Source organism: Nycticebus coucang, chromosome 5, assembly GCF_027406575.1.
Source record: "Nycticebus coucang isolate mNycCou1 chromosome 5, mNycCou1.pri, whole genome shotgun sequence".
In the NCBI taxonomy this organism is placed as follows: domain Eukaryota; kingdom Metazoa; phylum Chordata; class Mammalia; order Primates; family Lorisidae; genus Nycticebus; species Nycticebus coucang.
This window is the reverse complement of record NC_069784.1, coordinates 51,886,473-52,023,889: the sequence shown is the minus strand read 5'-3', so window position 1 is coordinate 52,023,889 and position 137,417 is coordinate 51,886,473. Positions and strand designations below refer to the sequence as shown.

The 137,417-nt window shown below is 42.7% G+C and overlaps 1 protein-coding gene, 1 long non-coding RNA gene and 3 pseudogenes across 3 annotated transcripts; all 5 read right to left on the bottom strand.

Annotated features, from left to right (window-relative positions):
• Positions 1 to 26,246: 26,246 nt before the first annotated feature.
• BCL9 (BCL9 transcription coactivator) lies at positions 26,247 to 44,262 on the bottom strand. Its single transcript, XM_053590905.1, has 7 exons — positions 44,134 to 44,262; positions 42,974 to 43,290; positions 41,243 to 41,432; positions 39,357 to 39,456; positions 34,538 to 36,779; positions 33,014 to 33,274; positions 26,247 to 28,601 (listed from the first exon to the last, which is right to left on the bottom strand). The coding sequence occupies exons 1-7, from the start codon at positions 44,184 to 44,186 to the stop codon at positions 27,484 to 27,486; spliced, it is 4,281 nt and encodes a 1,426-aa protein (XP_053446880.1). The 5' UTR covers positions 44,187 to 44,262; the 3' UTR covers positions 26,247 to 27,483.
• On the bottom strand, positions 44,228 to 132,685 carry LOC128585720 (uncharacterized). The gene is made up of 4 exons (XR_008380095.1): positions 132,393 to 132,685; positions 51,503 to 51,637; positions 49,295 to 49,351; positions 44,228 to 44,446 (listed from the first exon to the last, which is right to left on the bottom strand). It is a non-coding gene; the product is annotated as an uncharacterized LOC128585720 (long non-coding RNA).
• On the bottom strand, positions 78,330 to 80,243 carry LOC128585719 (histone H1.0-like; annotated as a pseudogene).
• LOC128585715 (heterogeneous nuclear ribonucleoprotein H2-like) lies at positions 86,773 to 88,330 on the bottom strand (annotated as a pseudogene). Its single transcript, XR_008380094.1, has 2 exons — positions 87,602 to 88,330; positions 86,773 to 87,565 (listed from the first exon to the last, which is right to left on the bottom strand). The product of XR_008380094.1 is annotated as a heterogeneous nuclear ribonucleoprotein H2-like (transcript).
• On the bottom strand, positions 91,358 to 92,211 carry LOC128585475 (protein SET-like; annotated as a pseudogene).
• Positions 132,686 to 137,417: the final 4,732 nt, after the last annotated feature.

Here is a 137,417-nt window from a genome sequence, read left to right as displayed (position 1 = left end):
AGGTAGAAGTTTCTACCCTCAAATTGTTTCAGTCTCTCTGACAGGCAGATGAGTAGATCAGTGATTACAATGCTGTATATTTTACAATTTCCGCGTGGTAAGGTACATGGGGGGCTTACTAGGAGACCGAGAGGAACCCTCTAGTTCCACCTGGCAGGGCTGCAGAAGCAGTTGAGGAAGGCTTTTCAGAAAGTTCTGTCCTGATCTGAGTGGAGAAAGCCAAGTAGGAGTCAACCAGGTAAGTAAGGAGGAAGGATATCATGTACAGGTAAAAGACACATGTATAGATTTCAAGTCAGGGTATCTTGCTGGGTAATGAGATGGAGCCCTGCTGTGGAGCCCAAGTGAGAGGAAGTGAGAAGGAACTTGAGCCTCTGTCAGCTGAAGCTCCAGGAGCAAATGAGGCCTCCAGGGCTCCACAATGGGGTTGGACCACTCAGCAGAAAAGGTCCACTTTTCACTGGGCTCCCAGGATACCTGGTGATCTTCTGATTCCTTGTTAATATTCCTATCCTTCCCTAGAATCCATTTCAAACCTCCAAGCTTCAGATACTCACATCCACCTGGATGTCTCATAAGCAAAAATATTTTGTGACAAAGTGAAACCCCTCTTTCCTCCCAGACCTGCTCTTCCCATAGGCTTCCGTATCTGAGACACTTCTACTACTCACCCAGTTGCTAAACCAGAAATCCGTCCTTTGTTTCCTTCATCCCATTTTCCTATGTCTAATCAGTTAAGTATTATTAACATTACCTGTTTGTTTTTGGAATCTAGTCACATCTTCCAGTCTTTGTCTTCAGTATCCCCTCCCATCCTCACTCGGCTGATTGCTGCTGATTTCTTATTTCACTGAGAAAGTAAAAACACTGAGAAGAAAACTTCCATGTTCTCCACTCTACCAAATCTGCTAACTTAGTTGCATCGGTGTCCATATGGCCTTCCTTCCTTCCTTCCTATTGCTAAGAATGAAGCAACTCTGCTTATATCCAAGGCCAATCTTCTAGCTTTGCATTGACTCCTACAATTATCTTTTTTCTGCTTTGTCAGTTTTTCTCTTCCTACTAGTTTTTCCTATTAGCATACAAATATGCTGTAAAATCTCCTGTCTTAATTTTTTCCTCCACATCTTTGATCTTCTATGATTTTTTTCTTCCTTCTTTAGCAAAACTCCTCAAGAGAAAGAGTTGCCATCTCTGATTCTTCCCTTACAATTCTCTCTTGATCTGACTGTGATTAAGTATTCACCCCTACCACTTTTGGAAACAGCCCTTTTCAAAATCATCAATGACCTCTGTGTGGTAAAACCAATAGCTAATTTATATCCTTGTTCAACTTCTGATCAGCATTCTTGGAATATTTTCTTCATTTGGTTTCTATGACAAATATCCTCTTGATTTTCCTCCTGTTTCTCAACTTCTTTGTTCTTACTGAATCCACCTTTTTTTTTTTGAGACAGAGTCTCACTATGTTGCCCTCAGTAGAGCACTGTGGCATCACAGCTCACAGTACTCTCAGACTCTTGGGCTTAAGTGATTCTCTTGCATCAGCCTCCCGAGTAGCTGGGACTACAGGCACCTACCACATGCCTGGCCATTTTTTGGTTGTAGTTGTCATTGCTGTATGGCAGGCCCGGGCTGGGTTCGAACCCTCCAGCTCTGGTGTATGTGGCTGGCACCCTAGCTGCTGAGCTATAGGTGCTGAGCCGTGAATCTACCTTTTTCTAATTGATAAGCATTGGATTGTCCCAGGGCTTGGTCCCAGAACCTTTTCATTACCTTTTCTCTTACACTCCCTAAGTGATCTCAAGCAGTACCTTAATTTTCTTTTTTTCTTTTTTTTTTTTTTGCAGTTTTTGGCCAGGGCTGGCCTTGAGCCCGCCACCTTTGGTACATGGGGCTGGTGCCCTACTCAGTTGAGCCACAGGTGCCACCCAGCAGTACCTTAATTTTAAATATTTACACAGTGTCCTCCAAATTTAAACCTTTAACCTAGACCTATTCCCCTGAATTTTAGTCTCATGTCCAAGCATCTACTTAGCATTTCCATTTGGATATTTAAAGTATATAATAGGTATCAAACATCCCATTGTCCACAATAAAATTTCAATTTCTATGCCTTTTAAAACTTGCTCCTTCTAGCAGGGGTGTCCAACCTTTTCTCTGCTGCACATGGAAGAATAAGAATTGTTGTGGGGTCTTGGGCCACATTAAATACACAAACACTAGCAAAAGCTGATTAGCAGAAAAAGTGGTCCTATCTATTCTTTATCTGATACCACAGATAAATAAAGTCCTTACAAAATCAGCATGTGGCCTGGTCCGCAGGCTGCAGGTTGGACACCCCTGTTCTACAGCCTTCTCCATCTAGGTAAGTGGCACCATCATTCACCCAGTTGCTTAAGCCAAGCACTTGGGAAGTACCCCCGCCTCATCTTTTTCTTATGTGCTCCATATAATACCCCAGTAAACCCTGCTGTACCTTTCTCCAGACTATATCCATATTGACCACTTCTCCAGACTCCCATGGCTACTTTCTTAGTCTAGGCATCATCTCTCATTTGGATTATTACAAAGCCCTTCTGATCAGTTTCCCTATTTTCTCCCTTCCCTTCTCCCCCTATCTATTCTCAACATAGTGTTGCTTTTAAAATAAAGTTAGATTATTTTTCTTTTCTGCTTAAAATTCTCCACTGGCTTCCCATCTCAAGGCCCTGTGATGTCTCACTGCATGACAGCCACACTAGCTGGCTAGTCTTTGTTTGCTTAATGGAAATGTTTAATTTTCTTTTGAATTGGCAAATAATGTGTATATTTATGGGGCACAATGAGATTTTTTTTTTTTTTTTTGCAGTTTTTGGCCGGGGCTGGGTTTAAACCCGCCACCTCCAGCATATGGGGCCAGTGCCCTACTCATTTGAGTCACAGGCGCAGCCCGAGATGTTTTAATATATGTTTATATTATGGAATGATTAAATCAGGCTGTTAACATGTCTGTCACCTCACCACTTTTTCGTATGGAGAACATTTAATATTTGTTCTTTTAGCAATTTTGATGTATATAGTTGCTATGGTTTGAAAACTTTTGTGCCAGAGTGGCGCCTGTGGCTCAGTTGGTAGGGCGCCGGCCCCATATACCGAGGGTGGTGGGTTCAAACTCGGCCCCAGCCAAACTGCAACCAAAAAATAGCCGGGCGTTGTGGCGGGCGCCTGTAGTCCCAGCTACTCGGGAGGCTGAGGCAAGAGAATCGCTTAAGCCCAGGAGTTGGAGGTTGCTGTGAGCTGTGCGAGGCCACGGCACTCTACCGAGGGCCATAAAGTGAGACTCTGTCTCTACAAAAAAAAAAAAAAAGAAAAGAAAAGAAAACTTTTGTGCCATCCAAATTTCATGTTGACACTTTATCCCCATTGCAGTGATACTGGGGTGTGGGACCTAATGAGAGGTCCACCCTCATGAATGGATTAATACTGCTAGAGAAAGAGTTTATAGGAATGGTTCTCTCCCTCAGGTTTTCTGCCATGTGATGACATAATGCTTCTTATTTCTGGGGGATACAGCAACAGGGTGCTATCTTGGAAGCAAAGACCTAGGCCCTAATTTGCTAGTGACTTGATCTGACTTTTCAGCCTCCAAGAACTGAGAAAGAATAAATTTCTGTTCTTTACAAAACACACAGTGTGTGCTATTCTGTTATAGCAGCACGAAACAGACTAAGACAGTAGTACATTACTACTGAATCTGCTCACCATGCTGTGCACTAGATCATTAAAACAGATTTCCCCTGTCTAACTGGAACTTTGGCCCTTTGATCAACATCTCCCCTTTCCCCTTCCTCCCAACCCCTTCTTACTAGTCTTGAAATGGAGTAAGCCACTAGCCCCGAGCTATGTCTTCTCAGGTCTTTGCACAGGCTGTTCCCTTCCCCTGGAATCTTCTACTAGGTCAGTAATTTTCAACCACTGTGCGGCAGGATCTTAGGTGTGTGTTATGAACATTTTTAAAGATCATTAATTAAATTATTTTTGAAAGTAGTTAAAAGCACCCTGAGTGTATTTTTTTTACTCTTTTTCTTAATTAACATAATTTAAGTGTGCTGTGGACATTTAATTATAGGTTCAAGTGTGCCATGAGATAAAGAAAGACATTTGAATGGTTCACTTCTCTCCTCATTCAGATCTCAGCTCAACGTCATCTCAGAGAGGCCCTCCTATATCATCTTATGTAAAATATTTCAGACCCTTCTCCAGCTTTAGTTACACTCTATAACCTTGTGTTATGGGCTGAATTCCTTCCCCCACCTAACCACTAGCATAGTAAGTCTTTAACTTAATGTATATAGGTTTGGGGAAACTGTGTTTAAGTGAAACAACATACAGCAGGTCCTCAAATAGCGTTGTTTCCTTCAGCATCATTTTGTTATAATGTTGATGAGAAAAAAATTGATTTTGTTCTATGTCATTTTGCAGTTTACAAGAACCTATTAATGTCATTAAGTGAGGACTCACTACTCCTATATGCAACTGTATTTGGAGATAGGGTCAAAGAGGTAAAGAGGCTGTTAAGGTAAATGAGGTCATATGGGTGGGCGCAAAGTCAGTATGACTGGTGTCCTTATAAGAAGAAATTAAGGCACAGACACAGAAGTAAGACCATGTAAAGACACGGAGGGAAAACGGCTGTCTACAAAACCAGGGAAGAGGGCGCAGAAGAAACCACCCCTGCTGACACCATGATCTTCGGCTTTAGCTTCCAGCACTGTGAGGAAATAAATTTCTGTTGTTAAAGATGCCCAGTCTGGGGCGGCACCTGTGGCTCAAAGGAGTAGGGCGCGGGCCCCATATGCTGGAGGTGGCGGGTTCAAACCCAGCTCCAGCCAAAAACTTCAAAAAAAAGCCCAGTCTGTGGTACCGTTGTGTTAGGGCAGCCGGAGCAACCTCATATACCTTGTCTTGTCTTTTCTCTTATGCTATTTATCAGAGCTTGACGTTACATTTCCGTATATCTGTTTGCCTACCTCCCTGATTAGAATGTAAGCTCCATGAAGACAGACTTGGTGTTGTTCATTGATGTGTCCCCAGCACATTTGAATGACACATTCCCCCTCTCACTTCTCTCAGGCCCACGATTACCCTCCTGGGTTTCTGAAGTGGCTTCCTGATGGGTTATACCTGTTCCTCTTTCCAGCCCCCTCTGAGACATGACCCCTGCTCACCTTTCCAGCCTCACATCCTTCCCTGGCCAGACTGAACTCTGTTTTGAGAAAAGGAAATTCCACTTCTCCAGCCTCTTTACCTCGGCACACATCAACCACCCCTTACCCTGACAGACACTCCCCTTGCCTGTCTAATCTCTGCTTACCTCTAAGCCTCCCGTGTTTGTGTTTGTGCTTTACTAGAGGGTCGTCTGTCATGTCTTTCTAGAGCCAAATACAGACCCTGGTATAAAGAAGACAAAGATTTGCTGTATGTATGAGTTAAGAACACTTGACTCTCCATTCCTTTCTGCCTGCGCCAAGGGGCTTCTTGCACACTCTCCTTATTTACCACTAGAGGGAAGTATGGAGCAAAGGAAAGTGCCAGGGCTTTCTCAAGCTTCAAATTCTGACGGATTGTTTGTGACCCTTGGACAGGTGTTTCTGAGCCTGATTTTCCTCTCGTGTAAAATGAGGATGATTATATGTACCAGTTAGGGTTGTTGTTAGAATTAATTGAGGAAAGTTAATGGCCTTTAAATGTTCTTTACCGCCTTTCTCTATCCCTTCTTCCACTAGATTCTTAATTGTGATAGGTTTCTTCCACTAAAGGGAGTCTTTGGGAATGTTCTTTTCCAGCTGCCTCCTCTCTGCCTGCCCTTCCCAAGACAATGTTCCTGCGCTTACAGAGGATGTGGAGTGAGAACCCTGGCTCCCTCCCACCAGTTGTGCGACTGTGGGCGAGTCACTTCTCTGAGCTTGCATTTTCTCAACTATAAAATGAGGATATTAATGTTTGCCTACCTGACAATTAGCTTTGAGGGTGGAAGAGGGAAAGATGGATGTAAAAAACACTCCATAAACTTCTGCCCTGCCCTTGGTCTTGACCATGAAGGGCATCCCTGGATAGAGGAGAGTGGTCACTCCTTTTCACCCACATAGTCAATTGGCTGGGTGGATAGATTTCATCTGCTATTCATGTGATCACCCTTCCCAAGAGCCTCATGGCTTATCCTACAGAGCTCTTGGCTCTGGAAGCCCCCGGAATAAAAGCACTGTCATCAGACAAGGCCAATCCCTTTAACAGTTTCATGAGGATAGTTAAAAAGGACAGCAAGGGTGCAGAAACCCTGAAGGGTCACCTGGAGAGGGAGGAGGTGTCTACCTCCCACCCCACCAGTCCTCAGCACTGGGACCGGCCTGCTGACCTATTTGTATTCATTGTAGGAAACTCAGTCTCTGTAAGGGGCACCTGAAACGCCTCTGGAATTCTCTAGAAATGTGGTCTCCACCCCCTGGGCCAAACACTGATATTGGTACGTGGCCTATTAGGAACCTGGGTGAGGGAATCTTCATCTATATTTACAGCTGCTCCCCATCGCTGGCATCGCCGCCTGAGCGCTGCCTGCTGTCAAATGAGCGGCCTCATTAGGGTCTCCCAGGAGCAGGATTCCCACGGTAAAACCCGCCAGGGATTTAGTCGCGCTCCTTACGACAATCTGATGATCTGAGGTGGAGATGTGATTTGCTTCAATTTGCTTGAATCATCCTGGAACCATATCCCTGCCCGCCCCCCGCCCCCCCCCCCGCCCCCCCACCTCCGCCCCACGTCTGTGGAAAAATTGTCGTCCATGAAACCAGCCTCTGGTGCCAAAAATATCAGGGGGCACTGCTCCAGAGCACTTCCCCATCTACCTGCAAAGGTGGCTTGTGGGGTTAAAGGCAACTACTCTGTTTACAACAGACCAGGGAAGTGTCTTTCTTTAGCTTGTGTCCTGGGGCCGCTAGGTAAAGCTGGAGTCCCTTCGCCGGATGGGAAATTCTCTGGGGAGCCTGCCCTCTAGTGGCCCAGGTGACCTCGCAGTCCCAACTTGCCTCCGTCCTCCCTGCCCACCTCCAGGAACCTGCTCCCTGTCTAAGGCTAGCTAGAGAGAGCTGGAAAACGCTTCCTCCAGTAAAAAGCTGTCATCTCAGGACCTCAGAACTCCTTTCTCTCCACCTGGCTTTTGAAACGTACCCCTTTCTGAAGAAATGAGGAGGGACGCATGGCCCACAATTACCACTTCTGCAGCAAAGATCCAAACTATGTCTGTGAACTTTAGAGAGCTCTGATCTTGGAGTCATGCCAGCTCTGAGTTGACGTCCTACCACTGTATGTGCTATCTGTGCAACTTCCGGCATTAACTTCCCATTAATAAACCTGTGTATCTGTACATCTTCATTTGTTATACAGACTCTGATATAGTATCTCCTTCACAGAATTATCCTAGGAATCACATAGCTTAGGTATGTAGAGCACCTCCTAATGTGAAAAGTTATACTAATGTGAAAAGTTATACGAATGTAAAGCGTTACTCATGTTATTGCCAGAGAAGTCTCTTCAGGGCTCCCCCCAAGTGTTCCTCAGGCAGCTGTGGGTAAGTGAGTTCCCAGTCCTAGATGGTTTGCCACTGGGTGGAAAGATCTCAGTGGCTAAAGATTAAGCTGTTTAGGGGTGCATGAGCTACATGTGGGATGGTGAGAGAGAGGGAGTTAAGAGTTAAGAGACAGGGATTTGAATTCCAGTTTTACCCCTTTCATGAGCCCAGTGACCTTGTGCAACTCTTTTAACATTGCAGAGTCTCTCTTTCTGTGTATTTTGAGGATGACTATACTATCTGCTGAGGGCAGTATAGGGATATGTGGATATTAAGCAAAATCACTAAATGAAAGGGTTTTGCTAGCTGCTTAAATACAAATATTGAATCTGCATCTTTTTGTATTTGGAGCTTAAAGAAACTATTAATGGAACTCAGCAGCTTACCACAGGTCCAGAAATTTGAGTCATTCCTTTTTGGGCAGAGATGTTTAGAGAAGGCAGCTATGTGCTTTGAAATCAAAGGTGCATCCTAGGTAAACCAGCAAGGCAAGTGTGGGGGTGGGGGGGGTGGGGTTGGTGTTGGTAGAGCTGTTTATATTGCTAGGAGACCAGGGCATTTTTCTCTGAGGTAGGCTTTTCACAGAGGAAATCTGAATTTGAGAGAGATTAAAAGTCTCAAAGATAAGGGAAAGATGTAAGGAAATGGCCTATACTGAATCATTGCAAAGGACAGTATTTATCAGAGAATTAATTTGGAAGGAAATAGAGTGTGAAATAGCAGCAAGGCTTTCAACTCTGGGCACTGTGGCCTTACAAACCTAGTCAGTGCTTCAGAGCCTTGCCAAGGCTCAGCCTGGGAGCCACCTCCGGAAAAGCAGCCGGGGGATGCCCAGAGACTACAAATTGCTGAGCTTGGGAGGAACTGATTGAGTGTGTAATTAAGGGGAGGGTTGTATAACACTCGAGTAAGTAGAACTTGATGGGGTCAAACCAGCAGGGCTTCTAGGAGATGAGGGAGCAGTCCCTGGAGTTGCTGGTAACTGAAGCTGGCCACATAAAGGTAGACAGAGCTTACCTGCACCTCTGGAGAGGAGAACAGAAGTGATCAGGAAGGGAAAGGTTCAAGGTCTGATTGTTCCCTAGGTCAAATTGTTCCCTACATCCTTTTTAGAAGTGATATAATATTATGCAACAATGGGGGAAATCCCTGGAAACTGAAAATCAGAGAGGCCGTGACTTGGCCAAGATCATATGGCACGATGGAGATTTAATGTGACTGAATCGTGATTGTGCATCCAGAGTGTTTCTTGCTGTCCCACACCAAAGGTGAGGATGGGAAAAGAACAGCTCAGAGTGTAAAGGGGACATCTGGCCTTTGGCCATGTGTGGGGATCAGGAAAGGAAATCTTTTGCAGTATATTTTTGGACAATGTGGGTGGGTGTGGGCTTGATACCAAAGCAATCAGCAACTCAGCAATAGCTGGTTGAATGACCAAAGCCCAAATCCTAGTATGCAAGGCCCTGTGTGATGGGGTCTGATTTGTTCACATGCTGGATGTGGATCACGGCCTGGCACATAGTCGGGGATCAATACATACTTGTTGAATGAATAATAACGTAACTAATTTGGTGGTCAGTTGCTCTTCAAGGAGGTGTTTCATGTTGTAGGATAGAATGCTACCCTGTTGAACATGTTTTTTCAAAGATTTGCATAAAACGCAACTGAATAAAGATATAGAGTGCAGACTGCTCACTTTTACTCAAGAAATAAAACTGAGAAAAATTGCTTATTGGATGACTGACTGATATCTTAATAAATGGTAAATGTCTTAGGTATGTTTGTGCTGATAAAATTTTTGGATCCTAGGCCAAATATCATAACATGGAACCTAACAGGGACAGAGGCAAGTTTCTGTTCTTGGCCCTCAAACTAATGGCCCAGAAGCATAGAGGAGTTTAGTGAGCAATTTGTTCACTTAAATCAATGGTATGATGTGTTTCAAAATTCTAACTGTGTAGCAGCTGTCCTGGTACCAGGAATGAAGGATGTGGCGGTCCTGTCCACCCTGCACAGCTCAGAGCACACCTAGAGAACTGGGCTCAGCTCTGAGAGCCAGATGTGATAGCAGAGCCAGACAATCTTGTCAACTGGAGAAGGATCACCAAGAGGGAGGGATCACAGAGACCAAGGGCATATCAGATACTTGATTTATGTTGGCCCTGAGGACCACCCTCAGACCAGCATGTGTCAACTATAAGGATATAAAGACTTGAGATCAATATAAGAAAATCGTAACCTTATATTGGATATTTCCTTATAAGGAAATAATAATAATCAGAGCTGACCATGGATGAACAGGGCTACCTCAGAGGGCTCTTGTCAGCGGTGGATTGTGAGCTCAGGGCTGGCATTTACCCAGATTGTAGAAGCTCACTGGCCGACCAGTCTTTGCCAGCCCTGAAAGTCTGAGGTTCTATGATTCCACAGTATCCTTTGTTCCCTGTGAAGAGTTTGAGTAAGAGGCAGGCCTCATTTTGCTTTTCATATGGTCAGGAAAGGAGTTTGGTCCTCTAATTTGATGATTCTGAACTTATAATGAAGAAGGAAATGCTGGAGGATCTGGTGACCACAGTAGAACCCTATACACTTGCTGTGGCCAATTCTACCTTGGGCTGGTTGGGAGTAGTAATTACTTGGGAATAGTAATCCTAGAAAACACTGCCCATCCCATTCTGCAATTTCCACTCTGGTGCTGCCCAGGAGAGCAGCGAGAGGGCACCCCAGTCTCCCTTATTAAAGAACAAACACAATTTTCAGCTCCAGCTAGAACCTTCTCACCACCCATCCAGTGTATCTCGTGAGCATTCACATTATTCACAAGAGCAGCCATTTCAGATCCTCTCTTTGCATCACAGGCTCTTAGTGACTCTCAGAAATGCCCTGATAACACACACTAAGCACACATTCTGTCACGAGTTATCCCTTTGTCCCTTTGCTTCATCTATTTCACCACGTGGCCCCTTCATCTTTTTGTTTTCCAGTATCTTTTTTTTTTTTCTGCAGTTTTGGCCGGGGCTGAGTTTGAACCCACCACCTCCGGTATATGGGGCCTGCACCCTACTCTTCTGAGCCACAGGTGCCACCCACCAGTATCCTTCTTTTCCCAATGCTTACCCCTACCTGAGTTCTGGTTCCTTTCAGGCTTCTTGTGATCTTCCCCCCAAGGATGGCAGGTGTGTGTTCTGTCCTCAATCCTTCCCACTCATTCAGTCCCTTCCCTTCTGTCCTAAATTAGGGCTGTTTCCATTGTCTTCAACTTTGCTCGTTGTTACTTTCCTTCTGGCTACCATCCTATTTCTCTTGCCTGGTACTGCCAAACCCAGGGAATGTGTGTAGCTCAGTATCTCCTTGTCTATTTCACACCCACACTCTTTTCTACCATACTTACCTTTTCATTTCTGCTACTTTACCAAAACTGCACTCTGGGAGACCAATGCATCATTCTTAAACAAACAAAAGTCTATGTGTGCTTAGGAGAGAAAGCAGTTATCACCACTATTTCCTTTTTTGTTTGTGTTAATAGGCCACTAGATCAAAAGATTCCCAAGAAATTTGATAAAACTTCTCAGGTTAGGTTGTGTTTCCCTCTCCCCCATGTTGGCAGCTTCCTTTTCTTCTTTTACATCTTAACTGTGCTTGTTACCACTCTTCCAGTGTCTGACAGCTTGACTTCTTCAATAGATTGTTGGTGAGGGCGAAGTGGGACCATTCCTGACTGGCTCACTGCTGTATCCATAGTTCCTAGCCTTGTAGGTACTAATTAAAAGAATAAATAAAAGAACTAATTACTCAATGAGTAGATGGAAAATGAGCTGGATGTTAATAGGTAGACTTCTAAGTGATCATATAGGTATATTTTAATAATGAATAAATTATTGAATTGATGTCAATCTAAAGATTAGTTCTAACTATAAACATCTTAGAAGAAAACTTAGTGGGAAAGCTTCATGACACTGGATTTAGCATAATTTCTTGGATATAACACCAAAGGGAAGGAAAAAGAAAAGAAAAATAGATAAGTTGGATTTCTTCAAAATTAAAAAGACTTTTGTGTATCAAAAGATACAATCAATAAGGTGAAAAGGCAGCCCGTGCAATGAGAGAAAATATTTTCAAATCTTATATCAGATAGGCATTGATGTCTAGAATATATAAGGAACTCTTTCAACTCAGCAACAACAAATCCCAGTTAAAAAATGGCTGATAAGCACATGAAAGATGCTGAATATCACTAGTCATCAAAGAAATGCAAACCAAAAGCATAATGAGACTCCACTTAAAACCCATTAGAGTGGCTATTATAAGAAACAAACAAAAATAACAAATATTGACAAGGATGTGGAGAAATTAGAACTCTGTACATTCCTGATGAGGATATGAAATGGTATAGCCCCTTTGGAAAACAATATGGTAATTCCCCCCAAAATTAAACACAGAATTACATATGATCCAACAATTCCACATCTAGGTATAAACCTAAAAAAAGGGAAAGCAGGGTCTCCAGCAGACATTTGTATAATCGTGTTCATAGCCTCATTATTCACAATAGCCAAAAGGTTAAAGCAAACTAAGTATCTACTGGCGGATGAATGGATGAACAAAATGTGGTCTACACATACGGTGGAATATTTTTCAGCCTCAAAAAGGAAGGAAATTCTGACACGTACTACAACATGAATGAAACTTAAGGACTTTATGCTAAGTGAAATAAACCAGTTATAAAAGGACAAACGTTGTCTGACTCCACTTGTATGAAGTACATAGAATAGTCAGATTCATAGAGACAAAATGTAGAAAGGTGTTTGCCAGGGTCTCGGGAGAAGGAGAAATGAGTAGTCACTATTTAATGGGTGCAGAGTGTCAGTTTTGCTTGATGGAAAATCTCTGGAGGTAGGTCGAGATGATGATTATATAACAATATGAAGGTACTTAATCCTAAGTACATTAATGCACACATAAAAATGGCTCAAATGGTATATTTTATGCTATGTTTTTTTTTAACCACAATTAAAAAAAACAAGTGGGGCGACGCCTGTGGCTCAACGGAGTAGGACACCAGCCCCATATGCCGGAGGTGGTGGGTTCAAACCCAGCCCCGGCCAAAAACTGCAAAAAAAAAAAGTGAAAAAAAGTACTTCTAATTGTAAGCCTTAGGACTTTATTCTGAGCCCTTTCATCACTTGGATGAAAATCTTAATAACTGTACTTTTGATACAAAAATTAAAGTGAACCAATATGAAGAATGTTAGAATAAGTTTCTTGTGACTTTAGCTGTAGAATTCTACTATAAGGTATAAAAATAAGCAAAAAAAATTAAAAAGGTATGTTAGGAGTGACGATTTTTTTAATGTGAAAAAGACCTTGAGGTTTTCATTTCCCAAAATTCCAATTTAATTCCACAGTACAAATAAAAAAGGTCAATTTTGCCTATCAGTAAAACTGCTGAGAAAAAAGGAGGTGACAGTCTCACTGTGCTCTGCTGACCGGGTGGTATTGGGGCTTCTTTCATGGTATAGACTGTGGCAAAACAAGATAAAATTATGAGTTAGGGGACTCGAAACCAGATCTCCTCAGTCTTGACTGATGGAACAGGGAATTTAGCTTGAGAAAAAGAAAATTAGGAAGGCCATAATAACTGTTATCAACTATGTGAAGGGCTGGCATGTGAAGTAAGGCCTGCCCTTATTCTGTATTTACTACTAAAGGTAGAATTAGGACCAGTACGCAAAAAGCTAAAAGCAAACTTGATTCATTATGTGGCAGAATTTTCTAAACATCAGAATAAATGACATCCAATAGGATGGCTTTGCCTACCTGTCACAAGTAAAAGTGCTGGCCACCCTCAGGGAGCCTACAAGTCAATCCTTTCCAGAACTGGGATTCTTTCTTTCAGGTTCTGATTCAAAGCCTCGGCAACATGTGACTCTTATCTTCTCCTTCCCCCAATATCTAATAACATCTTAGAGATTCTTCCTTCACAGGTGTCTTGGCTCCCCCTGTAACTCTTTATCGCCTTGCCAGGATTCTCACCTCCCTACCCCACAACATGTGTGTGCTGCTGGTCAGCTCTCCCAGCCTTTGTGCTGTCCCTGCCTTCTGTCCAGGCTGCTCACCCCTGTGCTCATTTTATAAAATATTTACCATGTAAGTCCTCCGATCGAAGTCAAAGAGTGGATCCCAATAGCTTCCCATATTAAGATGAACTTCCTTTCCTTGCCTTTTAATTTTCACATTTTGTTACTCATATGCCCAGTTTTGGTTCAAGTGTTCCCTTTGATGTCATCTGATTGTTTTTATCTATTCATTCCCACTTCCATTCCCTCATTTGTATTGACCTCCTGGGTCTCCCACTTCCATATTTATTCTAGGGTCCACTGCATGTACCACAACCACCATGTGGCCACCCAAGCTCACAATGATCCTTCTTTTCTCTTACTTAGTTAATAAATGTTTACTGATCCCCAATAGTGCATGGGCACTGTGCATGTTGCTGGTGAATGAGTGACGAGCAAGAAAAATTTAGCTCCTGACTTCACAGAGTGGGCAAGAGAGAATAAATGACTGCTACTGCTACTGAATAAATGAATACAAACAGGATGTTGTGATAAAAAAATGAAAGTGTATGTGTGTTAGGGATGGGTAGGATTTGGATTTGGTAATCAGAGGAGATGACAAGCTGAGACCTGAAGGATGTAAAAGAGCCAGCAATCAGGAAGGGCTGGAGTCAAGAGCACACCAGGCCAAGGACGGATGCCCCTAAGGCTTCAGTGGTAAATCACTGGACATACCGGCTTGGCTGGAGCATAGCCAGCAAGGGGGGGGGGGGAACGGATGGAGCGGGGGAGGCACCTGGGCCCAGTGGGCAAAAAAGACTGAAGATCTCAGGTTTCACACTGTATCATGAAGCCACTGAAGGGTCTCAAGGAAGAAAGTGATGTACAGGATTTGTACTTTTTAAGATGACTCTGTCTACATTGTGGAGAACTGAAGGGGAGCTAGGGTAGAAGTGGAGGTGAAGAAACTAATGTAAAGATGGTGACTTGAACAAGAGTGATGTAGATTAGTGGATGGAGCTAAGGTATACTTTGGAAATAGACACAAAAGGATTTGCTAGTGGTTTTATATGAAGAATAAAGAATTAAGAATGACTCTAGGTGTCTTGCCTGAGAAATACGTGGATGGACATTTGTCATTTACTGTGATGGGGAACTGGGGTATGAAGATTAGGTTTGGGAGAAATTCGCAAGTTCAGTTTAAGACATGTTAAGTTTGTGGCTGGGCATGGTGGCTCATGCCTATAATCCTAGCACTCTGGGAGGCCAAGTTGGGTGGATCACTTGAGGTCACGAGTTTGAGACCAGTCTGAGCAAAAGCGAGACCCCGTCTCTACTAAAAATAGAAAAACTGAGGCAAGAGGATTGCTTGACTCCAACAGTTGGAGGTTGTTGTGAGCTATGATGCCACAGCTCTGTACCCAGGGCAACAGCTTGAGACTGTCTCAAAAAAACCAAAAAAACAAAAAACAAAAAATCAAGACACATTAAGTTTGAGGTACCTTTGAGACATTCAAAAGGCAGTGTCAAGGTACCAGTTGAATCTATGAGTCTAGAATGCATATGAACAGGCTGAGAGGAAGATAGAAATTCTAGTTATCTGTGTACAGATGGCATTTAATGGTTGGGCCTGGGTGAATTACAACAGTAAGTAGAAGGCCTGGAACCAATCCTAGGAATTTATGCATGCTGATTTGGATGATGTGAAGGAACAGGAGAGGTTAATAATGCAGGAAGGCATAGTTTAAAATATCCAAAAGAACAGAATTGCAACATTCCCAATACAAATGATAAATGCTTGAGGTGACAGATACCCAAATGGCTCTGATTTGATGCTTACATACTGCATGCTTGTATTAAAACATCATGTGCACCCCACAGATATGTACAACTATTATGGGTCCATAATAATTAATAGTAAAATTTTTTTGAAATAGTTATGTTTATACTCTACTGTAGCCTAGTAAGTGCATAATAGCATTATGTCTAAAAATATACATACCTTAATTAAAAAATGTTTTCTTGCTAAAAAAAAGAAGAAAAATAGTCATGCAGGAAGGGCATTGGAGTTGTGCTCATATTCTTATTATATATGCATTAAGTATGGCTCTCATCTATCTTTATTGTTCAATTTAGTAATATTTTAATATAGAATATAAATATAGACTACAGAAACACTGACAATAAAATGTGGTCTTATTCTGCAGTAATTCCTAGGATACCCTTTTAAGTCTCTTCAATTGCATGTGGGTTCCTTGTAGATGGCTCTTCTACCCCATTGTGCCCAGCACAGAGCAGGGTATAAAATTGATACTTAGATGCTTATTGCTTATGTGATGGTAATAACGTCTCACAAAGGTCCTTGTTAAAATCATGGATTCTGTTATACAACGTTAAAGGTCTGGTAATTTCTCACCTGGGTTATGTGGTTCATCCTTTGTAGGGATGAGATACTTGTATTTCTTCATTGGTATTGTCACACTTTTAAATAATGGTGATTATATTTTAAAGGCCTTGCAGGCATCAGGTACAATAGGAATGAAGGAAATTCTAGGGATTGTCCAGCTTTATTTTTTTTTATTTTTTTATTTTTTATTGTTGGGGATTCATTGAGGGTACAATAAGCCAGTTACACTGATTGCAATTGTTAGGTAAAGTCCCTCTTGCAATCATGTCTTGCCCCCATAAAGTGTGACACACACTAAGGCCCCACCCTCCTCCCTCCATCCCTCTTTCTGCTCCCCCCCATAACCTTAATTGTCATTAATTGTCCTCATATCAAGATTGAGTACATAGGATTCATGCTTCTCCATTCTTGTGATGCTTTACTAAGAATAATGTCTTCCACTTCCATCCAGGTTAATACGAAGGATGTAAAGTCTCCATTTTTTTTAATGGCTGAATAGTATTCCATGGTATACATATACCACAGCTTGTTAATCCATTCCTGGGTTGGTGGGCATTTAGGCTGTTTCCACATTTTGGCGATTGTAAATTGAGCTGCAATAAACAGTCTAGTACAAGTGTCCTTATGATAAAAGGATTTTTTTCCTTCTGGGTAGATGCCCAGTAATGGGATTGCAGGATCAAATGGGAGGTCTAGCTTGAGTGCTTTGAGGTTTCTCCATACTTCCTTCCAGAAAGGTTGTACTAGTTTGCAGTCCCACCAGCAGTGTAAAAGTGTTCCCTTCTCTCCACATCCACGCCAGCAACTGCAGTTTTGAGATTTTGTGATGTGGGCCATTCTCACTGGGGTTAGATGATATCTCAGGGTTGTTTTGATTTGCATTTCTCTAGTATATAGAGATGATGAACATTTTTTCATGCGTTTGTTAGCCATTTGTCTGTCATCTTTAGAGAAAGTTCTATTCATGTCTCTTGCCCATTGATATAAGGGATTGTTGGCTTTTTTTCATGTGGATTAATTTGAGTTCTCTATAGATCCTGGTTATCAAGCTTTTGTCTGATTGAAAATATGCAAATATCCTTTCCCATTGTGTAGGTTGTCTCCTTGCTTTGGTTATTGTCTCCTTAGCTGTACAGAAGTTTTTCAGTTTAATGAAGTCCCATTGGTTTATTTTTGTTGTTGTTGCAATTGCCATGGCAGTCTTCTTCATGAAGTCTTCCCCCAGGCCAATATCTTCCAGTGTTTTTCCTATGCTTTCTTGGAGGATTTTTATTGTTTCATGCCTTAAATTTAAGTTCTTTATCCATCTTGAATCAATTTTTGTGAGTGGGGAAAGGTGTGGGTCCAGTTTCAGTCTTTTACATGTAGACATCCAGTTCTCCCAACACCATTTATTGAATAGGGAGTCTTTCCCCCAAGGTAAGTTCTTGTTTGGTTTATCGAAGATTAGGTGGTTGTAAGATGTTAGTTTCATTTCTTGGTTTTCAATTCGATTCCAAGTGTCTATGTCTCTGTTTTTGTGCCAGTACCATGCTGTCTTGAGCACTATGGCTTTGTAGTACAGACTAAAATCTGGTATGCTGATGCCCCCAGCTTTATTTTTGTTACTAAGAACTGCCTTAGCTATACGAGGTTTTTTCCGGTTCCATACAAAACGCAGAATCATTTTTTCTAAATCTTGACAGTACGATGTAGGTACTTTGATAGGAATGGCATTGAATAGGTAGATAGCTTTAGGAAGTATAGACATTTTAACAATGTTGATTCTTCCCATCCATGAGCATGGTATGTTCTTCCATTTGTTAATATCCTCTGCTATTTCCTTTCTGAGGATTTCATAGTTTTCTTTATAGAGGTCCTTCACCTCCTTCGTTAGGTATATTCCTAGGTATTTCATTTTCTTTGAAACTATGGTGAAGGGAGTTGTGTCCTTAATTAGCTTCTCATCTTGACTGTTATTGGTGTATACAAAGGCTACTGACTTGTGGACGTTGATTTTATATCCTGAAACATTACTGTATTTTTTGATGACTTCTAGGAGTCTTGTGGTTGAGTCTTTGGGGTTCTCTAAGTATAAGATCATGTTGTCAGCAAAGAGGGAGAGTTTGACCTCCTCTGCTCCCATTTGGATTCCCTTTATTTCCTTGTCTTGCCTAATTGTATTGGCTAGAACTTCCAGCACTATGTTGAATAGTAAAGGTGACAGAGGACAACCTTGTCTGGTTCCAGTTCTAAGAGGAAAAGCTTTCAGTTTTATTCCATTCAGTAAAATATTGGCTGTGGGTTTGTCATAGATAGCTTCAATCAGTTTTAGAAATGTGCCATCTATGCCTATACTCTTCAGTGTTCTAATTAGAAAAGGATGCTGGATTTTATCAAATGCTTTTTCTGCATCTATTGAGAGGATCATGTGATCTTTATTTTTGCCTCTGTTAATATGGTGGATAACGTTTATGGACTTGCGTATGTTAAACCAGCCTTGCATGCCTGGGATGAAGCCTACTTGATCATGATGAATGACTTTTTTGATGATAAGCTGTAATCTATTGGCTAGGATTTTGTTGAGAATTTTTCCATCTATATTCATGAGTGAGATTGGTCTGAAATTCTCCTTTTTGTTTGGGTCTTTTCCTGGTTTTGGTATCAGGGTGATGTTTGCTTCATAGAATGTGTTGGGGAAGATTCCTTCTTCCTCAGTTTTTTGGAATAATTTCTGCAGGACAGGAATAAGCTCTTCCTTGAAGGTTTGATAGAATTCTGGAGTGAAGCCATCTGGACCAGGGCATTTTTTAGTTGGAAGCTTTTTTATTGTTTCTTTGATCTCAGTGCTAAAAATTGGTCTGTTCAGGAGGTCTATTTCTTCCTGGCTAAGTCTAGGGAGAGGGTGTGATTCCAAATATTGATCCATTTCTTTCACATTCTCAAATTTCTGGGCATAGAGTTTCTGGTAGTATTCAGAGATGATCTCTTGTATCTCTGTGGGATCACTTGTTATTTCCCCTTTATCATTTCTGATTGAGGTTACTAGAGATTTTACTTTTCTATTTCTAGTTAGTCTGGCCAATGGTTTATCTATTTTATTTATTTTTTCAAAAAACCAACTCCTTGTTTCATTAATTTTCTGAATGATTCTTTTGTTTTCAATTTCATTGATCTCTGATTTGATTTTGGATATTTCTTTTCTTCTACTGAGTTTAGGCTTAGATTGTTCTTCTTTTTCCAATTCCATAAGATCTCTTGTGAGATTGTTGATCTGCTCTCTTTCTGTTTTTTGAATGTAGGCATCTAAAGCAATGAATTTTCCTCTCAAAACTGCTTTTGCAGTATCCCACAGGTTTTGGTAGCTTGTGTCTTCATTGTTGTTATGCTCAAGGAAGTTAATGATTTCCTGTTTTATTTCTTCGTGCACCCATCTGTTATTCAACAGAAGATTGTTTAATTTCCATGCCTTTGGGTGGGGTCGAGCATTTTTGTTAGAGTTGAGTTCCACCTTTAGTGCCTTATGGTCTGAAAAGATACAAGGTAAAATTTCAATTCTTTTCATTCTGTTGATATTTGTTTTGTGTCCCAGGATATGATCAATTTTGGAGAATGTTCCATGGGGTGATGAGAAGAATGTATATTCTTTATCTTTGGGGTGGAGTGTTCTATATGCGTCTATCAAGCATAGTTGTTCTAGGGTCTCATTTAAATCTCTTATATCTTTGTTTAATTTCTGTTTAGAGGATCTGTCCAGCTCTGTAAGAGTAGTGTTAAAGTCCCCTGTTATGATGGTATTATCAGATATCATATTGCTCAGACTGAGTAAGGTCTGCTTCAAGAATCTGGGAGCATTTAAATTGGGTGCATAAATATTTAGAATTGAAATGTCTTCTTGTTGTAGTTTTCCCTTGACCAATATAAAGTGACCATCTTTGTCTTTTTTGACTTTAGTTGCTTTAAATCCACATGTATCTGAAAATAAGATTGCAACTCCTCTTTTCTTCTGAATTCCATTTGCCTGAAAAATTGTCTTCCAACCCTTGACTCGGAGCTTTAATTTGTCTTTTGAAGCCAGGTGTGTTTCTTGCAGACAGCAAATGGATGGCTTGTGTTTTTTAATCCAGTCAACCAATCTATGTCTCTTCAGTGGGGAATTCAAGCCATTAACATTTATTGATATAATTGATAAGTGTGGTAGTATTCTATTCGTCTTATTTGGTGAGAGTCCATTGCTTAGTTTTATCTTTTGCATCAGTGTGGAGGTTAGGTTCTGTCCTTTGATTTCTGAGTTCTTACTTTGCTGCTGATCCATTGTGGTGGTCAGTGTGCAGAACAGGTTGAAGTATTTCCTGTAGAGCTGGTCTTGTTGTGGCGAATTTCCTCAATGTTTGTATATCCTTAAATGATTTGATTTCTCCGTCAATTTTGAAGCCTAGCTTAGCAGGGTACAGAATTCTGGGCTGAAAATTGTTCTGTTTAAGTAGATTAAAGGTAGATGACCATTGTCTTCTTGCTTGGAAAGTTTCATTAGAGAAGTCTGCAGTCACTCTGATGGATTTCCCCCTGTAGGTCAACTGGCGCTTACTCCTGGCAGCTTGCAGAATCTTTTCTTTTGTCTTGACTTTGGACAGGTTCATCACAATGTGTCTTGGAGAAGCTCGGTTAGAGTTAAGGCGACCTGGGGTCCGATATCGCTCTGAAAGCAGTGTGTCAGAATCTTTGGTGATGTTTGGGAAATTTTCTTTTATAATATTCTCTAGTATGGCTTCCATTCCTCTGGGGCATTCTTCTTCCCCTTCTGGAATTCCTATAACTCGTATGTTGGAACGCTTCCTAAAGTCCCATAATCTGACAGTGAACGTTCTGCTTTCTCTCTCTTCTTTTCTGCCTCTTTTACTATCTGAGTTATCTCAAAAACTTTGTCTTCTACCTCTGAAATTCTTTCTTCTGCATGGTCTAACCTGTTGCTGATACTTTCCATTGCATCTTTAAGTTCCCTGATTGACTGTTTCATTTCCTTCAGCTCTGCTATATCCTTTTTATATTCTTCATATCGTTCATCTCTGATTTGATTCTGTTTTTAGATTTCCTTTTGGTTATTTTCCACTTTATTAGCAGTTTCCTTCATTGTTTCCATCATTTCTTTCATTGTTTTCAACATGTGTATTCTAAATTCCCTTTCTGTCATTCCTAACATTTCTTTATAGGTGGAATCCTCTGCAGTAGCTACCTCATGGTCCCTTGGCGGGGTTGTTCTGGATTGGTTCTTCATGTTGCCTGGAGTTTTCTGCTGATTCTTCCTCATGAGTGATTTCTTTTATCTGTTTCCTTGCCCTAATTTTCCTTTCACTTCCTCTTGCTCTTTAAGTTCTTGTGCCTGTGGAAGTTGTGGGCGGGTTTAGACGGATTGAACCCACGCGACCACTTGCCGGTTTTCCACTGTTTTAGTCCTCCTCTTGGGGTCCAGAAGTCTCTTGCTGACTCCCTGTATCCTCATAGGAGTGATGATAGGCAGTTCCCACCAGCCAGAGATGCCTGGAGTCCTATCTCCCCAGACTCACCGTGCCCAGATGCAAGGAAGCTGTTACTCGGCTGCCTTCTTGCTCCGCCTCCCCTCTCCAGCTTTATTGACAAGGAAAAAACAAACTCATCTTCATTGTAGTGTGTTGACATTTCACGACTAGCATTGAATTATTTACATACTTGAGTATATTAAAAGTACATATACACTTAATAAATCTCTCTTTGTATATGTGTTTAAAAATTTTTAATAGCTCAACTATTGAGAGCTAACCTAGAGAATTTTACCAAAGCCTAGGAGAATGTTTGCCATTTGGGGAACAAAATAAACCATAGTAATCCGTGATCCTCTGCAACTAAATACATTTTGACTGAACTCGGTGGCAACAACTCCATCTCTAGCAAGGTGCTGGGCCAACCCCCTAACTCATTTGACATTGAGAACCAAGCAGCCAAAAGCCCCTCTCCAGAACCCTACCTGGAAGGCTGTCCTGAGATCCCAGTGGGCAGGAACCTTCAGGAGTAGCTATGGAGTTCCTATGTGGGAAATGAGGAAAATGAAAGCTCCTAGAAGCTGGGTGAAGATAAGAAATAAACAAGTCTCCCAGGGGTCTTTAACAGGAAGACCTTTGGTTGTAACAAAGAAAAAAAAGTTTTTATAAACTTAACCTTCAACACTAATTAATAATTGCACACGGGATACCACTGAGATTTGTAAGCTGCCTCTGCCCTCATCCCATTGGTGAAAAGAAGAGTGTGGCTAGCGCAGAGCTGTGGGCAGAAGGAGGCATCCACCTAAGTGCTTTTGGGGGACTATTTTGCTTCAGGGCCTCATGACCAGGGGTTACTTGTCTAGATGCAGGTTCTGAGGTCTGAGAAATCAAATCTCTCAGAGCCACACGTCAGCACAAGCTGAGCTAGGGCCCTTTAACCTGCTCTGTCTTTGAAACCCCAGGGGCCCACATCATTGCTTGTGGGGTCTGAGTGGGTATTGTGCAAGGGAAGCCTGGATTCTTTTGTGTTTGGTGAAATAAGTGAGTTTTTCCTTGCTTTAAATATGTGTGAGGAAATAAGTTCTGAACCTTCTCTTTATCTCTCTCCCTGCGATCGTACATATACTCATTGTTTTCCTATGCAGTGGCATTTGCCAAGCACAATTAAGCACTGAGTTAAAAAACAGACCTGTGTCCAGTGGTAGCATGGATAAGAAGCCGTGTTCTGTAGAAAAATACAACTTTCTTACTATCCTCATAGCATACCTTTTAACAGCATTTTATGTTAAAATATGAAATGTTCTCAAAAAATATATGCAATGTTTGCCCATAAACTGATTTTGTGTTGTATGAACTATTTACTTAAATGTATTGTTAAATTTTACTACCAAATTAAAATTTCATGACTTTTCTTAAATATAAGGTTCTACAACTTTAAAAAAAATCTAATGGTTCTGGGTTAGAGAAAAGAAAGTGGCAGTGAGGCTCAAGTTTTCTAAACAGCATGGGAAACACGATACAATTTGATGTTATTTAAAGCCAGAGGGATGAGTCTGAGCTTAAGGATTTTGTAGAAAAAGCAAGTTTTTGCAAATGATTTTCTTGTGGTTCTTTTACCCCATCCCCAGGCTATCTTCTATAGCTCTGGTTAATCCTAAACAGCCAATCTGGACATCTGATTCCCTTCCTTGTTAAAAACTGAATTTCAAACTCTTTGGACTGCCACACGGGGCTTCCCAGGCCCTCCCTTTTCCTAGGCTCATTTCTTGGCTCAGTCTCCCTTAAAGAGCCCATCCCATCAGCAGGCCCTTGTGGTTCCCTCTTCCTTCTTCCTCTGCATAAGTGCTTACACCCATCCTCAAGGAAATGCTGTAACATTCTAAAAGTCAAGAGTTGTCCCAAACTCACCTTTCCTTGGAGCTTCAAGGGAACCTTCCTCTTTGGCCTATTGCACCCTGTGCACACCGTCACTGTAGTAATCATGGTATTGTATTGTAATAACTGATTCACACACCTGCTTCCTCATCCCAGCCTTTGCCCGGTTCTTGACACACAGTAGGTGTGCTATAAATGCTCATGCCTGTAATCCTAGCACTCTGGGAGGCCAAGGCTTGAGGTCAGGAGTTCAAGACCAGCCAGAGCTAGAACAAGACTTTACACACGCACAAAAACAAAAAAAAAATTATTGAGGATTGCTTGAGCCCAGGAGTCTGAGGTTGCAGTGAGGTGTAATCATGCCACTGCACTCTATAGGAGTAACAGAGGAAGATGCTATCTCAAAATTTAAAAAAAAGAAAAGAAAAAAGAGTATATATAGAGAACAGGATCCTGACACCACTTAGGAGCTGCTGAGATATCAATTGTTCAACAGGCGGAATAAGCTATTATTAATTTGCAGTACTCAGTGCAAAATGGAAATGTGGGGCCCCCTTCTCGACAATTAAGAATTTCAAACAGTGAAGGTGGCACGTGGCGGCAGCTGCATCATGACTATGATATCAAGACATGTAAGAGAGCAAGGAGGGAGGGTGGGAGAAATCCTGGGTCCATTTCTTAAAATAGTAGCTTTAATGAAATAAATTTTAATATATAAAATTGTTATTTTAAAATGTCTCTTCTCACACCACACCCTTCATAAGACCCCTAATCATAATACATTTGTTTTCATTTATAAACGCAGAACATTTAAAAAAGTTAATTATTTTATTTTACATCATTTTAGGGAAATAATGCCACATACTCCTCATTACTCCTTAAGAAATAATGCTATAAAAAAAAAAAAAAAAGAATGCTAGGGTGGCACCTGTGGCTCAAAGGAGTAGGGTGCCAGCCCCATATATTGGAGATGGCAGGTTCAAACCCAGCCCTGGGCCAAAAACTGCAAAAAAAAAAAAAAAAAAAGCTACACTTCACACCCCACTACTTTCCCCTGAAATAAACAAGTCATTATTGCATTTCTTTCATTCAATCCCAAAATTTGGGAGAGGAGGAAGAGAAGACTGGCTGGACTATCATGGGATTATGTTAATATAAAAAACATTTATCACTTTTACACTGATTTTTTAAAAATCTTGCATCCTTAGTTCTCCATAGGATAGCATCCAGTCTCTCAAAATGTGATTTTTTTTTTTTTTTTTGGTAACAATCTTAGTAAATTAGAAATTGTTATATGTAAACCCTAAATAAACTAGGCGTATCATGGATCATTGTGATGAAATATTGGCACATGCTGATAAGGAAAAATGAAGATTTATTACAGGGCCTTTAAAAAACTTTCTCAGGGGGAATGCTGATTTGCTCTGCCACGCATTCTCTAACAGGTGGCTGCAGGCAGGGAATGCCCCACGCTGGCCTCCCCCAGCAGCCTCTGCTGCCTCCGCAAGGGTACCCCATCTCTTGCCACCCTCAAAGTGAGTACCTGCTCTGTGTTCCTTTCCTGCCTTGCCTCCTCGGCTGGGAAAGCAGCAACCTGGCCATGCGTGATGGCAACTGCAGTGCAATTACATGTGGCAAGGAGAGGAGCTGCCCAAAATGCAAGACCAGTGGACAAACGCCAGCTGCCGAACTTTGCTCAGGTCCTGTCTTGTGCCTCTGTGCTTAGCTGTCACCATATTCTTTTCCATACAAGGCTAAATTCATGAAACGTATGTTCACTTTACTATGCTAATTTCTCTGCAAAATAAACTTTCCCCACTCAGCATCAACAGAATAGATCGGGTTGAGTCTGAATTCTTTAATTTGTGAGCTCGGTTTTCTCATCTGCAAATGAGATATCACCACATCCTTCACAGGGCCTCTCAAAGCTCAGCACGGTGATTATGTGGAGGTGACTGGAAGAGTGACCAAACATTCATCTCCACATTTTTTTTGTTGCCTAGGGCACTTGTGTTACTGAGAAGACAGGGCTGCAGAAGGTGGAAAACAGCTCTCAAAAACAATTGTCAGCGAGAACTCAGACTGCAAAACACCAGCAGAGCCCGATTTGTCTGAGTTTGTCTACACATGACTCTGCACCTGCCGTTCCTTGCTCAGATTCTTCCACCTAAGAACAAACACTCATATAGACGCCCACCCGGTGAGCCAAAAATGACTATAAGGCAAAGAAATACACACACCAGAACAAAATTAACTGCACAGAAGCATAACAGTGCTCACACACCTGGCAGGACGCACCCTGACCTGCTGAAGATGTGTGGGGTGGGACGTGAGCTGCGCACAGCTGGAGCAGGGCTAACAGAGGTAACAGGGGCCAGCAGTGAGGTAGAGAGGCAGCCGCTGGGGGACCACAGAAACCCTCAGACTGTGACTTGCAGGTAGAATAATAATGTATCTCTTAGCCTATTCAAATAACTAAAAACATACCTTTGGTTTCTTAATTACTTCAATTGGCCCTCACAAAAATGTCTATTAAGACCATTAACTGCCCTAGAAACCAAGTTCAGCAACAGGATCAGAATTTCATGACCGAGCAAGGCACAGTACAGGATGAAGCTCCGTGAGCGTTCTTCCTCTGTAGCAAGGCATGTACTTTATAACCTGAGAAGGCACTTCTGTGCCCTTGCCCTACCCAGGACCCTAAGACCAACCCCAACAAGAAAGTTCTATACTTCTGGGTCACGTGGCAGCCAGCATGCCCCGCACTAAACAAAAAGGAATCCAAATAAACATAAAATGCAGTTCAATTTTGTAAGAAACAATATATTTTATTTTTCTGACACCACAGCTCTGGCGAGTGGTTTTGTACCAAATTTAATGGAGGTTACACAGAACGTTTTACGCATGGGAGGAGAAGGGAAGGAACCACAAAATTTAAAACAAAACAAAAACAAAATCCTGGATAGCTTTTAGCATCTGCTCCACTCCCACATTAATAAAATTCACTTGGTAATTCCTAATAAAAGGAGAACAGAAAACGAAGTGGGCAGGGAAGGGTAAGCCGGGGAAGAGAAGACCAGAGAGCATCCCAAGGACAGACCTCCCCTCCCAGCTCAGAGGCTGCCCTGGAGGGAGGACAAGGCTTCACCAGATTTATTTCCCCAACACCGTGTATTGCAGCTGCCAAAGGGAAAAAGAGGAGGGAAGCAGAGGGTCACTGGTGGGGCAACAAGGAAAGGAGAAACCCTTAACCAGGGAGATGGGGCAAAACGGGAGAGAGAAAACCAGAGTAAAACATGACAGTGGGTTGGCCTACCGGGAGAGACAGACAGTGCTGAGGAGCACTTGGACTGAAAAACAAACATCCTAAGCTTCATTATTTTTAAAAAGAAAAACTCCCCCTCCCCCCACCCCTCACTGAACTTAGTTCCTTTTTTTGTGCTTTTCATTAATACTCTGCTCTGAGGTCGTAGTTTGGTTTTTCTATACACTGGAGTTGAAAGAAAATAGTCCAAAGGTCTGAAGATGGATTCTCCACCTAAAGTAAACAGCCAGCATTCCTGTTCTCCTCTTGTCCCAAAGACTAAAATCTCTGCTAAAATCCCTTTTACAATATAGTACAGTACACAAAAAAAATAAAGCCCAAATTAAAAAAAAAAAAAAAAAAAAAAACAGAAAAGAATCCTGGGAGAAGCCAGTCCAAAGGACGTAAACATACAGAGAACGGTGCAACACATGACCCATGGCAATTCTCAAAGCACGGCTACAGATTCCCAAAAGGAGGTGCCATCATGGGATACTCAAGTCCACAAAAATAATTTTTAAAAAATAAATCTTAAAAAAAACACACCTGTTGATTAAATGAATAATTTGTTTTCAGGTAAATCCATACATTCTCGAGTGCCCCCCTCCCCCAAAGCAACCCTCGGGTCTCAGTTCTCCTATTGCATGACCAATAGTGGGTGCTCCTGGAACTCCCTTAAAGCAGCTCTCAGGACCTGGAATCTCATCTTGACAAGGATCAGCATATCCAATCTTAGCAGCTTAAAACATCATGTTTCCTGGGTTGCCAGGTCCTTGGCTGAATCCACCCATGCCCACATCAGCAGCCATGCCCCGGGGCCTCATCTGTGGGGGGATCATGATGTTCTGTTGGGGTCCCATCATGCCCTGCATGGACATCATCATGCCTGGAGAGCCAACGGGCCCAGGGTGAGTGTAGAGCCCCGCAGGTCCCCGATCCTTGCCAGGAATCATGCCCACAGCGGCAGCTGGATTGCTCATCAGGGTGGGCTGGCCGGGCATTGTAGATTGTGCTGGTGACATCATCCGATGGTGAGGTCCCATCATGCCTTGTTGGAGGAAGGCTGGTGGTCTCATGGGGTTGTGGCCTGGCATGGATGGAGCCGTACCAAGAGGGATGTCCGGAGTTCCCACTGGCCCTGGACCCCCCATGCCAGGTAATGCTAGTCCCATTCTGGGCGCTTGCTCCCCCATCATCCCCTGCATGTGTGAAAACCCAGGTCCAGGGCCCTGGGGCTGTTTCCGGCCTGGGACTTCCCCTCGAGGGAAATATTGCAATGTCTGGCTAGGCTTCTCTGATGGAATAATGCGGGATAGATCAAACTCAGGTATTCCGGTGGCTCCAGGACGGATGACTTCCTGTAGATCTGGGTCTGTAAACACTGAAGGCATGCTGTTCCCCAGAACAGTGAAGGAGTCAGGACCCCCGGGGCCTCCAGGCTTGCAAAGTGCTGCATCTGCTGAACTTTGGGGCAGGTTGCTGGGGCGGCCAAGGGGGCCTTCTCCTGGGAAGCCCATCCCTCCTGGGAAGCTGCCCTGTCCCCCGCTGGGGCCATTGTGAGGGAATGGAACCTGCTGTGGGGGAGACTGTACTGGAGGGAAGCCCTGGGGGAAGCCCATCCGTCCTTGAGGTACCATCGGTGGCTCTTGGGACCCATGCCCCATGATAGGATTGTGTGACATCAAGCCAGGTCCCATTGGGACCCCATGAGGAGGTATGTTGGGTCCCATCGCATTTGGAGAGGGCATCTGATTGGAGTGAGAAAGTGGCTGGGTCATTCCCATTGGGCTGAGGGTTGGCATCGGAACCACGGGATTTGGACCTGAAATTCGAGGATTCTGTGTATTAATGCCCATTCCTGGAAAAATAAAGACATCAAAGGAATCAATTTAATCAAATGCAACTCAAAAAAACTATAATAAATCTAATGAACAAAAAAATTTATTGTGTACCTGACGTGCATAGTCCTCTGCTGGGAAAACATACAACGTACAATCCTTACCCTCAGCAAGATTATAATACATTCGGGGACATACAAACCAACAGCTCTACAAGATGATATATGATTAAGTCTTAAACTGTCTGATGAAGGAATGTGTAGAAGAGAGCAAAGGAGAAATTCTCCTGTGTGAAAAGTTATACATTAGTACACGAATGAGCACATTCTTCTTTAGTGGAGATATTTAACACAGAAGAAAACAATTTGCTGAATGACTTAAGTATGGTCCTTTTGGAGAAAAACGATTAATTAGTTCTACAATTCCAATTATCAGAAATAATAACAAAACCCAAACAGGTCTTTTTTCAATTGGCATTGTATTGTATTGCTTTATAGAGAAAGCATTGAAAACTCTAGGTTACAGGAACTGCTAAAGAAACCATAACATTTAATGGAAAAGGAAAACACACACATTCTACTAAGTCTCTGGGAGATTTAAATACAGTAGAACCTCTGTAAGGTAATCACCCACGGGACTATGACAGACTGGTCAACATAAGAACTAGGTCTCCTGTACATGCTACAGGAGCTCTTATTAAAAAATATCAGATGAAATCATAACCAAAACACAGTAAAATCATACAGTATCACATAAAATCAATGCATTTACTCTGTTCTCATGGTTTATTCTTTCTGAAACAGGACTCAATCTTGGTCTGTTTCTTATTTTCATTGCACATATAAGTGGAGAAAGCACTTCCAGCGAGTGCTCACCTGGGCATTTTTCCACAGCAAATAACTTCAACTGCATTATCAGATGCCTGACATCCTCTTCTTTTGGCATCTTTGCAGTTTCTGTGTTGTTCTCACTAGCTTCTTCCACTTCATCAGCTACTTCATGCACTTTTATACTGGTCTGTACTTTGGTCAACAGTGCTTGGAAAATCGCTTCTAGGTCAGGTTCATTACAGGTTACCACCTCATCATCCATTGCAACAACCCCTTCAAATTCTGCCATGGGAGATGGACTGTCTGGCAGGTCCAAAACGTCATGCTCTTGGGTTGTGACAAATCCAACTTTCTTGAAACACTTCTGTATCATTTCTTGTGGAGTGTGGATTGTGAGGGGGCAAGACCCCCACAACCAGGGAGCGTTGTTCAAAGAACAACCCCCAACTGCTTCTCTCTTCCTAAAACAAGCAAGTCCTTTCCTTGCTTCCTCTGCCAGAAGTCGCATAGCTTCTGTATACTTTTCTATCTTTTGCCTAAAAGCCTTCTTTCTCTAAAGTTAATCTTTACCCTATGTACTATTACTTCCCCTCAACCTTGTAAGATGAAAATATTCCCACTTGCTTTCCTTGCTGATTTGAAACACTGCTAGTATAAGCAACCTTGTTTAGGTACTATATAAACAAAGCTGTTCACAAGGTTGGGGGCTGGCTGCAGCCATCAGCTGTGCCAGACCTCTTGATCCCATCCTTATCTCTTGTGTGATCTTTGTCTCTGTGTGTTTTATTTCCTCATCCCCCACCATTCCCACTTTGGTATGTTTACTCTTTGCACTAGCTCACGAAAATCTCTGGTTGAACTTTATTCCAAGCAGAACTGATTCAGAGGATAGTGTCCAGAGCATTAACTGAAGCAGCAGATTAAGTTGCTTTCACAGGTGGACCACAGATTTGTGTTTTAGTAATGCCCCACCGCAGGAGCTGGGCTTGGTAGTGCATTGAAAATGTTTTGATGATGCCTTGGTGAAGAGGATTTTTGAGGTTGTGTTTGGAGGCAGAAATTTCGGTGTCACATTTGTGAGATGATTCACTTGTGGGTGGTGGGGACAGCCGTGTACTGTCAGTAGAATAGGCCATTTCTTCTTTTCCATTTCTTGGTTGATACCCCTTACCCACTCCTCAAATAGGGCACCAGTCGTCCATGTACATTTGTTTGATCTCCAAATGACCAAAAAGTCTTCAGGCTTCAGATTCTAGAACATGTATGGCTTTGCCAATTTGCCAGTCACCAAGGGCTTTAGTTTTTCTTTGGCTGAGCTAGTGCAAAGCGGAACTGTGAAATGTTCTTTGGAAAGTCTTCCACTCTTACATTCGTCACCCTTCATGACAAAGCTCCTGTCAGGTATTGCCTTGAAAAAGAGTCCACACTCATCAGCATTAAAGATGTCATCATTTTTGAAGCCTCTGGCAAAGTCTGGGAAGTTTTTGCTGAACTCTTCCACAGCTTCTTATGGAACTTCACTGGATTCATCACATAAGACTTTCTGGGAGATCACATTTCACAGTTTAAATTTCTTTCTTTCGTTTTTTTTTTAGAGACTGAGTTTCATTTTATCACCCTCAGTAGAGTGCTGTGGCGTCACAGCTCACAGCAACCACCAACTCCTGGGCTTAAGCAATTCTCTTACCTCAGCCTCCTGAGTCGCTGGGACCAGGCACCCACTACAACGCCCAGCTATTTTTTTTGTTGCAGTTTGGCAGGGGCCGGGTTTGAACCCTCCACCCTCGGTATGTGGGGCCAGCACCCTACCCACTGAGCCATAGGTGCCGCCCAGTTTCAATTTCTTGAGCCAACCACTTGATGCCTGGATACCTACCACCTGAGATTCCTATGCAAACTTTTTAGCAACTTCTTGGATCACTGACCCAGACTTTTGGGTGTTAACTACCCTCATTTGTTTGAAACAGCTTAATGTGGCATCACTGACTTCTTAGAAGGAAGTTTTCCTCCTTTTCTGCTATAGGTCTCTGGTTTCTTTACCATATCTCTCGAACTACTCATGTTTATGTTTTTCGATGGTGCTAACTGTGGTCTTGCTAACATCAAAATGTTCTGCTGTCTTTCTTTGGCTGCTGCTTTCCAGAAAATGTAAATCAACTTTTTCTTTCACTGTCAGTTCTGTGAGTTCTTTCTTTTGGGCCATAATATCTTGATTAACTGTAAAATTTTTCAGTAATTGTAGGATGTATCTACAATACAGATCAGTCCTTTGCATTTAAAAAATCTTCCACAATACATGATAAACAATAGGACATTACATGGTGGTAATAAAACATGAAAAAAAAAAAAAAAAAAAACCTTGGCTTGGCACCTGTGGCTCAAGCAGCTAAGGCGCCAGCCACATACACCTGAGCTGGCGGGTTCGAATCTAGCCTGGGCCCGCCCAACAACAATGACGGCTGCAACCAAAAAATAGCCGGGCATTGTGGCAGGCGCCTGTAGTCCCAGCTACTTGGGAGGCTTGAGCCCAGGTAGGAGGTTGCTGTGTCCTGTGATGCTACAGCACTCTACCCAGGGTGACAGCTTGAGGCTCTGTCTCAAAAAAAAAAAAAAAAAATTTATGGTAAAGAAAAAATAATACAACTAAAGGGTAAAGCCCACACTTTTTACCCCTTCGTGTAGAGTGGACTCATTATGGATGGTAAATTAATACTGTGTGTCACAGATCAAGTGGTCAAGATATGACTGATAGAGGTGGTATACATAGAGGTCAGTCTTCCACTGAGTACATGTGGTGCACGTTGGTTTATGAAAACAGGTCAGCTTCAGGGGGTAGTCAATGCCGGAAGGTGGTCAACTATGGAGGTTCTACTGTATTTGTCCTCTCTATGGATTTACCACTGAGTGTGGCATGGATGGTATTTATGCTGTCCACGGAGCATGTCCTAACCTGGCTAATTAGGATTGCTGATAAATAAACAGCATTTCTAACAGTCAGAACAGCACTGGAACCACAAACCATGGTTGAAAAGTTTTGGTCTCTTTGCTGCTCACCCTCAGCATCCCAGATCATTTCCAGTTAGTGAGGTTGGCAGGGGTTGGGTGGGGAGGGTATAGGAATGAAGGCATACAGAATGATAGGGAAGAGAAGAATTTTATTATCTCCCTAGTCCTAAAGAAAGGGCTTCTCTAGGAAACAGAGGCTTTCCACTGTCTGAAATCCTATGGCTGCTTGTGGTTTGAGGCTGCCCTTCCAGGAAAATATGTGAGAACTAAAGACATTCCCATCTGCGTGTTAAAAGAAACCACTTTCAGTATTGCTATACAGGAACAAAAAAGAAAAAAACAAAATAAGACAAAAAACAAATTAAAAAAACCCATTCAGGTACACACAAGTCTCAAAACAATAAGGAAACCTGCTTTGATACAAATAGTAACTCAAGCTAATAAAAATTTGTTATTTTCCTCTAGTCAAGACACTTTAATTCTACTGAAACTAATTTAGATGATCCATTTTTTTCAACTTGTTGAACTTCCACTTATTCAAGAAGTTTCTCTTTTGTCTAGCACTGGCTCCATGCTATATTTTTCTGATTTCTTACCTGGCATATTATTCATTGATGGCAAGTTGGGAGAACGAGCTGGAGGGGAGTCATCATCTGAGCTGGCCACAGTCTTGATGGCATCGTGGTACAATGGGGTAGAACTGGGCATTGCAAACTTGGACATTCGAGACATCATAATAGAGAGTGGGTTCTGAGAGAGGGTTGGCTCTGGAGGCATGGTGTAAGGTGTGCTAGAGGGAAGACTTCCCGGGATATTCACAGAGGCAGGCTGGCTGGCTGTGGGAGGCTGGGGCCCACCTACAAGGAGAAAGCAAAACAGAACAAAAATGGGCAGGAAATCAGATTCCTTTTGAAGGCTACTGGGGCCTATGATTATGAACTAGCAAGGCCAGCAGTGAGACAGATGAACAGGACAGTGTTATTACACCCAAGACACAAATCAAGCTCTGTGTGTGTGCAGTGGGGGACTGTAGCATGATATGGAGGTGATGGGTCAGCAGATGTAAAGACAAACACACCAGGAATATGTTAGAAACAGCAGTTCCAGCTTGGGAAAATATGGTTCACAGACAACCATTTCACTGAATAGAAGGTGAAATAAGTGGATCTCTTTCCCTGGCCAATCACAATTCAGAATTCAGCGCAGGTGTCAGTATGCCATGAAGCCAGGCAGTAACCACACCACTCTACACACATTCTCATTGGGTTCCACAACAAAGATGCCTGGTCTGGAATGTGGCTTCCCTCAATATTGGACTCTCAGGTCAAGAGATTTAAAGTTCAATCTTAAGTGAAGAGAAGGGAGGTTCTCATATGTGTTGACCACAGAAACAATTACCATGCTGCCATTGGTAGCTGCCATGCTGTATTGCTATATGAGCTGCTACCCTACAGAAAGACTCTTTACCATGGGAGGATAAATCTATCTTACTCTGATTCTAGTCTTTCTCAAGTGGAGATAACACCAACCTACTCTTTACACTCAGCACTACTTCCACTGACCACCTCTGGTCCCACTCACGAAACCACCGTCATCAGCACGAGCCTCTCCTAGGAAGAAAATACTAAAAAATTGTAGCTGATTGTTGAGAACAGCAGTCTACCCAGGAGAAGGCTTTGGTAATTGTTTCTGTGGTCAACACATACTTACGAGAGCCATGTGAGTCTCACAGCTGCCTCCCTTCTTTGTGTAGAATGACACTCAGAATTTCTTGACCTGATGGTCCAGTATCTAAAGAAGCCATGTTTATCCACTGTTAAGACATTTTACTTCACTAGCATGTGTTCACTGTGCAAATGTAAATTACTCTGTGAACTGACATATATTTCCCATTTGCCCTCTTCCTTCCAACAGCCCCATCTGACATATGTATTTCTGGCCAGGATTAGACACTTTTGCACAACCTATGGAAGTACTGATTATGCACTTTTCCACAAACATGTCCATGTTGGCAAAGGCCCTGTACTCTGGTTGTGTAATCAAGACCCCAGTTTTCTTAACCCAATCAGGCTCCAGCCATCTCCAGCCAAAGTGTGACTGTGAGGATGCAGTATACTGACCCGACTCTACACTTCCCAGCATGGCTGGGGAGGCCATGGTGAGGGGTGCTTTATGGTTTGGAGGAATCCCAGGACTCTGAAGGGGAGGTTTTGGAGAAGAGGTCCATCCAGGTGATGGGGCAGGAAGTGATGGAGACTTGAGGTGGACAGGCGAAGCAGCAGCAGACCCCAAGACAGGGGGGGACTTAATGGAAGCAGCAGCAGCCGGGCCCGCCAGCATGCCTGCCAGCTGCGATGGAGTCTGGGGGGACTTGAGATTCCCCGAGGGTGAGCCCAGCATTGGGGACTGGACTTGGTGCATCGTGGGAGACTTCAGAGGGTTAATGCCTGGGGAATGCACCTGGCCGCCTGCCACAGATATATCCAAAGGCTTCCGCCCCAGGCCACGCTGAACGGGAGGAGCTGTGTTGAGGCTGCTGGGGTTGCTGGAAGGGTTGAGAGGTAGTGGTGGCATGTGACTGAGCCGGCTGTTAGTCCTTTGGTCAGGCCCGATTGGTTCTCTGAGGTTCCGCAAGCCACTGCTGCTGCCTGGACCCTGAGACATAGGAAGGAAGGGCCTGGGGCCCACGGCATACTCCTGCTGGGGGTGCTCACCAAATGGCAGGGGCACCAGTTTCTGCTGAGCGGGTAGCATGTCCGAGCCACCCGGGCGCAGTTTCATCATCTCCTCAGGGCCAGCCCCGGCCTCTCTCATCTTCTGAGGTATCATCTGAGAGTTGGAGCCCATGCTGACACTCAGGTTGACATCTCCCTTTATCCCACCAGGAACCATCCCAAACTCAAGTTCCCGAGCAGGGCCTATCTGCGGAGGCATTCCTTTTGGAAAGTCACCCCTAGAAGGACTCAGAGGGCCCTCAACAGGTATTCGAGGGAAAATGGGGTTGCTCCCAGGCTCCATGTGGCGCTGGGCGCCTGGAATCATCCTACTCATCTCTATGCTGGGCCTGATGCCTTCCATGCCCATCCCAGGGGGGAGCCCCAGCTGTTTCTCTGCCAGCTGCTGTTGAAACATCTCTTCAGATAGTCCTTGGGGATTTGGGAAGCGTTCCCCTCGGCCAGGACCACTGAAGACGCCCTGGCCAGGAGGAAAATTTCTACCATCTGGGATTTTTGGCACATCATCTGGCCAACTGACTCCAGAAAGACCAGGTCTAGATGCTGGGTTGGCCACATTTGGCCCTTCCATCTCAGAGTTAATCATTCCTGCAAATCCAGGGAGGCGCATCTGGCTCCCCGGCATGTTGGGGTGGGGAGCCATGCCCCTCGGGGGCAGTGAATGTGGCATGTTGATACCATCAGAAAATGGCTCTGCACCCCCAGGTGCCCAGCCTTCACTAGGAGTCATCTGGTATGGGGGTGGTGGTCCGCGGACCACGCCCCGAGGCCCGTGCTGATGGACCATCATGTCCTGCAGGGAGCACTGCTGGACCACCACTTGTTCCTGCTTCCTCCTCTTCTCTTCATAAAACTCCTGCTGCAGCTTCAGCCACGCTATCTGCTCCGGAGTCATGTGGTCCAGGTGGTCGGGTCCTATGGGCCCAGACTGGGAGTTCATAGAAGGTGGAACCATTTCATCTGGAGCAAAGGGCACATCTCTATGTCCCTGAGGGCCAAATGGAGCGCCCACATCCGTCCGGGGCCCAGGTCCCTTACCTAGGCTTTGGGATTGAGCCATCATGGCCTGTATTGGCCCTTCTGGTTTTTTCTGAGGCCCATCTAATACCCCAGTGTTCTGCGGGGGTGGCCCACTTTGTGCTCCTGTGAATTCTTTCTCATCAGGGAAAAGCATACGCTGGATGTCTCTAAGAGTCTGGAGGGAGCGCTCCCGGTGCTCCAGCTGCTCCTGAGATAGACCATCGGGGTTCTCCCCCAGTGCGGGGGGCTCACCACTGGACACAGGTGGGGGTGGGGGGGCTTTGGGATCTGCTGAAGAGCCGTTGCTCCCCTGGGAGGCAGGGGTCACCGCTCGGTTGTTGGGTGTAGAGTTTGGCCCAGTACCATCTGGGGGCAGTGGAGTGGAGCTGGCAGGACTACCTGCAGAAGGAATCAGTTTATTTTCTACCCCAGGACTATCCTGGTCCAGGGGACGTGGAGGTGCGGCAGGCTTGGGTGCTGGTGCCGGAATGGGTGGAGTTGGCTGCAGTCTAGTGTTCTGGGAAGAGTTCTGGTCCTGGCTGGTGGGAGCTGGGGGCTGTGGTGGTAGAGGTTTCGGATCATTCCGAAGGGCAGGTATCTGTGTGTTCTGAGGACAAACAAGATTTTTAAGTGTACCAGTGGGTAAACTGAACAGAAGAACAATTAAAAGAGCAAGCTGTGTTACAGGACTTGTCCCTGTCAAACACTTCTACATGGACACTTGTTATGGAGATTGCTCATGTACGAACCCACTTGGGACATGAAGACATTTTTATTTTTATTTTTTCTTAAACTTATTGTCAAATATCATCTTCTTTCCCTGGCTGAAAATTAGATTTCAATAACTTTATAAGCATGCCAGTGGAGAGCCACTCCAGCAAAGTGAACATGTTTGAGTCTCTGTTTCAAGAAACAGGTTTGATATCACATGTCTACTATGCTTTAGATTCTGAAAGAGACTAGTTTCTCGGTATTTGAGAAGCTATACCTACCATCTTCCTTTCCCTGAAACTACTACTGGATAGATAGACTTCTCACTGTCAATCCAAAGGGCTGATGTTTCTATCTGAAAGGGGAGTGCAAGCCAGCTGTGGCTGTGTGCTCTGCCAGCAAGTCCGTCCCATTTCATCGATACATCGTCCCCTCTGGTAGGGTGACCACTGAAGCGCTTCCGTCTGTGAGCTTCCAGGGGGCCTGACATCTCTGGTTTCTGTTTTTGGTTTGTGATCACCAATTCCATATTTGATAAGAATTTGTACATTAACTACAGTAAGAAAATCTGCAGGCAGGAAGCGTCTGAGGAGAAATCTGAGGCTATCCAGCTCCTGGTGTCTCTTGATCTGTTCTTTCTAATAGACAGCAGACTGCCTTTTTAACAGGCTGCTTGATTTCCTTATTAATATTAAGTACCAATGAATGCTACACTAAGTTCTGGGTAAAAGCACACTCACTTACAAGAGGTGACATGAACACCCTGAGAGGGATGTGTGTGTCTGGGTCTAAACTCTAAACCACAGCACTGAAGAAACTAAGAGGACACTGAAGCCCAGAAGGGCCCGGTCTACAGACTCGGTCTCAGAAATCCTCCACCAGCCTCCAGATCCCTTTTTTGGTGTTCATCTGCTCCTACCTGTTCACTTACTCCAGCCTGTATTTCCAAACCCTTAAGGCTTTTACTTACCTTCCCACCTACTGTCTGAAAGGTGTCTACCTGTGTGCAAATATGTGAACAAATCACTATGTGCATCTCCGCATATGAACAGTTTGTGTTGTATAAACACAAAGGCATATTTTCGAGTGTTTACATTCTGTGAATATATAAACATACACATACCAATGTTTCGCTTGGAGGTGCCCATGCACGTTTATCTGTAGATAAGATTTGCGTGGGTAAGACCGGAAGGCTGAATTTGTGTGACTCTGTATAGTCTAAGTATGTCCCATGTCCACAACTCTTTAACTGGAGTGCAGAGGTCATGTGAATCCCCCTTGTAGTGCCCTTTTCAGTTTGGTTTATTGAGTCAGGTTCTGTTTGCATGTTGTAGATGGGTACTGACTGCATATAGGGTGACCGTGACAGGAGAAATCGTTTAGTTCCATCCTTGTCATTTTAGATTTGGAGCAATAGGTGACTCCCAATTCCCTCCTTAACTCCTTTTCTGATTTCATTTTAGTAGCAGAGAAGGCAGAGGTAATAACTGCATTTAAGAACTGTCATGAAGTTGATAGAATGTTGGTTTGATTTGCACGTACTCTGTGCATTCCGGGACAATGCACATTTTAAATATAATTATATGTATCCTCTACTGTTGAGTAGTGGAGAGTCATAGGGAATGTGAAATTCCCTCAGTTTAGGAAAGCCCACAGTCTGCTTCTGTCTATAGAGATGGAGGATACACGCCATAGGAAAATGGCATCTATTTTTATTTGGAATTGTTACTTTGATCATGTATCGTCATTTAACTTTTCCCACATTTAAGACTTATCCCTGTATTAGGGCTTTTATTTTATTTTTTAGGTTTTATGCTCTCAGAAATCAGGGATTGTATCTAAAACCTCTTGGTATCCCCCCAGAATGTGGTTTAATACCTTGATAATGTCAGTCACAAGAATCATTTTTTGATTCTGTTTGGTAAACTACGTGCATTAAAAATTCACTGTATGCTTTTTCTAATGGAGTTTACAGTAGGTGCTTAAGATCCAGATAAAAAACAGACTAACATTTATTATAATTTTGGAAATATCAAGCAATTAAAAACACCCAATGGTATTCTCACTTTGAAATAAACAGAAATCATTTTTGAAAGTCACGAAAACTCTGATGACACCATCATCATCATGTACTCGAGGACTTAGTTATTTCTTTTCTCTCTGTTCTTCAACTAACTCAAGAGTGTTATTTTTTTTAAACCTGCTTTGTACACAGGTTTTCCTAGAGATGGTCACATGAAGGAAAAGCTAAGAGATCCTCTTACATTTTGCATCTTCTTCCCCCGGGAATTAATCAATCTACCTAGTATAATGTGACATGACTAACATCCCACAATGGCAAAATTAGGTCAAATGCCCAGAATACAGCTCATACCATCAAGACCATCTCCCTATCAATTAAACTCACCACCTCCCTTCCTTTGCAGTCTCTGTAGATCTACTAAACCATCACTCCTTTTCTGAAAGCACGTACCAGAGGGGCTGTGCTTCTCTCTGTCTTGCTATTAGAAATGTTCTGGATGTGGAAAGAGACGATAGTTTCAACCTGGCCCTTCAATACAGCTTCTGCAGCTCTGCAAAGACAGAAGAGACAGCATATACTAGACCTTATGTCTATTCACTAACTATAATTCCAAAGCACCTTAACACCAGATTGAACTTGTAAGGCAGAGGAAGGAATATAAAGAACCAGCAGAAATGTTGAATGAGAAGAAATCAAAAGAAACATGCTTCATTAATTTATGTTTACCTCTTTGTCTCCAAAAAAAAAAAAAGAGTCCACTATGTTGCCCTTGGTAGAGTGCCATGGTATCACAGCTCATAGCAACCTCAAACTCTGGGGCTTAAGTGATTCTCTTATCTCAGCCTCCCAGTAGCTGGGACTACAGATGCCTGCCACAACGCCTGGCTATTTTTTTTGTTGCTGTTGTCATTGTCGTTTAGCAGGCTCTGGCCGGGTTCAAACCCACCAGCCCTGGTGCATGTGTCTGGCTCCCTAACCACTGAGCACGGGTGCCAAGCCATGTTTACCTCTTACCATCAAACTTGTGAAATTAAAAGACAGTCGTATTAGCAAATCCAAAAGAAGCATTAAAAAACAAAAACCAGGCTCGGTGCCTGTGGCTCAAGCGGCTAAGGTGCCAGCCATATACACCTGAGCTGGCAGGTTTGAATCCAGCCCAGGCCTGCCAAACAACAATGACGGCTGCAACAACAACAACAAAAAAAATTAGCTAGGTGTTGTGGCAGACGCCTGTAGTCCCAGCTACTTGGGAGGTCGAGGCAGGAGAATTGCTTGAGCCCAGGAGTTGGAGGTTGCTGTGGGCTGTGATGCCACGGCACTCTACCCAGGGCGACAGCTTGAGACTCTGTCTCAAAAACAAACAAACAAAAAAAAAACAACAGTATTTTCTTCTTAAACCAATCTACTGTTGTAGATGTTTTACAGACAACCCTAGTTCAAAACCCAAGAAGGAGGACACAAAATCTCACCACATGCAGTGATAGTCCAAGGCTGTTAAGATTTACTTTTTATCTTAAGTGAGTTAAAAAGTCAGAGAACAGCTGGGCATGTTGGCTCAAGCCTGTAATCTTAGCACTCTGGAAGGCCAAGGCAAGAGGACAGTTTGAGCTCAGGAGTTTGAGACCATCTGAGCAAGAGTGAGAAAGCAAACCATGTCTACTAAAAACAGAAAAATTATCTAGGCATGGTGCTGTATGCCTGTATGCTACTCCAGAAGCTGGACTCAGGGGGATTCCCCTGAGTCCAGAAGTTTGAGGTTGCAGTGAGCTATGATGATGCCACTGCACTCTAGAGTGAAATGCTGTCTCAAAAAGAAAAAAAAAGTATGAAAACCGTATGTACAATATAATTGTAATTTTGACAAATAAAAATCCATTAGTTTGTCCATTCACAAGAAACATAATATGCCAAAATGTTCACAGTGGTTATCTCTGTGAATTCCATAGATTTTTATTTTTAATTGTATTTACGACTTATTCAAGAATGGACATTTATTACTTGAAAGAATTAAAAAAAGAATAAGTAGATTGCAGAAAGGTGTGTACCATGCAATCAATCTCTTCTATATTTAAAAAAGGTATAAACATATATGTATATTTGTATAAGCACAAAAAACTCTGAAGTAAAGCCAAGAAAGTATGATCAGTGGTTGCCTCTGGAAAGTGAGGTTGGGGAGGTTTTATATTTTATTTCTGTTCTTTCTGTATTGTTAACTTTAAGTGATAACATAAGGTGTTGTGGCTTAAAAAAAAAGGCTCCATCTGCAAATGGAGGAAGAACTTGGGTCCCCCCATACACAAGCCATACCCAAAAGCGAGGCACAGCCATCAACTTACTTATTGGCCATCTCAGTAGAAAACACATACACCACTTTGGCTGGAGTCTTCTGAGCAGGTGTGGGCTCTGGAGCAGTAGTTTGGCCATGGGAGGGGGTGGAAGACCTGGGGGCTGTAGCATTTGATGGGGTCATTGAGTGTGGTGTGTGCTGGGAATCCTGGGACTTTATGTGGTCAGCAGAATTACATTCTAAAAGAATGAAAAGACTCTTTGTCATAGGAAGAATACAACTTCCTTTCTTCTGCCAGCATTTATAATATCATAATACAAACCCACCTTGAGAATTTTAATAAAGTATCTTGCTAAAAGGAAACCTTCTCTTCTACAAACAGAATTTCAAATACTCTTTTCCTATGTGACCAATCATAAAGCACTTACTTTACCGCCTTACTTCTCTAACTATTACATATCCTTCAGATATTAGCGTGAATGTCCCTCCTGTCTGAAAATTATTTTGAAACCTCTTGGACTGGCCAGATGTGGTGGCTCACGCCTGTAATTCTAGCACTCTGGGAGGCCAAGGCAGGTGGATTGCTTGAGCTCAGGAGTTCAAGACCAGCCTGAGCCAGAGTGAGACTTCATCTCTAAAAATAGCCAAGCATTGTGGCTGGGTGCCTGTAGTACCAGCTACTTAAGTGAGGCAAGAGAATCACTTAAGCCCAGGAGTTTGAGGTTGCTCTGAGCTGTGATGCCACGGGTACTCTATCCAGGGGGACAAAGTAAGACTCTGTCTCAAAAAAAAAAAAAAAGAAAAGAAACCTCTTGGAATTGACGGATGCCCCTGCTAATGCATCTCATAGCCCTCCAATTTCTCTCATTCCAGCATTTATCAAATGTCATTGTAATTGTTTGTTTAATGATCAGCTTTCTAGATGCACTCAAAATCCTTGAGGACAGCAACCGTACCTGCCATGCTGACCATGGCACTCCCACACCCAGCACAGTGTAGGCACTCAGAACACCCGAGGGAGGAAGGGAGCAGGCAGGAAGGAGCAATCATCCCCAGGTTTCCACGTCTAATGTGGATTAAGAAATCACACTTCCATTCTTAAATACTAACTTCATGTTCAGGCCTATGGTTAACATTTCTGATCTTATTCTAGGAGGAAACAAGCCTGAAACCACAGCCACTGGTCCCATACCCTTTTTGGCTCACTCTACTTTGATGCCTGCCAAATCTATAACACATCTGGTAGCCACTCATTTCTGCCACACTGGAATCAGCTGTGACAAATCCGGCCTAGTGCCAGGGCCATTAAGGCTTCCTTTGTGTCTACACGTCTGGCAAAGTGGCAACCAGAGAGCAAAGAACTCAAGCCTTGGAGGGTTACTCTGATGGAGAAGGGGGGGGGCGGGGGACGCCGGAAAAATTGCTCCAGCATGGCCACTGGCACAGACAAAGTGGAGCTACTGGCTTGAAACTGGAGTCTAAACAGGATGGAGGCCAAACCACATAGGAGAACCTGGTTAGGTCTGAGAAACACCCCACCACAGCTCCTAAACCCCGCATCCTCAGAGTGAGAACTCCTCAACAAGGCAGTTCCAAACTGTTCTTCAGTTGGTAGCAAAATGAGAAGAAATAGTTCCATCGTAAACCTGAGAACTCCTCAGTCTGGGGCCTACTCTCCCCATTTGGCTGATACTAGGCCCTCTGACCACTACCAAATATCAGAGGCTTTCCCTCAGGAATACCTACTTCCCTCTGAGTCTCAAAGATCTTATAGACATACCTTTAATGTCAGAGTCATCGTTTGGAGTCCCAGGATCTCTCTGATCAAAGGAGTCGGCGGAAATACTTCGCTCCCTTTTCCCCTTGCCCTTGGCACCATTTCCAGCCCCATTCTTCAGCCCCATGCTCCCACCTGGGCCAGGGAGTGCTTTAGGGGTATGGCCCCCACTCTTGGAGTCACAGGGAGATGGCTGGGATTGGCTGGCTGAGCCCCCCTGTTTACCCTGATTGGAGAATTTGGAATCCAGCTGGGGGTTTCCAGATGGGGACATCACTGTAGGGGGACGGACCATCACCTCCTGCTTTGACTTAGGGCTACTAAAAGAAACAAATAACAGAGAGAGATCAGATACCAGATACAGCTGGTCAGCACAAATTAGGGAGGAGCAGCTTCTATCATGGGTGAGGGAGACCCACAGGAGTAAATAAGCACCCTATGTTCCCCTCAGCCACTTGTCTGTTCTCTCCGCCCTACTCTAGTGTCAGAGCTACCAACAGAGAGGAGGAACAAGCAGGGTGACCTGTCAGGTCTCGGGAACCCTGCAGTCATATGGGGACCCATCTTTAGGGCTTTTGTCAATAAAGCACAACGGTTTCTATGTACATAGAGAAGTGACTCTTACACTAAGACCAGCTCAGAGTAAACAAACAGGCATCATTAAGATCAAAATACTAGCACCCCAGGCTGATGACAAGGGACAGCTGTAAGAGCCTTGCTTCCCTGCTGGAAACACAAGCAGGTCTGGGAGAGTGCGGGAGCTGGTGACTGTCAGGTTAGGGAAATCACCCAGGACCTAATCCCTCCCAACAAGTGGCAATGCTCCACAGCAGCTAAGCCACCACCTCCCTCGGGGGTGAGAAAAAATGCCTTTTACAGTGACAATTTAGGGGCTGTGGGACAGAGGGAGAGGCCTCACAGTGGGAGTCCAGTGGGGGGGGATGGGTAATGATGGACAAAACAATAACAAAAAATAAGCTTTGATTATCATACTGTGGCTGCTTTGCTATTCTATTACTATTTACTAATTTATTTTCTCTTCCTTTCCTATTTGGGTTTCACTTGCTTCTAACTTCTAACAGTGTGTTCACACCGTTTCACCAAGGAGTGTTTGTGGTGCGCCTATGACAGACCCCATCCGGGGCCACGGCGGAGGCCCTCACCTCTGCGTGTTTCCTGATGGAGAGCTCCTCACTTTAGGGTTGCTGGAATGCATTGATTGGAATCCTGAGCTTGCAGTCACAGACAGCGACAGGCTCACCGAGTTCCTCTCGGGCTGCAGCAGAAACAGCTGCCGGGGGCAGTGGCCGTGGCCCACTGCTCGCAGGGCGCGTCCCTTAGTGCTGGCCACCTGTGTGCCTTTTTCCTCTTTGTTTTTCTCTGCTGTGGAAGTGGGTCCTTTCCCCTTGCAGCTCCAGCATTCTCTGGGTGTGTGCCTCCTACTGCCAAAGGAAAATCTCGCATCTCCAGGGCACACTATGGGAAAAGGCCACCCAAAAAAAGTTGGGAGTGAAAACACAGAGACATAAAACACCCTCACAACAGCATTTAGGTGAAAGCACTAGCTGGGGCAGTAAGGCAGAATCTAGATCATTCCTCAGCTTCCACTGGCATGAAAGGAAAGGGTGACGCTCCTGTTCTGGCCAAAGGCTCTGGGGTTAGAGCAACTGCAGGGTGACTAAGACGCCTGCCAGCTGTAGGCCTCCCACCCCAGCAGCCCAGGTCAGATGTGTATGAGCAGGGGAGACAGACCATTTTATCTTCAGCCGAGTATTCCACCTTGCATTTCTCTACTTCTGAATACAAAGCCTTCAAAAACTTGTGTTTGTCTTTTTAAAAACAATGCTTTGAGATCTCTGGGTAATGCAGAGCCATAGTGACTAGCTGGTATTTCAGCTCTAATGAGAAACAATGGCACTGAAATGTAACAAACCCCCTGCCTTTTGAACCATAAAGCAAATGATCTATGTTTATATTCTTAGGGCCCTGGGGATGGGGGGACATGAAAAGGAGGTACTTCTGAATTCAAATATTGAGCCAACACTGAATACGATCAGCTCTGCCCCCTGATTTCCACGATCTTTCAATCACACTATGCCAAGCATGTGCCTCGTGTTCTCACTGCTTAATAACAGGGACTGCAGGTGTGGGAATGATCTACAATTTTGAAGGTAAAAGAACATCTTTAAAGACTAAGATATTTTTTAAGCCAATCTGCAAGGCTAATTTGAAGCATAAAGGTCAAGAGAATATTCCCAAACCTAGCTAGAGAACAAATGAGAGTCTTTTTATTTAGGGAAGTCTAGACTAATTTGGTCAAAATCAAGATACACTTTAAGTCACTACTCCCTCCCAGGGCAGTTCCAACATGGTTTTCTTGTAACTACTAGCCCCTCACATTCCTCTCCTCTTCCTTCTGGTATCTTACTAACAAGGTATGGAAATGAAGGAGGAGGATTAGTGACTAAAGAACCAAAGGGGGTTAGAAATAGCTCAGGTGCTACAGCTTACGTAGCCTGAGAGAGACACAAGAACTGAACTAAAACTGGGAGGATCAGTTACACTCTGGGTTTGGGCACTATTATCATTATCAAGTGTTAAATGTTCATTTGTTCACAAAGAAATGTGCAATAGTCCCAGCTATTTTACCTGGGACATTTAAAGTAATTTATGGAAGTTCTGAGTATACCCAATTATTTTTTTTCCTTTTTAAATAAAAAGGTCAGGAAAAAGAACTAAAATAAAAGAACCTCAGGAAAAAGTATACAATGTATTTTGGTCTTGATTATATCTAAGGCTGTATTTTTTTAATTCCACACCAACTTCTAGTTGGTTTATTTTTATGTTTGTTTGTTTTTTGGTTTATACCAGAAAATGGATGAACCTGTCAAATTCAACATATACAATCCTAAGCCTTTCTGTAACCTCTCACTGAACATTAGAAGTTACTGGTAAAATAGAAGTAGCAAATGAATTGTGCATGGACGAAGCCATCAGAAAACACTGACCTTAGGAAAAGAACAGCCCTTACAACCTCCCCAGCCCCTCCTGTAGCTTTGCCGGTACTTTCTGTATGCATCACACATTCCAGCATTCAATCACATGTTGTAGTGAACAATCCTAGGTGTGTATTTTATCTCTCTGTGAAGACTGTGTTCTTTGAAGACAAGAACCTTGTTTAAAGTTCTTTGGTTTTTCTATAATACTCAGCATGATGTACTAAGAATGTAGTTAGATCCTGTGTGACTTATTCAGCGTCTCACAGAACAGAAACAAGTGGCATTTGTCTTGTACTTTTCTTCCAAAGAAATTCAAACATATTACAATTATCAAATCACTTCATTAATCTGCCAAGTATGTATGATGAGCTGGTAGCAAAGATTATTTCTAATAACGCTGTGGACATAGTGCACTTTTATTTTCAAAGTTCTTCTGTATACAATTTCTTATTCTCACAGTTTGCCTAACCGTGACTGACAGACATTTTACAGATGCCAGAATAGAGCATGTGGAACATGTGCAATGCGATGACTTCTCCCTGTCCAGTCAGCGCTCGTAGCCCCCAGCTCTGTCCTCCCCTCTCCCTTCCTGCTGCTTCATGGATGGAGACAGCACAGAGCCTGAAACAAGCAAATGAGCTCACCCAGCAATGGGGAAGAAAACCCAGGCTTTCTGATCCCCAATTGTAGGAAGGTGTTGAAATATATCATCCCAGTTTTGGCCTTTCTGACAATAAAAACAACTTGAAGAAAAAAAAAACCTGCCAAGTATCTCATTATGTAGTTCCAAAGAATAAAATTAGGCTCTTCAGCAGGTCTCCACTCAATTGTTGCCTAAAAAGACTAAAAAAGATTTTCCACAGAATCATTATAGTCAAGAGAGATCTTTCTCTGCCCAATATAACTAAGTCTCCTTCCTGTTTAGATTTACTTATACAATGTTTCTCTCTTCTCTTTTAATACTTAAAATCTGTACTATGTGTCAGGCATTGTTCTAAGCACTGCACATACATGTTAACTTATTCACAACAACCTTATAAGGCAGGCATTACTGCTACCTTTATGTTAGAGATCTTAGAGGAAACGGAGGCTCTGAAATGTAACGTAACTTGCCCAAGGTCACATCCCAGTAAGTGGCCCCAAAGTCTGCCTTCTTCATCACTGTAGTGTCTGTCAAAGCTGGGACTTGGTGGGCAGCGTGGGCCAATTCCTAGAAAGTGCTCATCAGTATAACAAACACTGAAGTGGATATCACTACAACTACTACCACCCTCTAGTGAGCTCACTGGCTTATTCCACCAGGTACTCTTTCATACCTTCTACACCTCCTGTCCATCATCTGCCCTCCCTCCCTTCCCACTCCAGAGCATGGTCTTGCCCAGTATTTAGCAGAAAGAGATGTCACCAGGCAGGAAGTCCTCCTTACTAAATACACAAACCTATTTTCATTAGTACCTGTCCCTTCTTTCCTTTCTATTATTCAAACAAAAAATATACAGCTCACTTTTTCCCCAAGGTCAGCCCCACTATGGAGAACGAGGTCCCTTCCTTCCAGACTCTGAGAGCTCTCACCCTCTACTCTGACCATCCTCTCTACCTCCTGTGTCTACTGTACCTTTCCAATCAGCATTCATATTGCTGTAGTGCCTTTCAATACTAATTTTTAAAGCAAGACAAAGTCCACCTCTAGCATTCTGGTCCCCTTGACACAGTGTTGATGTCCTCATTTGCCATTCACCTTTTAACCACTTAATCTAACTCCTACCTCTGATCCAGAAAGCACTATTTTTGTCACGGTCACGATTGGCTACTTTTCATCTTACCCCATCTCTTAGATTTTGCTGGTTGCTCCCTCACTTCTTGAAACTCTCTTCTCTCAGTTTCCCTAACATTTCCTAGCTCTCCTACTTCTCCAGTCACTCTTTACCTGCTTTCTTTCTGGGCCCCTTCTCTGCCCAATCTCTAAATTTTAGAGTTCCTCTGGACTCTTCTTCTGTCATTCTGTAAGGTCTCTCCATGCAACAACTCCAAAACGTGCATGTCCAGCTCAGCTTAGCTCTGCAGGCCTATATGCACAACTGCCTGCTGGACAACTCGCTAGATGTCTTAAACTTAACAGGCTCAAACAAACTCTTCATCTCTGTAAAGCCTTCCTCTTACAGCAATTTTCCCCCCAATTCGCTACACCTTAATAAGTGGCTTCTTTATCTACCCAGAAGTTCATGCCCCAAATTTGGAAGTCATTCTTGATACCTGTCCTCCTAACCCTCAACTCTCCCATAACGAGTTTGATATTTTTGTTGAATGAATGAAATTTCAGCATAAGTGTTTCTTCTTCACAGGAAAGTTTCCTTAATGCCACCAATCTATGTGAAATTTTCTATTACATTCTTTTCATAGCATCCTGGGTTTTTCCTTCATAACATTTTTTGTGTTTTGGAATTATATGTGTTAGTTATGTGATCATTCATATAACATTTATCTCTCGCTTCAGAATAAGCTCCATGAAGGCAGGGACCAGACTGACTTGCTCATCTCTGTACACTCAGCACTTACTAGCATTTGCTCAGAAAAATGTGTGTTGTTATACAAAGAAAATGAAATTGTATCAGTGTGTAGAAAAGATAGCTGCCCTCCCCTGTGCACTATAGTATTATAACGAAGATAATAATGAAGATAAAGAATCAACCTAAGTGGGTGGCACCTGTGGCTCAAGGAGTAGGGTGCTGGTCCCATATGCCAGAAGTGGCAGGTTCAAACCTAGCCCCGGCCAAAAACCAAAAAAAAAAAAAAAAAAAAAAAAGAAGAATCAACCTAAGTGTCCGTCAACAGATAAATGGATGAACAAAATGTGGTATATATACAGAATGGAAAACTATTCAGCATTTAAAAAGAGAATCGTGGGTGGCGCCTGTGGCTCAAAGGGGTAGAGGGCTGGTCCCATATGCCAGAGGTGGTGGGTTCAAACCCAGCCCTGGCCAGAAACCACACACAAAAAAAAATAAATAAATAAAAATAAAAAGAGAATCCTGCCATTTGCAACAACCCTGGATGAACGTGGAGGGCATTATGTTAAGTAAAGTAAGCCAGGCACACAGAGACAAATATACCACATGATCCCTCCTATATGCAGAATCTAAAAAAGTTGAATTTATTGAAGCAGACGGTAAAATGGTGATTACCAGGGACCGTAGCTGGGGTGTGAGAATGGGCTTAGGTGAAGTAAAAAAAGAACATTTGTTGAATTAAAGCTGAAGCTTTTTTCCATGATCACCGTTTTATGCTAGGCCCGTGCCCCAGTGCTACCACCCATCAGTCTACTCACCAAAACCCCAAGGGTCACGACACTGCAGTGTTCATCCTGGAGGGAAGGAGTCCAGGACTACGAAGGTGAAAAGAGATAATTTTAGAAATGCTTTTGAATTTACAAAGTGAAGATCACTCACAGTTCCTTGCTATGCTCAAATGTAACTTTACATGGAAAACATGCAATAAGAAAATTTATTTTCATATGCTTTGGGGGAAACTTAGAGCTGAACCACCTGGTGAGATGATTTCCTTCTATTCAGAGCCTACTGTGTGCAAAGTGCTGTACAGAATTGAGTTAGATTAAGTCAATAAAACACTCAGGTGGGAAGTGGCTCATGCCTGTAATCCCAGCACTCTGGGAGGCTGAGGCAGGTGGACTGCTTGAGCTCAGGGGTTCAGGACCAGCCTGAGCAAGAACGACTCTGTCTCTACTAAAAATAGAAAAACTAGACTGGCGTAGTGGCAGGCGCCTATAGTCCCAAACTACTCAGGACCCTGAGGCAGGATGATCACTTGAGCCCACAAGTTTGAGGTTGCTGTGAACTATGGCACCATGGCACTCTACCCAGGTGACAGAGCGAGACTCTGTCTCAAAAAAAAAAAAAAAAACCCCACTCAGTTACTGGTCAAGCAGAATAATTTCTAACGTTAGTCCTTACAAACCAGGATTTTGAAACTGAGCTTACTCTTTTGCCCGGAATTTATAGTTTTGAAATTCCAAGTTCCAGACTGTCTTAGGGTTAAATTATTTAGGAATCTTTAAAATAATTCCTTACTAGATTGCCATAAAGTAGTAAGTAAATCCTCAAATTAATCTGACCAAGCTTAGCATCACCTCTACGATTCCAATTTCAACTCTTCCAGTGAGGCTTTCTCACTTCCCCGCTCTAAGAAGTCAAGTTTATTAGAACTATGTCATGTTTAACAAATTTCATTTCTCTGCGATGACCACTACTCCATAAAAGGCATAGTATCAAACTTAGAATGTGGAACTAAAAGGCCTCAGGATTCCATTCCTAGCTCATTCTTAACTTCGGGCATGCTGACTACTAAAGACTTCCTCTCAGAAAAACCACACAATAGGAAGAACCAATCTTTCCCCAATACATGGAGAAAAGCAAACTATACAATTGGCATGTATAGAGAACCTTGGTCCAAGCAAAATATTAGTGCATATTTAGTACTTATGCATCTATCATCCTTCAATAGCTAATAAACTTTAAGTAAGCAAATAAAAGTTTGTATCAAACTAAAGAATTCTGTCAGAAATGAAGCATTTCAAAATGAATTTCAACTATCATCATTTATTAATAGAATAATGGCTACCCAAAGTTATATTACAATACAAATGTCCCTTCTTTGTAAAATTCTCCTTGATCACCGACTATCCCCATATGCCTTCCTTGGCCCCACAGCATTATATTCACAACAATTCTATAACACAAAACCACACTCCTGTGACATACAGACAGTAAACTCCCTGAGGGCAGTGTCACTCATCATCTCAGCACCTGACACTTCGTAGAAACTCAATAAATGCTTGTTGATTCATATATTATAATGAGCTTGACTGAGGCTTTCATTTCCCTACCCTTACCCTGCATTGGCCCAAACCAGCAATGACATGAAGAAGTACTTACTTCAACTTCTCACCACCTGCCTTTCTCCTCAGCCCTATGAGGTGATTACTGCACAAGTCTGCTCACAAGATGGTATAAAGGTAACTGCACTTATAGTTCTGACTCTCATGTAATTTGATGATTTTGCCTTGGAAACTCCTAAAATAATAAACAAATGTAGTTTGGGTTTTTTTTTTAATGTTTGATCCACTGAAGCAGTAGCAAAACAGATATGGTTAACTTACAAGAGAACCTATAGAAACAGAAATAAAAATCCAACATATTCAGATTCTTTTTTTTTTTTTTTTGGAGACAGACTCTCACTCTGGTAGAGTGCTGTGGCATCTAGCTCACATCATAGCTCACAGCAATCTCAAACCCCTGGGCTCCAGTGATCCTTTTGTCTCAGCCTCCCAAGTAGCTGGGACTGTAGGTGCCTGCCAGGATTCCTGGCTAGTTTCTTTTGCTCAGGCTGGTCACAAACCGCTGAGCTCCACCCACCTTGGCCTCCCAGAGTGCTGGGATTACAGGCGTGAGCCACTGAGCCCAACCAACATACTCAGATTGAATCACAAAAGTAATGGGCTTATCATCACATTCTTTACCTTTCAAGATGTCCAATTTGCTCTTTCTTCTACATTGGGACACAGAAGAACTTTTCAAGAATGATCTCTGCCACCCAAACAGAAAGGAATTTTTAGGTCAAAGTGGAATGACACCAGCTAGTTCCACATTCAGTCCTACAGGGAATAGAAAAAATGAAAGGTTCATGTCCACATTCACACTGATTCCAAAGAAAACCACCCATTCAGTAACACTCTGTGACCAAAGTAGTATTTAGAAGGAACAATAAGAAAACAATTAGGTCAAAAATAGGGAAGGCAGGCAAAATCAGTAAAACTCAAAATTGAAGAAACAGAAGATAGAGATACTGCAATCCAAATTCATCCCACTGAGGACTGACTGGGAGTTTAGAAAAGCAAAGTCCCCCAGACACAAAGCCACACTTTAATCACTGCTTTTAGCTTTTTCCACAACCAAGAAGTCACCACAGGTTGCAAAATGGACTTCTGTTTCATGTCTTCTCTATGCCCCTGTTCTTACATGATGGAGAAAAAACACTGCAAAATCTAAAATGCAAGTGGCCATAAGATAATTTAATTTTTAAAAATTAGTTGGTCTACAGCAGAGTTCTTAATCTGGGATCCAGTAACCCCCAAGGGGTCAGTGGATAGACTTGGAAGAGGGGAAATGTCTGTGAACTTGCAGGGAAAAACTTAGGTCTTAATTTTGACTAACCGCTAAGTAAAAGTTGGCATGGCCTTCAATTGTGAATGTAGGTAACAACCCATAATATTAGTAATGCTGTGACTGACCATGTCACACCAGACATTTGGTGACCCCAAGACATTTTCACATCATGTTATAATTGTTGAAGATACCTTGGCATAATATGCACACTCAATACTAAATTACAGTATCATCAGACCTTCAGCTACATTTTATTATTTAATGTGTTACAAAGAACATTTTGATAACTATTTCCATTTCATCTGTAATTCTATGTATTTTATTTTGTGTATTTATAAAAAGTTCCCAAAAGGGGAGCCAGGGGAGCCTTCACTAGATTGGCTAAAGGGGTATGTGGGACATAAAAGATAAAAGGTCAAAAAACCCCAATCTAGAATGAGTAAAGTTTTACTAGACTCAATCATCATGGTCACAGAGGCAGACAGAGCAGTCAATCATTCCACCAACACTATTTCATAGCTGAAGGAAATTAAGTGACCTGGAAGGCAAGAGACATATCTAGCGTCACACAGATATGGAGTTGGCATATTCCAAGTTGACACTCACAGCATCAGTCTTCCCACTGTTTCCAATGGACCTTGGCTTCCATTTCTACAATTGTTATCATTGTTACTGTCTTGCCACTCAATGGAGAGAGGTTTATTTATTACCTTTCAAAACTAATGCAAAACAAAAAACCAAACAACAGAACACGATAAATGTACAAGATACTCCTTTTAGTTTCTTGATCAACCATGTTGCTATTAATATAATTGTTACAAAGGCTGAATAGTTAGTGAGATAGTAGTTTGTTAGAAGTGAGAAAGGAAAGTGGCACCTGTAGCTCAGTGGGTAGGGCACCGGCCACATACACCGAGGCTGGCGGGTTCAAACCCAGCCTGGGCTTGCTAAAACAATGACAACAACAACAACAAAAATACTAGGTGTTATGGCGGGTGCCTGTAGTCTCAGCTACTTGGGAGGCTAAAGCAAGAGAATTGTTTAAGCCCTGGAGTGTGATGCCATGGCACTCTACCCAGGGTGACAGCTTGAGACTCTGTCTCAAAAGAAAAAAAAAAAAAAAGGTGAGAAATGAGTGGCTCACTGGCTCACCCCTATAATCCTAGCTCTCTGGGAGGCCGAGGAGGGTGGATTACTGGAGCAAGAGAGAGACCTCATCTCTACTAAAACAAACAAACAAACAAACAAACAAAAAAAAAATAGAAAAGGCCAGGCGTAGTGGCTTACGCCTATAATCCTAGCACCTGAGAGGCCAAGTTGGGCGGATTGCCTGAGCTCACTGGTTTGAGACTAGAACTGAGCCAGAGTGAGACCTCATCTCTAAAACAAACAAAACAAAAAAAACTGCCAGGTGTTGTGGTGGGCACCTATAGTACCAGTTACTTGGGAGGCTGAGGCAAGAGTCGCTTAAGGTGAGGAGTTTGAGGTTGCTGTGAGCTATAACACCACAGTACTCTACCAACAGTGACAAAATGAGACTCTGTCTCAAGAAAAAAACGTTAGAAAAACCTAGCCAGGTGTTGTGGTTGGTGCCTATAGTCCCAGCTACTCAGGAGGCTGAGGCAGAAGGATCACTCAAGCCCAAGAGTTTGAGGTTGCTGTGAGCTACAATGATGATGGCCTGGGAGACAGAGTGAGACTGGGTTTCAAGAAAAAAAAGAGAGAGAGAAACTAGTTGGGCTCTTTATTCCCAAAGGTATTCAAAGCACTTTGAAGACAAGCATTAACTTGTTAGGATGAGGTGCAGTTATGAGTGGTTATAGGGCAGGTGGTCTTGCCACTCTGTAGATGGGAGATTTGGAGAATACATATGAGAGATTTGTTCAAAGTCACACAGGGTAAGTGTGAGGCTCTAAATACTGTACCAAGTGTTCAAGGCTCTAAACACTGTACCAAGTCACCATGATCAAATATTTAGTTGATTATAATAAAATCTCTATTTTTGTCTATAAGCCAGGGAGCATTTTCTTTTGATTCACAGAAGACACTTCTGAAGGCCATTGTGAAAATACCCCATAGAATAAACTCCAAGTATGTAAGTACTTTTTTTGCTTGTGCAAGTCATCTAAGAATCCAGGTCAGGAATCCTTCACTCAAGAGCCAAGTTATATACTACTTGCATTATAAAAAGAGAACTGTATTCTTCCCTGTTTTAGTTAATGACCTCCCTATATACCCACCATGTCTTTTGAAACCATTCTCTTATATTCAAAACTGTCTGGTACTTTAATACCAAAACTCTAGGTCATAAAACTACGAAATATATCATACTCCCCTCTCCCATCTCAACTTTTCTCAGCTTTACATTAAATTTTCTCTTCTTATCCAAACCCTCAAACAATTAATGAAGCCCCCATTCATCAAAGCTTGCTTATGTCATTTAACTAACAGCTCCTTTTATTAACCTATCTCTGTCTTTAATAGTTTGGATCTTTTCTGACAGTGAATAAGGAGGCCTTTCTTAAATTTTTACTTACTGACCATTACATTATTTGCATAAACATTCTTCCTTGCTAAAGTTTTCCAATCACTAGTATTCAGTAAAAAAACAAACTCAACAGGACAATCATGTTAAACAGTTTCCACAAAGGTTTGTTTCTTTCTTCCTTTTTTTTTTTTGATATACTTTCAAGCTGTTGCCCTGGGTAAAGTACCACTGTGTCACAGCTCACGGCAAACTCCAACTCTTGGGTTCAAGTGATTTCTCTTGCCTTAGTTTTTCTATTTTTAGTAGAGATGGGGTCTTGCTCTTGCTTAGGCTGGTCTCAAACCCTGAGTTCAAGCAATCCACCTGCCTCCACCTCCCAGAGTGCTAAGATTATAGACATGAGCCACTGCCCCCAGCCAAAGGTTTTTAATCCATGAATTTTACCTTTCAACATCCTTTTGCCCTCCTTCCATCTCTTAGTTATCCTGTTAGTTCTCATTCTTCACTTTGTGTTCAGCACACAAGAACCCAAATCTCTGCCCTGAGAATGAACATTTAATTCCTAAATATATCAAGTGCTAAACAAATGCTCTATCACACATCTTTGACCAAAATGTAACTCTTCACATAAACAATTATTTCCCCCACTGAAGTCAGTCAGTGTCTATTTGCCTTAACCAAAGTCTAACTTTGTATCAATTTTATCCCACCTTAGAGACTCTCTCCATACCTCTGAAGGCTATGGTGAAAATATCCCATAGAATAAACTCCAAGTATGTTAAGTACTTTTTTCCTCCTTTCTCTCCCTGGTCTAATAACTTTATTAATCCCTAATGGACTCCAATTTAGGCTCCAAGTCTCTGCTTTCCATTTCTTTAAACCATTCTTCCTTACCCTCCTGCAGACCAGGGCTCTTGGAGGACAGACTTCAGGCCTCCTCTTTCATGCTTGATAGCCTTCACATAAGGCCCCTAGCAAGACCATTACAGGCCTCTGGCCCTTCCCTCTCCCTCTCACTGGACATAATAACCAACACTGCTGTTGTTTTCCTTAAGATATCTCCATTTCACCAGGCTCACCCAACACTAATCAGTGACATCTTAATAGTCTGCAACTTTCAAAGGCCAGGGACTAGGGCTTCACTTTGGAAGTCACTGGTGTGTCCCACAACCCCCACAATGACTCAGTGACCTAGACATCACCAACTCACCTGCTTGAGCTCTTTACTACTCATACATACATTCTTCTTAGCTTTCACCTCCCCCCACCCTTCAACAAGTCACTGCCCTGCAAAGTCCCCTTTACCTCTCTAGCCCTTCAGTGGGTCTTACAGACTCCACCGAACTCAACCTGGATTTCCCTAGTTAGCTCCCCATTGCTCCCCTCCAAAGCCCCTTCATCCCAAGGAGCATGGGACGGTCCCATCCCCTCGTTTAACCTCTTCAAGCATTGCACGGGACAAAACCTCTAAAGAATTTGAGATGCCCCTGTCTCTCGCCACCGCTACCCCCACAGGTTCCTCCAGACTCAACTCACTAAATCCTCAACCTCCACCCCCGACCCTTCCCCCCACCGCGGCTCTCCGCGGCTGGAGCTGCCCCTGCCCCCCAACCGGCTCAAAACATGCGGACGCGGACGCGGACACGGCCCCCACTGCCCCCCGGCTCTGGTCCTTCCCCTCCCCCCGAGGTGCCACTTACCCCGGAGGCAGGAGGGGGAGGGGAGAGGAGGAGCGGAGTAGGGGAGGGGGCTTCGGTCCTGGGCGGCTCTCAGCCCCTGGGGGCCGGGGCCGAGGCCAGCGGCAGCGGCAGCGCAGCGTCTCCCCCCGGCGGCGGCAGCGGCGGCGGCGGCGCCGTCCCACTCCCGCAAGCACACATAGGCTCCATTGTCCGCCGGCACCTCCCCCTTTCCGGCTCCCCCCTCCCGGTACCGCCCCTTCTCCCTCCCCCCGAACCTCCCCCAGCCGCACAGCGCCACGAAAGGTACAGCCGGCCCCGCCTCGGACGCGAGAGCAGTGCCTCATCCACCCAACCCCGGCCCCGACGGCCAACCCGGTGGGGGAGTGGGGACCGCCCCTCTCCGCCCCAGCGCCTGGCCCCGCCGCCGGGACGCCCCCCTCCTTGGGAATGTCACTCGCCCCCCTCCCGGAACGTGTGCAATGGTACCAGCCCGGCCGCTTCCCCCACTCCTCTCCCCCATCTTCCCACGAGGCCCCGCCCTATCCCCGCCCACCAGGCGGGCTCGCCTCCTCGGCCCCGCCCTGCCAACATTTTACTATGGGGCCGCCCACCGCCGGCACCGCCTCCAGGTTTGCATGGACACGCCTACAAACTCTCCTCCCCCAGATCTTCACCCGGCCGAAGGTGACGCCCACTCCGCGCCTTAAAGCGGCAGAGCCTTACTTTCTCAGCCTCCCAAAGGGCTGGAGGGGAGGGACGTTGAGCCAGGGAGGGTCTCTTCTTTCCCGCACCCTCCTCCTCACGCACGCACTCTCCGGGACCTCCCCACCGCCTCCCGCAGCTCTAGGAGCTACCGAACAGGGCTGGAAAAAACGCGGAGGGGGGAAGGGCCGCGTAAATTTGGCCATCTTGGACAGAAACGAACTGGGACTGCTGAAGGAACCGGTCTTTCCCTCTCTTCCCTGCAGCCCTGCCCGGCCTAGACCCCAATCTTCAAAGCCTCCTCTTCACACCCCCAGGACGCAGTTCTACCTTGCCGGGCCCCCTTTCCGGTCCCCTCTCTTCACCGCTTAGGCTGTGCACTGCCTTTGCCGTTGCCGGGTTTCTCCCCTCCCGAGGAAGCAGGCCCCTCTCGGGGTTGCACTCTCCTCCACCCTCTCCAGATTCTCGCAGGGGTCCTGCAAACGTGGTGGCTGGTGCAGGATCTCTTTCCATGTCCTGCCAGCCCGGCCCGGCTAAGGTATCGCTACCTAGTGCCCACAGAGGAGACCTTCCGCCCAGGTCCTCAAATTGTTTCACGACCAGTATAGCTCTCCTAATTTTTGAAAGACCTGATCTGGAGGGCTCAAAGCCCCAAGATCTCCGCACCATTCCCCGTGAAGTGAGAGAGTAGCCCATTAGATTGCACTTTTTCTCAGATGGAAAAACGACAGCACCATGGTAGGCGTATGTTGCTGAATCAAAGCACAGATTTTGGATACTCTTGTTTTTATCTGTGTGGCCCCTGTTACTGCTACGACCAACCGTGATTGCAGACTTGTTTGCCCTGAAGCTCTCCCCAAAGTAAACCATCGTTAGTCTCTGCTTGTGCTTTTGTGGAGTCTGGATCTAAGATGCCTCTGGAATTCTGTGCACTGGCCTCACGCTTTTCTATGTCAGTTAAGTGATGACTGCCCAGGTTATAATGTACTGTGTATTCTCCCCTGAAGATGGATAGAGACACCATGGCCAAGAAATCTAGATAGATTTTCTTCTGTTCTTGCTTCTATTGCCCATGGTTTTGACCAGGGTACTTTTTGCTATGTTAGTTTTCTGTCTATAAAATAGGAAACCTTCCTTGGGGCAACCTTTGGTGCTAGTAGTAAAGATGGTAGGAAAGAATCCAAAATGGTACAAGAGTGGATTCACTGCTTTGGAAATCATTTAAAACTCTTAACTGGTCGGGTAAGTTTCTATACCATGTTTTCCTTGCTTAGATCCTGTAAAAAAAAAAACCTGTAGTAAGATATTTTCTGTCTTCTGTTATGACTGAAGACAAAAAATTTTACAAAAGGCAATAGTGGGTATAAACAATACAAATCTAAGTTTATTTGAGGATTCCCTATAGAAAATAAATAAAATGCTGTTTGTCAAGTATTGGCCATAGACTATTTGATGTAACGTGGCTAAGAACCTCTGTAAAAGGCCAGTAACGGTGACTCACACCTGTAATCTCAGCACTCTGGGAGGCTGAGGGAGGTGGGTGGATTGCCTGAGCTCACCAGCTGGAGACCAGCCTGAGCCAGAACAAGCCGGTGTCTGTGGCAGGTCCCTGTAGTCCCAGATACTTGGGAGGCTGAGGCAAGAGAATCGCGTAAGCCCAAAACTTTGAGGTTGCTGTGAACTGTGAAGCCATAGCAGTCTACCCAGGACAACAAAGTGAGACTCTGTGTCAAAAAAAAAAGAACCTCTGTCTGTAAAAGAGGGCTGCAGGAAAAAGTCAGGAATGGACATCAGAAAAAAAATTAACCAAACCAGGAATATGCAAGAAATATGTAGGATTGCTAAAGTGGGTGGAAAGAAGGGACTCACAGATTGTATCTTATCAGAGAAAACAACTGCCAAATAAGCTCTGGACTGGTGTGTTCCAGAGCTCTGCACTGGTGTGTTCCAGAGCAGAGCACCTCAGCTCAGCAAAAACAAGCTTTATTAAACAATTATAGACATGTAAAAAAAAAGTATTAACCCTTTTACTAAGCATTAAGTTCTTGCATCATACACGTAAAAGTTCAAAATTATTAACTGAATCAGAAGGAAAATGCAAATGAATATTAAATGTACAACACTAGGGTAACAGAGCAATCATACTGAGAATTTAAACATGCTGAAAACTAAAGGTTGGAGTCTCCATAGTAATGTTAATTTAGCACATGGGATCAAAATGTGTTTTAAAATATTATTTATTCTATTAAATAGTTTATCAATTTCACTAGAATTTTCTCCCTCTGAATTTTCTAACTTCATGCACTTCCATCTCACTTGAGAAAGAATGCTATTTTGGTGTATAAGGATTTAACACATTGTATATACATAAACACTGATGGATGATGATGAAATCATTTTTAAAAGCATCCTATAAATAAAAGCCTCAAATTGTTGCTACTACTCTAAAAATTTTAAGATAAAAAGTAAATTTTTTTACCCAAATGGTAATATTGCTAAACATGAAGGCTTTTGATGCTAAAGAGACCTGGTTTTGATTTTCTCACTCACTGAAATTTGCTTCTAGTAATGATGATGAGCACTCACTGTGTTACAGACATGGATGATGGAAGTTTGGCTTCTTGGGTCTTCAGCTAATCACAGCATTTGTGTTAGAAGTTTGTCTCCAGTCTTTTCTACCTGCAAACTCCACTTTCAAGTTGAGAGAACAAGTGCGTTTTCCCCCCTCAGCTTCTGACAGCTAAATTTTAGGGTTGGAAAGAGCCCCATTCTGTTTTACAGGTGAGCATTCTAAGGCTTAGAAGTTTAATGATTTTTCAAGATGGTGCTCATTTTTAGGGACTACAATGTGAGTCTAACACTTCTCAAGTTCTACTTTCTTTTTTTTTTTATAGAGACAGGGTCTCACTGTACCGCCCTCGGGTAGAGTGCCGTGGCGTCACACAGCTCACAGCAACCTCCAACTCCTGGGCTTAGGCGATTCTCCTGCCTCAGCCTCCCCAGTAGCTGGGACTACAGGCGCCCGCCACAACGCCCGGCTATTTTTTTTTGTTGTTGTTGTTGCAGTTTGGCCGGGGCTGGGTTTGAACCCACCACCCTCGGCATATGGGGCCGGCGCCCTACTCACTGAGCCACAGGCGCCGCCCCTCAAGTTCTACTTTCTAAGGATTGTTCATTCCTGACAATATTTATTACTGTAGAAGAGAACATGAAGTTCTACCTTAGGAATGATGAAATTAAGATTAAGAAAGGTTGAGCCCACTCAGCCAGCTGGTATTAGGGTTATAAGAGGCCTCACAAATTCTTTCCTTGGTTAAAGCCCTCAGCTTGCCCATGAGTTCCTAACGCTTATACTATTTATCACAAATTTATCTGCCTCATTGTCCAAAACTCCAAAGAGATACTACCAAGACAGTCATCAATGACTGAAAGCGAAGGGTTAGAATGAAATGGTAGGTCTTGACTTACAGTGCTGCTGCCCCAATGCTGTAATAATATGACTAGGAAATTATTTCTTCTTTATGTCGCCTATGAAGGAGAAACAAATCTCCTATTGTTTTGTGTCTCCACTTATCTGCTTTTCACAATCTGGGATCAGAGGCACCCATCTGTGAAGCTCGATGAATCTGTGATATGACACTCACATTCCTTAAGAAGATACCCCCAATGTTTCCCTTTTATTTTTACACTCAAACCTCTATGATTCTGCCTTCTAAAATTCAAGCTTTGGTAGGCCAGTACGGTGGCTCACTCCTATAATCCTGGCACTCTGGGAGGCCAAGGCAGGTGGATTGACTGAGCTCACCAAAGACCTCATCTCTAAAAATAGCTGGGCACTGTGGTGGGTGCCTATAGTCCCAGCTGCTTGGGAGGCTGAGGCAAGAGAATCACTTAAGCCCAAGAGAATGAGGTTACTGTGAGCTATATATAATGCCATAGCACTGTACTGGGGGCAACAAGGTGAGATTCTGCCTCAAAAAAATAAAATAAAATACAATTCAAGCTTTGGGCTGGGCTTGGTGGCTCACGCTATAATCCTAGCACTCTGGGAGGTAGAGGCGAGTGGATTGCCTGAACTCACAGATTCAAGACCAGCCTGAGCAAGAAGGAGACCCCGCACCCAGCCACCCCATCTCTAAAGATAGGCAGGTGCTGTGGCTGGCACCTGTAGTCCCAGCTACTCGGGAGGCTGAGACAAGAAAATTGCTTGAGCCCAAGACTTTGAGGTTGCTGTGAGCTGTGATGCCATGACACTCTACTGAGGGCAACAAGTGAAACTCTGTCTCAGAAATACATAAATAATAAATAAATAAAGTTCAAGCTTTGTGACATTCTGCCTGCCACTTCCTGAGCCCTAAATGATCCACATACTGATGCATATTCCCTTCCCTAATTTTACATGGAAGTTCATTACAGCTGACTAAGGGACCACCTAAGGGTTCTATGTGCTCTAACCATTTCTCCCCAAGTCTCTTGATCTCATACCAGTTCTTCACATCCATCTTTAAAAATTTCACTTCCCTTTTCCTCTTTAATTTCCACTAATTATTATTTTGTTTGTTATTCTCATCCAGTTACCCAACAATAATTCTGAGTTTCTACTACTTCATTTTATTTATTTATTCTAGACATTTCTCAAGGAATTTTGCCCTTCGGACACACTGATTTCATTTTTCCCAAGTACCACCTCTGCTGTTAGAGTCTCCCCACTTCACACAATCAACTTCTTCACAGTTTTTCGGCAATTACCACCAAAACATTTTGGCCGTGGTTTACATCAGGTTGCTCTTATTGCCACCTTGTCATTATGGAATCCTTAACTACCCACCATTCCGGCAATGTAAATTCCCAATGCTGAGATGTACCCACTGCTGGGCTACCAGATGTTATTAGAAAAAAACATGAAACCAAGAAAATAGATCTCAACCAAAATTCAAGTGATGAAACTTAAATTGAACTTCATTACTTACTACTTGGTAATCCCGTCATGCATCCTGATTGTTGCCTCAATCATATCCCACAGCAGCTATTACAAATTTCACCCGCATTTCTCCTACATTGCAAGACCAGGCTCCCCATCTCATCTACCTCTGAAGGACCTTGCTCGGTTTTCTCCTTTCCACTGGCTTCTTACCCTTCTCTTTAGTATCTTCAGTAAAATCTTTCTTATACCAATACTCCATTTTACCCTTTCTTTTTATTCCAAATTTATCCAAAGGGTAACCTACATGCTCTACCATCACAATTCTGTTTCCTCCTTTGTAATTAACCTAACAATTCTATCAAAACACTCTCTTCAAAATAGCCAAACCCAATCATCAAATCCATGTAACGAACATTCTCTCCTCCCTGAATCTCTCTTTAGTTTTTAATTCTAAGATGTGGTAATATTATATTGTGGTTTTGACTTCTTATCCATTTAAATTCTTCCCTTTATCTCCTACTTGTGGATTTTTTTTTTTTTTAGACAGTCTTTCTCTGTCACTCTGGGTGGAGTACCCTGGTGTCATAGCTCACAGCAACCTCAAACTCTCAGGCTCAGGAGATCCTCTTGCCTCACCCTTCAGAACAGCTGGGACTACAGGCACCGGCCACAACACCTGGCTAGCTTTTCTATTTTTAATAGAAATGAGTTCTCACTCTTGCCAGCTGGTCTCAAACTCCTGAGCTCAGGCAGTCCACCTGCCTCAGCCTCCCAGAGTGCTAGGATTATGGGCGTGAGCCACCATGCCTTGCGTAGCCATGGATGTTCTTTAAAGTCCTTGGTTCTTTGACCTTGTCACTCTCTGATTTTTTTCTAGGGTATCTCTTTTACTCTCTTAATTTCAGCTATCATCCCTTTGCAGATGACCAACACATCTACAGGGCTAGCCTAGGCCTCTCTTGAACTTAATTCTTCATTTCTATCTACTCAGTTTGCTTGTCTAGAGGGACTTAGCATGTCAAGAAATAAACTATTGGTCAAAATTAAGCCACACCTCTGAATTCCCTATGTCTTTCACTTAGACTTAAAACTTTGGGGGTACTCCTGACTCCACATCTCCCATCTATGTCTTCTCTACTAAGTCACAAGTGTCCACAAATTCCTTCTAAAACCAATTTCTTGTTTTCTGTCTCCAGACTCTCCCCATCAATTCTATAATACATGCTCTTCCCAGCTTTTCTTAAAAGACTTACTTCATTTATTACAGTTTGTGCAGTGCCTATTCCTCCTTAGTTGTTTAAGACCTCCTGGTTCTTCTGGACCCACTAGGACCCCTCTATCCTAGGATCTCAACAATATAGTATAATAGAAACAGCATTGGCTTTGTACTCTTGGGGACCTGGGTTTGAATATTGAACTGCATTTTTTCTAGGAAAGTAACTTCAGGCAGAATCAGTGATTTTTATCTCATTTGTTTTGTTTTGTTTTTTGAGGCAGAGTCTCACTTTATCACCCTTAGTAAAGTGCTATGACATCATAGCTCACAGCGACTTAAAACTCTTGGACTCAAGCCATCCTCCTGCCTCAGCCTCCAGAGTAGCTGGGACTATAGGCGCCTGCCACAATACTCAGCTATTTATTTATTTTTTTAGAAACGGGGTCTCACTCTGGCTCAGGCTGGTCTTGAACTCCTGAGCTTAAGCAATCCACCCACGTTGGCCTCCCAGAGTGCTAAGATTACAGGCATGAGCCACCACGCCTGGCTATGAGTTCTGTCTCATCCACTTCAGTAGTACATGTTTGTATAAACAATTTTAAAACATATTCTAGATATGCAAACTTTTTTTTTTTTTTTTTTGGAGACAGAGTCTCAAGCTGCTGTGGCATCACAGCTCACAGCAACCTCAAATTCTTGGGCTTAAGCAATTCTCTTGCTCCAGCCTTCCAAGTAGCTAGGACTACAGGTCTCTGCCACAATGCCCGCCTATTTATTTTTGCAGTTGTCAATGTTGTTTTAGCTGGCCTGGGCCGTGTTTGAACCCACCAGCCTTGGTGTATGTGGCCAGCGCCCTACCCACTGAGTTACGGGCATCTCCCGATATGCAAACTTTTAATATTACCTAGCATTTAAGGTAGGTCCAGTTTCCCCCTAAATCCTAAGAGCAGAATCTTATACCTCTTTTGTTTTTTAATCACGTATTCATTGCTATATTTATCAAGCATCTAATAAGTGCAGCATATCTTGAGGAAACAAAAACCAAATCAGACATCCAATTCTGTTTTCAAGGTGTAATCAGACTTGTATGTCAGGTTCATTCTTTAAAAAACAAAAAGGGGTTAGTTAGTAAGTGCCTACTATGTGCCAAGTGTTGTGCAAAGTGCTAAAATATAAGACATGTTATACTTATGTCTGGGATCTGGGATCTATTTTGTTAGGAATTCTGACAAGTAGGGCGGTGCCTGTGGCTCAGCGGGTAGGGCGCCGGTCCCATATGCCGGAGGTAGCAGGTTCAAACCCAGCCCCGGCCAAATTAAAAAAAAAAAAAAAAGGAATTCTGACAAGTAAACATTTATAATCAATTATAAGAAGTGCTATGTTGTGGATAAATACTAAGTGTTCGGGGCATGCAGAAGAGGTATCTCATCCAGATGGGAAAGTCAGGGAAAGCAGTAAGACCTGAACAGAATCTTAAAGAATGCGTATGAGTCAGCTAGGCAAGGGACTCAGCAGCATGCTCAGCCATGTGACGATCTGTATAAATAACCACAATGCAGGCTGGGAGGTAATAAATAAATGGCAGAGCAGAGGCAAAAAGTAAAATGGCAATCAGAAAAGATACATCATTGGAGGGAGAGGGGATGAGCAAAAACTGCTTCGTGGAGGTGGCAGTGTCTGAGGCCACATGAAGGTCAGGGTGATTCAGCCATGCAGCAGGTCCAACTGCATGAAGTGCCCTGCACACAACAGGAACAGTACCTTGTCTGCTATGATGATAATGATGACAATATCTAAGTTTTTCTCTTGAAGTTTATTTTTCTGTGTTCCCTGAATGTTTACAAGGGGAGACTTAGGATTGTGACAGAACTATTCCTTGATGGAGTGTGTTTTTTTATCAGACTGCCTGATTTTGAATCTCAGCTCTGCCATTTGTGGGCTGTATGACCTTAGAAAAATTCCTCAGCCTCCCTAGGATTCAAGTCTTTTCTTCCATATAGTAGAGTAATGATAGTATGTCTGTCCTCCCAGGGAAGTGTGGAAGTGAGTGAGTGACTGCATGAGGACACACAGAGATAGCACCAGCATATAGGAAGTGCCAAATAAATGTTGGTTTATTATTATTGCACTTGGTCACTCCGGAGTGCCCAAAATGGAATTAGCCTTAGGGGAGATTTTAGGGGCATTGAAAAGGCCATCTTCTCAATACTTCACTCATTCTCCCCCCCAACCTCACCGTACTGATATCTGCTTAACTTTCCTACACACTCCTTTAAATTCTGCCATTAGAAATTCATACCTTTGGATTTAAAATGTCACTTCTTCAAGCCCTTAGGAGGGTAACACAAGAAAGGGTTAGCTCTGTTTTATTTATTTATTTATTTATTTATTTATTTATTTATTTTTGCAGTTTTTGGCTGGGGCGGGTTTGAACCCACCACCTCCGGCATATGGGGCCGGCACCCTACTCCTTTGAGCCACAGATGCTGCCCAGCTCTGTTTTATTTTAATAAGTCATCTGGCCAGATCCCTATCCTTCTTATTCTGCTAACAGCACTGAGAGGATACTGTGCAGAATTAGGAAAAGACTAATTCTGAAGCTTGGAGAATTTTCCTCAGAAATTCAAGCTAGAAGGAGAAATACTCAGAGGGCTTTCTGAGGGCAGTAAGTCCTCTGGGACTGGAAGAAAGAGTTGAGATCAGAAAGAAATGCCAAGAAGTGATGAGAAAAACAAAAACAAGGTCATCTGTGCCAGTAAAGACAGTCTTTGCTAACTGAAACAGTGCTGTCCTTGATTTTGGGATTCTGCATCAACCGCCCCTTTCTCTACTCTGTGCTGTGTTTTGGAATAAATAATGTTGCTTGGGATCGTTTTTGACGTATTCAGGATACTACAGAGGTGCCCATGGAACCCCTGTTTTTAAAATTTCACACTGACTCTTACATGTTTGCTTTCTTAGGTATTATTTACTAACCTAGAATTAAGAAGCACCTACTATGTGTGTAGTCTCAAAGTAAGCAGATTGAGAGTTTCATTAGAGGCTGAAGAAATAGTCCCTCCCAGGAAACTTACAGTCTGGTTGAAGAAACAACTACAACAACAAAAATTATTTAATGACAATTCCCAAATAATGACACAAACTATAGATTTCCGGGGGCGGAGGGGGGCCAAGTAGAGTCAGGAGTAGTACATGATGATTTCATAAAGGATCAGAAGTCAAACTGACCTTTAAGAATAGGATTTGGGGCTGGGTGCTGGGTGGCTCATGCCTGTAATCCCAGCACTCTGGGAGGCTGTGGTGGGTGGACTGCTTGAGCTCAGGATTTGGAGACCAGCCTGAGAAAGACTGAGACCCTGTCTCAGGCGGTGCCTGTGGCTCAGTGGGTAGGGCACTGGCCCCATATACCAAGGGTGGCAGGTTCGAACCCGGCCCCAGACATGTAAAAACAGCAGTAACAACTGCAACAAAAAAGCCAGGCATTGTGGCAGGCGCCTGTAGTCCCAGCTACTAGGGAGGCTAAGGCAAGAGAATTGCTTAAGCCCAGGAGCTGGAGGTTAGCTGGAGGTTGCTGTGAGCTGTGACGACACGGCATTCTACCGAGGGCGACATAGTGAGACTCTATCTCAATAAATAAATAAATAAATAAAAAAGAGTGAGACCCTGTCTCTACTAACAATAGAAAAACTAGCCAGGCGTGGTGGGCGCCTGAGGTCCCAGCTACTTTGGAGGCCAAGGCAAGAAGATCTCTTGAGCCCAAGTGTCTGAGGTTGCTGTGAGCTATGACGTCATAGCACTCTACCAAGGGTGATAAAATGAGACTTTGTCTCAAAAAAAAGAAGAAAATAACAAAATGGAGAGGGAAAATGACTTGTCCAAGCTTCACAATTATTAAATAGCACAGTAAGGCAGTCATCTGATTTACGTACATCTCACACTTAGGAACAGAGGCTATGTCCCTAAGTTACAAACACCCGACTGATCCATGACTTGGACTTAAAAATGGAATCTATTACATAGGTAAATGTACTTGTACCAACTTATGTATAATTCAACTAAAGAACAAATTTACAGAACCTATCTCATTTGTAACCTGGGGGCTACCTGTACAGATCTGAATAGCCAGGATAGTGGTAGAGTCTGGGTTCTTGCTACTATCCTACACTGCCTCTTTCCTTGAGCAGGGGAAAAATCATGTAAAAAATAACACCAATGCAATTTATATTGTATTCTTCAAAGTGTTTTTATATTCACAACCACATCTGACCCTTATGATAACCATATGTTAAGCTTAGTAGATACCTCCATCATAATGAATAATAATAGTCATAATTAACATAAAAATAACATTAGCCAGCACAGATCTGAGTGTTCTTCATACACTCAGCACTGTAGTAAGGGCTTTACATGCATTGTAATACTACTCTATGAGATAGGTTCTGTTGTTATTCTTTCTTTCTTTTTTTTTTTTTTTTTTGGAGACAGAGTCTCACTTTGTCACCCTGGGTAAAGTGCCATGGCGCTGCAGCTCATAGCAACCTCAAACTCTTGGGCTCAAGCTATTTTCTTGCCTCAGCCTCCCAAGTAACTGGGACTACAGGTGCCCACCACAACGCCCGGCTATTTTTAGAGACGGGGTTAAATCCAGGCGTGAGCTGAGGAAGGGTCTAAGCAACTCACTTCTTGCAGCGCATAAACACAGAGGAATGAAAAACAGTTAAGTTTGTTTTCTAGCAATAAAATTGGTGGAAAGGAGGCAGTGTGGTCAGAAATTAGAGGGGGTTCAAAAATGACACTGGTCCTCGTGACAGACCATTACACACTAGCTCGGAATGGCTATAATGAAAGATGGACAATGCCAGGTATTGGTGAGAATGGAGAGAAACTGTAACTCTCATACATTATTGATGGGAATGTAAAATGGGGCAGCTACTTTCAAAAATGGTCTAGCCATTCCTTTAAAGGTGTAACATAAATTTACCATGTGAACCAGCACGTCTACTTCTTGTTTTTTTATCTACAACATGTTTTTACCACCTGAGAGAAAGAAAAATGTGCATCTAGGCCAGGTGTGGGGGTTTCAACAGCAATGATATTTCACTTAGTTACTTGTCACCAGGATGGATATTATGCTGGACCATACCTAGAATCAGGTTTTTTGGCCCCAATATTAACTTCTGAATTTAGAAGGAGATGGCAGAGCCTCCCAGGTAAAACTCTGCAATCACTTTCCTCCTCCGAATTCGGGGTGGACCTTCTTCCTCCCAGTCTAGTCCTACTTCCCTTAACTCTTAGAACTTCAGGAAGGGGACCCTTCAGGTTAGGAAGCTAGAGACCCCCTTTTTTCCCCAAACCTTACATCTCAGTGTCTTGGTTGATGGTGGGAGAACGCAAACAATCCTTTTTGCTTTTCCTTCTTTTGTGTTTCTGGTGTAAATGAAACAAATATGGACTACTACCCCTTGTATAATAGAGGGTAAAAAATAAGAATCTGAGAGCTGTAGGTATAGGCAATTAGGGACTAGGGCAACTGATTTCTGAAGCACCCACTTCATATCTGGGGTTCAGCTAAACAGAGCTTCTTAACCCTGGGTCTACAATGAAGACTAAGGCTAGAACTTGGATGGAGCAAAACATACATCTTTACTTTCATTAACTGCTAACTGAAATGTATCATTTCCTTCAATTATGAATATAGCTAACAAGTGGTATGAGCAGTTTGTGACTTTCACAGGTAGAATCACGTATCTCCCAAAATTCCTTACAGTCATCACTATGACAAAATTACAGTACTTATTAGACCTGCCAGTAGACTTTTTCATTCATGATCCGATAAAGCACAAATCAGAAGTTCAATGCTTTTAATATTTTTTCTTTTCTGATGCTTTTAATATTTAGATCATTCTATTTATAACCCTACGTATTTTAGTTGTTTAAAATCATTATTTTGTCCATAGTCTTCGCCAAAATACCCTAGGGGGCCATGGCACAAAAAAGTTTAAGGACCCCCGGGCTGGAGGAATTTTCCTGGTCTTTACCTTATTATCACCACCACCACCACCCTCCAAGCAAACCAAAAGCCTCCCTACAAGTCCTGAAATCCCACCATTAGAGAACATTTCCTTTGGGTTTTTAAGATTCCATTAAAATGCAAATGTCCCCTAAGGAGAAGAACTTCTCCGAGTGTTATTAGTTAACCCCTTAAATAGGGCAGTTCAGCAGTTAGCGGAGCACAGCAGCCTACAATTCAATCAAACAGACGTTTATTGACCTTCTGCAATGGATAAGGAACCAGGGGTAGGGATAGGGAACAAAATCCTCCAAGATTCCTCCCCTCGAGGGTGCTTGCAATCTAGTAGGGGAGAAAACAGGTACAGGAAACACGGAAAGAGATGCTGCGGAAGAAGTGCAGGGTAAAAACTCTTCTGGCTCAGGGCAGCTGGGAAGCAGAAGTCATTCCCGCGTCTATTCTAAAGGGCCGACGGGCGTGGACTCTAGGCCAGGCCTTTGCGAAGTCCCCAGAGTGCAAGCTGAGCCAACTTTAAGTTAAAACAGGTAAACTACAAGTAAGATACTGCCGTTGGGTTCTTTTCGTTGGGCCTGTAAAGGTCTGGGGAAAGCGCAGAGGAGGGAGTGACTTGGTGCCTGTGGGGGCGGGGCAGAGTCTGCAGAGATTGTTGGTTGTGATGAATGTGGCACAGAAGTGACATTCGAGCTCAGGATAGTTGGGAGAATACAGAAAGAAACCGAGAGATACACCGAGCGAGTGGGGGGAGGAAGAGAGGAAGAGATGAGGAAGGGGAGAAATGGGGGAGGGGAAGGGAGAGGGGGAGGAGCGTGGCGTGGCGTTGTGGCCGAGGGGTGTATGGAGGGCTTACTATGCAAATGGATTTCGGTGTGGTAGGAGCTTAGGGAGAGTGGAGGAACCAGGCGGGAGATGGGACTGAAACTGTAAATCGGGGCTGAATTGTGAAAGCACTTTAAATGGAAGGTGAAGGAATTTGCATCCTGTCCCTTTGGAACAATCAGCCAAGACTTCAACTTCGCGAAGGAGGAGATATTTGAACTAGGCCTTAAAGCATGAGAAAAATCTCAGCAGGTGGAGACGGGGCGGGGAGAGCGAGTTTTGGAGTGAAAGCGTAGCACAGTCAGGCCCTGGGGCTGGAAACTCCGGGCGTGCAGAGGGCCCCGCGGGAGCAGAGTGCGGGCGGCGGGGAAGCGCGCACGGGGGTCCCCTGGAGGCGAACCTCTCTGGACAGGCGCCAGTTTGCCAAGCTCCACAGGCAATCTTGATGCCCAATAAAGTGGGTTAGTGGCTGAGGAGAACTTTGAGTGCAGGGTATGAATCGCACTTAAATAGGAAGCCTCCCGTAGGACTGGTATTTTTCAGAGCCCTGCCTGAGGAAGACTTCTGGGATAGAATTTAGGATGGAAATTGTGGGGACCCAGTTAAGGACTATTGCAGTGGTCCAAGTAGGGAGTTAATGAGGTCTGAATTGCGGTGGTGGCAGGGAGAAGAGGGGGGAGGGACAAAGGAAAAGCCTTTTGGGTGGCAGAATCTCCGTGGCTTCCTTGGCGACTGACGTGGGCGGGAAAGGCTGAGTCACAGATGGCTTCAGGGATCTGAGCTGGGCAATGGGGAAAACGCAGAGCCTTTGAGAGAAAGGGAGGGGGTCAGGAGACGTTGGGAGGAAGGTAAGCGCAGAGTTGGAACGGCCACGCACAGGGAGCCCCAGAACCGTGATCATCTTTACTTGGCGTGAACATCCCGCTGTGGTTAGTGGCATACAGGATGGGGCACAGGGGTCGCAACAGGGCTGGAAGAGGGCAGAGGGGGGCTGGAAGGGACACATTGATCACCATTTGTTGAAGATCACCTAACAAGGTGGCAGAAACTATGAGCTATAAACCCCAACAGGTCCCTTTTCTTCTCAGGAGCTACCGCTGCCTCCTTGGAAAAACAGGTAATAATAATAAACTTATCACCGGCTCATCTCTTGGGAGTGCTGTGAACCGGTATACATACATACATAAGTCTACCGCACTCAGCAAGAACATAGTAGGCTAGAAATGCTAAACAATAATAAATTCAGCCACCCCCTGCACTGTGATAGTAAACAGAGTGTCTTTTTAAAAAGCAAACGTAGTTAACCAGGTAATAAATTCGAGGCTGTCTATATAGTGTGTAACAACCAGTAATTACATCTGAACTCTTGGTTTTCAAGAATTCCCTTATTAGAGGGTCTCAGAGTGACCCTAATACTTCCATCAAACCAAGGCCTGGATTATATTGGAATTAATTAATATGAAAATTACTTTATCCTCCCCTTCTCATTCTTAGTATCTATGTATGTGGCTAATATCAGTATCCAAACTACAGGCGATCCCCACCATCCCCCTAAGCTATACTCTTTGTCACATGTCACGCCCCTGAGGTCCGTCTCTTGGCAGAATGGTGCCATATAAAATATTCATATCCAAGGTAGGATTATGCAACTACATGGGAAAGAAAACTGTCAGAAAAAATGAACAGAAAAAAAAATAAAATAAAAAACTCTGCTCTCTTAAAATGACAAAGATTGCAAATCCAATTTTAAAGGAACACATCTCTAATTGTATGTTCCATACATAGCAAATCTCTTTTAACAAATCCCACCACAATCTCAGCTTCCCTAAAGAACAGACCTGATAGGTAATAACTCCCCTCCTCTGTGGTAAAATCCAATTTTTACACCTGGTAAATGAAATAACTCCACTGTGAACCAAGGTCAGGTTGGGGTGAGTTGTTAACAGAAGGTTAGGGGCCGTGCATCATGTAACAGCTCTTCTGGGAACCCCTTCCAGAGATTTGCTCTTTTTATGCCAGTAGATGCTATTTGGCCAGAAAACCTCCAACCTCCTAGGTTACAAAGCTAAAGTCTTTGTCACATAGAGTGGTTATGAATGAGCACCGAGGTTCATGGTTCAGATACATGCAAGGCCAAGCCCTGGCTTTTATTTTTTGTTTGGTGGCACAGTTCCTTAACACTGATACACTTTTAGAAAATAAGCTTCTGTTGCTTCCCTGACAAAATGACCAAGGGAAGGTACAATTTTACTTATATTTACAATCATGAAGCAGTAATACATGGGAAGCACAAAAAAAATATTTATCCAAAAATTTTCAGCCAGTGTCTGTAGTATCCTGTGTAGACCTAATCAAGAACAATAAGGTGGGCATTCACAGGAATCAGCAGTGAAGAAAAGACGCACATACCATTGAAGTTAAATGGAATATGGGCCAGGAACACGTTTGAGGATGTGTAAGAATTTAGTACAGGTGACATCACAAGAAAAAGAAGAATTCCTCAACAAATAACATTGGAATAATTATTCTACTGTTAGAATATTTAAGATCCTTGTCTCAGCATACAAAAAAAAAATCCCATAGGGAATAAAGAGGTAAATATGAATATGAATCAGTTAAAAGAAAGGAAGAAAATGTTTATCTGAACTGGGAACAGGAAAAGATTTTTTAGAATAAAGTAAAGGAAAAAAGTTGAACAGATTTAACTACATACAAATGTAAAATGCTGTATGCAAAAAAAAATCATAAAATTAAAACTCAAGCAATGTAATGGAATATTTGTATTTCCAACATATTTGTATTTCCAACAAATATGTTTTCAGTAAGAGTAACTGAAGATAAATTAATATTTTTAGTATAGGAAGAGCTATACAAAGCAATATGAAAAATATAAATGGCTGAGTTGAAGTTTAGCATTCCATATACACAGAAAATTAATAGAAAAAAATCTACTTGAACTTAGGGGAAAAAAATCCTAACTAGCAATCAAAGAAGTACCAAGCTAATTGTATTTTCTGAGAGGGCCTGGCACATGGTTAAACACCTGGTAAATATTTGTCCATGTACTCAAATTAACAATAAGAAAATTCCAGTATTCATTGTTAACGTGTGTGTGTTCAAATGCATACTCTCGTATGCAATTTGTAGGATTGCATACTAAAGCAGGGACCAGTAAACCATTTCTGTAAATGACAAATAGGCAATATTTTGGGGTTTGCAGGCCATATGGTCTCAGTTGCAACTACTCAGCCCTGCCATGAAAGCCATAGGAGATATGTAAATAAATGAGCATCACTGTGCCCCCAAAATATTTTATTTATGGATGCTAAAATGCAAATTTCATATAGTTTTCACGTGTCATGAAATATTATAATTTTTCTTTCTTTCTTTTTTTTTAAATTTCAGGTTAATGTGAGGGTCAAACAACCATGTCACAATATTTGAATTTGTTAGGTAGAATCTCTCTTATAGTTGTATCCTGTACCCAAAAGGTGTGCCATGTACCCCACATTGTGCCCATTATGTGGGAACACTCCAAACCCTTCTCATGCCCTCTCCCCTCATGAAATATTATTCTTTTGATTTTTTTCCCCCTAGGCATGTAGAAACTATTTTTAGCACATGGGCTGTACAAAAACAAGACATGGGACAGATTTGGTTTTCGGGTCTTAGTTTGCCATCCCCTGTACTAGAGCAAGATTTCTGGAGATCAGTTTGGCACTATGTAGATCAAGAGGCTTAAGAAGGCTGTGCCCAGGCTGTCCATATTAAAATAATCAAGTACAAATACTTTTTTACACAAAAAATTACATGTTTATACTCTTTGTCTTAACTGCCCTTATAATTCCCTTTCTAGGAATAATTTATAAAGCAAAAGGAAATGGGGAAACCTGGACAGAAGTTTATACAAAGAAGCCTCTAAACATGGAGTAAAATTGAATGGTTGAATAAACCTTGGCATACTCATATGATGAAATATTATACAGACATAAATTTATTGTAAAAAAAATTTTATGATATGCAGAAATGCTGATAATATAAAGTTATGTGAAAATAGCAGGATATAAAATGTCTAAATTGTCCTATCTCAGTTTTGCAGAACATATATGTACATGCAATTTGTAGATAGAAACATGTAATATGGGAAGGAATGTAAGAAGGGAATGTAATAAAATGTGAATGCTGTTCTAAATGCTGGGTTTATGGGCAATTAAGCTTTTTTCATTAGTCTTTTGTTCTAATTCTCCACAAGGAACAGTTATTACTTTTGTAATCAGGAACACATACAAATATTATGTTCAAAATAAACTGGAAAAAAAAAATCCAGAATCAGAAATTCACACAAAATAGTGAGAGAGAAAAAGAACAGCTTTTCGAATGCAACCTCAATGTAAAATCCTGACAAAATCTGCAATGAAAAACAGACCCAGGGACTAAAATTCATGCAAAATCACCACAGGAGGAAAAAAAAGTTCTGATCAAAAGCAGCTGAGACCTGAAATCTACAACTGACCCTACACTGAACATATCCAGAAAAAGAAGCATAAGATTAAAGAGTTGCCTTTGGTCCTTGTGCAGTGTGGCTGGGGAGCTCACAGGGCTTCCTCTTTCCTACCCTCCCCCAAACTCACCATCCCCCAAACAATAAACCAAAAAAAAAAAAAAAAATCCTTCCATTCCAACTTAAGGATGGAATTCCACAACTACTGCTTGCTTCTTTTGTTTTATTGTTGAAAGAAGTATGGCTTCTCTGTTCCAAGTGTTCATAGCTACTTAGGCCTTGATGTATCTTTTTCTAGAAAGTTAAGAGTGAAAGAAATTAGGGAGGGTGGCTTAAAAAAATGGTGGGTTCTCTTATTCAAAGTGCAACCATTTCACTTGTATGTAAGTAGTGGCTTGTACCTGTATGTAAGTAGTGGCTATCTTTTGGGGGAGGTTATTGTATGTCAGTCCAATATGCCATTTCTTTATATGTTGCTTCATTTAATGCTGAGAAGAAGCCAACAGGACGGCCTTTCCCCCCTGTTATCTAAGTTAACTGTCACATCAGACAAGACATAACAGATAAGACATTAGGGAGCCAAACAATTTGCCCAAGGTCATCTTGGTAATTATAAGCAAAGCCAGGTTTCAAACCTTCTTCCAGGCTTATGACACCCATGGCCAAAGTACTTCTAACCCCAGATTTTACGTCGAACACCAATGTCATCATCAAACACATCTGGTACAAGGTTCAAGGTCACAGTATGACTTCAGGCAACTGATTTTTCTTAGGCTCAGTTTTCCCATCTGTAGAAGTGGTAGTAATAAAACATATCTCGCAGAAATTTTCGAAGTTCAGAGATAATACAAGGAAAATGCCCAGCAACATAAAAGACCCTCAATAAAGGGCAGTTATTAGGGGGAACAGAACTACTAATAATTTCCTTTGCTAAGTCAAAATGGTCACAAAGTTACTGCCAGGAAAACAAAGAAAATGAAGATGAAGTAGGAAAATCACTTAGATTAAAAGAATGGAAGAAAGTGTTTAATTGTTTGCTTTTCTCTTCAAGATAAGGGAAGTTTGTTTGGGATGGCAGGTTTGGAAATGGATGTGCTTTAAGGCATGTTTATGCTTTAAAAATCAAATCTGAACTCTTTAAGGCCACAAACCACTATGCAAGGCGCTTTTCTAGAAGGGTAGAAGTAATAAACATATTCCTATAGGAAGACTCAGTCTCACAGAGCCCATTAGATGAGCCAAAGGAGAATCTTCTGCCCACAAGAGGAAAGTGGTAACGTCCTTCACTTCCTTTGTGGTTTTAATATAAACCACAACTCCTCCCTTTCAGTTGTAAGTCTTTTCTTTACATACATTCAGATGTGTGTTCGCTTTCTTCCATCTGATTTGTCACTCCCTTCCCTGCCATATGGAAAACTATGTGCATCTCTTCCTGCAGGGTAAGCTCCTCCAGCACACAGGGTTGGTTTTGAGTTGCTCTCACAACCCATCCATTCAATCCATAGCTGCCTGCGAGCGAGCCTGCTCCCAGACATCTCTGGAAGACTCCACAGTTCTTCCAATGCCCAGGCCTGTGGCATGGAGGAAGGGAGTGTGTGTGAATAAACGTACTGTGTATCACTTCAACAAAAGAGGAAAAAGCTTCTGCTCTGAAATGAATGAGAACACCAGGGTTTTCAATTAGAGACAAATGGGGGAAATAAAATGTCTTGGTTTTACTATTTAAGAAAGAAGAATGAATGAAAGGGGAAATAAACACAATGCTCAAGCCAAGGAAAGGAAAATCAGAAAATACCCCAAAAGTAGTAGGGTAAGGAAGGTGGGCAGACTGCTGTCTCCTGACTGCTGCTATGGTTCCTGAGTTAATATTTGCCAGACTTAGCATTCCTGTGAGTGCCTTTGGGATAATGGGCCCCACTCAGCATCACCTGAGTTCTCCATCTCAGCTGAGGGACAGGATTTCAACCATATCACACGCAGCTCTCATTACTTGCAAGGAAATGATCTTACTGAGGAAAGCAACACAAACCATAAACACATTTACTCAAAAAGGCAGAGCTGTTAGTGTGCCCCTGTACATGACTGATACAGTGTTGCTGGTCTCAGTTTCTGAAGTCCAAGTCCAGAGTAGCACTTCCTGTGTGATCTGAGGGCCCCTTCAGGACATGGGTGGAAGAGGGGCCCTCTCAACTTCATTCCTTTGCTAGCAGGGGTAGAATGGCAGTCAGTTTCTAAGGAAGAATGTATTAAGCACCATCTGTGTCAAGCAGTGTATCTATTTCCTGCAGTAGAAAAAAGGAAATTCTCTGCCTTCAAGAAGTTTACGATCTTGTTAGGGAACCAACATGCCCAAGTTCTGAATTCAAAGGCTAGAAAGGACCCGAGGAATCATTTGATCCATCCCAATCTCACCTGTCCTTCGATCTTTTAGATTAGAAAAAAGAAAATTGCTCTTTCCAGCCAGTGCCGAGGACAGGCATCTCTTGGGACAATTGGCACAAACGCCACAGGACAGGGGCAAGAGAAAGCCCCAGGGCAAGAAGTGTGGGTTGGGACGTCCCGCTGCCAACCCTAAGATTGGCCCTCACCGCATACACACAGTCTGTGTGTGGGGGGGGGTAACAAGAAATACCATGCCCTGAGACTGGACATGGGGAATGTCTAAGGCTCTGAGTGTTGTACCAGGAGATCACGGATCACTGATGTTGTCTACAGTGCATACAGGGATGGTTGGTTCTCACCAAGACCTTGTGGAAGGACTGCAAAGTGTGTACTGATGGCGTTGCACTGACAGCGGTAGGCAGGGTGGCTCACGCCTGTAATCCTAGCACTCTGGGAGGCCGAGGCAGGTGGATTGCCTGAGCTCACAGGTTCGAGACCAGCCTGAGCAAGAGCGAGACCTCGTGTCTAGAAATAGCCGGCTGTTGTGATGGGCTCTTGTAGTCCCAGCTACTTGGGAGGCTGAGGCAAGATAATCGCTTAAGCCCAAGAGTTGGAGGTTGCTATGAGCTATGACGCCATGGCAGTCTACCAAGGGTGACAAAGTAACACTGTTTCAAAAAAAAAATTGAAATCTAGGTAGGTTGAATGGACTGTCCTTAATCACTCTACTAGTAAATTAGCAGATAGAAAAACCATGTTCCCTAACTCCATGTCTAGGGATCTTACATTTTATTTAGACCTCAAAAGGAATAACAAGAACAAATAACACAAGTTAACATGATACAAACCATATGCACAGAAATATTATGGAATCTAAATTAAAGGAATAAATGTCTGAAATGAGTTAGTCAGGAAAGGTTTCTTTGGAGGAAGGTCTGAAAAATGTGATGGGTAGGAAATTGTCAGAAATTCAATTCCATTCAACTATTTTCTGAATGCCTAATATAGACTAAGTATCCCTTGCCTGAAATTCTTGGGACTAGAAGTGCTTTAGATTTCAAAATTTTTTGGATTAGGGGATAGTTGCATATACATAATGAGATATCTTAGAGATAAAATCCAAGTCTAAACACAACATTCAGTGGTTTCATATATACCTTATTCACATAGGCTATGATTATTTTTCCCTTGAGGACACTGAATAAACTGTTTTGACTACAAGCCATCTTCTGAGATCAGGTGTGGAATTTTCCACTTGTGACATCATATCATTGCTCAAAACTTTTTGGATTTTAGATTTTTTAATTAGTGATGCTCAATCTGTATATGCAAAGCAGTTGACGTAAGGAGAAGAGTCATAAAGATTATCACTTGGTTTTGGCTTAAAAGATAGCAAATTTATTAACTAATGGAATTGATTTTTTTATTTTTTTTTCCTTTTCCAATTTTATTTTTAAAGTTTTAAAATTACAAAGACAGCAAAACTTTGCCGGCACAAATAACACTTATTTAAAAAAAAAGGGGGGGGTAGGGGCACGATCTTCCTTTTAAAATTAAGAGACAACTGTACAGGTTTTTTCTCACAGCTCCTGGGCATGAAACGTTGAGTACTAGCCCTAGATATGTGAGTGCATACACACTCACGGACCTAGCTCAGTAAAACTACTTAGCAAATTCAAAATCGACTGCAGTATCTTGCTGTCCACTCCCTTCCCACTCCCCCTCCCCAGCTACAACTACTTATAAAAGACTCGGAAGTAAAAAGGGTTTAACTGGCTATTGGTGGGACTGGAGCCTCACCAGACCAAGCAAAGCCACCCGTTTCTTGTATGGGAAAAGCAAAAAACTAAAGGAAGTCTTCCCGGAACACAATCCATCAATTGTGTGGAAAAACCCAAGTTTCAACAGGGCACACTGAGGCACTTGGCTGACTGACTCCCCACCCTCCCCCCAAAGTTTCCATTCCTGGTTAACAAGACTTTGCCCAAGCCACAAAGAGCCCCCAATGGCCAGTATCTAGCTGACTGGGAGAAGCTGCTGCTCCTAACCAGCTGTCACTTTGCCTACCCTGCCCCAGCCCCAGCCCCTTCCCCAAGACAATAGGCCACAAGGGCAGACCAACAGAAGTGAGAAGAAAACTGGGTTTGGACCCTCCCCCCCCACTGCTCACCAACTGGGAGATGGAAGTCAGCCCAGGAGACCCTGCTTTTTTTCTTCTACCTCCCTTTTTCAGGATAGCTGCTGCCAACTCTCTCTTCTCACCAAAGGTTCTGAAACCCAGAGGGGTGTCCAATTTAAAGAAAGCTTTCTGGCTTTAAAGATATTCCTCCTACTTCACAATTTCTGGTCTCACTCTCCTCTAGCTAGAACAAACCGCCTTGCCTGTTCTCTCCTTCCCCATGTACCTTCGTAAAAAACAAACAATTGGACAAAACAAAACACACAGGCCCACCAAAATCCCTAGCTCCATAAGTAGATTAATAACAAAACAAAGTATAAGTACATTCTCATCATTACAGAGATGAGATGCTGTTGCTGTCCTTAAGGTTAAGGAAAAACGAATTATTCAATAACTTCTGAGGAATCCAAATTGTGTCTTATGAAGTCAGAATAAAAGGGGGCTACAGATGAGAATTAAGGGGGGGGGAAAGAAAAGTATTTACAGAAAATAGGAGTGTCCACAAGAAAAGACTTCATTGTCACTTCTTCTTGCCGGCCCTCTTGGCACTGGACTTTGCTTTGGGTTTCACCGATTTGGCCTTCTTGGGCTTGGATACTTTGACTGGCTTGGCTTTGACAGTCTTGGGTTTTTTGGTTTTCTTGGGCGTGGCAGCTGGCTTCTTCTTGGCGTTCTTGACTGGGGTGGCTTTGGGTTTCTTGCTTGGGGCCTTGGAGGCTGCAGCCTTCTTGGGCTTGGCTGCCTTCTTTGGCATGGCCACCTTCTTCACTTCCTACTTGGTCTTCTTGAAGGCCACAGACTTCTTGGGCTCACCACTCTTGGCCAGCCGGAACGACCCTGAGGCACCCACCCCTTTGGTCTGCTTGAGGACACCAGTGGTGACCTGACGCTTGATGGACAACTTGATCTGCGAGTGGGCGTTCTCACCCACCTTGTAGTGACTCTTGATATACTTCTGGATAGACTGGGGCGAGGAACCAGCGCGGTTCTTCTCAGCCTGGATGGCAGCCACGATCATGTCTGACTACTTGGGGTGATCTGTGGACTTCTTGGAGGCCTTGGACCGCTTAGGCTTGGCCACAGGAGTAGATGTAGAGTTCTCAGTCATGGTGGTCTCCCTGGTCTGGCTGTTGAAGACGCCTTCCAAAAGGCCAGCCCTCGTTGGAGGCTGAGCAAAACCTGCCTGGGGATCTGCTCTCGAGCCCCTGACTACCGAGCCAGTCCGGAGTCTGGCTCCCGGGGGATGCGGGGGCGAGGAGTCGCTGCTTCTCCCCGGCTGGGCTGGCGGGAGGGCTCTTTGGGCCGGCTCTGCGTGGCCCAGCTCCGCGGGTGTGTTGCTTGGTCTTGGAGCTTGGCTATGCCTCTGCCTCTGCCTCTGCCTCTGCCTCTGCCTCTGCCTCTGCCTCTGCATCTGCCTCCTTTTTCCCAGCTCCGCGTCTAACTAATGGAATTTATTAAAGGCAAAAGGAGAATAAGTGAAGTCAATCACACAGTCAGTCATTAGCCAGCAAGAGGAGAAAAGTGGACTCTTGGAAATATTGTGCTGGCAAACAGAAGCTAGCCCTCTCTACCTACAGAGGGAGAACTCAAATTATATTAAGGTTCCAGAGGGGAAGGTCTTCTAAATTTAAGCTGGAAATGGAGAAACAGTCACCAACTTATATTTCAAAAACATCTGGAGTTTGTGGAGCTAGAACATATTCTTCTCAGTAAAGTATCTTGAGAATGGAAGAAAAAGTATCCAATGTACTCACCCCTACTATGAAACTAATTTAGGACCCTCACATGAAAGCTATAACCCAGTTACAACCTAAGAATAGGGGAAAGGGTAGGGAGGGAGGGGGGAGGTAGGTAGAGGGAGAGGGCATTGAAAGGATCACACCTGTGGTGCATCTTACAAGGGTATATGTGAGGCTTGGTAAATGTGGAATGTAAATGTCTTAGCAAAGTAACTAAGAAAATGCCAAGAGGGCTATGTCAACTAATGTGATGAAAGCAAAATGCGTTAAGCCTGACTCTGGAGCCACCTTGAGCCAGCTCTAGTGGTTATATGTATTTCTAAGCCAAAAATTGGGCACACAAAATACAAGTGCACTTGTGAACACAATGGGCCAGAATATTTAAATGAAGACTAAATGTTATTCTGGTCCTAGGTGATGCTTCCAGAATATTCCACTGCATTAGTTTTCTTGTTTGCCAAAGGTAAATACATTCCAGAGGAGAATCATACTCTACTCAGTCATGAGAGCCTTCCATAGTCATAAAAGAAGCATCAAGGGTCTACTTCCATCTAAGGCAAACCCTTGGTGGAAAGAAAAGCCATAGGCAAGTCTTTGATAAAATGAGATGGTAAATAACCTATCAGTTCACAGGCCAGCAAGTTTTCTATAGAGCCTTGTATGTACAGGACTCATATTTAAATTCTAAATATAAACTGTAATAAGCTGTTAATGACCTTGGCTAGTGTGGTCTTTAGGTATCATAAGATACTCAAACTGCAATATTAACTCAGTTTATCTATTACTTGTCCAGAGGCAATACAATTATTTTAAGATCCTTTATGGTTATTCAAAAGCCATAAACAATTCCAAAATTTAGTATAATAACTGTAGGAAGCTTTGTGGATAGTCTTACCCTAAAACTGTCATACAAGCCATTCATCAAGCCCAGTCCACACAAAATAACATAATGATGATGCCTTTTATGTAAATAGAAATTTCTCTTTTGATGATAGTAGATTTGCATGAATTTATCTTCACTTTCTCAACTACTTCCTCTAGTGACAAGAGTCCAGCCGTAAGTGAAGTTGCTAACAGTGACAAGAAGCTATCACCTTGGCCCATTATTGCTGGGATTGAGATAAACAGCCACATAGAAACATAGTCCAAAGTTAGAACAGAAAACCCAGGAAGATTCAGGACTCACATTTGCTGATACCATTACTGTCATAAGTCAAGCAGCATTTCTCCTTCATTAGCACAATATTTCAAATTTCAATATATCACCAAAGTATTTTCTTACAAACAGATTTGCAAAACTCTGTGCTTTGGGTTTCTACGTAGTGAATTTCTCATTCTCATTTCCTGTCTTTACCTTGCCTAGAAAGTGAGCTAATTTACCTTTATGATTCAGTGTGTACTTTGGTATTTTATCAAGAAATAATATCTTTTAAAATGTATATATTCACAACTTGGCGCCTGTAGCTCAGTGAGTACGGCGCCAGCCACATACACCAAAGCTGGCGGGTTCAAGCCTGGCCTGGGCCTACTAACCAACAATGACAACTGCAAGCAAAAAATAGCCAGGCACTGTGGCTGGTGCCTGTAGTCCCAGCTACTTGGGAGGCTGAGGCAAGAGAATGGCTTAAGCCCAAGAGTTTGAGGTTGCTGTGAGCTGTGATGCCATAGAAGTCTACCGAGGGCAACATAGTGAGACTCTGTCTCAAAAAAAAAAAAAAAAAATAAGTATATATTTCCATAGGATATTCCTGAAAGTTATATGCAAAACTGGTTATACCTGGAGTGGTTGGGGGAGGGGGAAAGGTAGAAGGGGCCTTTTCACTTAGACCATTCAGTGAATTTTATACTTTGTGCAAATATCATCTACTCATTTAAGAAAGATATTTTAAAACTTTTTTTTTTTTTGAGACAGAGTATCACTTTGTCACCCTTGATAGATTGCCCTGGCGTCATAGCTCACAATAACCTCAAACTCTTGGGCTCAAAGCCATTCTCTTGCCTCAGCCTCCCAAGTAGTTGGGAGTACAGGAGCCCGCCATAGCACCTGGCTATTTTTAGAAATAGGGTCTCACTCTTGCTCAGGCTGGTTTCGAACTCCAGAGCTCAGGTGATCCACTTGCCTTGGCCTCCCAGAGTGCTAGGATTACAGGCATGAGCCACTGCACCCAGCCTTTTAAAACATTTTTAAATGAACAAACAAAACTTCTTGTTGAACTTCTTAATCCCTGAATATGTTTCAGCAATGACCAAGATTAAACTGCAGACTGGGTGTGATATCTCTTGTCTGTAATCCCAGTACTCTGGGAGGCCAAGGTAGAAGGATTGCTCCAGCTTAGGAATTTGAGACCAGGCTGAGCTAGAGCAAAACCCCATCTCTACTAAAAAAAGAAGAAGAAAAAAGAAGAAGAAAAAAAACTAGCTGGCTCAGCGCCTGTAGCTCCAGCAGCTAGGGCACCAGCCACATAACACTGGAGCTGGCCGGTTTGAGTCCAGCCCCGGCCTGCCAAACAACAATGGCAACTACAACAAAAAATAGCTAGGCATTGTGGTGGGTGCCTATAGTCCCAGCTACTTGGGAGGCTGAGGTAAGAGAATCGCTTAAGCCCAACAGTTTGAAGTTGCTGTGAGCTGTGATGCCACAGCACTCTACCCAGGGTGACAGCTTGAGACTCTGTCTCAAAAAAAAAAAGAAAGAAAACAAAAACTAGCTTAGGGTCATTACAGCACCTGTAGTCCCAGTTACTCAGGGGCTGAGGCAGGAAGATCTGCCTGAGTCCAGGAGTTTGAGGTTGCAATAAGTTATGATGATGCTTCTGTACTCTAGCTGGGGCAACAGAGTGAGACTCTGTCTCAGGGAAAACCAAAACAAAAACCAGAACCAACCAAACAAAAACAACAACAACAAAAAGCCACAAGATTAAACAACAAGGATTTCCAGAGTTTCAAAGGCATCAGCTCCAATCTGATCCACCTGCTCCTCATTTCCCCTCCAGTGTATCATATGATAGGTTTTCTTTCAAACATTCAGCAAAGTTAATTTGAAAAAAAAAAAAAATCCTGAGAATTTTGTGTCACTGTTCAAAGTATCTGATTCTTGAGATGTACCAAACCACAGCTGGGAATCACAGAAATGCAGATGCTAAGAGTGTTAGGTAAATTTTTAAAAATTGGCAGAATCCAGTGATGTATAAATGTATGTAAATTCTACCTGGTTTACTCCATTTCTCTTCTGCTTATTAAATTCAATATCAATTATTTGAGTGTTGGCAAAAATCTCTAAATTGTAACGTAAGGTTGAAACATTAAGTAGATAAATGTAGTGAATGGTTAAGGGATCTATAGTAAAAAAAAATTTTTTTTTTTTTGCAGTTTTTGGCCAGGGCTGGGTTTGAACACGCTACCTCTGGCATATGGGGTCAGTGCCCTACTCTGTTGAGCCACAGGTGCCGCCCATAGTAAAAATTTTTTAAAAAATTTATTTATTATTAAATCATAGTTATGTACATTAATGCAATCATGGGGCACCATACACTGGTTTTATATACCATTTGACATATTTTCATCACTATAATAAAAATTTTAAGATAGCATTTTGAAATGAGAGACAAGAAAACCTCTATTTCCCCATCCCTCCTCAAAATACATATTTATTATACTTGTATGACCTAGAAACTCTGAAATTTTTAACACTACAAAAAGGAAGGCATGAGCTGGCATGGGGGTCCGCACCTGTAATTCTAGCCCTCTGGGAGGCTGAGGTGGAAGGATTGCTTCAGCTTGGGAGTTCAAGACCAGCCTGAGCTAGAGTGAGACCCTTTCTCTACTAAAAATAGAAAAATTAGTCCAGCATCTGAGGTGAGTGGACTGTTTGAGCCCAAGAGTTAGAGGCTGCTGTGAGCCGTGATGACAACATGATGCTCCACCCAGAAGGACAGAGTGAGACTGTATCTCAAAACAAACAAACAAACAAAAAAAAAACTAAAAAAAAGTTTTGGTAGTTAAAAGTGTTTAGCACAGCATCTAGCATATAGTAAATGCTCAATAAATTACAGCTATTACTATTTGTTCTTTTTGTACAGTCTTCTCTGGAAAGTAGAGGAGCCCTGGAAAGTATAAAGTGTACACAGTGGCCCTTCAACCAAATTCTTATGTTTTCCTGCCCACACTCTACTGGAGTGGGAGGGGTGAACAGAGCAAGTGCCCATTCTCTTAGTAAAAAGGCCTTTAGCTCTCGCCTGGGGGCTGTACACATACCTTGACCATAGGGCTTGTCTCCAAGTCATTTTTTGTCACAGGGTTAACATGTTACATGAGTCAGATCTAAAATTCTGGGCCCCTCAAAGGCTGCCGGGTCTCCCTGTTTAATCAGACATGAAACAAATCGCGTGCTGTGGCAGAGGCGTACAAACACGCTTTAATTACAATATTGTAACACCAATTAGAGATCTATCTAATCGAGGACTCGGCACTTCCTGCTCGGATATTACTCCCATGTTGGGATAATTACTGCTAATTAAGCTTGGAACTAATTAGGCTAAATGATCTCATTTATACCAACAAAGATGACTTCTAGGAGTTCATAAGAAAAACTAGAGTGATTTTATCATTCCTGGACTATTTGGCATTTCACACTGGAAATAAAACACCTTCCCCTGACATCAAGGTGCACAGATGGTTTGTTCCTCTGGAATTCTGGTCCTAAGCGGCAGTAGGCACTTCTGTCTACAGAGATTCTCCTCTACAGTGAAACAGGTACTGTGAAAACACTAGCCACACAAATCAGGCTATGATTTTCCACAAATGCCAATCACGGTCTCAGCAAGGGGCAGCCACTGAGTGATAACAGTGCAAGGGGGATCCACCCACAGCCTTGTTCAGCATCTCTTTCGCTCTGCGGTTACATAGAGCTCGATGTTCTACAATGGTTACATTTAAAAGAGCTTGATGTTCTACAACATCATCACAGCATAGAGTGAGGCATGGGGGTGGGGGTCAGTCAGGCAGACTCAGGTTTGCCTGGATGACTTATTCAACCCAAGCCTCAGTTTCTAATTCTAGGTTAGAGAAAATAATGCTGCCATCTGGAATATCTTTTTTCTTTTCTTTTCTTTTTTTTTTTGAGACAAGAGTCTCACTTTGTCACCCTTGGTAGAGTGCTGTAGCATCATAGCTCACAGCAGCCTCAAACTCTTGGGCTCAAGTGATTCTCTTGCCTCAGCCTCCCAAGTAGCTGGGACTACAGGCACCCACCACAGCACTTGGCTATTTTTTTTTTTTCCAGTTTTTAAAAGGAAAATTTATTTAACAAGTTTCACTTAGTACAATACATCTAAATGGAAATCACAATACGAGGAAAGATTTAAATCAAAGCCTCAGAATTTTATACAAACGACACGACCAAACTCCTAAAGTATTGGTATTACATCTCAAAATTGTCCCAGATCTTTAAAAAAAACTTAAAAGTGTACACTCACGTGCCTTACAGGATATTAAACCAAAAAGCTAGAATTAACAAACATGCCAAATGTTTTCACTTTGAATCGTAGACACAGCTCCTATATTTTAGTTTTACAGAAAAGCATGTTTTTCAACATGCATCCAAAGTTTTCAATGTATTGTGGTTATAAGAGCAACATTTAACATAAGTGAAACTGCTTTAACCTAAATACGCTTACTGCTTAGGTACACTCCTACAACATAACTAACTTGAGGAAAGCTGAAAATTGTTTTAACAGTTGTGGTCAATACTGAACTTTGTTATTATGTCCTATATGAATGTTTCAGTGTTCAAAATTACTGAGCTTGAAGTTTTAAAGCAATCTTGACTTTCACTTTACAGTAAGCATGAATCACAAGCTTGTAATGCAAAACTGTTAAACTTAATTTTTGTTTTCTTAAAAAAGGAGAAAGACAATGAAAAAGAGAGAAAGAAAGGAAGAAAGGAAAAGTTAGTTAGGTGACCAAGAGTGATCAGAATGAATTATATTTCCCATTTATACCAATCATACTGGATATACTAGACATCCCTCCCATTCTATTCAACTCCCATAAATGCACAGCTTTTATTTCTGTAGTGGCTGTTTAGTGCTTCTTATCAACCTAAGCAAGGTTTGACTGATAGTCACTGGAGTTTTCCTGCAGAACTTGGTCATACCCACTCATACTGCTCTGACCACCATAACCACCTCCATAGCCACCACTCAGCTGCTGGCTGGCAGGACCCCCATAACTAGACTGGTTGGATAAGCCCATCCCTCCCATCATTTGACTACCATAAGCACCACCACTTGCCCCCGCTGTAGAATTCAAAAAGAGTTCTACATAGCTGTGATCATATGCCCCTCCACTTGTTCCTGCTGTAGAATTTAAGAAGAGCTCCACATATCTGTGTTGCATATTAGCTTTGTCTTTTGCCATAGCTGCCACGGCATCCTCATGAGTAGCAAATTCAACATCTGCCTCACCAGTAATTCTGCCATCGGGTCCAATTTCAATGTGTACTCTCATGGGGTTAAGAGGTGAGAAGAAATTATAAATATCATTCTCAGTGGCTCGGTAAGGTAACCCCCTCATGTGTACACAGTGCCCTGTGGTGCTTTGGAAACTGGACCCACCATCTCCATATCTATGATCAGACATTCCTGAAAAACAGTAATTGAGGTCTCTTCCAAATCTATCAGACCCAAAGCCATATCCATCATTATAACCACCATAGTCATCGTAGCCTCCATACCCTCCACCATAGGCACCCTGCCTCATCCTTTCAAACCCAGCTCCCCTACCAATGCTATTATACCCTCTGCCAGCCCCTGGCCTATCATAGGGACCTGGCCACTGCATAGCCATGAGCTTTCGAGGGGGATCATAGTGGGTTCAAACTTCAGCTCGGCTACTCTTAAAGATTTCAATGATCCTGTGCCCTATTCTTTCCTTGTGTTTCTTTAAGGCCTTCTCAGCTATCTCCTGCAAAGCAAATTGCACAAAAGCCTCCCCTGTGCTTCGCCCTTGAAAGTCCACTGGCAGTGTCATCCCATTTGGCACAATTTCCAACCCTGAAAAGAACTGAACAATCTCTTCTTTGCTACAGCCAAATGGGAGTCCTCTAAGCCGGACGAAGCCATCATTGGCAGTATCAGGACTATTCGGACCTGTATGCTTCAACACCCAATCCATTTCAACACTGTTGGACTTGAATACTTCAACATATCTGTGTCCCATGGTTTCTCTGTCCTTCTTCAAAGCCAATTTCACTTCATCTTCGGATTCAAGTTCAACAAATGCTTCACCACTTGGTCTTCCTTCTCTGGTGTAGATGAAACGAATACCTGATGTGCCATTTTGGATTTTGCAATCAGAGAAGAAGCGCATCACTTCATCAGCTGAGCAGGACCAGGGTAGGCCCCTGACCTTCACCACGAAACCCTCCCTGCCTTCTGTGCTCAGCATCATGGTGAATGTTGGGTTCCTGATGGCAAGATTGACTTAATAGGATTGTGGTGTGGCTTTATCGATACCGGGTAATTTTCCTCCTCCTTCCCTCAAACAGCTGTAGAGAGACGATAGACCACTTGGCTATTTTTTAGAGGCGAGGTCTCGCTCTGGCTCAGGCTGGTCTTGAACCCATGAGCTCAGGCAATCCATCCATCTTGGCCGCCCAGAGTGCTAGAACCATCTGGCATTTCTGTGAGGGTGTAACACACACAGAGGGCAAAATGGTACCTGGCACATAGCAGCCTTCACCAAGTAATAGGATTTCTTTTTCTTCAAGGCACCATGAGACCCACTTCCTGAACTAAATTCCACATCTTAGCTGTTCTGTTACTGTCTCCAGGCATAGTACAGTGAGAGTGAAACAAAGAACATGATGGGGAGTTAGGGAACCTCTCACTAGCCCTGTGACTTGAGGAAATTCTTCTCCTTCCTGGAAAATGACATCATTCACTGCACATGGTGATCTAGGCACACTGTGTTGAATGGTATTACCTGAGTTTTCTGACTTAACCTTTATGGCAATACTCCCTGTTGTTTTTTTTTTTGTAGAGACAGGGTCTCACTTTATGGCCCTCGGTAGAGTGCCATGGCCTCACACAGCTCACAGCAACCTCCAACTCCTGGGCTTAAGTGATTCTCTTGCCTCAGCCTCCCGAGTAGCTGGGACTACAGGCGTCCGCCACAACGCCCGGCTATTTTTTGGTTGCAGTTTGGCTGCGGCCGGGTTTGAACCCGTCACCCTCGGTATATGGGGCCGGCGCCTTACCGACTGAGCCACAGGCGCCGCCCAATACTCCCTGTTTTAAAGATAAGAACACTGAGACCCAAATAAATATGTAATTTCAAAACAAAACAAATCCTCACCTCTAGTAAATGACAAGGTCAGGAAGTGAACTCACATCTCACTCCAGAGCCTACTTTATTAATCACTGTCACACTGATCCCCCACTCCCAAACCAATTTTTTTTTTTTGAGACAAGAGTCTCACTATGTTGCCCTCAGTAAAGTGCCTTGACGTCACAGCTCACAGCAACCTCAAACTCCTGGGCTTAAGTGATTCGCTTGCCTCAGCCTCCCAAGTAGCTGGGACTACAGGCATCCACCACAATGCCCAGCTATTCTTTGGTTGTAGTTGTCGTTGTTTAGCTGGCCCAGGCTGGGTTCGAACCCACCACATCTGATGTATATGGCTGGTTCCCTAGCCACTGAGCTACACACAGTGAGCCCCCCCAAACCATTTGTAACTGAGGGACCTGGAGATAACATTGTCAAAGTCCCTTGTGCATCTGAGATTCTGGTTCTATCTTACAGAGTGCAGGTCTCAATCTTGTCCTTAGCCAGCAATCTTCATCTACCGTGAAGTCTTTACTGTGTGTCTAATATGAACTTCATCCCATGGAGAATAAGCCACTCCCCTAACACAGACATCCGGACAAATAAGTCTAATGAGACACTCCACACACACAGGTACTTACAAAGGTAATCATACACACGCATGTGCACACACAAACACGCACAGATATTCTTTGCTGGACTGTTCCATCTGGGAGAAACAAAAAATAATAAATAAAGCCCCAGATTCTGTTCTGAAATATTATAGAGGATTGAAATCTTTAGCCTGTGAACTCTTCCTTTTAAAGAGATGCCATCTCAGGTCAAGAGTTTCCTCTACCACCAGAGCTGAAGCCTATCCTTGAAGTGATTTCTACTGATGCTAGAGGAAGCCAGGAACGGAACCACATCAGTCACCAGGCTTTCTCTGAAAAGGAGAAAAAGGCTGCTCTAAACTTGGTACCCAGGCCTCTGGACCCAACTACAGTGTAAAATCTAGGAGGGCACAATGTTTTGCGAAATGCCTTATCTCCTGCACCTAGAACAGGGGCTGGCATATAAGAGATGCTCAATAAATGTATGTAAAACAAAAGAATAGAGAAAAGGATAGAGTTCTGGGTTCCAGTGCAGGAATTTGGGGCAAAACCAAGGGAGCACATGTGCCTCTTCATACATGCAGTGGTCTGGGAAGGTACATTTCCCCCTTCTTTCTGTGCTCTCTCCTCGGGAGGCAACATCCTTTAGAAGTGTGGGCTTCTCTTTGACTCTCCCGTCTGAAGGCTGCTGACAGCCATACCTTGTTGTGAGGTCAGGTCATGTCTCTGATTTCCATCACCCTGATTTCTATTTTCCTGACTCTGTGTAGGAAAATGGGAGTGGGATGCAGGGGAAAGGGTTTCTTTTTTTTTTAATCTGGTGAAGAAGATCTCAGGGTCCTCAACATAACCTGGGGTGGGACTTGTCTAACAGGACCTAAGGAACAGATTAACATGTTCATGGTCATCCTGGCCTCCACAGTTACTCGGGTGGATTTATATGGACCAAGATCTATATGAGCTAAGGATTTCTTCCTCATTTTCTACTGGCCACGAGGACCAGTTCCTTATCATTCCTAAGCTCATGGGCAGCCCTGGCAAGCAGGGGACTTAAAGAAGGGCCCTGGTTACAGGAAACCCCAGTTTGACATATTAGACCACACTTTCTTTTTTCTTTTTTGTGACAGAGTCTCACTCTGTTGTCCTGTTTTGAGTGCCATGATATCATAGCTCATAGCAACCTCAAACTCTTGGGCTTAAGCAATCCTCTTGCTTCAGCCTCCCGAGTAGCTGGGACTACAGGTGCTCCGGCACAAGGCTTGGCTAGTCTTTTTTTTTTTTTTTTTTTCCCCAGGATTATAGGCATGAGCTACCATCAAAGAGCACACTTTTAAGAAATACTAAAAGAAGGCAGGAAATGGCCTCTTAGAACTGATCTTAAAACATAATAGGTAATTAATTCAAGAGGATGAAAAAGTGAATAAATAAATGGTTTGGCAAAATTAAGAAACCTTTTTTTTTTCTTTTCCCATTGTATTCTGCTCAAGGTATCTCCCCCCAAAATAAGTTGAGAATCGTGGTGTAGACCTCAAGAACAGGGCAACTGAGCACAAGAGGAAAAAAAAAAAAGACTGCAACTTGCTCCCAGGGACTGGAGAAAAAATTTTAAAAGGTTGGAATCCATCAGTGTTCTGTTAGGCATCTTCTCCTTCATCCTCCTCCTTCCTCCCCTTCATCATCGTCTTCATCTTCTCCACCTTCATCCTCATCCCCTTCTTCATCAATATCTTCCAAACCTTCTTCTTCTTCATCATCATCTTCTTCTCCTCCTCCTCCTCCTTATTCATTATCCATATCAGGAACCAAGTAGTACTGTAATGGATTTGGCCAAATATCATCTTTGATGACCTCTCCTAATTCATCTGCACCTGCATCAGAATGGTCAGGAAGCCAGGTAAGGAAGCTCTCTGGTTCCTCATGCTGCCTCTTCCTGCTGGCTTTATTCTGTGTTTGACTGGAACGGTTTGTCAAATCCTTTCCAGATTTCCACTGGATTTCAGTGGACTTTGAAGATGGATCACCACTCTCATTCAGATGAAATTCTTTGGAGAGAACTTCATTTTTGAAGTAAGGGTTTTCATCAAAATAAAAATCTATTCTGTAACCTGATTTAATACCTTCAAATTCTGTCACTTCAACTCTGGTCAAATAATGCAGTGCCTCTTCATCCTCCTCCCCAAGCAGTGGTTGACAAATGTTGTTACCCCAAAATTTGGGATTTTGGCAATCAATTCTGACCTCTTCTGAAAAAATGGTTGGCGGAGTTTGTTATATTTCTGTTCTACTTTCAAAATCTCCTCACTGGCTTGTTCATTAAGTCTGTCTATTTCATTTTTTACTTCATCAATATGTTCAATTGCTTCCTGCTGTTCTTTTTCTTTCTTTTTCAGCATCCCTGAGAGCCTGAGGTGTCCTGCGGTCTGGGAGCAGTAGGCAGTCTTGGTTTCTCCTTCTGAGGAGGGAGTGGAGACTGGCGTTTGGGGGCCATGCTGCCGGGAAACTCCGAGAACCTAACCACAGGTCTCCTAGCTCGGCAAAAAGACTCTCTGAAAACTCTAAGAAACCTTTTATAAGGGGATTCATCACGCAATTCTCCTGATTCTCATTTTGTCTTTTATATAAAGAGTTTTAATATATCATTTTTATTCCTTAATATAGCTGAATTTCAAAAGTTTCTGTGCTGCTAAGACATGCCAGAGAGATGAGAGGCTCAGTGGGTAGGGTGGTGAGAGAAATAGTCAGAATCCCCAAACCAGCAAAGCACGTCTATAAGAGTATTTTGGTAAGTCAACAGACTCCTCCATTTAACAGATGAAAAAGCTGTGGCTCCAATAGTTTACACCACGTGCCCAAGTCCACACAACTATGCCTGTTTGCAAATAGGATGTTGGATGTTTGCCTGAGGAAACACACCAGCTTTCCTAATCTGAAGCAAAAGAAAAGCTAACATGCTTTATGTCCATAAAGTTGCCAAAAAGCAAGGCCTTCCATTTAATGGCATCAGAGAAGTCCTCCAGTGAATAGGGGACTTTCAGCAATCAAAGACTGACTTCTATAAAGGACAAAGGGGCTTATGGAGCTGATGTTCTGTTTATTATTTTCTCCTACTGTGGCCAGGAGTAGCCCCAAATGGGGTGGATTTCTTCAGGAATGTGTGTGTCCAGTCAGTGTCCTTTAAGGAATAAGCTCATCTTTAAAAGTATCATCCAATGTTCTTTTCTTTTCTTTTTCTTTTTTTTTTAATTGAGACAGAGTCTTACTTTGTCACCCTCGGTAGAGTGTGGCATCAGAGCTCATAGCAACCTCAAACTATTGGGCTCAAGCGATTCTCTTGCCTCAGCCTCCTGAGTAGCTGAGACTACAAGTGCCCTCCACAACACTGGGCTATTTTTTGTTGCTGTTGTTGTTGTATTAGCAGCCACAGAGCATGTGGCCAGCTCCCTAACCACTTAGCTACAGGAACCCAGCCCAGTGAAAATAATTCAAAAAGATACGCATGACTACACATTTGGGAAGCTAGAATCTTCCTAATAAGAACCTCACCTAAAGACCAAACTTCAAAATTGGTCCTCCCCCAAAGTCCTTTTTTTTAAAAAAAAATTTTTTTTTTGTAGACAAAAATCTCACTTTATCGTCCTCAGTAGAGTGCTGTGGCGTCTCAGCTCACAGCAACCTCCAACTCCAGGGCTTAGGCAATTCTTTTGCCTCGGCCTCCCAAGTAGCTGGGACTACAGGCACCTGCCACAATGCCTGGCTGTATTTTTGTTGCAGTTTGGCCGGGGCCGGGTTTGAACCCACCACCCTCAGTATATGGGGCTGGCACCTTACGCACTGAGCCACAGGTGCCACCCAAGTCCTTTTTTTTAAAAAAAAAAAACAAAGTCTCACTCTGTAGCTCAGGCTAGGGTCCAGTTCTCCCAGCAACCTCAAACTACAAGCAATCCTCCTGCTTCAGCCTCCTGAGTAACTGGGACTACAGGTGCCAGCCACAATGCCCGGCTAGTTTTTCTATTTTTTATAGAGTCAAGGTCTCACTCTTTCTCAGGATGGTCTTGAATTCCTGAACTCAAGTAATCCTCCTACCTCAGTCTCCCAAAGTGCTAGGATTACAGGCATGAGCAACGGCGCCTGGCTCTTACAGGTCTTTAAAGGTAGTCCTCTCTGATAATATGAAAGTGGTTCTTCTTTGAAACTAGGGATCTAATTCACAGTTGTTATATATATTTAGGATTTTGCTCATTCATTTAATTATTTGTTCAGCAGGCACTTACTAGGTTCCTATTCTGAGCTAATTTAGGGTAGCTAATCAGTATCCCTGAAAGAAGGAATAATTGATCTCCAGTAATTACCCACTCCCACCCCTGCAGATTAGATTACCTATCACTCTCCCTATTTGAGAGTCTTTTCCTCTGTTGGAGGGGCAAGAAAAGGGAAAAGCATAACTACTCAGTTGAATGCATCTCATCTTCTTCAGGCAAAGGTCTGATGTCAACCCAACTAGAGCTAAAGTGAAGAATATACAGTAGCTTGAATACAGAGGACAACTGCGAATTAGATCCTTAGTTTCAAAGAAGAACCACTTTCATACCACCAAGAAAGACTAGCTTTAATAAAAATATAAATTAAAAATAAATAAATTAATTAATTCATTAAAGTGAAGGACCTGGGTTGGCAGGCAGAAATGGCAGAACCAGAAGTGGAGAAGTGGTTCCCTGAGCTTCTGGATGGTAAAGCAAATGCCAACCATGACAAGCTCTCATCATTCATTATTCAACAAGTATGTGCTGGGTTTCTGCGGGTGCTAGGCACTGTCTTAGAGGCACAGTTACATGATTAAAAAAGGCAACAATCTTATTCTCAAGGATCTCAGGATCTCAAGATTTAGCGGAGAAGATATGCGCATATACAAAGTTATGATAAAATGAAATAAAGTAAGTTCTAAAAGAAGCATGTATATGGCATTAGATGAAAAAAGAAAGGGCTAAGTTCTGAGGCATTTTTAAGGTATAGCCAATGGATCGGGGGGACTACAGTTTGTAGGAATTAAAGAGGAGAAAGAATTTGATGAATCCAAAGTTTCTACCTTAGGGCACTGGACAGAAAGGTCAGGTATTATTTAGCTAGGAAAGGACATACAGGAGAAGATGCAGGGTTTGGGGATGACAGGGAACGTGCTTTGCTCGAGGTGCCCATGGAAGATCAAGGGGGAGGTGTCCAAGAGTAACTGAAAAATGTGTTTGAAACTTGGGAGAGAAGTAAAAGTATCAAAGAAATGCTCTTGAAAAACTTGGTGAAGCTGTGGGAAATCCTGGAGAAAGTAAAGGGAACAATGATTAGAAAATTAGTCAATTGGGCGGCGCCTGTGGCTCAGTCGGTAGGGCGCCGGCCCCATATACCGAGGGTGACGGGTTCAAACCCGGCCCCGGCCAAAACTGCAACCAAAAAATAGCCGGGCGTTGTGGCGGGCGCCTGTAGTCCCAGCTACTTGGGAGGCTGAGGCAAGAGAATCGCTTAAGCCCAGGAGTTGGAGGTTGCTGTGAGCTGTGTGAGGCCACGGCACTCTACGGAGGGCCATAAAGTGAGACTCTGTCTCTACAAAAAAAAAAAAAAAGAAAAGAAAATTAGTCAATTGGCAGGGAGCAGTGGAAGGGGGCAGAGTGCTGTAAGCCTAGCACTCTGGTGGATTGCCTGAGCTCAGGAGTTCAAGACCAGCATGAGTAAGAATGAGACCCCATCTCTACCAAAAATAGAAAAACTAGTCAAGCATTGTGGCGGGTACCAGTAGCCTTAGCTGCTTGGTAGGCTGAGGCAGGAGGATTGCTTGAGCCCAAGAGTTTTAGGTTGCTGTGAGCTATGATGCCACAGTACTCTACCCAGGGTGACAGAGTGAGACTGTCTCTCAAAAAAAAAAATAATAATTAAAATTTAAAAATAATTAAATAAAATAAAATACCTTAAAAAAATCAGCCAATAAAGCATTAGGAAGCAGGGTGGGAGGGGGAAAGGGATAGGAGGAGGAACAAGAGCAAAAGATAGAGAGTATAAATATATCAGAACAAGGAGACGTGACTCCTGCTCCCAAAAGGACACCGCAAAGCTTCCACCCTCCCTACTTTATAGAAATTGATTTCACCAAGGTCACAAATGGCTTAAAAATGTCAAATCTGGAAGGTGCTTTCTGGTCTGCATGCCACCTGACATCTTGGCAGGATCTGGACTCCGGAAGTCCTCCCTATGGCAGGGCTTCTGCAACTCCTATCTCTTCCCTTCTCACTCCTTTTTCTCAGCAGTTTCTTTTTTTCTTTTATCAAATATCTGGACTCTCCAGAGATCCACTCCAATACTTCCTCTTTATTCAATATGCTCTTTCTAGGTGCTACTCTATAGTTTCAATCTCTACTTACAGATGGCTCTCAAACCAGTATCTCCAGCCTAGAAAACCCACCGAACATATTTGACATATAGAAAGTAAGCAGCAAATGCCTGATGAAATTAAGAGTTCTAGCTGGATTTTTCCCACTACAAGCTGTTAGACATCACCATCAGGATGTGTCACACAGTCTTCAGAGTCAACATAAAAACCAATATTCTGGGGCAGTACCTGTGGGTCAGTGGGTAGGGTACTGGCCCCATATACCGAGGGTGGTGGGTTCAAACCTGGCCCTGGCTGAACTGCAACAAAAAAATAGCCGGGCATTGTGGTGGGCACCTGTAGTCCCAGCTACTCAGGAGGCTGAGGCAAAAGAATCGCCTAAGCCCAGGAGTTGGAGGTTGCTGTGAGCTGTGTGAGGCCACAGCACTCTACCGAGGGCGATAAAGTGAGACTCTGTCTCTACAAAGGAAAATAACCCCAATATTCTCATGTGCCTGACACTTCTTTTTTAACTCCTTTTATTTTTTACTTTGGAAAATGGCCTCTTTAATATCCAGGTACCTAACGAAACGTGAGCCATGACACAGACCCTTTCCACTCCGTCACGCTCACACTGTCCTACAGGTTCTACCTCCAAAGTGTTTTAAATACGTCTCTTCCTCCTTTTTCTCACAACCACAAGCTCTCTCCACCTTTAGCCCTGACAGACTGCTAGTTGATATCTCTGTCTTCAGTCTTGCTCTGTTCCAAAGTACGGTCAGAATGACCTTATAGAATAAAGTTTAAATTCCTTGCCATGGGACAGACCCTTCCTCTTCTGGCTCTTTGCTCATTTCCTCCTACTCATTCCAAAAAAGAATTTTTTTCAAGAAAATAGTTATTTACTTTCAAAAGACTTTTAGTTCTTTAATAGCTCCATGACCTTATTCACTCTGTTCTCTCCTACTGGGTATCCTTCCTTTACTTATCTCTTTTGCCCATTTGTTCACCCAGAAGATTCCACTAAAACTAAGTATAACTATTTTTTTTTTGGCCGGGGCTGGGTGTGAACCCGCCACCTCCGGCATATGGGACCGGCGCCCTACTCCTTGAGCCACAGGCGCCGCCCTATTTATTTATTTATTTTTTTTTTTTTGAGACAGAGTGTCACTCTGTTCCCTGGGGTTTAACTGTGTGGTGTAATCATAGGTCATAGCAACCTTAAACTCTTTTTTTTTTGTAGAGACAGAGTCTCACTTTATGGCCCTCAGTAGAGTGCCGTGGCCTCACACAGCTCACAGCAACCTCCAACTCCTGGGCTTAAGCGATTCTCTTGCCTCAGCCTCCCAAGTACCTGGGACTACAGGTGCCCGCCACAACACCCGGCTAACCTTAAACTCTTGAGCTCAAGTGATCGTCATGGCTCAGCTTCCTGAGGAGCTGGGACTACAGGTGCCCACCATAACACCTGGCTAATTTTTCTGTTTTTAGTAGAGATGGGATTTCGCTCTTGCTCAGGCTTGTTCAAACTCCTGAACTCAAGCAATCCACCTGTCTTGGCTTCCCAGAGTGCTAGGATTACAGTAGTTAGCCACCATGCCTGCCCCTAAGTATCACTCTTTACTCCTTTTCCTGCTCCCCCCAGCTACCTGTTGGCTAAAACTTCCTTCCTCTGGGCTCCTGTTAATAATTTTTGTTGGCATGATAGCTCATGCCTATAATCCTAGCACTCTGGGAGGCCAAGGCAGGTGGATTGCCTGAGCTCAGGAGTTTGACACCAGCCTGAGCAAGAGCAAGACCCCATTTCTACCAATAATAGAAAAACTAGCTGAGTGTTGTGGGAGGTGCCTGGAGTCTCAGCTACTCAGGAGGCTGAGACAAGAGGATTGCTTGAGCCCGAGAGTTTGAGGTTGCTAAGAGCTGTGACACCACAGCACTCTACCCAGGGTGGCAGAGTGAGACTATATAAAAACATTTTTCTGTTGTTGCTTTATATCGGACTACTTTTTCATCACTACACTATACAATACATTCCCTGAAAGGAAGAAATTTATCTTATGATTTCTAGCACATGGTAAGACTATGGAAATGAGTGAATGAATAAGAATGGTAGGAGAAATACGATAGACCGAAAATAAATAAATAAATAAAAGTCATAGGAAAAAATGTAAAAAAGAATACAATAATTCCCTTGAAGTAATGGACCTTCTTTTGGACTGCCCAATGCTCTGGGCCCAGAAAGAATCTGGCCATTTTCAAAATGTTCTCACATCTTATTATTTAACTTACTATGTCTTTCAGGAAGATCTGTAGGGACAGAAGGAAGCAAGTAAGAGACAGAGATTGCTAATCATCCCCTCAAATCAGCCCTTCTATTTCATCTAATCCCTTCCCATATCTGAAAAAGAGCAAAAGATTCCCCCTCGGGTAGGTGTACAGAAATCACAGACTATTAATTCTTGTTCTGTCTAGATCCAAGTGAAGCTAAGAAACTGGTTTCTTTTTTATTTTTCTTCTAACAACCTTTATTTCAATATTGCCCAGGTACGAAATTTAATGATCAAAGGGACTTAAACATATAGTTAGAAGTTAGACCAAATGGTTCTAAGTCAGAAACTTTGTGATTCCATTAAGTAAAGCATTCTAGGTCCTATCACTTAACAGGCCATTTGTTAGGAAGGATTTTTTCTGTTAGGTTTTAAAGCCCCTCAAGGCTATGGAACTACATCTCAAGGCTATGGAACTACATCTCTTAGGAAATGATTTGACCACAGTGCTTTGTCCTGAAGTACTTCAATCCTATGACAGAACCCTGTTGGAAGAAGTAACAAGAGTAAGATCTTCTTGAGAATAAGAAAGTAGGCTGGACATTTCTAAAAAGATGAGGCATTGATTACAGAGGTGGGCAGGATCATTAGTACATTTAAAAATTGATATGCAAGGGCTTCCATAAGAAAGGAGCTAGCATGCTTTGTCACAGAGAGAGTGCTATTGTATGAGGTTTGTGTGTGCAGGTGAGCTGCTGAGTGGTATGGCATGCAATCTCAAAGTCCAGATTCTTAGAGCTACAACGGAATATAAATTGAAATAGCTGACTATTGAACAGAAAGGTAGTCAGACCTGCTGGGTCAGTAGCAATGCCATCCTGGAAGCAGATAAGGGGATCTCCACACTGGAAGAAGGGACAGATTGGTTCTAGAGATTGGAGGAGGGGAAGGCTTCCTAGGACAAGACAGATTTAGGCTTCACTGTGCAGGAACACTACTTGCTTTCACTTTTCAAGATCTCCTTATTCTCCTACATATTTTCCTTTAAAAGAGTTAGGCATTATTACATGCTAAATGTGATGCTTTTAAGAGTATTGTTTGTGCCATTAATTGTTGAACATATCTTTCATGTAAGTAAAATATTTTCTTTTTGCTTACACTGAGTCAAAAATAAATGAATGGGTTCCATAGAGTAGAGAATCCAGGAATAAATTCACACATCTATGGTGAACTTACCTTTAACAAAGGTGCCAACACCATACAGTGAGGAAAGAACAGCCTCTTTAATACATAGTCCTGAGAAAGCTGAATGTCCATATGCAGAAGAATGAAACGAGGCCCTTATCACTCACCAAATTAAAATGGACTAAGGACTGAAAAAAAACATTAGGGAAACAATCAACACATTGGTTTAGGTAAGGACTTCTTCTATAACACACCAAAGCACAAGCAACCAAAAAGCAATTGGACAAAAAGGATCACACCAAGCTAAGCAGCATCTGTACAGCAAAGGAAACAATCAGGAAAGAGAAGGGACGACCCACAGAACAGGAGAAAGTATTTACAAACTACCCGTCTGGCAAGGGATTAATAACTAGAATATAGGAGAAGATCCAACAACTCGATAGGAAAGAAAATAAAACAATCCAGTTAACAAATGGGCAAAGGATCTGAATAGATATTTCTCAAAAGAAAGCATGCAAATGGCCAAAAGGTATATGTAAAAATGCTCAATGTTATTAGTCATCAGAGAAATGCAAATCAAAACTACAATGATTTATGATTTCAGCCCAGTTAAAATGGCTGTGTTCAAAAGACAGAAAATGACAAATGATGATGAGATTGTAGAGAAAAGGGAACCCTTGTATGCTGTTGGTGGGAATGTAAATTAGTGCAACCATTATGGAGAACAGTATGGAGGTTTCTTAAAAAACTAAAAATAGACCTACCATATCACCCAGCGATCCTTCTACTGGGTATATAGCCAAAGAGGGGAATTTTTTTTTTTTTTTTGAGACATATTCTCACTCTGTCATCCTGGATAGAATGCCATGGCATCATCACAGCTCACAGCAACCTCCAACTCATGGGTTCTAGCAATCCTCTTGCCTCAGTCTCCCCAGTAGCTGAGACTATAGGTGCCTAACATAACACCTGGCTAGTTTTTCTATTTTTAGTCATGAGAGGGTCTCAATCTTGCTCAGCCTGGTATTGAACTCCTGAACTCAGGTGATCCACCCTCCTCAGCCTTCCAAAGTGCTAGGATTACAGGTGTGAGCCACTGTACCAGGCCAAAGGAGAGAATTCAACATACGAAAAAGGTATCTGCACTCCCATGTTTATTGCAGCATTATTCACAATAGCCACGATATGGAATCAACCTAAGTGTCCATAAATGACTGAATGGATAAAGAAATTATGATTCAACATACACAAATCTATAAATATAATGCATCACATCAATAAAATAAAAAACAAAGACCATATGATTCTCTCAATTAACACAGAAAAAGCCTTTAACAATATCCAGCATCCTTTTATGATCAGAACACTTAAGAAAATAGGCATAGAAGGGACATTTCTTAAACTGATAGAGGCCATTTACAGCAAACCCATAGCCAATATCATATTGAATAGTGTAAAATTGGAAACATTTCCACTCAGATCAGGAATGAGGCAAGGATGTCCACTGTCTCCACTGCTATTCAACATAGTAATGGAAGTTTTAGCCATCGCAATCAGGCAAGAGAAGGCGATCAAGGGTGTCCAAATAGGGTCAGAGAAGATCAAACTCTTACTCCTCATGGATGATATGATCCTATACCTAGAAAATCCCAGGGACTCAACTTCAAAACTCTTAGAAGTGATCAAGGAATACAATAGTGTCTCAGGATACAAAATCAATACTTGCAAATCAGTAGTTTTTATATATGCCAACAATAGTCAAGCTGAAAATATGGTCAAAGACTCTGTTCCTTTTATAGTAGTGCCAAAGAAGATGAACTATCAGGGAATTTACCTAACAAGGACATGAAAGATCTCTATAAAGAGAACTATGAAACTCTGAGAAAAGAAATAGCTGAAGATTTTAACGAATGGAAAAACATACCATGCTCATGGCTAAGAAGAATCAACATCGTTAAAATGTCCATACTACCCAAAGCAAACTACAGATTTCATGCAATTCTATTAAAGCACCATTGTCATACTTTAAAGAAGAAACCTCGAATAGCAAATACATTACTCAGAAATAAGAACAAATCAGGTGGTATAACATTACCGGACTTCAGGCTATTACTATTAATCTGTAGTGATCAAAACAGCATGGTACTGGGGGCAGCGCCTGTGGCTTAGTGAGTAGGGCACCGGCCCCATATGCCGAGGGTGGCGGGTTCAAACCCAGCCCCAGCCAAACTGCAACAAAAAAATAGCCGGGCGTTGTGGCGGGTGCCTGTAGTCCCAGCTGCTCGGGAGGCTGAGGCAAGAGAATCGCGTAAGCCCAAGAGTTAGAGGTTGCTGTGAGCCGTGTGACGCCACGGCACTCTACCCGGGGCGGTACAGTGAGACTCTGTCTCTACAAAAAAAAAAAACAGCATGGTACTGACACAAAAACAGAGAGGTCGATTTATGGAATAGAATAGAGAACCAAGAGAGAAACCCAGCTACTTATTGTCATTTGATCTTTGATAAGCCTATCAAAAACATTCAGTGGGGGAAAGAGTCCCAAAAAATGGTGCTGGGTGAACTGGCTGGCGACCTGTAGAAGACTGAAACCGGACCCCTACCTTTCACCATTAACAAAAATTGATTCTTACTGGATAAAAGATTTAAACTTAAGACATGAAACTATAAAAATACTAGAAGAGAGTACAGGGAAAACACTTGAAGAAATCGGCCTGGGAGAATGTTTTATGAGGAGGACCCTCCGACCCACCCCCACCCCCACCCCCACCCCCCGGCAATTGAAGCAACACCAAAGATACTCCTGGGATCTGATCAAACTAAAAAGCTTTTGCACAGTCAAGAACACAGTAAAGCAAACAGACAACCTTCAGAATGGGAGAAGATTTTTGCAGGTTGTGCTTCCGACAAAGGTCTGATAACTAGAATCTATAGAGAACTCAAACTAATCAATAAAGGAAGAACAAATAACTCCATTTCTTTCTTTTTCTTCTTTTATTTTCGAAAAAATAACTCCATTTTCATGTGGGCAAGAGACTTGAACAGAAACTTCTCTGATGAAGACAGGCGCATGGCCTACAAACACATGAAAAAATGTTCATCATCCTTAATTATCAGAGAAATGCAAATCAAAACCACTTTGAGATATCATCTAATACCAGTAAGATTAGCCCACATCACAAAATCCCAAAGCTATAGATGTTGGCGTGGATGCAGTGAGAAGAGAACACTTCTACAGTGCTGGTGGGAATGCAAGCTAATACAACCTTTTTGGAAAGAAGTTTGGAGAACACTCAAGGAACTAAAAGTAGACCTACTGTTTGATCCTGCAATTCCTCTACTAGGCATATACCCAGATGATCAAAAATTATTTTACAACAAAGACATTTGTACCAGAATGTTTATGGCAGCCCAATTCATAATTGCCAAGGCATGGAAACAGTCCAAGTGCACATCAATTCATGAATGGATTAACAAATTGTGGTATATGTACACCATGGAATACTATGCAGCCATAAAAAAGATGGATACTTCATATCTTTTATGTTTACCTGGATGGAGCTGGAACATATTCTTCTTAGTAAAGTATCTCAAGAATGGAAAAAAAGTATCCAGTGTACTCAATATTACAATGAAATCAATATATAATCACCTACACATTCATATGAATGGCAAAACATAACTAGAATCCAGAAAGTACAAGGAAAGAGGATAGGAGGGGAGACATGGGAAGAGGGAGGATATTTGGGAGGGGACACCACCTAATGTGCATGATGCAATGGTACATTTCAAAACTATTAAGAAATGAGTATAATTGTGATGGATGTGTTACTTAGTTCAATGTAAGCATTTCACATGGTATAGCCAATCAGTACACTGAACCCCATAAATGCATCAACGTTCAAAGTTATGATTTAAGAAAAAAATAATAATAAAAGAAATTATGGTACATATACACATTGGAATATGATATAGCCACAAAAAGAATGAAATCCTGCCATTTGCAACAACATGGATCGAACTGGAGATCATAATATTAAGTGAAATAAGCCAAGCACAGAGAGACAAATCTCAGGTGTTCTCACTCATATGTAGGAGCTAAATATTAAAAATAATTGATCTCATAGAGATATACAGTACAAAGATGGGTACCTGAGTCCAGGAAGGGTAGCAGGGAGGGGGGTATAAAGTCGGAATGGTTAATGGGTGCAAAAATATACCTAGATAGTTAGATGGAATGAATGGTATTTGACAGCAAAACAAGGTAACTATAATCAACAATAAGTTAAAGTATACTTTAAAATAACCAAAAGTTATTTTAGAAATATTCCTAACACAAATGTTAAATGCCAGAGGTGATAGATAGTCCAATTATCTTGATTTGATTAATTCACACTGTATGACTGTATCAAAACATCACCTGTGCCCTACAAAGATAGGCATCTATTATATATCCATAATTAAAAGTACAAAATTAAAAAATGAAATGGGTTACATTTTGTCTTTTCCTCTTAAATTTCCCTTGGGCATTTACCAAGTACTAGTATGTGTGAAATGTCATCTCAGACAGACTATTTTGGAAATAATTTATCTATGATTGAGAAAAGCTAGCCGAGCAGAATTGTCTTCCTAAACTTACTGATAATATTACTGTTGCAATAGTACCAATAATCTCCATTATGGAGATTTAAAAAGCTAGAACTCTCCTTTGAAAAACTTCACTTGATTTCCTTAATTCTATACAGTCCATGAATTCACTCTTAACAAGAAATCATTACCAAAGCCAATGTGTATTTTTAAGTTTACTTGTTGAAATTGTGTGTGCATGTACGTGTCAGGAGAGGGAAGGTTGAAAAGAGATTGCATTTTTTAGAAAAGAATACAACAGCCCTTCACTAAGTAAAATAAAACTGTAAACAGATATTAATAATATCAGTACTGGAGTACTATCCCTACCCCACCCTGGAAGAGGTTCTTGTCTTCCTCTTAGGTTTCCAGACTGCTCAGGCAGTTTCCCACAGGGCCCAATTTAATCCCCGCCCCACAGCTTCTACATGTATATGAGATTAATTAGTAAAAGGTATCTGGTACTATGAATAATAACCTCACATATCTAGAATCCTTTTATTTATTATTTATTTATTTATTGAGATAGAGTCTCACTGTGTTGCCCTGTGTATAGGGCCATGGCCTCGTAGCTCACAGCAACCTCAAACTCTTAGGCTCAAGTGATCCTCTTGCCTCAGCCTCCCAAGTAGGTGGGACTACTGCCTCCTCCCCAATGCCCAACTATTTTTTCTATTTTTAGTAGAAATGTGGTCTCACTCTTGCTCATCCCGGTCTCAAACTTCTGAGGTCAAGGGATCCACCTGCTTGGGCCTCCCAGAGTACTGGGATCACCCACGTGCGTTACCAGGCCTGGACAGAATCCTTCTATGGTTAGGTTCCACCTAGCATTCCCCTTCACCCTGTAGGGGGTCGGCTATCTTAAACATAAGAAACACTCACAGTTTGTCCTATACACAAAATCCAAAAGCCAAAGGAGCTTTAGCTTTGGGGCTTATCCCTTTGATGACTTGGCACCTAAGTAATTGTGAATATTCTTTTCTTCAGGAGGGTCCTCCAAATGCAGTAAGCTTCAAGCACCACCAACCCTGGAGCCACCTCTGCCTGTACACAGATTTTGCTCTCAAGTACCCAGCTAACCCCTTTCCTAGTAAGGCCCCAGCATCCGTTTCCCCTGACACATACTGATATGTATCGGAGGAGGGATAGAGCAACCACGCAGTGCAGTTTCTGGCATACTCCTACTCAGCTGTTGCGCCTGTTATCTTAAGAGATGTTTTTGTGCCAAGCAGATCCTTTGTCTTGATGCTAAATGTCTTGATGATAATTTTTTGAAATATGGCCCCACATATTTTTAAAACTGTTAGTACACTGTGCCCTTGATTGTGGGCTCTCAATAAAGATTAACCAAAGGATAAGAGCTTTAAGAAAAGTGGTTTGAGGCTCTACCAACTACAAGATGGGAAGTGCAAGTATTATGTTGGTCACAGTCACCTAGAAAAGGGCTAGCCATTGGTGAGAGATGGAAAGACAGAGGAAAGTGTGACAACTCACAGGCTTTTGAGGAAAGGCATCACTTCATATAACATATCACATTATGGCGAGAGGATGGAGGCTGAAATGGATGGTTCTGGAGAGAAAGTGGCTACCACCATATTGGAACATTACCAGGTACCTCGTATGTCAGACATCTACCAGGCACCTGTTATGTACAAGAGAGCCATGAACAAGAGAACGTTACAGCTATATTGCATGTAATCCTAGGAGACAACCATTCCCATTCCAAATTCTCTAGCAGTTTACTTACAGATCTAATATTTCATGATTTAAATGAATGCATTAAAAGAAAGTAAGGTCTATCCCAGGGGATTTGAGCTAAGTCTGGGGAATTCTGAATCACAGAATACTTTAGTTTCCAAAGTACCCAACTTCCTAGAGCACTTATAATTTAACAGAGATAGCGGTGGAAAGGTTTGCTGTCCAGCTTTCAGCATATCTTTACTGTGACCTAGTGAGGACTCACCAGCAGCAGTTGGCCAGGCAGGAAGAATGCCCACCAGTAGCAAGCAATTTGTAAATTCTGTCCCAGGCATACTATCTTCTGAGATGGATGGTGTTAGCAATCTCACAAAAGGAATGTAAGCCTATTCTATTACTCATGTATTTATACTCACACTGTGAAATTAGCAGTGGAAATCTGTTGAAAAGTTGTATGGGCGTGAGAAGTGATTTTATCTCTTTGAGTTTGAATTTTCTCATGTATATAATTAGGAAGGAAGTTGGAATAGATGATAGCTAACAGCCCTACAACTCTTAACAGTCTATCATTTTGTTATTGTAAAATACCTTGGGTCATCAACTAAAAAGGGACAAGCTGGGTGCAGTGGTTCATGCCTGTAATCCCAGTGACTCAGGAGGTGAAGGAGCGCTCGAGCCCAGAAATTTGAGGCTGCAGCAAGTTCTGATCTATGAACTACCACTCCACTCCAGCCTGGGTGACCAAGAGAGACTTTGTCTCCAAAACAAAACAAAACTAAAACTAAAACAACCAAAAAAGCCTCATGAACTTGGTTTTATCACAGCTAAAGGGGTGGGAAAAAACATGGAAAATGGAATTCAAGAAAATCAACAAGAATGCTGCCCATCAGAACAGAAATAATCTCTATCTGCACTGCCCAATATGGCGGTAGCCACTAGCAACATGTCACTATTGAGTACTTGAAATAAGGCTAGTGTGACTGAAGAACTGAATTTTTAATTTTATTTAATTGTAATTAATTTACCTTTAAATGGTCACATGTGGATAGTGGCTACTATATTGGGCAAGGCAGATATCAACCTTCGTTAAGCCAGACTTCAGGCAGAAAGATAAAAGAACCTGGGAGTGGGCGGCGCCTGTGGCTCAGTCGGTAAGGCGCCGGCCCCATATACCAAGGGTGGCGGGTTCAAACCCAGCCCCGGCCAAACTGCAACCAAAAAAAAAAATAGCCGGGCGTTGTGGCAGGCGCCTGTAAGTCTCAGCTACTTGGGAGGCTGAGGCAAGAGAATCGCTTAAGCCCAGGAGTTGGAGGTTGCTGAGAGCTGTGTGAGGCCACGGCACTCTACTGAGGGCCATAAAGTGAGACTCTGTCTCTACAAAAAAAAAAAAAAAAAAAGAACCTGGGAGTGGTTTGAAAACTGTTTCAATTGAAGAATAAAGAAGGGCACACATTCAAATTAGACAGTTTACAAATAGAGCACAATTATTGTTTATACCTTCTGAAAAGAAGGATGGGCTCTCATTTTGTAATGCAGGCAATGATAATAGCGCCTTATAGTTGTATGTAACTTTATATGCTCCAGGGTCTTTCGTGGCTATGGCTTGATCCTCAGACCAACTCTGTGATGCCAAAGACAAGTAATATTTTCTTATTCTCCAGACGAGGAGGAAATTGAGACCCGGATATTTGCCGAAGGCCACAGACTTCAAATAGTAATAAAAGCAGTAATTTGAGCCAATCACTTCAGAGTTCATTTTTCAGTTCCTTTCAAAGACAATATAACCTCCAATACCTCCTCTTGCCCAACTTCAATGTAGAAATGATAACAAATTATAAAATACTTCTAACAATAATAAGAATAGGAAAGCAAGGTGCTTACTACTCCACCAACCAGATAATCAAACCCTGAATGTATCAAGAGTTAGTTGTGTCTCTTGTGAGAAACAGAAAGCAGTGAACAATTACTTTCCCACACTGTGCTGGGTGTTTTACAGATTGTCCGCGACAGAGTGATCCTATCAGAGCACTCTCAGCATCATTTTGTTGTTGAGAAAAGTCACCAGCCTGAGATCACACACCTAGATCGTATCCTAGCAAATGGCACAACTAGCATTCCGTTCTCCAGCTCTGGCCGCTTCCCAAACTCACAGCCACCTGCAAAGGAAGAGGAAGTTTCTTCTCCTCGCCTGCACTCTGCCTTGGACGCTGCAGAGTGGTCAACATGCTAGCTTTGAAGTCACTCAGAACTGAATTTGAACCTTAGATCTGATGGTCTTCAAAGGATTTAAGGTGCCTGAGTCTCAGTTTCCTCAACAGCAACATTAGAAAATCATTTTACCTACTTTACAGGATTATGGGTGAATTAAGCAACATAACATGTGGAAATGCTTAGCACAATGATTGGCACAGTATGCAGCAAACAGTGGTTGTTAATATTTGACATTATTATTAGAGAGCTACAGACACTATAGGCAATTCTAAAATAAGAATTCCAAAACGACTTCGGATGAGGTAGCATTTTTGCTAACATCTGTCACGCAGGTAAAGACAGCACACAGAGCAGTAACTTGGCTATGAAGGGTTCAGCTGGATGGGTACAGCAGGTATTAAAACAGTCCTTGATAGGATTGTTGGCAGAGGCATAAGCAGTGAAGTGATCAAAAACGCCCATGAGTTATTCTATTTTGTACTGAATTTCCATCTCCCATAACCAGGTGCAAAACTGGCCCTCTCTTGAGTTCTAATCCCACACATCCAGGTCCTTGTTGCCAAAGCCCACCTGAATGTTATATCTGCATGAAAATCCACCATATCCTAAAGAGAACCCATTCATTTATTCATTCATTTGATAACTGCTTAGAAAGCACCTCATATGTGCTGAGCTCTGTATTAAAGCCCAGGGTGCAGTAATGAACAAGACACACTCTGGTGCAGAGGAACTGACACAAACAAAGTAAACAAATAAGATCATTTCAGATTTTGGTTAGTGCTGTGAAGAATAAAAAGCAGGATGATGCGATAAAGAGTGGCTGCAGGCCAAGGGCCTGACAACTGATGGGCTAGGAAGTCCTCTCTGAAGAGATGGCTTTTAAGCCAAGACCTGACAGATAAGATGCGGCTAGCCCTGTGAAGATCTGAGGACAGAGTGCTCTGGACAGAGGGCACAGCGAATGCAAAGGCCCTGAGGCAGAAATGAAGAACGGAAAGGAGGCCAGTGAGGCTAAAGCTGATGCAGAGGAAACATTCAGAGATGAGCTCAGAGAAAAACATCATGTAGGGCTTACCCCAGGCCAGGGAAAGGGGTTTGGATTTTATTCTAAATGCAGTAGAAAAGCTATTTCGATATTAAGCAGGGCAGCAATGAGATCTGATTTGCCTTTTTAAAAGATTACTCCTAATCCTGCCCCCCGCCCCCCGAACTCTTAAGAGTAAATGCACACCCTGTTTCTCTTAGGAGCGTCATCATTTTGCCAGTGACTGAGTCATGTGTGAGTCTCTCCCTGCCCCCCATTCCATCTATTGCCAAACCCCATTAAGTCTGCTGAATAGAATTTATGAAGTTCATGTGCCCCCCCTTTGTATTTCTACTGTCATCGCTGTGCTTCAAGTGCTCCCTGGAATTACTTTAACAGTTCTCAAACTGGTCTTCCAGACTCTTGTCCGACCCTTCTGCACCCACTCCACTTACTGCTACCAGGGGGGTCTGCCAAAGACAAAGTTCTGCTTATGTCACTTCCTGCTCAAGAATCTTTTTTTTTTGAGACAGAGTCTCACTATGTCACCCTTATTAGAGTACCATGACGTCACAGCTCACAGCAACCTCCAACTCTTAGGCTCAAGCAATTCTCTTGTCTCAGCCTCCCAAGTGCTGGGATTACAGGTGCCTGCCATAACACCCAGCTATTTTTTTGTTGCAGTTGTCACTGTTGTTTTAGCAGGCCCAGGCCAGGTTCAAACCCATCTGCCTTGGTGTATGTAGCTGGCACCCTAACCTCTGAGCTACATATGGGTGCTAAGTCCCTGCTCAAGAACCTTCTTTTTCTTTTTTTTTTTTTTTTTTGAGACAGAGTCTTACTATGTCACCCTCATAGAGTGCTATGGCATCACAGCTAACAGCAAAACTTTGGGCTCAAGCGATTCTCTTGCCTTAGCCTCACAAGTAGCTGGGACTATAGGCGCCTGCCACAATGCCCAGCTATTTTTTATTGCAGTTGTCATTGTTGTTTAGCTGGTCCAGGCCGGGTTCAAACCTGTCAGCCTTGGTGTATGTGGCTGGCACTGTAACCACAGTGTTACCGCACAGAGCCTGCTCAGGAACTTTCAGAGCCGGTGCCCAAGAAACTAAATTGCAGTTCTCTATCCCACTGTTTAAGCCCTCCACCACGTATCCCGACTGCTCTGCTCTTGTGGCCAAATTGGTCTGCTTGCTCTTCTTGGAACACGGCTTGCTTTATGTATGCCATTTCCTGAGTCTGAATGGACGCTCTCCTGATGACATCTAATGAGATCCTGTCCGATTCAATCCCTGGAGTTGAATGATACCATCTCCATGACAGTTTTTCTGCTTTTTCTGACTAGATGTGAACCTTCCACAGGATTTTGTCTGAACTTTTCTAAAGTATTTATTATATTCTTCTTTGTATTACAGTTGTCTGTGTACATGTCTTACACCCCTACTACATTATCAGCTCCTTGAGGATGAGGAAGAGAGTGCATTTCTATTATGATATTTGGCTACTTGGGGTCTGAAGTACTCTCCTGCTCATCAAGCTACTATACAATGAGTGCAGCCCCTGTAGAATAGAGGGATGTGAAAATCTAGATGTAAGCCTTCTCTGAGGCTTACTTACTCATGTTTATGCCTCTTAGGTCCTAGCAGAGAACATGGCACACAGGAGCATTTGATAAATATTTGTTGAATGGATGAATGAGCAAATGAAAAAATAGGCAAATAAACCCTAAAATTCATCTTTAGGCTGCATTGCTCAAGAGGATGATTTTAGACAATTGTGAATAATCAAAAGAGGGAATAAGAAAGGTCTAGTCTGTGATCTTTACAATAGTATTTAAGGGCTCCTGGGAAACACAAATAAGCAAGACAATCGTTTTCCATTGTTTTACATGGAAGGGACGTCAGAAAAAGTCACTTGGGAGTTGCTGAAAACTAGGCACTGTGCTAAGAGTGCTCTAGGACATAGATTCCATGTCTGTGGCTCCCCACCACCCGCAGTCCTTCAATCTCCATGGTAGGTTTATGGGAAATAATGTAAAACCATTTCCCTGAGCAATTAATTTTGAGTTGAGCAGTTCCTTTGCAGAAAAAAAGATAACAGTTTCAGCTAATTCCCTAATTCTTCACTGTACTACATTAGCATTCCAGAAAGACTAAATTAGTGTGTTGGGGTTTACCTCAATCAATTGCATTGGTGAGTTCATTTATCTTGAGTGACTTTGCTTTGGAAGAAAGGTATTGAATGAACTTCCTCAAGAGCAAGGACTACCTATTTCTGTATGAAATAGAGAAGCAACAGGGCAACCTCTCCCCCTCACTTTCTTTGCTTCATGTACTGACTTTGACTCTATGAATAAGAGGGTACCTTGAGTCCCTGTTGTTATTTAAATTACATATATTATTAGTACACTGCAAACCAGCTGTTATTAATTATATCTGAGAATCGTAAGGCTCCCCTGAAGGAAGGGTGCCTTGCTTTCATTCATTTTTAAAAGGCTCCTCCTGGAAGATTAAGGGATCTAGCACTGATCAGCCTGCCAATGAAAGGGATAGTGGCAGCTGATACTTCTGAGTGGATGACCCACCTCACTCGCACCGCTGCTCTCAGGAATCCTTGTTCGTGCCAGCACGTGCTTGATTCCGGTTGTGTATGAACACGGGGTGGGGGGTGGGGGGATGGGGGGTGGGAGGGATGAGGGGGGGAGGTCGCTGCATCCCTATATTCTTTTTCTTTTCACTTCACAACAGTCTGTATTTATTCTGAAATGTGAAATCCTCTTAGCATGCCCTAGAGAGAAAGAGGGAAAGCCAGACTTCCTCACTGATTTCTAGAGGATGTATGTGACTTTAGTATTAAGAATTTAGATGATCAGCTTTCTATCAGCTTCTTAAATTCTATTTATTCTGGGTCCCAATTCCTGGCCTTCAGGACCCAACCACTGTCCTATTGCCTCGACAGTCCAGAAAAAGATCTTCTTTTTCAAATACAGTAGAATCTCTGTAAGTTGACTACCCATGGACTGTAACAAACTGGCCAACATACAGAGGTGGTCAGTGTTAGGAACCAGGCCTGCTGTACTGACATGTACATGTGGTGCACGTCAGGTCTATGAAAATCGGGTTAACCTAAGGAGGTGGTCAGCGTAGGGAGGTGCCTTCTTGGAGGTTCCACTGCACTATTTTTGTATCTGTTCCTAAAAGGAGTCAGCGGGAAGGTAAGGGTGTGAGTCCATCCTTAGAGAAGATGGGGGTATCCACTCTCTCACCTGTGGCTCTCTGAGGGCAGGAGGAAGACAGTGCCTTTCTATTATGATATTTGGCTACTTGGGGTCCCAAGTACTCTCCTGCTCCCCAAGCTAATATACAATGGATGCGGACACTGTAGAATAGACGGATGTGAAAACCTAGATGCAAATCCTGGTTCTGCCTCTAACAGAATAATTATGGGCAAACCACTTCACCTATCTAAGGTCTGGTTTCCCTAACGGTGACACAGGAACAGAAATACCTGGCATGTTCAGGTTTTGCGTAGATTAAGTGGAATGGCACATGGAAAGCATGTGCTATTCTTACAGACAAAAAAGAGAAGTATGAGGAATGACAGAACAATCTGGGGGACTGTGACTGAACAACGGAAAGATGTCATACGACCTCCCAAACTTTGAGCCTGCTTACTTTGTATAGCAATGATTCAGTTAAAGCTACAGAAACTTTTTTTTTTTTGTAGAGACGGAGTCTCACTTTATGGCCCTCGGTAGAGTGCCATGGCCTCACACAGCTCACAGCAACCTCCAACTCCTGGGCTTAAGCGATTCTCTTGCCTCAGCCTCCCGAGTAGCTGGGACTACAGGCGCCTGCCACAATGCCCGGCTATTTTTTGGTTGCATTTTGGCCGGGGCCATGTTTGAACCCGCCACCCTCGGTATATGGGGCCGGCGCCTTACCGACTGAGCCACTAAAAATCTCATTTAAAGATGTTACAAAATTGGGAAAGGCAGCCATCAAATGCAAAACAAAAAAGACAAAACCACACGGAAATGTCCGTTTTAACAAGACGAATTTCCAAAGTGATAAAAGCAGAAACAACTTAAGTCCAACATATAAACAGCAAAAGTCAGGTTGCCTTCATAGAAGCATGTCTTAGAAAAGAGAGAGTAAGGAAGGTGGGGAGGGCAGAGGAGGAGTTTACACTTCTGTGATGAGGAGCCAGAAAAATCAAATGTACTCGGAGATGGCAGCAGGGGAGGTGTGGTACCTAAGGCCAGGGTGAAAGTTCTCTCCTCCATGTGGAGCTAAGTGATCAATTTTGATGTCTCTCTTTAAAAGGAACAGAGACAAACTGACGTGCTTTCAGTACAGGAGCTAGAAACATTTCTATACCACATCCTATAAGAACTCAGAATATTTCACCTAGAGAAAAGAAGTCTTAGGAGGATCTCATGCCTGTTTTTAAATACTTATCATAAGGGCCACGCTATGTTAACATGGGTGAGGCTGACTCTGTCTCCACAGATAGAACCAGGACCAGTGACTTGAAAAAGAAGAGCTCGCCAATGGGGCCCTGAGCTGCCAGACTGACCGCCTCCCTGCTAGTACTTCCAGAGCCTGCGTGCTCCTTGTGGAACATGATCAGACACTAGGCAGGAGACCAGACCAGAGGAATTCAAACATTTCCTCGACCCTTAGAAATCTATGGCTACCACTGACTCCAGTGTCATCCATAGTTTTTCTCTGAGGAAAGATCTTTGGGAGAGAGGTCCAAATGTAAATGCTCTTAGTGGCATAAAAATGCTTTTATTTATTTTTAAAATCTCTGCATTCTGGGCAAGGGCTGATTTCAATCACCAGCATGATCCTATGGAACGGATGCTGGATTTGGACAAAGACTAATGTAGATCAAACGCCAGCTCTGACATTTACCTACTATTTGATTTTAGGCAAATTCCTCGACTTCTCTGAGGCTTACTTTCTTCATCTATCATATTAATGCTGAATATAAGAGTTGTTGGGAGGGTTAACTAAGATACCACATCTCAATGATTCAAAGCTGCATTTTTTTTAACATTTTAATAGCTCTGAAATCAAGATGCATTTTAACATTGATGACATGGCCTACGCACAGTTCCATTGAGAGGTATTTTTCCTTTCTTAGTGACGTATCAAGTGACATAGGTCCTACAAAAATCAATGGCAACTTATATTCAAAAGAATATGCAAATATATATTAAACACTTAGCACAAAGGCTGGCACAGAAGGAGTGCTAAATACAACGTTAATTATATTCTTCCTTTTCTAGACAACTGCTTCACAACCTCTTGAGGAATAGGGAGGTCCTCAACAAATAATAATTGGAATGGGCCTACAGATGCTCCATATGGACAATTAATGAGAAAGTTCACACTCATCAGCTCCTATGGAGGATTAGTTCTGTGCTACAAACAAACGTGTACGTGTGTCCATTTCCTCTCTCATCCCATTTCCTGTGGTTACGTAAACATTCTGTAACTTTCCAAATCTACTTCTTCAGTGTACTTTGGTTCAAAGTGAAATTCATTTATTGAGAACAGGCTAAAAGTGTTGACCTGTTTTATCTTAGGAAAGAGGATATTCCTGCCTTCTCCAACCCTCTACTCCCATCTTCCAAACCAATCACCTACCACAGACAGTCTTTGTCAAGTTTAATATTCTTCAGATCTGACTTCTATCCTCTCCCGGTACTCAATTCAAGATGCTGTGCTCTGTCACAAGAAGCATATAATAAACTCAGTGCTGCAGGGATGTGTCAGTAAGGGGAAATTTTTTTTGACCTGGCTTGCCCTGACCAGAATCATCAGAAAGGCTTTTTGTAGTCAGATACTGTGGTTCTAAGTGAGGATTTTTTCCTCATCTAAGAATCTATGTAATCCTTTATAAAATGTTATCAAGTATGTCGTCTCACTGTTATTTTGTGTTAGTGAGTTATCCAGGTTAATTACATATTACACAAAGTCCTCTTCTTTATGGATGCCTTACATTTTTAACTATTTAATGGGATATATCAACTTATCTTGCAGCAATATTAGAAATTCACTTGCTGGTGAGGCATGGTGGCTCACACCTATAATTCTAGCACTCTGGGAGGCCAAGGTGGGTGATCACCCAAGCCTAAGAGCTCAAGACTAGCCTGAGCAAAGAGAGACCTCATCTCTACTTAAAATGGAAAAACTAGCCAGACTTGGTGGTAGCAGGTGTCTGTAGTCCCAGCTACTCAAGAGGCTAAGGCAAGGGAATCGCCTGAGCTCAAGAGTTTGAGGTTGCTGTGAGCTGTGATACCATGGCACTCTACCCAAGCACTCTGTCTACCCAGACTGAGACTCTGTCTCAAAAAAAAAAAAAAAAAATGCATCCTAGAATGGGTATAGGCGATTGCACTAATGTACACAGCTATGATTTAACAAAAAAAAAAAGAAAGAAAGAAAGAAATTCACTTACTAATTCTGTCTCTCCCTACTCCAGCAGATAGCTGCTTGATACTCACACCAAAAGGTGTGCAGTGGCAAAGCTGAGTTTTGTTTTTGTTAGTATGATCGGTTAGCTAATGAGTCAATGTTCATTGAGGACCCACAATATGCCCATCACTATGCTCAGTTCTGGGACTAACCAAGAAAGATAAAAGCAAGACCTTCAAAGCATTCATCTTCTAGGGCAAAGACATGGAGCAGAAGCCATATGACAGGAGCATTCTCAGGTGACTGGCACTTAACTGATTAATCTGTGGTCTCCATTCTCTATTTAAATGTGCGGATAGAAGGCCCACAGCACACTGAGCCATTGGTTCTAGCAGTGGGCCGCTATAGAGCACCTGCGCTCCGCGGTTCCCACCAGGGACTGTTTGCCCGCTGGGAGTGAATGCTTCTTCCCAACCTATTCATTCTAGTTCTACCCATTAACCAGGCATTGTGGTGGGCACCTGTAGTCCCAGCCACTTGGGAGGCTGAGGCAAGAGAATCGCTGGAACCCAACAGTTTGAGGTTGCTGTGAGCGACAACGCTATGGCACTCTAGCCAGAGTGACAGTGAGATTCTATCTAAAAAAAAAGCTCCACTTAAAGAGATCAAGACATGTTTGAAAAAGCTTCAGAGTTGTGGCCTACACAGAAATAGGATAGAAAGCAGAATTCTAACAGGAGGCCCTAAACTCCAAAGATGAGGCCTTGACCCCATATCAAAAACTTGAAGAATGTTTTAAGATAAAATAAAGGCTTCAGGAAAGATCCAATCATTTCGAATGATTCCTGCTTTTACTCACTAGTTCAACAAATCACTAACTATTAATTGATTTGCCTATCGGGTTTCTACTGTGGTTAACCAAATAATATGTTAAGTGCTACAATACATGGTGCCGAGGCCGACCGGACGACCTCTTACCAGGGATGCGAGGGCTTAGGACAGCCTCTGTGGGAAGAAGTGAGTTCTGATTTGGGGGCCAAAGGACAGAGTAGGAGTTCCCAGGGAAATAAGAAAAGGCCAGTTATTTCTGGTGGAGGAATCTTTATAGTCACATAACTCAGTTTTCCAGACTTTGTAAATCAACCCAGAGGCAAAATAGCTAGGTTTGACTCTCTTCTGCCATTACTGTGGTATTCTTTTTTTTTTTTTTAAGAGACAGAGTTTCACTCCATTGCCCTCCCTACAGTGCTGTAGTGTCACAGCTTACAGCAACCTCCAACTCCTGGGCTTAGGCGATTCTCTTGCTTCAGCCTCCCGAGTAGCTGGGACTACAGGTGCCTGCCACAACGCCCGGCTATATTTTTGTTGCAGTTTGGCCAGGGCCAGGTTTGAACCTCCCACCCTTGGTATATGGGGCCGGAGCCCTACTCACCGAGCCACAGGAGCCGCCCTACTCTGGTGTTCTTAAACAAGTTGTCTAGGCCTTGCTGTCCGCATCTGGAAGGTGAGGATAATAGCAGCGCCCCCCTCAGTGGGCTATTGGGAAGGTCATATGAGATAACCTCCAATTAATTATGCATTAATGAAGCTTTATTCTAAAGCTTTCTGGGAGCAAGGGAGTAGGAGTGTTGAGGATGATTCTAGAGATGAAGGAAATGTTTTATACCTCTTCTAAAATCTTCTGCCAAGAACAAATTGAAGAGAAGGGAAGGTAGGGTGTAAGATCTGGAGCTATGTCAGTGCATGCTGACGGGGACAGCGGACACTCTTGATCACCAGCACTTGACATCATATAGCAGAGCCCCTCACCCCACTTTCGCTTAGTCCCTTCAGTTCTTCCAACAAGCCTATAAAACAAGGATTTCCCCTATCCCCATTTTACAGACACAGGACCTGGGACTCACAGAAGTTAAGCACACAGAAGTTAACCTCATTTGAGGTTGTACAGATGATAATCAGGTAGCAGGGACTAGAAATGAAGTCACCTGATTCCAAATTCTACGTTCTTCCCAATACCCTGGGCAGCCTTTCTCATGAGCTGATGGTTCACAAACCCTGAGATGTTGTTTCTTGTATATACTCATTTGTGACAACTTTCAGTAGGCCACGATGCAGCAGCTAATAGTTAAAATGAGGGTTAGAGATTATCAGGGATTTCAATTATCCTGCCTATCTCTGATCTCCATTACCAAGGATAAACTGAAGCTAGCTCTAGCAATTCTCTGAAACTTTCATTAATTTTAAATAAATTTATACAATGTCATTTTTCCCTTTACCCAAATTAAAATATCCTTGTCTTTTCAGTTTCTCGTTACAGGCAAATCGCTTGTATGTCTCTGAGATGGTCTGTTGTTTTCTCTGGATCCTTTGCAGTTCTACTTTGTTTTTTTGTTGTTGTTGAAATGAAAGGACCCAATGCTGAATTCTGATTTTAAGGTAAAGTCATAACACCAATGTATATCATTAAAATGTTTTATTGTAATTACAGAAATAGTCAATGCCACATTATGTGCACTACGTTATTTTCTGCATTATTCTTTGTCCCATTCTCAAAGTTAACAGACTATTATATCTCATTCATTCTTCGATGGCTTCTGCATAGCGAGCAGATGTCTCCATTGAGCAATCCACAATGCAGCCGAGATCTCTTTCCTGAGCACTCACAAGTAGAGTAATTCAGAGCCCATCAGTGAGTATGAGCTGTTTCAATTGTTCCTTGCAGTGTACATTAGCTTGCACTTGTCTACATAAAATTTCAGAGAATCATGGATATTAAAGATGGAAAAGACCAGTTAGTTTATCAAGCCTGCCTATTCTGCCAGCAAAAGCAAGTGAAGGAAGTAATTCTGTAAGTCCATATTATTTTAACGATGCTTATTGATAATAATTACAACTACTGTTTCCGTTATGTGGTCTCTTTCATTCTAAAATGTGTTAAGACTGGGGTGTTTTTGTTTGTTTTTTTGAGACTGAGATAGAGTTTTACTCTATTGCCCTGGGTGATGTGGTGTCATCATAGCTCACAACAACCTCAAACTCTTGGGCTCAAGTGATCCTCTTGCCTCAGCCTCCCAAGTAGCTGGTATTATAACACCCAGTTAATTTTTTTCTATTTTTAGTAGAGACAGGGTCTTGCTTTTTCTCAGCTTGGTCTTGATCTCCTGAGCTCAAGCAATTCATCCACGTTAGCCTTTCAAAGAGCTAGGATTACAGGCATGAAGCACCAGGCCTGGTTAAGACTTTTTTTTTTTTTTTTTTTTAGCAGTATTTATTTTCCAAAAGGGAACAGAGACACAGACATCAGTGTTACCACACTCAGAACAAATCTAATGAGGCCAAGAATTCAATTCATGTGAGTTTAATAAACATTTCTCAGTACAATCACTTGTAAGGCAGGGACACTGTCGGGTGCTCTGGGGGATGCACAGGTGAGTAGAACTTAAATGGCTGCCCTCTATCACCTATTCAGATATTTGTAACAGTGAACGTATATAGACATTGTGATCATTCTAAGAAAAAGACAAGATAATAGGGATGCTGTGGGGCTGGAGAGGCTTCTCTGGCCCTAAGAGTCGAGAAAGGCTTTGAAGAAAATGATATCTGAGCCAGGCCTCAAAGGAAGAAAGAGCATAATGTTCCTTGACAGAGTTTGGGAAAAGGGAAAACCTGGACAAAGAACCAAGCCAAAGCAGAGTAAGAGATTGTACCTGGCTTTCTAGCATACAGTGTGAAGACCAGGACACACATTCTCACTGCAAATGAATAAAGTCCATATGCAAAAAACTTCTATTTGGCCTCTTTAACAGGATTGGGATGTGAAAACTCAATGTAACAATGTGAAAAAACAGCCAGAACAACACAGACAAGATAGAATTTTTTTTTTTTTTTGAGACAAAGTCTCAAGCTGTCACCCTGGGTAGAGTGCTGTGGTATCACAGCTCACAGCAATCTCCAACTCTTGGGCTTAGCAATTCTCTTGCCTCAACCTCCCAGGCAGCTGGGACTACAGGAGCCCACCACAATACCTAGCTATTTTTTTGTTGTTGTTGCAATTGTCATTGTTGCTTTAGCTGCCCTGGGCCAGGTTCGAAGCTGCCAACCTCAGTGTGCCTGGCTGGCACCCTACCCACTGAGCCACAGGTGCCACAAAGATAGAATGTTTTATATTAGGGCTGTCTCAAAAAAAAAAAAAAAAATTCCTGGTATCATATGTAAGAAAAGTGGGAAATTCCCAATTATAGACCAAAATTTCCAACCGAAGAGTAGGTAGAGTAGATGAATAAATGACACCTATGGAGCACAATGCAAGCACCAGTTGGAGCTATCAGGTGTAGAACACAAATGTCTTAATGCTGTAATTGGGTAAATGAGGTGAAAGCTATATTGATTAGTAGGATATAAGCACTCCATCAACATATCGAATCCCATAATGGCATAAATGTATTTATGATCTATGTACAAATGACTTAATAAAAATGCGCCTGTAGCTCAGTGAGAGGGGCGCCGGCCCCATATGCCGAGGGTGGTGGGTTCAAACCCAGCCCCGGCCAAACTGCAACCAAAAAATAGTCGGGCGTTCTGGCGGGCGCCTGTAGTCCCAGCTGCTCGGGAGGCTGAGGCAAGAGAATCGCGTAAGCCCAAGAGTTAGAGGTTGCTGTGAGCCGTGTGACGCCGCGGCACTCTACCCGAGGGCAGTACAGTGAGACTCTGTCTCTACAAAAAAAAATAAATAAATAAATAAATAAAAAGATTAGTTATCTGTCCCTATATTGCCTCCAGTCAGCTCCTTTACACCGCCTTTTATAAAACTACTGGTATGAAGAAAATAGAAACCATGGAAGGAAACTTGCAGTATTTCCACATTTATCCTTCAAGGACCACTGCAAATGTCATCTCCCGCATGACACCTTCCCCAGTTGTTCTCTCCCTTGACTACCGCGGTTCTTTGATCTGTTGCTATATTCTGTATAATTAGTTGTGTGAGCACCTGGTTCCCTCCATGGGGACAAAGCACTTTAAAGGCAGGGACTCAAGCCTCCTGCATCCCACATCCCCCACAATGCCAAGCTCTTTTTTCATTGCCTGACATGCAATAGATATTCCTCATGTTTGTTAAATCACTTCTTCGGGTCTCAGAGATCTTATTTTGACTTATTTATTTTTTAAAATTTGTTTTGAATCTTAGTCCATTTTCACTGCTATAACACAACACCACAGACTGAGTCATTTATGCATATATGGTGAAGTTTATTTCTCCTAGTTCTGGAATCCGAAAGGTGCAAGATCAAGGGGCCACATTTGGTGAGGGTCATCCCATGACAGAAAGCATTGCAGAGTGAGTACCATGGAGACAAAATGGGGTAAGAACTTATCCTTTTTTTTTTTTTTTTTTGCGGTTTTTTGGCCGGGGCTGGGTTTGAACCTGCCACCTCCGGCATATTGGGCCGGCGCCCTACTCCTTTGAGCCACAGGTGCCGCCAGGAAGAACTTATTCTTTAAGCAGGACCCTACTTCCTCGATAACTCACCTACTCCTGTGATAACAAAATTAATCCATTCATAAGGGGAGAGCTGTTGTTACTCAATGGCCTCTTTTTTTTTTTTTTGAGACATAGTCTCACTTTGTCGCCCCTGGTAGAGTGCTATGGCATCATAGCTCACAGCAACGTCAAAATCTGGGGCTCTAAAGATTCTCTTGCCTCAGCCTCCCAAGTAGCTGGGATTACAGGCGCCTGCCAAAACGCCTGGCTATTTATTTATTTATTTATTTATTTTGAGACAGTCTCACTTTGTCACCTCAGTGGAGTGCTGTAGTATCACAGATCACAGCAACCTCCAACTCCTGAGCTTAAGCGATTCTCTTGCCTCAGCCTCCCCAGTAGTTGGGACTACAGGCGTCCTGCCAAAACGCCCGGCTATTTTTAGAGTCGGGTCTCGCTCTTGCTCAGACTGGTCTTGAACCCATGAGCTCAGGCAATCCACTCGCTTCAGCCTCCCAGAGTGCTAGAATTACAGGTGTGAACCACCAAGCCTGGCCCCAATCACCTCTTAAATATCCCACTTCTTAATATCATCACAATGGCTTTTCTTTTCTCTTCTCTTCCTTCCTTCCTTCCTTCCTTCCTTCCTTCCTTCCTTCCTTCCTTCCTTCATTCCCTCCCTCCCTCCCTCCCTCCCTCCTTCCTTCCTCTCTCTTTTCTTTCTTTCTCTCTCTCTCCTTCCTTCCTTCTTCCTTTCTTTCTCTCTCTTTTTTCCCTTCCCTTCCCTCCCCTCCTTCCTTCCTTCCCTCCTTCCTTCCTCTCTCTCTTTCTTTCTTTCTTTTTTTTTTTTTGACAGAGTCTTACTCTGTCGCCCTGGATAGAGTGAGGTGGGGTCATAGCTCACAGCAACCTCAAACTCTTGGGCTCAAGGGATCCTCCTGCCTCAGCCTCCTGAGTAGCTGGGAGCATCTGCCACAATGCTTGGCTAATTTTTTTTCTATTTTTAGTAGAGATGCAAGAGCAAATTGCTCTTGCTCAGGCTGGTCTCAAACTTGGGAGCTAAGTTGATCCACCTGCTTCAGCCACCCGGAGTGCTAGGATTACAGGCGTGAGCTACTGAGGCAGTTCAATTTCAGCATGAGTTTTGGACAGAATATTCAAACTATAGCAGGGCCCTTTCCAAAATTTGCCCTTGTCTAATTATGTCATACACGTGTGCCTATTACTATCCTTCACTCAATTAGAATGTACTTCTGGTTGTGAACTGAAGAAGTATTGCTCTTAACAAGATCTAAATCTTGAGTTGGTCATTTAGGAATTATACGACTTTGGAAAACCTTTGGAGTCAGACTGACCTAGATTTAGACTTACACTCAAGTTTGGTTGTCATTTACTAGTTGTATGACCTTGGGCAAGTTACACTGTAGACTAAGTGTTCTCAACTGTGAAATACCAAGATATTAATAGCAACTATCTTAGTTTAAATCAGACAATGAATGAAAGAGTTTAGCTCAGTGTTGGGCACACGGCGAAATCTCAATTATTATTATTATCATCATCATCATCATCGTATCCTCATTCATAAACTGGAAACAATAATGCATGTCCGTCAGGATTGTAGCAGGAATAAATGATACAAGTGGAATTTCCCCAGCACATTGTTCAGTTAATGTTTCCTTCCTTCCTGCGTGCTAGAATAATTGCTACAATTGATTGAGCACCCATTACATATCAGGTAATGTGCATTGGCCACTTTAAATATATTATCCCATCTAATTTAATTCTTATAACAAGCTACTGAAATAATAATTATTATCCCTATTTTATAGATGATACATTGAGTTTCAGAGAGAACAAATAACCAGTCTGAGGCCACATAACTAGTTCAGGACAGACTGTTTCAGAAACTATAGAGAAGAGGCTCAGTACACAGCAGGGAAGTATAGGAAGAAAGCACAGGTAGAAACTCCCTGTGGAGTTTAGTATGTCTGTTTATCTTCATCCTGGCCCTCAATTCCACTATGATACTTGCTTTTGAAACTAACCTCTGGGGTCCATGTCAATATAGTCTCACTCACACTATTCACCTACTCTTGCTTGTTAAACAATGTATGAAATGATTTCACTCATCTAAGTGCTAACTCTAATACACTTCCCTCTCCCCATTTCTTTTTTGGTTATAAATATACTGTTTGTACAAATGAGATACAAAGACTAATTGTCATCCATGAAACATTTTGCTTATTTACTTATTTTTATTTTTTATTTTTTGAGACAGAGTTTCAAGCTGTCTCCCTTGGTAGAGTGCTGGCCTCAGCCTCCCAAGTAGCTGGGTCTACAAGGGCCTGCGACAACGCCCGGCTATTTTTTGGTTGCAGCTATTGTTTGGCAGGCCTGGGCTGGATTCGAACCCGCCAGCTCTGGTGTATTTGGCTGGCGCCCTAGCTGCTTGAGCTACAGGCACTGAGCCAAAACATTTTAATTTTAATAACCTGGTTATCCTTAATTTCCTAGACTCACATAATGGACTTACATTAGATATGTCAAATACATTCATTGCCAGTTACATGGGAGGGAAGACTGCCCTTTTATAATTCCCACTAGAAGGTGATCATGTTTTACACTGAATGCCAACGCCCCTTTCCTTGCCCATGGCGCATCCTGGACTAGAGGTGAGATTCCGCCCGTTGGACAACTCTGACCATATCCAAGCCAAGGACCTATAACGCAGGGCAATGAGAAGATGAGTTGGTTGAACTGGATTCCTTCTTGGGATTCTGGATTAGGGAATTCTGGGAGAATGAAGCGATTATCAGGGGAAATGACTGGAACTGAAAGAATATAAGGAAGGAGGTCATGAAGGGAGGTGGGTAGAAAAGAGTAGCCCTCTGGACGTGGGAGTTTGGGCAAGTTGTAGAAGCAATCTTTTTTAGAAAATAAGAGTTAAATTGTATCATCCCATTCTCCATTTCAGATGTTGGTCACAGTGCAGATTACTGGAAGTTAGGCATTCATTTTACCATCCTCCTATTGTTCAGATTTCTTCAAAGAGCTCTTTATTATAGAAGAAACTTCTCTTTAGCTACTACCTAAATATCAATAAGTAGCAAGTAAGATAAGGCAAACTTAACCATTATCATCTGTGATTCTTTAATATCAAAAATAAACTCCTATAAAAGGAATCACAAGGCCCAAGAATGGGAAACATGAAAAACAGACGCTTTCGGGGAGAAAAGCTGCAATAAGAAAAGGAGGATTTGAGGGTACGCTAAATACTTTGTTATGAAGTTATAATTAATTTATTCTTTGCGATGGGGGAGATGAATGAATATTCTATGAGAAATTTTGTCATTTAAATGTGAAACATAATGTTGCATACTTTAAGATTTTGCCTGTCGATTTTTTGTATTCAGTTAAATTTATTAATAAGCTATATTTCAATGTGAACTTTTATTCATTCAATAGCATTTATTGATCAACCTGCTCTGTATCACCCTGTATTAGATATGAAGGGTATGAAACCCAAAAGACAGTCCCAGCCCATGAGGGGGCCACAGCCCAGAGTGAGAGACAGAGGCCTCCAGGGCACACCCAGGCCAGGAGGAAGGGGGGCAGAATTGGTGTGGTTTGGGTCCGGGGAACTTCCCAGAAGAAATGCCCAAGGAAAGTGTTGGAAAGGGCAGCATGAGCTAGCTTGAAAAAGATGAGACAAAAGGAGGTACCAGGTAGATGGGGCAGCTGGGCCCTGGTGTTCGAGTTGAAGTCCTGCATTCTTAGACTACCTGGTGTGCCAGGGATTTCTGCACAGTAAACCACCAATGCAAGCATCCTTAGAGAAATATGTCCTTGAGCCTCACTCAGAATGTTGCTTGTCCATGAATTTCAGCAAAATTTCTCTCCTCAAACATACTATAATTACACCAACCCCAAGAATAACAGAAAGCCCAATAATATATCAAAAGAAGATAAAGCAACCTCATAGTTCACAAGTTTCTCTTCTGAAAAAATAATAGCTTGGCTTCTTTTGAAGGCCATTAATGGTAGTTTTGAATATGTGTATTTATTATCCAGGAAAAAGAGTAAATATGTTTCATAGAATGACTAAAGCTTTCCAAAGCTTTAAACTAAAGGCATCGTGAATATTTTAAGTGAATAACATAAAAATACTTTTGACAACTACTTAAATCATTAAGGTGTAGTGTTCCTTTTCGTGTTTGTTTTTGCTTTTGTTTCTGAGAGGGGGTCTTACTATATTGCCCAGGCTGGTCTCGAGCTCGAATAAAGTAATGATGTAAGGCTGAAGCGGTCCTCCTGCCCCAGCCTCCTGAGTAGCTGGACTACAGCATACCACCACATCTGGCTATTTCACACCTTTCTACAGAGCACATTCTTATGTTCTAAAAAGCTTCCTGGGATACCCACTTCACTAACCTGTTTCTGTTTCCCTTCTTTAAAGTCAATAACACATTTTTTCTTATGTGTCTACTTCTTAGGATTCTTATAAAATTAAGATTCCTAATGTTAGGAATGTTAAGTGACCCAGAATAAAGTAATGATGTAAGGTAAAAAAAAAATTACTATGTACAGTCGTCAAAATTTCCTTTCCTACCTGTGGGTTTGGGACACAACTACAAAATGTACTCTACCTAACAAATGCAAACTTTTTTTTTGTTGTTGGGGATTCATTGAGGGTACAAGAAACCAGGTTACACTGATTGCATTTGTTAGGTAAAGTCCTTCTTACAATCGTGTCTTGCCCCCAAAGGTGTGGCACACACCAAGGCCCCACCCCCCTCCCTCCTTCCCTCTCTGCTCTTCCTTTCCCCACCCCCCCCTTCTTTCTCTCTCTGCTCTCCACTTCCCCCATCCCCACCGTGTCTTTAATTGTCATTAATTGTCCTCATAGCAAAATTGAGTACATAGGATTCATGCTTCTCCATTCTTGTGGAGAAGAATAATATGTTCCACTTCCATCCAGGTTAATACAAACGCTGTAAAATCTCCAGTTTTTATAATGGTGTACATATACCACAGCTTGTTAATTCATTCCTGGGTTGGAGGACATTTAGGCTGTTTCCACATTTTGGCGATTGTAAACTGAGCTGCAATAAACAGTCTAATGCAAGTAACAAATGCAAACACTGTAACCTAGTTGTACCCTCACATTAACCTAAAATTTAAAAAATTAAAAAAAAAAAAACACCCAAATCTCCTTTTCTAGTTAAAAAGCAATTCTATCTTTCATACTATCTTTTTCTTTTTTTTCAGATGGAAAAACTTAAGATCAGTTAAATAAGAGTCAGTGGTTTATGTAGCCATCACAGCAGCCCTGAACTGGTCTCCCTGCTACAAGCAAAATGATATTCCTAAACACGGCAGAAGAATTTACTCTAAGGTTCTAAAAACTGCATTAAGAGCCCCCATGTAAAATTTTAAAATTATATCTTTTCAAAGGTTTAACCAATTTCAAATGAATAATGCTTATAATTACTCATAAAATAACACAATTAATGAAAATATCATTCATTCTCTACCCTCTCTGTCTCGTCCTTAGTCACATTTCAGAAGCAGTTTATTACTCACATTCCAGAGGTACATATATAATACACACACACACACACACACATATATGTAACACTAGCAAGTCCTTAATAATATCTTTCAGGAGTTACACATCATAAAGACTGTCAATAGTTCTGTCATCTTCAAATCACAGTGTCAGACATATAGCATGTGTCATCTGCACTGCAGTTGCTTAAACTGCTCCTTTGCATCCTCAAAATAATATGAGAGGATAATACAAAAACAACTGTGAAAAAGCATGTGAGGATGGTAAAGCTGTGAGTTGTACCCAGTGCCCATCCATTTTAAATTTATACTTACATAGAAAGACATGCATTCAAAACAGCTTATTCTTTTTTTTTTTTTTTTTCAAAACAGCTTATTCTTTTAGAAATGGTTCTTTAGTCTCTTGTACATGTGCCTGCATGCTAACTGGCAAATTCTTTTAAAATACATACATTAAAACTCCACTTTTTCCTATTGAACTTTTTACATCAAAATATCAACATATTTTGTATGGTAGATGTATAGAAATGAATCCTATATATCCACAAAACTCACTACATTCCCCCTTTGGTAACCATAATTCTTGCATTGGGCTTTGTATAAGATGCCCAAGAGACAAGGCTCACACACAGAGTATTCTACTCACAGAATCAGAGAGATGCTAATGGGCAGAGCTGGAAGGAAGCTTTAAGATGATTTAGTCCAATTCTCTCATTCTAACAGAGGTCCAGAGAGGTAGAATAGGGATTTCTAGGACATAGCCTGGCAAAACCCAAATTAGAAGAAGCTGGTCCAATGTACTTTGTAGAAAACATGTCATTATTAAATTAGAATTAGGAATGTCTTTTTTTCGACATTCAAAATCGGTCCCCACCCTAAGGCAGTTATCTGAAAGCCTGTCAACAAAGTACCTTCAATCTGAATATCATGGTGATTGCCTGAAGAGATGGCCCCACAGGGAGATGTAATCAGCTAGCCATCTCACCCTTTATTTTCTTGTGAGTCCTTGGGTGAGTTACATAACCTTACACAAATATGAGAATAACAATACTACTTAATTCACAGAGCTGTTATAAGAAAGGACTAAGCAGATATTTTAGAATACATTAAGATGTCAAGGCTTAAAAGGAATGGAGAAAATTTCCATCGTACATCTTCTATTTCTGTCTCTTGGGGGGCGGGGAGAAAAACTACAAAATCCCCTTCAAAAAACTACATGCAAAAAAGCAGTACTTGTAATTAAGGAGTTGGAGGAACATCTTGCATGTAGTGTCGGTTCTACTTTGCATAAGACTAGAGGCTTTAGCCTCTTTACTTCTACACAGTACCCGCACATGGCACTTTTTCAAATGTCCCAACTGTTTTCAGTCTGTTCCCCCAGAGTGAAGTATGACCTGTGTCTCTGCTATCTGGCTTTCTACTTCTGTTAAATCCTCCAACCAGATTCTTCTTCTTCTTCCTTTTTTTCTTTTTTTTGAGACAGAGTCTCACTTTGATGCCTCCAGTAGAGTGCCGCGGCGTCACAGTTCACAGTAACCTCAAACTCTTGGACTTAAGTGATTCTCTTGTCTCAGCTCCTGAGTAGCTGGGACTATAAGTGCCCACCACAGCTCCCAGCTATTTTTTAGAGACGGAGTCTCCCTCTTGCTCAGGCCAGTCTCAAACTGTGAGCTCAGGCAATCTACCTGCCTTGGCCTCCCAGAGTGCTAGGATTCAGGCGTGAGCCACTGCGCCCTGCCCTTTTTTTCTTTTTCCTTTCTTTCTTTTTTTTAAACAGAATCTTACTCTGTCACCCAGACTAGACTGCCACAGCATTGTAGTTCACAGCAACCTCAAACTCCTAGGCTCAAGTGATCCTCTTGCTTCAGCCTCCCAAGTAGCTGGGACTACAGGTGCCCGCCACAACACCTGGCTAGTTTTTCTATTTTTAGTCGAGATTTGGGCCTTGCTCTGGCTCAGGCTGGTCTTGAACTCCTAAACTCAGGCAATCCACCTTCCTCGGCCTCCTAGAGTGCTAGGATTACAGGCAGGAGCCACCTAGCAGGCCCAGATTGTTGTTTTATTCATCTTACTCACTTTTCAACTCCCCACTCAGACTGTTCCTCTCTTTAGATTACTCTTCCAAAACCAACTCAGATTGCCTCCCCCAGAGGCAGCTCCCCAGTGAGTAACACATTTGAGGGGCAGGGGGTGGAGGGACATATCAGAAATGATCAAAGACTTACAAATGAAGTGCATACTGCTCAGAGGAGAAAGCGTGGCCACAACCTAAACCATGGCAAACTTGCTTGTGGTGCCAAGTGCAGACCACCACAAGCAAGCGAGCTGGGGTTTAGGTTGTTGCTACAACGTGGGCTGAGTACATCACTGAGTAACAATGCTGGGCGCTTAGAAATGACTCTTACTTTGCTCATGCAATGACTTAACCACAGAACTGTGTGGGTTCCCAAAGTATAAGCACTAAACCTATGATTTATGTGTGGGTGGGCATGTCTGTCTTCTTTTTAAACTATTAAATTAATCTTTAAAAAAGGTGGATTGACAACACTCCTCTGAGTACTAGAGAAAGACACGCGTAGAGATTGGTGATACCAGCAATAACACAAAATTGCCTCTACGGAAATGACTGGCATTTCAACCATATGCAGTGTTCTTTCCAAGAAAAATCACAAATAGGAAGAAGAGGGGGCAGGGGGAAAGATGGTCTTACCTTTGATACCATGAAACCACTAAGATCTTTAGGATTTTAATAACCCAACCAAAATGAGATCTGTTGAAGGTTTTTTAAATGTTTTCCTTTTGTAAATAGATATGTATCCCTGCTCCGAGGGGTGGAAAATTTCATTTCATTACACTTACTGTCTTTGGAATTTCAAGATGATAGTGATAATGGGGTGTTTCCTGTAGTTCACTGTTTAATGTAAGCCCTGGAGGAACTCTGGAGCAAGTAAAGTGAGACTAGAGCCTCACTAACCATGGTCAACTGGTCAACAGTGAATGACCCTATGACTTTTGTATAGGCCATTTCACCACAAGTGTGGAGTTTATTTAATAGTAGTGTAAAGAGTCAGCAGATACTATGTGTGCCAGCTGTACCGTGTGCTGAGAGAGAGAAAGAGAGAAGGAAAGAAGGAGGAAGGGAGAAGAAAAGAGAACATTCTCGGCTATCTTTAGAATCACTGGTCTCTGTGTGAGCAGTAATGCCACTGGCCCAAGGGTTGGCTGGGACAAGGGAAACTCAGCCTCAAAGAGAAAGGGACAGTTAGCGTATGTCTAATACAGACTTTAGATCAGTAACTTACACAGCTCTATGCCCTGCATTATAATATCTGCATGCTGTTCAGTATTTGTTACCAATTTATAATTATCAATTTGTGTAACTGTGTAGTTAATGTTGATCATATGACAAGATCGTAAGCTACCTTAGGGCAGGGTACATCTGCCTTGTTACTTCCCACATCCTTGGTGCCCGGCCCATGCCTGATACATAGTAAAGGCCCTCGAGAATTTTAGCTGAATGAACAAATGAAGACATGAATGAGTTCATGCAAATCCATGTTGTGACCCACGTTAACCATGTTTGTGTCATTTTAGGACATGAGCAGGGGAGAGTGTGCTGCTATAATCCAGCACAGCAAACAAAATTGCAAAAACTGTTTTTCACTGGCCAAGTGCTAGATATGAGTCAGGGGTACCTGGCATGAAGACCCTAGGAGTACTCTGAACCCCAGGATGTGGTCTAGGTGCTAAAACGGCTTTGTTGAGCCTCCTCAGATCATTGCTTATCTTTCTTGGGCCTAACATGATGAATACTTTCTTTTCCTTTGCAGTTCTGAAATTTTAACACATTAGAGAGATACCTGGATTCTGAAATCTCATCAGAGACAAACTGTGGTAAGATCTCTGCCTACAAATAGAAAACAATTAAGTTTTAAGGTATAGAGTACAGCTCTATTTAATGAAACATTAAACATAGGGGGACTTTCTTGTGAGATCCAGGTGAACTAATACCTTTTCTTCCTTTCCTACACCCAGAAGCCAGGTTTCCAGGCCTCTAGGAGAAGAACATAGATATTCTCAACCAAGGCTGGGCCTTTGCCTCAGCCTCCAGCTATTACAGGGAGTCGGTCTGATAAACATTTGCAGTTAGACTGGAAGGAGGCACAGCCTCCCAGACTTTTATAGATCTTTTCTCAACAAGTAGTAGAGTCACAGAAAACCTAGAATTAGATAAGAAAGCAGAATTCCCCCAGAGAATTCAAAGAGAGCTAAAACTGAGGACCTAGAAACAATCACTGTGTAAGAACAGAAGGAAATCCACAATTCAAGAAAACTAAAAAGAATTTGAGAAAAAAATGTTTTTAAAGATGAATGTTAGGTATGGATTTTAGCCCTCTACTCCCATCTCTCGAGACATCACCTTAAAAAGCAAAATGCTTTATCCACAAAACCGCCAGTGAGTAAACAGCCTTCACATTCTTACCCTCATACACGTACAGTAAGATGTTTACTGTCTGATAAACAGCAATTGTAAATAAATCTCATTTAATCTCTAAAAGCCACACAAAAAAATATTTAACCTCCAAGGTAGAGTTTACAGATGTGTCTGCATGCCCTGCCGGCGCCAGAAAACCCAAGTTCTGGTATAAACTACCAGGACAGGAGGCACATTTTCTCTCAAGCATCTTACATTGACCTTCTTAAAAAAAAAAAAAATATATATATATATATGTATATATATGTGCAAGGGAGGAGAAAAGGGGAAAACCCAACCCCTCCCACCCCATTCTCTGTACAAATCAACCAATAAATCTACCCAAAAGGCACAAGAGAAAAGGACAGAAGCCAACAGGTGGAAAAAGGCTTTTTGTTTTCTTAGCAATGCTCAGACACTTGATCTGTGCTCCCCAGGTCTATTGGTCTCACGGTGTCTTTAATGAAGGTTTTATTATCATGATGATGATGATCAAGAAGAATGATAACACTTCTACTTTGTGATTACAGGGCTTTTCTAAAGATTTCTCCTCCTTTTAGACACAGCGGTTTGTTCATGTTTCGCTACATCCCAGGGAGGCAGGCTGCATCCCTCCTCAGCTCTCTGGATTTTACAGATGGGGAAACTGAGGCACGGGGCCCCTCACAACTCCTTCACAGTCTCCACGACCAGAGAAATCCCGGAGACGGGAAAAGTTTCTGGATTGTCTAGTGGCAGAGTTCTCTTGCTCTCCGGGCTTGCCTACCATACCGCTCCTCCTCGCGGAGCCTGGTCTGGGTGAGAAAGATTGGGGTACCTCCCCTTCACAGCTAGGCGCGCCAGGGCAGCGTGTGGGAAGTCCACACACACGCAGACCCACGGGCACACTCGCACACACAAAGCTCCGTGCAATCTCTGCAGTTACCGCCGGCCCTGGCTCAGCCTGGGAACGCACTGCTGGGAGCTTGCAAGGCCTCCTTGGGCTCCCGGCTGGGGCTCTCTGATCCAAGGCTCTGCCCTTCTCTCCCTCTTCCAGGGCCCCCCTCTCTCTCTCTCTCTTCTCTCTCGCTCTCTCTCCCTCTCTTTTCCCTCCCACCCTCCACCCTCACACCCTCCTCTCACGCTCTCCATCCACCCTTTCTCCCCTACCAACCCAGAGGCACAGATCGTGTTACTGGGGTTCCCTCGAAAGAGGGGCCATCCCCAGCCCTGAGCGCCTTGAAAGACTTCCAGGGGGCAACGCAGGAGCTCCAATCGCAGGACCCCAGCACTCCTCCTGAGCAGCGCAGGAATGAGACCCCCACTTCCAGGCACAGGCGAATAAGCCTGCCACAGAAGAAGGAATTGTTAGGGCTCTTACCTTTTTTATGAGGAGAAATTCTGGAGAATCATTTCAGAAACTGAGGGGGGAAAGTGAATGAAGACAAAAAAGACCCTTTTCCTGCAATCCCTGGCCTTCTGGTATCAAGACACCAGGACAACATCAAAGCAACTTAGGGGGAACACTTTAGGGGCCTATTGTCTGCTCTGGTCTGATCTGTTTTTCTTCTGACTCCCCCTCTTGCTGCGGTGACACTTGGTACGGCCCAGGCATTCATGCCAAGTAGCTTTCACACATGGAAGCTTGTCTCAAGCAATTGCTGACAAGCCACAAACAAGACATTCTCCCTCCCTTCTCTGCGCCCCCCCACTCCTCCCCCTCCACTTTTTTCCTCCTCCCCTCTAGTCTCCCCTCCTCCTTTCTTCTGAATGCAAACTAAAACTCTCCAGTGACAGGCAGGCTCACAGGCTTGGCCTAGCTGCGTACGCAGACACACACACACTCTCTCTCTCTCTCTCTCTCTCTCTCTCTCTCTCTCTCTCTCTCTCTCTCTCTCTCTCACGCAAGCAGCTCAGCTAGTTGCTGCACTGGTGGAGTTAAGAGACAGGAAAAAGCCCAGGCTGAGTTGGGGGCAGGGAGAAAAAGCGAGAGGGAGAGAGCAAAAACGGAGAGCCTCCTCCTGTGTCCTAGTAAAATGGCAGAAGAGAGGTGAGCCCTTTGGAAAAACAGCAGTGGCCACACACGTGTGCACACATGCACAGACTCGAGGCCATCTGAGCTCCAGGAAGAGTGAAATAAATGACTCAACAAAGGAAAAACCAAAGCTCCATCAGCTTCAGATTGAGGGAGTGGGTGGACCCAGGACTGGGGTTTCTGTTGAATGTTTAGGTGGTTTTTCTTCTTCACAGTGAAGAAAAATGTTCCCTGAGGATCTTCCCTTACTGCATAATTGAGCATAGACCTAAGCTACTAGTTAAAATAAAACCATGAAATGTGTAAATGTGCGAGTAAACTTAACTGTAGGTTCAACTTGTACCCAAGATATTTTTAAAGTGAAGCATTTTTTTTTTTTTTTTTAGCAGAAACCCTAGAGAGCAGTAGCAAGGAGAGTAGTAACAAGTAGTGTAAACGATGAGAGCTGTGAAGTGTGATGGTAAAGTTACTGATTGCGGGCTGCTGGAATTTATGGAGGGTGGGCCTGTGAGTTGGAGGGGGGAAGGGTGAGTCTCTGCGAACTGTTTTCTAGGAATAAGAGGGGAATGAGGTAGGATATCGAATATGGCCAGAAGCAAGCAGGAATTTGATTGGTGTGGAGGGAGGAGGTGGGGGGTGCAAAGGAGGGGGAAGAGAGAGAGAAAAGGAGAGAGAGGAACAACACTGCATTAAAAAAAAAAAAGAAAAATGGAAGCCCAGAGATTGAAACATGAGGAGTAAATGAGATAGCAAAGAAAGGCATAAAATGTGAGCAAAAAGGAGCACAAAGGATGCGCAAATTTGCAGATGGCATGAAATCAGGAGGGCCAATTGAGATCAGGAACAAGAACGCGGGGCTGATTACATGACATTCATATTTTTAGCATGTTTTGGAGTCACAGACGTAACAAGGTCCTCCTTTGCCTAGGTAGTTACCCCTATACACCAGGATCCAAACGAAAGACCAGCTTCTAACTAGTGCTAAATCAGCTCCATATTTTACATGAACATTGTTTATACTCTGTTATTCAGAATATATAATCATCCTCTACAAAATGGGAATTATGAACACACATCACTCATTCCTCATAGGTGTGCAGTAAAGAATACTACTAGCTAAACGGCTTGTCATTACCCCAAACTCTCCATCTCAAGACACATTCTTGTTTCAGGTACTTTTTTCTCTTAGCTTGCTTCTCCATTATCCTTAATCCCTAGAACTGTTTGCCCTGACTCCCGTTAACAATGACAGTGGTGGTGATGATGATATTAATTATTTTTTATTCAGTATTTTCTTGATTTTCAGCATTTTCTCAGGCATTTATAAAATAAAATAATTTCTACTAAGGCCATCTCCATTTACAGATGATAAGAAATGAGGCACAGAGAGGTTAAGTAAATTGTCTGAGGTCACACAGCAAGATAGAGGTAGAGCTGGAATCAAACTGAGGTCTGTGCAATTCTAAAGCCCCAGCACTTGCTAGAGTACCCCAGGTACTCCATGGCACTCCAAGTACAGTCACCCATACAAGTGCACTGTTTCTCTCTATAGCCCCGGGCTGGGTTTGGATCCTCTCACTTTGAGCCCAGGGAACCTCTGACTTCCCCTTAACAGGCTACTGACTCACATCTACTTCTAAGTGGTGGTGACTCACTATACACAATGAGGCCTCCTAGGCAAGAATTGCATAAAGGGTCAACTTAACCTTTAATGACTGCACTATTTTCAGATTGCCAGGCAATGAAGAAATGTAGCTAAGACTAGGAAAGCTAGGCTTCCTTAAGTATAAAAATATATCTTGTAAAATAAAGCAAATGAAAACACCTATAAGTATTAATGTTAATAATGATAACAATGAACATTTATTAAGTACTTGCTTATACACGTAGTAATGCCGTAAGGTATAAACTATTAGTGTTTCTATTTTCTGGATGAAGGAGCTGAGGCACAGAGGTTAAGTAACTTGTTAAGGTCACTCAGCCAGGAAGTGGTGGCTGAGATATGGCCCCAGGCAGTCTGGAGACCATGATCACCACTATGCTGCATTGCTAAGGGAACAAAAAGAGTGGTTCCAATTATTCAAGTAAAAATCTAAACACTCAGTGAGAGAAAGAAGAGAAAAGCAATCATCATCCTAATATTTGCACATGCATTTTTATTTTATTTTATTTTATTTTTGTAGAGACAGAGTCTCACTGTACCGCCCTCGGGGAGAGTGCCGTGGCGTCACACGGCTCACAGCAACCTCTAACTCTTGGGCTTACGCAATTCTCTTGCCTCAGCCTCCCAAGCAGCTGGTACTACAGGCACCTGCCACAATGCCCGGCTATTTTTTTGTTGCAGTTTGGCCGGGGCTGGGTTTGAACCCGCCACCCTCAGCATATGGGGCCGGCACCCTACTCACTGAGCCACAGGCACCGCCCTGCACATACATTTTTAAATCTACACCATCTCCTGTGAGAAGCGAATGGAGAAGAAAGCACGTGGCAGGGCCCCCAAACAGCCTTCATGTTCTAGTTCCTCCACAATCCCCAGTCGGCAGAAGACAGAGAATGCCAAGCCTCCAGGTCAGAACACAGGCACATCGGGTCAGACTATCTTGCCTCCAGCACTGATGATTTCCACCTGCCAACTTCCAAAGAGAAAAAAAGAAAATCCAAGTGGACAGGTGAACAAGGTCCATGCATCATGAGTGATTCTAAGAAGTTTATAAGACTTCTAAATGCTGGTGGGGAGTCATAGCTCACACCTATAATCCCAGCACTCCGGGAGGCTGAGGCAGGTGGACTGTTTGAGCTCAGGGGTTCAAGCCCAGCGTGAGCAAGAGCGAGATCTCTGTCTGTACAAAAAAATAGAAAAACTAGCCGGACACGGTGGCAGGTGCCTGTAGTCCCAGCTACTCAGGAGCCTGAGGGAGGACGATTGCTGGACCCAAAGAGTTTGAGGTTGCTGTGAGCTATGATGACGCCACACCACTCTACCCAGGGCAACAGAGTGAGGCTCTGTCTCAAAAAAAAAAAAAGAAAAAAAAGAAAGACTTAAGACTTCTCATTGGTAAGCATACAGTATAGCAGACAATGTCAGATTCTTGGGCAGAAGATCTGGAACCTAGTGTCGGCTCTACACCTGCCAGGATGTGAACCTGAGCCTTGCCGTCTCAGCCTTGTCTCCTCAACTGTGAAGTGTGCTAGTGACATTAGCTCTAAAACCCTTTCCATCTCTAAAATGCTATCATTCTAATAGTTGTCCTATGATCAGGAAAAGATTGGAAGCTGAGGGAGCTGAGATGTGTATGTGCTTGGATGTCTGTGCACACGTGTTCTGGAGAGGGTGGTGGCATAAAGGGATAAAGCAACCTTGCTGGTTGCTCTGGCCCTGTTATGGCACTGTTCTTCCAAAAAGCCTTCTACATGATACCAATTTTCCACTTTTTGTTTCACTGCTAGTTCCTATCAATTACAAATTAATTTATGTTAATAATCATTTTAAAATGCCAATGCCTCTATAAGGGGTAAGGGAAATCAGCCTTTCATACTTTAGTGTGAATTATTTCATTGGCTGCATACTTTCCTGTGAACATCTAGTGTGTCTCAGTAGCCATTTAGATTAAAGGGTGAAAGGAACAATTAGGGAAGCAGGTAGACAGTGTTGGGGCGGACAAGGCTTTGGTGTGAGGTGGGCCTGGTTTCAGGGTTGCTCAGAGCAATAGGAAGATACTGGACAGGGGACAAACGCTGAAGGGGTACGGAGATACAAAAGCCAAAGACTGCCAGAAGTGCAAGGATCCATGCCTCTGGATCTTTCCCCACGTTCTCTTGCATCTTTTCTCTCATGGGGCACAAACTCATGCTAGGTTCCTACAGGCTTCTGAGGGGACTTAAGGTTCATTCAAAATATGTGAAAGGGCGGCGCCTGTGGCTCAGTCGGTGGGGTGCTGGCCCCTTGTACCGAGGGTGGCGGGTTCAGACCCGGCCCCGGCCGAACTGCAACCAAAAAATAGCCAGGCGTTGTGGCGGGCACCTCAGCTACTGGGGAGGCTGAGGCAGGAGAATCGCTTAAGCCCAGGAGTTGGAGGTTGCTGTGAGCTGTGTGAGGCCACGGCACTCTACCGAGGGCCATAAAGTGAGACTCTGTCTCTACAAAAAAAAAAAAAAAGTGAAAAATGCTCAGATTGCCAAACATTCATCTTACAAATTAATTAACAAAAAATAGCCCATTTGTAATTTGATGTCTTCCCACATGTATATACTTAACTGTGGAAAAGAATGTGGGGGTCAGACAAATGAGGCTTCTCTTTTCCTCCACATTACTGGAAAGGTGAATTGTCTGGCATAAGGAAGAGAATCAAGCAGAAAATCAAGAAATTGTTT

Coding starts and splice junctions, on each gene's coding strand:
- BCL9 (XM_053590905.1), bottom strand. CDS start 44,186: ATGCATTCCAGCAACCCTAAAGTGAGGAGCTCTCCATCAGGAAACACG. Junction 41,433..42,973: donor CGATGACTCTGACATTAAAG/GTATGTCTATAA, acceptor TCATTCTTTTAG/AATGTAATTCTGCTGACCAC. Junction 33,275..34,537: donor GCTGGGAAGTGTAGAGTCGG/GTCAGTATACTG, acceptor TTCTCCTTGTAG/GTGGGCCCCAGCCTCCCACA.